Source organism: Sorex araneus, chromosome 10 (genome assembly GCF_027595985.1).
Source record: "Sorex araneus isolate mSorAra2 chromosome 10, mSorAra2.pri, whole genome shotgun sequence".
Lineage (NCBI taxonomy): Eukaryota > Metazoa > Chordata > Mammalia > Eulipotyphla > Soricidae > Sorex > Sorex araneus.
In genome coordinates, this window is record NC_073311.1 from 45,358,360 (window position 1) to 45,498,617 (window position 140,258).

Consider the following 140,258-nt stretch of genomic DNA (forward strand, 5'->3'; position numbering starts at 1 on the left):
GCCACCGGACTTACAGCTGAGGCTCTGGGCCCACTGGACAACTGCCTTTGAACTTTCTAAGTCGAGGGCATCTAAATTGCTCACAAAGCCCCCGAGGAAGGGAAAGGCCCCACTGCCCTCGGTAAATCGAATGCCGGGGGCCTGGAGATTCCAGACAGGTAACGTATGGAGAGGGAGGGTTCAGGCTGAGATCGGAATTTCAGGCTGAGCCAAATTTGGAAAAGAGGAGGAGATGGGGGCTGGGGGAGGGGTGGTTCTGGTCCGAGAGGTCGAACCCCAGAAACCACCGGGGTGTTGGCCAAGGCCTGGCGGGTCTCTAAGCCAGCTGTGGGCGGCGGTGTACACTGGCGAGCCCCGGGGCCCGCAGAGATCTCTGTCGCAATCGTACGAGATGTACCACGCGCAGAGGCCTCGCGGAATCACCCGGCCAAACTACGCCACTGATCCAGAGGCGAAAGACTACGGTTCCCAGCATCCAATACACTGCGGACTCTAGCACGCTGCATGACGGGAATTGTAGTTCCGCACCAAACCCTTTCTTCCACGCGCTCGGGGGACTCTCCAACCTCAGGTGTTTCCCTTTCCCGAGCAGCAGGGCCAGGCGAGAAGATGTTTCCTAAAAGTCACGACAGGATCATTATTCCCCCGGATGAGTCCAAGCACTAAAAAAATAATAATGATAATTAAAAAAAAACGCGTTGCTATGGCTACCGTTTCCCCTGGTCACGGAATAAACGCGCTTGATGATCCGGAAGTGGTTCCGGCGTGACCTCTTCCGAGGGAGGGACGTGCTCTGTGCTGCCGTTCATTGGACGGTTTCGCATGGCAGCCAAAGCCTCCCGGGCCGAGAGGCGGTTCCTCAGAAGAGGGGCCCGCGGAGCAGGGTGATTGGAGGAAAGGGGAGAACGACTGACCAATCCTGAGGAGCCACGCTTCGGGCATCGGACACCGCACATGGACTGCTCTGATTGGCGAGCTGCGGTCCCCCCCACGCGTTCTCATTGGGTGCAGAGTGTGCGTGGTGCGGCCCGATTGGTGGGTTCGTGTTTCCCGTCCCCCGCCCGCGAGAAGTGGGGGTGAAAAGCGACCGGACCCGCTTGGGGGGTAGTGGGCGGACCGCGCGGCTTGAGGTGTGAGGATCCGAGCCCGGGAGTCGGGGGCGGAGGCGGCTCCTACGTCCAAAAGGGACCTGCGACTCTCCGGCCGCGCGCCATGAGGGCCCTCTGGGTGCTGGGCCTCTGCTGCGTCCTGCTGACCTTCGGTGAGTGATCCTGGAGGAGCGGACAGCCCCCCCTCCTCCTCGAGCCCGGCCTCTTCTCGAAGGTTCTGGGGGGCGTTGGGCCAGGGTGGGGGGTGGGGGCGGTAGATAACAGGCTCTGCACTTTGGCCAAGGAGGGGGGCGGCGAGAGGGCTCCATGCCTTTCCTCGAAAGAAGCGCTGGGGTTTTTGTTTCGTTTGACCCTCTTCCTCTTCGGCAGAGGAAGAGAAAAGCCCTTTAAATCCCTCGCACGGTGCCCGGGGTGGGGCCTCCCGGCGGAGGCCCCTCCCCCGAGGATCCCTGTCCGACGCCGGGGTCCCGGGGGTTGGGACGCCTCGCCCACGCGGGTTTCCTTTCTCCCGTGCTGCTTGGGAGCCCGGGGCCCCGAGCCTAACGGAAAGGCGGTGTCAGCGCGTTTGAATTCACTATTGCTCGAGCCGCGAAAGCTGCTTCCCACCCCTTCCCTTCCCATCGCTTCTTCCCCCTCTGCGTTCCCCCCTGGCCGGAGTTTGCGCCGATCCCACTTGTAGGCAGCCCCCGGGGGGCGGTGGGAGGGATGGTGCAGGCCTAAGTGTTTGGCTGGGTCAGTTCCGAGGCCTGGCCTCGCCCTGCGCGCAACACGTGTGGACGCAGGAGGGACCTGGGAGCGAATCTACCTGGAGTCCAGGCTCGGTGAACGGGGCCACTTTCTGCAAGCATGCAGAGTCTGCCGGGGACCTCGGTGTTGGCACTTCAACACGCCAACTTGGGGGGGGGGTGTTTGCACGGGAGGTTTTTCTCCGCCACCGTTACCCACCACCTGAGTGTTTGCAACCCGTGCCCTTGCCCCGTGCGATCTTTTTCCTTCGGCGATTGGAAGTAAGAACGGTCATGTTTGAGATTTTCATCCCGTGTTGGGTTTCCTTCAGGGTCGGTCAGAGCTGACGATGAGTTGGATGTGGACGGTACGGTGGAAGAGGACCTGGGTAAAAGCAGAGAAGGCTCTCGGACAGACGATGAAGTAGTGCAGAGGTTTGTGTGCTTTTTGTAACCTTCCAGGCAAGCCCGGAGGGAATTACTGTAGCACTCCCTCGTCTCTTTGTATCTTTTCCCTCGGATCCCCTGTATCTTTTTCTCTGAGGTCTTGGAAGGGGAGCACCCCCCACTTTAAGTGCCTAAAGAAAATGTGGTTCGGTCCTGTCGGGTAGAAAGTGGGTGCGTACAAAGGTTTCTCCAAACTTGCCCTTAGGAATGAGTGGTCAAAATGTAATGAATTTCTTTTGAAAACTACTTTGGCAATTATATTGCAGAATACTTATACTAACCTTCTAAGACTTTAGAAGAGACTTCAGTTTTCTTCCTTGTGTGCACTTAGACTATTGGTTTTTTTTCTATATAATTAGGATTTTTTGGGGACAGTTTTAAGTATCCCATGTGTGAGAGAACAAAAAAAAAATGAGTATGACCTTTCTATTTATTTTTGTACAGAAAAGTTACTTTTCTTTAAGAATTTCCAACTCAGTGTTACACTAACTACTGTGGGAAGGTAATAATGAGGCTGTAAAATAGCACTATTTTATAAAGGCTTCCATTTACCCCTAGCTCCTTTCAGATAGTCTTGGGAGAACTCCTGCACTTTCGTTATAGAACTTGTTTTTTAAGGAAACTAAGTAATGCAATTTTTTTTAAATCCAATTTCCATAGAGAGGAAGAAGCTATTCAGTTGGATGGACTAAATGCATCCCAAATCAGAGAACTCAGAGAGAAATCAGAGAAGTTTGCCTTCCAGGCTGAGGTTAACAGAATGATGAAACTTATCATCAATTCTCTGTACAAAAATAAAGAGGTAAGCAGAACGTGATTCAGATTTTTGTCTCTATACAGTAGCAAACTTGTTTCTTTACATAGTAATTACCAGAAAGTAGTTAATGAAGTTTAAAATACCCCTCATGTGGGCGCAATTCCCAGCACCACAAATGTATAAAAATTGCTCCTAGATTAAGAAGGGGGAGAGAGGAATAACTATTAGGCCCCCTTCTTTTTGAATTTTTTTTTTTTTAATCTTCAAGTATCTTTGTGGTCTGAATGGTTGTGAGTCTCAGAAGCTGTTATAGAAATGAAGCCTCATGTATTGTGTATATCCGGATCACCAGTCTGAGGAGACTGTCAGTGTGACTGCTTGTTCCAGCTGAGGTGGCTCTTAGAGTTGCCAGTGCTCTGTGTGAAGAGCTATTTTTGTTTTTCCAAAATGAAGTAAAGCTTCCTCTACGTCCTAATGGATTCTTTTCCAAAGTGCAGTGGGGAAACAAATGAGCTTGGCTTTAATTTTGCTCTGATGCATATTGCGCCTAATCTAAATATTGGTTAAATCTGGTTTCCATTTAGATTTTCTTGAGAGAACTGATTTCAAATGCTTCTGATGCTTTGGATAAAATCAGGTTAATATCACTGACTGATGAAAATGCTCTTTCTGGAAACGAGGAACTAACAGTCAAGATCAAGGTGAGTGTAAAACAATTTTAAAAATAAAAGGGAAAGAGACAGCGAAGTTCTAGCAGTAAAGACTGGGTAGGGGGTTTTGATTGGAGTGACCCTGGCAGTACTCAGGGGACTCTACCGCAGTCCTGCTGTGGATGAAGCAGGGACGGCCAGAGCAGTGGCGTGCAAGGCAAGCGCCTTAACTCCTGCTCCCACTCTGGCCTCAGACGGCCAGGATTATTGGAGGGACAGGTAACCCCCGAGTCTGCTGCCTGTTCTCTAGGCTGTGTGTTATCCATAACTGATCTTATGCTGCGATTGAGTGATACCACACGTGGCCCACAAACCTGGAATTTAATTTCTCGCCCCTTCTTAGGAAAAGTTTGCCACCTCCCTGGTCTTCCCAGCTGCCCAGGGCCTTTGCTTTTCTTTCTGCTCAGTTCAGGACTTAGACTGATGGAGCAGCCTCCATCTGGAGCAGAGCTGGTTGCCATGGTGCCAGGAGAGCTGGGAGGAGGGTCTCGCTCTCCTCAGATAAAGGCTCCAGTCCGGAACCACGCTCGGGCTTTCCCTGCCCCTCATTGGCTGCCACTGGTCATGTGGCCCTGCCCAACCACCAGTGGAGAGATGGGCTTTCGGACCATGTTTTGGGAGGCCAAGCCAGGAATAGTTAGTGAAGGACATTGATCACTGTAGTTCCAAATGCAAGCTTTGACTTCTCTAAGAAATCAGCAAAACACAAACTTCCTCTTCTGAATGGGGGGGCGGTGGGGTTGGGCTATTTCCAGTGAGGCTCAGGGTTCACTCCTCGCAGTGCTCTGGTGACCACCTGTGCCAGGGATCGAACTGGAGTTGGCTATATGCAATGTCCTTGCCACCTGTATTAGCTCCCGGGCCCAATTTTGATTTTTTTTTTTAAATAACTTGTTTTCTATCGATCTGTGTCTGCCCTTTGGTATTTAGACTGACCCTATCTCTGCCCTCTTTGGATCGCTGTGTTCTGCAAAAACTCTGGACTCTTCCCTGTAAAAATATTAGTACTTAAAGATGTGTATTTTGGGGGGCTGGAGAGATGGCTCAGTGGGCCCAAGTTAGATGCCTGATATCACATGGTCCCCTGAGCACTACCAGGTATGACCCAAAATCCAAAAAGGAAAGAAAAGAAACGGGCTTTCTGAAAGGGCCATTATTACAATAGCGAGGAAAGATCTGTGTTTTATTTGTTTTAGAGTTGATGTGGTCCTGGGGCCACGTAATACAGTGGGTAGAGTGCCTGCCTTGCATGTGGGTTCAACCCCTGGTCTCCCATATCCCCTAGCTAGGTGTCACTGATGTCTGAGCACAGAGCCAAGAGTAAGCCCCAGGCACCACTAGTGTGGCCCAAAAAATAAAAACAAAAAGAGAATCGATGTGGCCCAGATCTGGTAGATTTTTAGTATATGTAGCGTGGCGCTGGCTGTGTCCTGAGGATTAAGCAAGTTGGATTCTCTTGTGTGTCTCTCAGTGTGACAAAGAGAAGAACCTGCTCCATGTCACGGACACTGGCGTCGGAATGACCAGGGAAGAGCTGGTTAAAAACCTCGGCACCATCGCCAAGTCTGGGACAAGCGAGTTCCTGAACAAAATGACCGAAGCACAGGAAGATAGCCAGTCCACTTCGGAGCTCATCGGCCAGTTTGGCGTGGGTTTCTACTCCGCCTTCCTCGTGGCCGATAAGGTCATCGTCACGTCGAAACACAACAACGACACCCAGCACATCTGGGAGTCTGACTCCAACGAATTCTCCGTCATCGCCGACCCAAGAGGGAACACCCTGGGACGGGGAACGACAATTACGTGAGTGTCCCCTAGCCAGGCCGGGCCCTGACAGGTGGCCGGAGGGAGAGCGTCTGCTAGGCTCTGGGGCGGGCTTTCTGAGACGGCAGTGGGGGGCGGCAGCCACAGTGCACTGGGGTCTGTGACAGTGCCGGGCAGGCCTGGAGCCCCTGGGTCTGGGTTCGGTTCTTTGGCGCCAGGGTCTCCTCAGCGGGTAGTTCTTCAGGGGCCGGTGACTGCGGTTGGGCTAGACTAGCCTGTGCTTGTCACGCAAACAGTACTGTGGGGGCATAGACCAGACTTTTTTGCCTTTGCGCCCCAACACCACCAGCACCCCTTTTTCCTTTCCGACTATCTTGGCAGTAAGGAGCGACCATTTCGGAAGTGAACTGACATTGCTTAGTCAACTGGCTGGTTCCAGTTGACATTTTCTCCACATTAAGATATTTTGTTTTTGTTTCGGGGTCACACTCAATGATGCTCAGGGGTTGCTCCTGGCTCTGCACTCAACAATTACTTGTGGGGGTGCTTGAGACACCATAGGGGGTGCTGGGAATCGAACCTGGATCAGTTGCGTGCAAGGCAAGCACCCGACCCACTTGTGCTATTATTGCTAGAGTCCTAACATTAAGAAATCTTAATGACCAAAGCGTTGTGGCTGGTCTTCTTTATTCACGTGGGCCGCTTCTTGCCCGACCCTCACAGGTGCTCCTGTGATGAAGGCCGTGTGCCTTCACCGGCTCCCTTCCTTTGTTCTGACAGCCTGGCCTCATGAGGTGACTTATCCCCCGCCCCGCCTCCTAATGAGGCGGTCACACTCCAGGGCCCAGCGGGCAGGGAAATAGCATCTCAGGAGACATGGAAAATAACTCCCGAGAGGCGCCAGTGTCTCGGGGTGCAGGGGGCAGGTGAGCTCCCACCTTGAAAGGTCTCCCTTGCTGCTGGCTGCCTGTTCCCAGCCCCTGTGGAGACCGTCTCCCGGTCCCAGGGAGCAGGGCAGTAAGGAACCTCCAGCAGCTTCTGCTTTGCTTCGGGAGCAGGAAATTGTCCCTTCTGTGGGGTGGGCGTAGCGTAGGGCCCCCACCTGCCGGTGCTCGGGGCTTATTCCCGGAGCTCCCAGAGCACTGTGTCAAGTGCAGCAGAGGGAGCTGGGGTTGCTGCCTCAGGACCTCTTTACCGTCTCCGCCCACCCCCACACCCCAAATTTGCCTTGAAAAAGTGTTCCACCCCACTTTTCCTCAGCCCTCTTCTGAGTGCTGTTACCTGCTGGGCAAGGCTGAAATAATTCCCCTGTTCTTCCTTCTCAGTGAAAGGATATCCCACCTTTTCCCCTGAGGCTTATCTCCACGCTTGCTGTGCTCCCTCATCTCTTGGGGGGGGCGGTGGGGGGGATCAGTACCCATTGGGTGGTATCTGGGATTGGACTCGGCAAGGCACTCAGCCCATTGGTTCCCGCCTCAGCCCCTCTTTCATCTGACTTCACCTCAGACTAGAGGCAGACAGCCACCCTTTCCCGACCTCCTGGCCTTCGGGGGGGAGGGGAGGAGAGTGAACCCTGCACGTCGACTTCTCTGAGCCTCCCAAGGTCCGCCATATGCTTTCTCCTACTTCCCAACCGTTTGCGCCCCTGATTGTCACCTCGGTTGGTGAGTCCCCAGTCATCCCTGCTGCTAAACCCAAAGGATCGGGGCTGGGGCTCATTGCCGTTGCTCCCTCAGTGGGTTCTTGCAGTTTATTTTCGTGTTTTCTCCAGAGTTGGCTTCTTCGTTTTCATCCCGGGGTAACTCACCGAGCACTCATAGCACTTAACGAGCCGCGGGTTGCTGGCCCCTGGTCCAGCTCCCTCTGGGTTCCGCTTGTTTATCTCATTGCCTTTTTAAATACTCGCAAGTGGGCTAACCATCAGGCTCAACTTAATTCCGAGGCTGACCCCTCTGCTGGATAAGGTCAGGCAGGAGGTAAGGCACTTGCCTGGCAAGTGACCGACCCCAGTTCAAATCCCGGCACCACACAGGGTCCTCCAGTGTTTGCCCCCGGCCAGAGATTGGTCCCCTCCCAGACTGACCGCTTGTTTGCATGACTACTCAGCTAAAACTTTCTGTAGCGGGAGGGGGGGTGGGGGGCGCCTAACTGCGACACGGGCCATTTCCAGTGGAGCGCACACGTCAATATGGGGCTGCCCACTGTGTTCGAGGAAGTGTTGATTGTTTTGGCGGGGGAGGGAGGAGCAGCAACACTAAGGTATCAGAGTCAGCAGTGGACCTTTCTTGGGTGGACACATTCTGTGTCTGCATCCACGTTCCCGCATGGCGCCACTAGTCCCACGTGATGGGTTGAGTCCCTGCAGCTGAAGGACTGACTCTGAATTTAAATCAGTGCTCCTGATTGGCACCTGCTGGTTTGGGTAGTACAGATATGAGCAAACAGTAATTCAGGGGCGCTGTCTCTAGCTGTTGTCTGATATTGTCTAGAGTAACTGAAAGCATCTGTGTCCTACCGCGTCTCTAGTACTAGGAGTTCCCCAAAGTTACTTGGCCACTGCGCCCCCTACAGAAAAAAAACTGACTCAGCAGCGTGTCCCCTTGCATCCAAGGCTACTCCTGCCCCCCTAGATATATTCACTGTCTTCCAATCCCCCACCTTCCCAGGGTGGGAGTTCTATCACCCACTGGAGAGGCACTGCTAGAACGTTTCAGTGCGTTCAAGTGAAGAAAAGGGACGCACTTGCATTTCTCCTAGAAATTACAGGTATTATCCTCTTGGGGGAATGAGAAGGAAGCTCCCTTCGCTGTTCCCCATATTTGGTATCTGTTTAGTTCTACAGCCCTTACTGGCGATGAGGGTTCTTAAGTCTGGCTGGATGATGTAGAGCTGCTGACTGACTTATAATCAAATCAATTTATAATTCAAATGCTCATGATGGTTCCTTTTTAAACATTTCCATTTCCTTTCCTTGCAGACTTGTTTTAAAAGAAGAAGCCTCTGATTACCTTGAATTGGATACAATTAAAAATCTCGTCAAAAAATATTCACAGTTCATAAACTTTCCGATTTACGTCTGGAGCAGTAAGGTAAATCTGTGTTAGTAAAACTGTTATGTATTACGTTGGCAAACATTTCCATAACACTCTTAAGATGAAGGTTAAGTACGTGGCTTTTCTACAGAAGCTACTCATGGGTTCTTACCCCAAAGACACTTTTGAGCTGCAGTATTTGTTTCACTGTCTATAGAGGAAATCAGAATTGCTAAACACACGAGCTTGAGCTTAATTCTTCCTTCCTCAACAGACCGAGACCGTTGAGGAGCCCATGGATGAAGAGGAGGCAGCAAAAGAAAAGGAAGAATCTGACGATGAGGCAGCAGTGGAAGAGGAGGAGGAAGAAAAGAAGCCCAAAACGAAAAAGGTACGTTAAGGTCGTCCCCCAGCTGGGTGGAGTATTTCAGGCGTAGTAGTGAAGTAGGAGAGTGCAGAATAATTTAATTAAACCCGTGGGAGAGTGCAGAATAATTAAATAAGAACCTATGTATCTATCTTCCGTATGTAGTCACTGTGAAGTCACTGAACTGCAAAGTTATTCATGATTTGGTTTCAGTGCCCACATCCTCTACCAGTGCAACATAAGTTATTTCAGTTTAAATCATTTAAAAACAATGGGGAAAGCTTAGTGATCAGCTACACTTTTTGATATTAAATAACTTTTTAAGGAAGTCAAGGATTATAGGTTATCTTAATTCAATAATTATCTGAATGATTGAATAATGATTTTAAACATTAAGGAAAGGACTTTTTAAGCTTTCAATTGGTCCTTTGGCAGCACTGAGGATTAGCAGTATCTTCCCCAAAGCTGCTGGGTAACAGGTGCATGCTGTGACTGTAGGGATGCTGGGAGAGACTTAATGAGATTCTGTGATTTCAGGTGGAAAAGACTGTCTGGGATTGGGAACTGATGAATGACATCAAACCAATATGGCAGAGACCATCAAAAGAAGTAGAAGAAGACGAGTACAAAGCTTTCTACAAATCATTTTCAAAGGTAAGTGAAGGTTTCAGAATAATGTGAGAGTGACAACACTGCTGCATGTTTAAATGTGTATAATTTTAGAACTCCAAACAAACACTGTTGATTTCCTTTCTAATCCTTTGTGTGTATATTGTCCCATTTAAAAAATTCACTCTTGGTTTAATCCCCAAGCAGCCTCCAGGAGTGATTCCTGAACACAGCCAGAAGGAAGCCCTGAGTGCCATTGAGTGTGACTTTAAAGCATCACAAATTAACTCTCTGTAGCTTGGTGGTCGAGTACTGGCCTTGCAGGTGTGCCTTCCTACAATCCATCCCTGCCACTACAAAAAAATGATACTAATTTACCCTAAAAAGATAGTCACCAGGGGCTGGAGTGATAGCACAGCGGGTAGGGCGTTTGCCTTGCATGCGGCCGACCGGGACCCGGGTTCGATTCCCAGCATCCCATATGGTCCCCTGAGTACCGCCAGGGGTGATTCCTGAGTGCAGAGCCAGGAGTGACCCAAAAAGCAAAAAAAAAAAAAAAAAAAGATAGTCATCAGATTATCAGAAGTGTATGTTTTTAAATATTTCATGACTTGGGGGGCTAGAGGGATAGCACAGTGGGTAGGGCATTTGCCTTGCCCCGAGCCAGGAGTGAGCTCTGAGCACTGCTGGGTGTGTCTGTTCCTAACACCACCAGACATTCAGCCTGTGTGTCCTGCCCTGTTAATCTTCTGCTGACTTTTCTTGTGAGAATTTAAACCAGCATTGATTATTGAAGAATTTTGTTTCAAATTAATGTTTCCCCAAATAGCATTTGTTGTCTGTGGCTGTGTGTTCAGGCCTTCCTCCTGGATGTGGCTCAAGGTTTGTTCCTGGCAGGGGTAGTGCTGGCGGTCAGGCCCGGGTTGGCTGTGTGCTCTCCCACCTGCCTGTCGCTCCAGCCCTCCCAAATAGCTTTTCCTCCAGAAGAGAATAGCAGCTCTAGCACGGCTCCGTAAAACTTACGTTCTTAACTTTCTATTCCATCTGTTGATTTGTCAACCTTTGTTTTCCTGTGTTAATATTCAGCCATTCTTTAAAACAACAAACAAAACACAACTGAACCCAACACATCACCTTTGTTTTTGGTCCGTGTCTTCACATAGTTATTTCACAGCCAGAAGGGTTGCTGATAAAAGTACCTCACCAGGGCCGCTCCTCTGTCCTACTTGCATGAAGGAATTCTATTCCCAATCCCGTTTCATAGTTGTCCATTGTACGTAGAAATTGTGCTAGTCAGCTAAGCAGGGTGGAGGGAGTGCTTCCCTAAGCTCAGGAGACCTGGCCTGCCCGTCAGAATTGTAGTCTTAGTCCTTTCTTGTCTGGCCCCTCCAGTCTCCAGTTCCCAAGTTCCCACCCCCTGCCCTTTTTTCTGTAAGGGAATCTTTTGTTGGTAAGATGCCGAGTGGCCCGGCCTTTGCACTGCCTTCTTTCTGTGCCTCCCGAGTGACTGAAATAACGACCTCCCCACAGGAAAGTGACGACCCGATGGCGTATATCCACTTCACCGCTGAAGGGGAAGTCACCTTCAAGTCCATTTTATTCGTCCCCACGTCTGCTCCCCGTGGTCTGTTTGATGAGTATGGATCCAAGAAGAGTGATTTCATTAAGGTGGGTTTTTCAGCAACAGAAGTTGAGTTTAATGTGCGAGCCCGATTCCCAGGAAGTGACTTGCTTGGGTCTCTTTGTAGCTCTACGTGCGCCGAGTCTTCATCACAGATGACTTCCACGATATGATGCCCAAGTACCTCAACTTCGTCAAGGGCGTCGTGAGTATCTGCAGATTGTGATTGTGTGTGTGTGTGTGTGTGTGTGTGAGAGAGAGAGAGAGAGATCAGCTTTGGCTGGCTGGCTTTTCCCTAGTATTCTTGTTGCTCACCAAGCTTTCTCTTGCTGTCCGAAGGTGGACTCTGATGATCTCCCCTTGAACGTTTCCCGTGAGACACTTCAGCAACATAAACTGCTCAAGGTGAGGGTTCCGGAACAGCACTGGCACGGCCCTCTGGTCTGCAGAGGACAGACAGCAGGCGTGAGGGGAGTCCCCAGGCTTTGAGACTGGACCGTAGCTTGTTGCTCACCAGACTTGAGAGACTGGACCCTGGATCCTCAGAGGAAGAACTAACTTCACTGGGTTGCCAAATGCGAAGGATCTGGCTGTTTCCGCCCGGTTTTGTGATAGAACTTGTTCTCGAGAGCCGAGCCCAGGGTCTCACATGTGCAGGGAGCCACAGTCCCGCAAAGATTTTCCACGTATAGAAAACTTGGAAAGGTTCACATTGGGCCAGCCCCATATATGGCCACAGTCTGGTCTCAGTTTGGAATGAGTAATAAATCAGTCTCACCATCTCTCCCCCGATGGTTTATCTTTCACAACACACCTGCATTGTCTTAATTGTTGAAGGGCCTCGATTTTCTGAGATTAAGATCCCTGACAAGTTCAATTATTTTTTCCCCCCCTCTTAGGTGATTAGAAAGAAGCTTGTCCGGAAAACTCTGGACATGATCAAGAAGATTGCTGATGAGAAATACAACGATACGTTCTGGAAGGAATTTGGCACCAACATCAAGCTGGGCGTGATTGAGGACCACTCGAACAGAACTCGGCTCGCGAAGCTGCTCCGCTTCCAGTCCTCGCATCACGCCAGCGACATCACCAGCCTGGACCAGTATGTGGAAAGGATGAAGGAGAAACAGGACAAGATCTACTTCATGGCCGGCTCCAGCCGAAAAGAGGTGAGGTGAAGGCCAGCTGGCGGGGCCTTCTGGGTTGCAGCTGGTCCTTCCAGCTGACTCTCAAACAGAGACGGCACGGTGGCCATCACGGCAAGTGGGCAAAATAGTCCATCCGGGTCAGACGAGGAACACGGTTTCCCTTTGTCTTGTAGGCTGAGTCCTCTCCGTTTGTTGAGCGGCTTCTGAAAAAGGGCTATGAAGTGATTTATCTCACAGAACCTGTGGACGAGTACTGCATTCAGGCCCTTCCCGAGTTTGACGGGAAGAGGTTCCAGAACGTTGCCAAGGAAGGAGTGAAGTTTGACGAGAGTGAGAAGACCAAGGAGAGCCGTGAAGCAGTTGAGAAGGAGTTTGAGCCCCTGCTGAACTGGATGAAAGATAAAGCCCTCAAGGACAAGGTATCGGACCGCCTGCTCTTCCACTTTTAATCAACAAATTAGACTTTACAAATAGTATTTTTTTGGTAACCTTAGACATTGTACAGAAAACCTTCAATGTGGTTAATCAAGGGTTAAGGAGCTTAAAATGCTTGTACAGGGCCTGGCCCTGTAGTCTAGGGGGCGGGGGTGGGGGGGTTGGCCTTTCGTGTGGCCTGGCTGGGGTGCACACAGCCGGGGCTGTCTCTGGCTCTAACGCCGTCTCTCTTCCCCAGATTGAGAAGGCCGTGGTGTCGCAGCGCCTGACGGAGTCGCCGTGTGCACTGGTGGCCAGCCAGTACGGCTGGTCAGGCAACATGGAAAGAATCATGAAGGCGCAGGCCTACCAGACGGGGAAGGACATCTCCACTAAGTAAGTAGCCGGGGCCCCCAGCGAGGGGGGGAGCACTTGGGCCACCTGCCCTGGACGGGTAATGCCAGCTGCTCTGACCTCCACGGCCCTCACAGCGCTTAGCGAGGCAACCGCAGGTGAAGAGAAGGCCCTGCCTGATCTCTCGCACACAGTGTCTTCCCTTTTGCTTTAGGTGACACGCTTAGCCTGGGATGTGACAGTTTTAGGTAGTAGCTACAGATGAGTGCAGTGACTGTTGCATTTCTCTAGTGAATGGAGACCCTTTGAAGAGCATCACAGACTCCTTCCCACTTGGCTCATTAAATTGCAGGCATCCCCGATTGTAGGTATATCCTACACTATAAAGGACCAACAAGTGACCAAGTGTTTGAACTTGAGGACCAAGTACTGGAGATCCCCCTCCCCCCCTTCTCTCTTTTTAAGAAACGCATATTTGAAGTTTGTTTCAGTGTCGCGGCAGTGGCCTGGGAATTGACTTCACTGTTTTTATTCTCCTTGTTTGAAATACCTCAAGTTTCTATGACACCCTCGTTACTTATTTTCCTCAAGACACAGCTTAGGGACTCTCCCAAGCTGGGCTGGAGAGAGAGCAGATAGGTGCCTTCCTGACATGTGGCCGACGCAGCTCAGTCCCTGGCACCACGTACGGTCCTTCCCAAACCCACCAGGGGCGACTCCTGAGCACAGAACCCAATCCAGAAAGAGATTCTCACAAGCAGTAGCTTGTCGTCACGGTGCCCAGTTCACCGTAAGGGACATACATCCACGTGAGCGGAGGATCAAGGCCGTCTTGCGTACGTCCCACTTGGTCAGGGAATGAGACGGCGGAGAGGGGCGGGCACAGCCCGGGCACCCTTCAGGTGCCTTCAGGCTGCGGAGAACTGAGCGCAGAGACAAGAAGCGACTGTCGGGGGCAGGGTGTTTGCTTTTGCTTTTTAAACATATTTGTGACAGCGGCACAGGCACAGGTGTTTCTGGGGGAAGACACGGCCACACCGACTCGGGGAGGCAGAGCTGCTGCGTATAGGGGCCCCAGAGCGGGGCGGGGCGGCAGTGTGAGCGTGCACTAGCATTCCCCTGAGCCGCGTCCAGAGACCCCCGCCAGCAGCCGTGAGAGGCCGAGGGTGGTGAGACACTGAGCCCGGCTGGTGCCACGGGCCATTGTGCCCTGACTTGGGAGCTGGTTTCACTGCAATCGTGAAACACGGCGGAAAACGGTGCCGCCGTTTCCTGTGCCGATGGCAGCCATCTGTGTCCCCCAACAGCTACTACGCCAGCCAGAAGAAAACATTTGAGATCAACCCCAGGCACCCGCTGATCAAGGACATGCTGCGGCGAGTCAAGGTGAGTTCCCGCGCCCCCTCGCCCTCTCGCCCTGTCGCACGCTCGGCCCGAGTCTTCCCGGGGAGTCACTCGTGGCTTCTCCTTTCAGGAAAATGAAGACGATGAAACCGTCTCGGACCTTGCCGTGGTCCTGTTCGAAACCGCCACGCTGCGCTCGGGCTACCTCCTCCCCGACACGAAGGCGTACGGAGACAGAATCGAAAGGATGCTCCGCCTCAGCCTGAACATCGACCCCAACGCCAAGGTGTGTGCCCTGCTTTCCGCGGGGCCTCTCTCCCACGCGTGCTGCTGGAAATTCAGAATCCCTCCCGGGGGACCCGCCTCTGGTCTGTCAGCTGTCGCCGCTGGAGCAGTGCACCTTGACCACTGGGCAGTAGGCATAGGCCACTACGGCACTTGCTGGGTGACCCCCAGTTCCCTGCCCAGACCATAGGTCATCCCTGAGCACTGCCAGGTGTGGCCCCCAAAACAAAGCTATCCAGCCATAAGGAGCATCATAAAAACACTATTTAATCTCAGACTCGGGTGCGAGACAGGTGGCGCCCTGCAGGTGTGACAGGGTTGAAGCGTCTCCCTAAAGCAGCAGTTCCAACTGAGGGCATGAGCCCCAGGGAACCCCTGGCGGCCACGGGGGATGGGGGGGCGCGAAGTGCTCATAAATGCTGCTCTTAGGTGGAAGAAGAGCCAGAAGAAGAGCCGGATGACGCCACAGAGGACACGGAGCAGGATGAGGAAGAAGACATGGACGAGGGCACAGATGAGGAGGAACAGGACACAGTGGTAAGGGCCGGGGGCGTCTGAGGGCTGGGAGAGGGGCAGAGCCCCAGAGCACCGCGTGCAGTCAGCGGGGCACGCCAGTTCCGTGGCCTGGGGTTTAAGTGTATACTTGGATGTTCTTTCGGGGGTATTTGGGACGGCCGTGCAGTGCTTCCGTACCAGTGTTTCAGAGTGGGCGACGCTTCCCGCCTCGCAGCGATGAAATGATGTTGGGGTCTGGTGCAGTTGGGAGAGGAGGCCACTTTGTTCACTTAAAAGTAAATTTAAGGCAAGAGCGATAGCACAGCAGGGAGAGCATTTGCCTTGCATGCAGCCGACCCGGGTTCAATCCCCGGTATCCCATGTGGTCCCCTAAGCACTGCCAGGAGTAATTCCTGAGTGCAGAGTCAGGAGTAACCCCTGAGCATCGCCGGGTGTTACCCAAAAAGAAAAAAAAAAAGTAAATTTGGGAATTTGAGGGGTGGTGGTGGTGAAGGACATGGTAGTGATTTTTCTTTTTCTGTTATCTGGGTAAGCCAAGTTAAGTCTGGGGACCTTCTGCCTTACTCCTTTGCAGCCTCGCTGATAATTTTACATTTCAGACTTAAGGGACCTGGTTGGTTCTAAATTAGTCTGCAGGTTAGCAAGGTAAAGTTCTAGCCTACAGCTAAAATAATAGAAATAGCTAACCTTGCCCATTTCAATTTTTTTTTTTTAACTAGATTTTCTATAGGGGCTGGAGATAGAGTACATGGTGTAGATAGGGTCCAGTGGACCGGGCACTGACTTCATATGCGACCAACCCAGGCCCAGTACCTGCTACCTCATATAGCCCCAAGAAACTTGCAGGCATGATCCCTGGGCACACACCTGCGCACTGCCAGGTGTGACCCTAAAACAGAAACAATAAGCTTTATGTAAGTGAACTTTTTATGCATGAATGTTACACGTATGAACTAAATACATGATCTTTTTACCTATAAGTTCAAATGGGTAACATGACATGTACCAATGTCATGTAGATTTGATTTTAAATAATTGTAATTTGACACTAGCACATTGCATGGGTTAAAAAATGCATCATCTAAATACCTTATTTTTGTTTACAGAAATCTACAGAGGAAAAAGATGAATTGTAAATTACATCGTCGCCATCTGGAGCTCGTGTGGAGAGGGAATGTGAAATTTCAGTCATTTTTTTTGGGAGAGACTTGTTTTGGATGCTTCCCCCAACCCCTTCTCCCCTGCACTGTAAAACATTGGGATTGTGGGTCACAGGAAGAAGTGGGTTTTTTAGTTGAATTTTTTTTAACATTCCTCATGAATGTAAATTTGTACTATTTAACGAACTATTCTTGGTGTAAAATCTTGTCATGTGTATAAAAATAAAAAACCCAAATACTCAGTGTCTTGTCTGTCTCCAGACTATAGTATATAGAAAGATGACAACTGCCTGATGCCTAAATTTTTTCCCCATAAGATCCATCCACACTGAAGACTGGTTAATCCAGTTTTTTAAATCACTCATACGTCCTTCGAGGAATTCCCAACAGTGCAGGTACTCTGCCTTCTAGAAGGCGGACCTCAGTGTTCATTTATTTTCTTAATGATTGTGAAATTACTGACTTCACTGCAGAGAAGCATGGTAGACACTAATGAACCAAGTGGTAAGGTTAGTACTCACACTTGATCACTGGGATGTGATGAAAACTTGATACCTCTTCAAAGAGCCATACCTCCTTGGCTGGAGCACAGCAGGTAGGGCACGTGCTGGCACACAGCCAACCCAGTTTGATCCCTGGCACCCCCTGTGGTCCCTCAAGCTCTGCCAGGAGTAATCCCTAAACATAGCCGACAGACATACTCACAAACCCCTGCTACAAAAACTACGAAAACCCATAGTCCCTAACCAATTTAATTTTGGAGGTTATTTTTTATTTTTTTCAGTGAAACAAAGTTACTTAGACGTGATAGGGCCGGAGGGATAGTACAGCGGGTAGGGCGTTTGCCTTGCATGCGGCAGACTGAGGTTCAAATCCCAGCATCCCCTATGGTCCCCTGAGCACTGCCAGGAGTAATTCCTGAGTGCAAAGCCAGGAGTAACCCCCGAGCATTGCTGGGTGTGAACCAAAAAGCAAAAAAAAAAAAAAAGAAATTTAGACGAAGGAGTTACATATTCAAGAGAGCAGACTTCTCCAGAGTAGAAAAAGCAGAGCAGGGAAATACGCTCTAGAGAAAAACATGGGCTTCCTAGCCAATTTCAAAAAAAAAAAAACAAGATAAATTTAGGCTGAACAGTATCAAATTCAAGGGCTAGAGGCCAGGATTAAGGAACCTGCTTCGCATGGAGCCAAGCCCATGTACATACACACTGCCAGCACTGCATGGAAACATCAGTCCCATGAACAATGCTTGGTGCTGTCCCAAGACACACCCCACTCTCCAAAGTCCTAAGGTCAAAACCAAGGAAAGAAACTGCCTTTGTGCCTGGGGATGCAGACCAATTGCCTGGCAGATGGAAGGCCGTGAATGAGTTTGACCCCTTCCTGGCAAATTCCCTCCATCACTGAAGGCAGCCCTGACAGCCTGCGCTTTGGTTTCCTGGGACATCTGCAACCAAATTACAGCCCCCACCGAGCGCAACCAAGTAACCTGCGGCCACCCGTCAGGGGACTGGGGAAACGACTCGGGGAGATGGAGAAATACATCTAAATGCAATGTTGATCAGAACTGGTGAGATGGGATTGTCCAGGCTCTTTGACATGCGCCCATGGGAATACATGCTGGGGAGAGTGGGGACAGAGGAATACCAGGGCCATTGCATTCTTTCTGTAAACTTAGGCATTCCCAAATAGAAAGGCTATCTTTAAAAGTCACCCTTGGGCTGGAGTGATAGCACAGCGGGTAGGGCGTTTGCCTTGCACGTGGCCGACCCAGGTTCGATTCCCAGCATCCCATATGGTCCCCTGAGCACCGCCAGGAGTAATTCCTGAGTGCAGAGCCAGGAGGAACCCCTGTGCATCGCCAGGTATGACCCAAAAAGCAAAATAAATAAATAAATAAATAAAAGTGACCCTTAACTAGATACGGGGCGAAGTGCGCCGTCACTGGGTGGCAAAGACGTCTCAAAGGGCTGAAGCACACGCTTGTGCATCCTGGGGGCCCAGATGCAAATTAATATGTGGGGGGTTTGTTGCTACTGGACCGCACACCCAACAATGCGAAAGGCTTACTCCTGGTTCTGCACTCAGGGATCAATCTTGGCAGTGCTCAGGGGACTGTATCGGGTGTTGAGGAAGGAACTTTGCTTGGCTGCCTGCAAGGCCAGCTCCCCCCCCCCCACCGACACTCTCTCTCTCCAAAAGGCAGATTAGTATTGTTGTATTCCTGGGGCTGCCCGCCTGAACATAGTACTGCTAACTGGGTAGCTTAAGACAACACAGCTTCATCCTCTCCAAGTCCTGGGTTCTAGTCAGAAATCTAAACACGAACAGGGTGACCACATCGAATCCTTAGCTCTTCCTCCTTTCCATAGGCCCTCAAATTTCTGTGCTTCCCCAACCTGGGGACATGCTCCTCACACCTTTGCCTGTTGTCATGTGACATTCTCCCTATGTCCATCTCTGGCGTTTCTCTCTTACCCAGACTAAAGAGGGGCAAGTGCCCATCCTATTAGATTCTTGATTACATTTGTTAAGACCTTAGTTCCAAATAAAGCACATTCCCAAGGGGCTGGACATCTTCTGACAGGGGATACAATTCAACCCAGAGCAGTATTCGTTAAGGTTTACTGTTAAGTGAACTTTTTTTTTTATTAAGGAAAGGAGAAAAAAAAAAGCAAGGTCACAGAGGACACAGAGGTTAAGACTCTCGCTTTGCATGCAGCCAACCAAGGTTCCATTCTCAGCACCACACATTGTCCCCTGAGCACTGCCAGGATTGATCCCTGAGCGTCGAACCAATGAACCCTGTGCAGCTGAGTGTGACCCAAAAACCAAGGGAAAAAATTTTAATGCCATCAGGTCTCTCAAATGAAGGGAAAAGAATCTGTGAGAATCCAAATCACAACAAAATGTTGTGTATTTAATTCCAAATGAACTTCAAACTCCAAAGAGATCCAGAAGACAGGCCATTCGACCCGCACCATGGACGCCCACATGGTGGCATGATTCCTGAGCACAGAGTCAGGAGTAAGCCCTGAGCACAGCTGGGTACGACCCCTGAGTACCCCCGCCTCCCCCTTCCTCCACACACAACAGGGACCAGCCCTGGTGAACAGGCCTGAAACAGAGGTGCCGCAAGGACTGAGACAGAAAGGAAAGGAAAAGGACCCTGACTGTCCGCCACCAGCAGTATCAGTCGCTTAGAACTAGTAATTGCTGAAAGGACATGAACAGTCCTCAGTCAGGTGCCTAATGATGCTGATCTCTCTGGGTTAGACTTTGACTTATCTGAGGGTGTTCGTTTAACGGGATGAACAGAAATGCAGCAGACAATTTCAGGGCAGTGTTCCGTGTCTGGTCCCCAGGTCTACACACACACACACACACACACACACACACACACACACACACACACACACACACACACACACACACACACACACACACACACACACACACACACACACACACACACACACACACACACACACACACACACACACACACACACACACACACACACACACACACACACATTCTCTCTCTCTCTCTCAGGGCAATGTCTCTCTCTCCTCTCTCTCTCTCTCTCAGGGCACTGTTCCGTGTCTGGACCCCAGGTCTACACACACACACATACACACACACACACCTCCCAACTTCGGGATTCTGGGTCTACACACACACCCCACATAAACCACACATACGACACCCCAACCAACACACACACGCAATAACTTCAAACTGAAAATGTATTTTTTCATCCTTTACACACCCCCTTCCTCCCTTCGAATTGAGAATGCGCTTCTTCACTCCTTCGCTCCCTGACTGCTGTGAGGAGCAGGGTCTGCCCCCGCCTGGTTCTGGGGCTCACTGTGGGTGACACGACAGGCTGTGCTCATTGAGGCTCAGCTTAGCTGGGGTGCTTGCACGTGTGCCTCCCAGGGGGTCGCGGAGTATGGAGTGGCGCTCAGCAGAGGAGGTTCTCCCGGTCACGGTGCTCCCCAGAGGCGGTTCTCTCAGGTCTCAGTGCTCAGACAGTCTTTCAGCTGCGGTGCCTGCCAGCAGTCACGACGCTCCCTGCGTTGGTCAGACACAGCAGGTTACGGTGCAGCCGGAATTGGCTGTGGCAGCATTCGGGAACCAGACAGCACCAGGAATCACACACGGCGGAGGGCCAGGGTTTCACAGGCGATAGCACAGGGGGTTGGACTCATGACCACACGCTTGCTCTAAGCCCCTGCCCTACCCCTGAAATGCTTAAATTCGGCTGAGTACAAACTACGCTTCTCAATTTTTGCAGAAATATTAACTTTATACTGTTAGGCATTCATTACCAAAGGTCACTTTTATTGTCATTAACTTGTCATTTCTCTTCGCCACTGGAGGCAAGTTACAAACTTTCATTCTCACACTCAAGATCATCTAGAAACCACATCCGCTCTCATGCTCTGGGGGCGTGTATGCGACAAGGCTGACTCTGGACGAATCAGAGTTAAGTATCAGCCTATCCGAGCACCCCCCACTTGCAGTCAGCATCGGATTCGGGGTGAAAGGACAAAAATAGTTTGGCTCCTTAGAGGTTTTATAAACGTATTTAAAAACATGTAGTGCTATTCACAGAGTTCGGAGTTTCTACTGCTGTGAAATTTGAGGTTCGTGTTGTCTCTCTTTGTGTCTCAAAAGTTCCGTTTTGAGTTCTCCAGGCTTGGGTGGAATTTCAGGTATGGTCTATTCAAAAAAAAAAAAAAAAAAAAGCCAGCGCTTTCTTAAGACTGTAATTGAATGTGACCTGAAAGACTTCAAAGCAAGCCTAATGCGAAAGAACAGACAGTCCCTGCTGTCCAAAGACAAATCTCTTGGTTGCTTGGCTTACTTACGCTTGGCTCTGTGCTCAGGGCTCACTCCCGGCTGTGCCGGGGGTCCGTATATGGTGTTGGGGACTGAACCGGGGGTCAGCTGTGTGCAAGGCCAGTGCCTTTTTTTTTTTTTTTGCTTTTTGGGTCACACCCAGCAATGCTCAGGGGTTACTCCTGGCTTTGCACTCAGGAATTACTCCTGGCAGTGCTTGAGGGACCATATGGGATGCCGGGGATCGAACCCGGGTCGGCCACGTGCAAGGCAAACGCCCTACCCGCTGTGCTTTCGCTCCAGCCCCCGCCAGTACCTTTATTAATGCCTGTCTGTACTGTCTCCCTGGTCCCTCAAAGATAAACTTTTATCAGGAGACTGTGGGGTACCGAGAACCTTTCTAGTCCTCTGCTTACATCACTGCACAGCCTGTGTCTGGAGCCCCACAGGACTCACAAAGGGAAGGGTGCCCGTACAGCGTTAGCAGCAATGGGCAAATCACAGATCAAATCGTTTGAAAATTCATTTTTTGGAGTGGCGGTGGCGGAGGGGCACACCGGAGAGTACTCCAGGCTTCCTCTGGGGGTTCTGCTCGGGGATCGCTCCTGGGAGGGCTCAGAGGGCCATACGGGGTGCTGGGGAACCCAGGTCAGTCACATGCAAGGCAAGCACCCTACCCACTGCACGACTCTCTGGCCCCTGGACATATACTACTGCGCTACTTGCAGCCCCTGTATTATGTGCTGGCTGGAACAGGCACTGGGAATCACTGCACTCCTTTAAAAATGTGCGCGCTTCCTACATGCAAAATAATAGAAAACTGCCATCATGAAAGGAGGTCCGAAAAAGTGTGAGAACTCATTCTGGAACAATTCTGGTGAGATACAATTCACAGACCCTACCTGCACCCCGCTAAACATACAACTCCACAGCTGTTGGTCTCGTCACAAGCTTGGGGACCCGGCACGGTGGGGTTAATAACCCAAAGTGTTTTAGGCTTCATCAGTGAATTGCCCCTTTCCTCCTCCCGGAGAAGCTTACCATGCTCTAGCTAGCACCCCTAATTTAGTTCAAGTTTAGCTTTAACTTTTCCTTTGTGTTTTACCTCTCATTGTCACAGTTCCCCAAGTGAGTCTTGATAACTTATTAAGCCAAAACTTTCTGGCTAGTTCTGAACTTTGTATTTGTAGTTCTTTGTATTTGAAGTGCTGTGTATGTGCTTTCCTATTTCCCCTACAGACTATTCATATAACACAGTAATAACAAGACTCACAATGGAGACGTTACAGGTGCCCACTAGAGCAAATTGATGAACAACGGGAAGACGGTGCCACAGTGCTACTATAGTGCAATGTTCTGTGGCGAAACACAGCAAGACCGTTAATGCTATGCTCCTAATATTTGGGAGTTGATTGACTCTGAAATATATCTACTCCGGGGGCTGGAGCGATAGCACAGCGGGTAGGGCGTTTGCCTTGCACGCGGCCGACCCGGGTTCAAATCCCAGCATCCCATATGGTCCCCTGGCCGTGCTCAGGAGTAACCCCTGTGCATCGCCAGGTGTGACCCAAAAAGCAAAAAAAAAAAAAAATTAAAAATTGAAATATATCTACTCCAGGGGGCATAACTACTTGGTCGTAATTACTTGACTCAGGCTTCAGCTACTGTAGTTCCTAACACCCCAAAAGGGAGGCCCCGCTGTAGGACTGGGATGGACCCGGGGTCAGTGGCAAGGCTACCCCGGCATTGAAATGGGGCATTCTAGAAAGCATAAATGCATGGCCATGATGCAAGCTCTTACAATTTAAGGACCCTCATTGGGAAGGACAAGCTGAACTGGCCTGAGGACTTAGTCTGGGACTTATGGTAAAAAAAGCCTTGCTCAGAGCCCAAACTAAGTGTTGGGATCTTTGTCTCTTGCTGTATTTATCCAGACAACTGCCAAGTACTGACAAACATATATAACAAGATGGAAAGATAAAAGCAATGCAGATAGATGTCCCTGTGAGACAGGGTTTCTCCGTGCTTTAATCTCCCCAAAAGAGAATTTCCTATGTTTGATCTATGCAAATTTCCAGATGTCTTACCCTGTAAAGGATCAATCACACCCAGGTGCTATACCTCAACCCCCCTCAGTGTTCTGTAAGTATGCTAGCAGCTCTGCATTGACGGGCCATTTCCACCATCAGGCTGTGGTTCCGCCCCCCCCAACCCTCCACCCCCATCCCCCCATCTCTCTGTCTCCCTGTCTCTCTGCTGGGCAGGCCTGGGGAGGATGAGAGGCAGCTCAAGGTCACCGAAAGCATGTGTTGAAGCACCCCTGCACTTACTCTGTGAACTCACACAGCACTACATTTTAAGAGTTTTTCATCATTTCCCAGAGGACCCCCACACCCCCTTCACAGTCCAACTCTCATTCCCACACCACTGCCTTGGGCTCCATTCCTGGGTTTTGGGGTCTCTCTAGACCCGCCCACTCTAGACAGTTCACATAAGAGCAACTGCCTAAAGCCGGTGGGCTTTTGGAGCTAGCCCCACGTTTCCAGGGTCCATCTGTGTTCTCACAGCTATCACTGCATCTTTCCCTCATTAGAACTGAACGGTACTGTCTGGACCGTGGCTATCCCACGCGTAATGGACCCATTCGTCAGCTGATGGACATCTGAATAATTCTGACATTTTTTGGGGGAAGAGGAGTAACACCCATTGGTGTATAGGAATCATTCCTGCTGGTTGTTGGAGAATCATATGCAGTGCCAGGGATCGAACCAGGGTCAGCCACATGCAAGGCAAGTGCCTTAACCCCTGTACTAGCTCTCCAGCAGTCCCCACTTTGGGACTGATGAATGACGCTTCTGTGCACGTCCACATCCATGACTTGGTGTAGACAGGTTTTGACTTCTCGGGAAGAAACCCAGAAGTGGAATGTCTGGGTTATAGGGTCACTGTGGGCAGGACAACACCAGGGATCACTCCTGTGGTGCCAGGTATCAAACCCGGGTCAGCCACGTGCCAGGCAGATGCCCTCCCCACTGTACGATCACTCTGGCTGACAGTGGGCCCAGTTTCCCCACATCCTCTATAGCACTCGTCAAGGACAGTTTCTCTGTAATCATCACTATGGGTATGAAGCAGCACCCTGACTGCCATGGGCTTAATTTGCCTTTTCTGGGTAGCGAATGAAGCGGAGCACCTCCTTCCAGGCTACCGTCTGCTGCCCTCGGTATTTTTATTTTATTATTTTAGGGGCACACTTGGCAGTGCTCAGAGATTACTCCTGACTCTATGCTCAGGGATTACTTCCTGGCTGGGCCTGGAGGACCAGCTGTGTTGCCGGGGACTGAACCCAGGTTGGCTGAGTGCAAGGCAAGCGCCTGTACCATCTCTGCAGTCTTCTCACCACAGACGTGGAGGGGGAGGAGGAGAGCCGGCGTGCAGAGGCCAGCATTGTTTCAGGCAGGCGGAACCCAAAGGCCATTTGTCGAAGGCCCTTTGTTGGGGAAGGAGGGTTGTTTAGTTTTGTTTGAGGGCCACACCCAGCAGAGTGTGCCCGTTGAGCCGTCCCCCGGCCCCAGTGTGATGCGGTGTCCGAGGAAAAGTGATTACTGGCACAAAATACCCGAACCGAGGTTCAGAGGAGCCCAGCAGGGGGGCACAGGGGGCTGGAGAGATAGGAAGTCACTGGTGGGTCCCAAGCAGTGTGACATAAAGGGCTGATGTGTCAGAGGAGGAGGAGGAGGAGGGTGGCTTTGTTGAGAATAAGAAGGAGCAGGATTGGAAGGCAGGACAAAGGTCAGGAAGTGGTGACAGTAACTGCAATGGACGGGGGCTCAGGGGGCCCGATCTGGGCCAGCACAAGGGAGGCTGGGAAGAGTGGTGCAATTCCGGGCGTGCTTTTTTGATGATGCCAACAGGAACTGCTGGTAAGTGCAGATGAGTAAGGGGCCAGGGGGGCACCCCAGGGCTGGGCCTAGCAACTCAGCAACCGGAAGAGGAAGGTCCCTTCCTTGTGATAGGGGAGACTTCCAGAAGAGCTGCTGGCTGGAGGAAGGTTCAGTTTTTCGATTTTTTTTTTTTGGTTTTGTTTTTGGGTCACACCTGGGGTGCTCAGGGCGGACTCCCAGCTCTGCACCCAGGGATCACTCTAGGTGATGCTCAGGGGACCATATGGGATGCGGGGGACCGAACCCGAGTTGGCTTGCAAAGCAAACACCTTACCCGCTGTACGGTCAGCCCAGTCCCAAGATGTTTGGTTCTGAACATGCTTGTTCCACACCCGTGGGGGACCAGGCGCCAAGCATGTGGTTTACTAACCAAGTCTGACACATATGTGATAGAAGGAGAGGCATAATTTAGTGTAGAGAAAATCACTAATGCTATGTGGTTAGAGACTGATCATAGGGAAGTGTGGGCAGGGAAAAAAAGAAAGGGTGAAAGGGAAAAAAAGTCAGCTCTACCTGCTTGGCCTGTGCAAGGCTCCGGGTCAGATCCCCGGCACTCTACAGCCTTCCCAGCACTGGAAAGCCCCGGTGGCCCTTGAGCACCCCCAGGATGGGTCCTACATTGCCTTCCCAAATAAAGACTGAACGTCTGCAAAGAAAAGGAATCAAAGGGCTGGAGCAATAGCACATCGGGTAGGGCGTTTGCCTTGCACGTGGCCGACCCGGGTTCAATTCCCAGCATCCCATATGGTCCCCTGAGCACCGCCAGGAGTAATTCCTGAGTGCAGAGCCAGAAGTAACCCCTGTGCATCGCCGGGTGTGACCCAAAAAAGAAAAAAAAAAAAGAAAAGGAATCAAAGACTGGCATCATAGTGGAGGGGGCAGGGCTCTCACCTCACACCCACCACCGGCATCACATCCCCCAGCCTCGCTGTGAGTGATCCCTGAGCGTAGAGCCAGGGGTAGGCTCTGAGCACTGCTGGATGTAGCCCCCAAACACAAAAAAAACAAACAAAAGAACCCCATAAGTTAAAGTAGCCAAGTGTTTGGTGAATGGAACTGGACTTGATGAGCCTGTAATACAGCAGACACATTGATTTCCAATGATCCCACATCTGAAATTTACATAAGTTTCTCAGTAATGTAATACATTTAAAGCGTATATATATATATATATATATATATATATATATATATATATATATGGCTTTTTGGGTTACACTTGGCAATGCACAGGGGTTACTCCTGGCTCTGCACTCAGGAATTACCCCTGGCTGTGCTCAGGGGACCACATGGGATGCTGGGAATCGAACCCGGGTCGGCCGCGTGCAAGGCAAACGCCCTACCCACTGTGCTATCTCTCCAGCCCCATATATGTTTTTTAATATGAGAGAAATGAAATAAAATTTTGAGGTTCTAGAAATTGAATGCAGGGCCTCATACATGCAAGGCTCTACCATTGAGCTATATTGCCCTAGCCCCTTAGGGAAAATAAAATTTTTACTCAAACTACTTTACAAAAGGGCTGGAGTGATAGCACAGCAGTAAGGCATTCGCCTTTCACGCGGCTGACCCGAGTTTGATTCCTCTGCCCCTTTCGGAGAGCCCGGCAAGCTACCGAGAGTATGGAGCCCGCACGGCAGAGCCTGGCAGGCTACCCATGCGTATTGGATATGCCAAAAACAGTAACAATAAGTCTCTCAATGAGAGACGTTACTGGTGCCTGCTCGAACCAATCGATGAGCAATGGGATGACAGTGACAGTGACTTTACACAAAACTAGAAAACTGTTCTGGCATAATTACACTAACAAGACTTCAACAGTTTTTCAATGCTTAAAGTTCAAACTCCTTGACCGACTTCATCTTACCCTTTCCAGGCAAATGATTAGCCCTGTAGCACTGTCGTCCCATTGTTCATCGATTTGCTCGAGCGGGCACCAGTAATGTCTCCATTGTGAGACTTGTTGTTAACTGTTTTTGGCATATCGAATATGCCACAGGGAGCTTATGCAAGTCTCACAATGGAGATGTTACTGGTGCCTGCTCGAGCAAATCGATGAACAATGGGATGACAGTGCTACAGTGCTAACAATTACTCCCAAAGAAATAAAATATGAACACTGGACAACAAAGACTTCAAATTTGAAAGATATAAGGGACAGGGAGGGTCACCTCTGAATGATCAGGGATGATCCCCATGAAGAGCTCCATCATAAAACAGAAACACACCTAATGAGGGACCAGCAACTTCTCACAGACCTGCAGGAAGACGCTGGCAGCAACACAACGGCAGTGAGACAGGAGCGCTCCCCTGTCACTGCTCGACAGAAACTAGGCCAGACCCAAGAGGTCAGCTCAACACCAGGCATCAGGAAAACAGAAGAGAGAGGCCTAGCCCACATATCCCCCAAAGGGGATGGCGGCACATTCCTGTCCCGTGCACACTGGACATTCTCCAGGAGCCCCTCCAGAGGGACCTGAGCAATAGAGTAGAGTGGGTAAAGCTTCTGCGGTGCATGCAGCTGAACTGAGTTCCATCCCTGGCATCCCCTAGAGTCCCCAAACCTCCAGGAGCGATTCCTGAGTGCAGAGCCAGGAATAACCCCTGAGCACTGCCGGGTGTGCCCTGTCCCCTGAAAAACAAACAAAAAATAAAAACACACCAAAAATCCATTTCCTCCATAAACCAACTATCCGCTCAGACCACAATGCTTTGAAAATGGAAACTGATTATGAAAGGGGGGTTGGGTCAAACAAAGCCCAGAGACTCAAAAAAAAAAAAAAAAAGAACGAGAAAAAAAACGAAAAATACGAAGAAATAAAAAGAATACGTATAACATAAGGAAGCAACAACTTGCCAACTAGCAACAGACATTTGGGGGTGGGGCTATGTGAACGGGAGGGGTCTCTGGGACTCCGGCAGAGGGAAGTGGGCACTCTCGTGGTGCCTGTGGTTTTGGACCATGTTTGCATAAAACTCCCACTGACAGTACTGGAAATCACGGTACGTCAATAAAAACGGGGCCAGAGAGATAGTACAGTAGGCAGGACACTTACCTTACATGTGGCTGACCTGGGCTTGATTCCCTGGCATCCCATCTGGTCCCCCAAGTCCTACCAGGAGTGATTCCTGACTGCAGTGCCAGAAATAAGCCCTGAGCACCACCAGGTGTGGCCCACCCCGCCCAAAGACAATGAGGGATTGATAAAAGAAAACATAGTTAAGGAAGAATGTGAGATTCCAGCTCCGGGTACCAGGAGAGGAAGGGAGGTACGAGATGCGCTACACAGCCAGCACAGGGCTTAAGGCACTTGCCCTGCACACTGCCAACAGGTGCACCTCCGGCATGGCTAAGCCCTAAGCACCTGGTGTGTGTTCTACTGCCCCCCCCCACACACACACCCACCACAACTACTGTCAAAAATAGTGGGGCCGCTATTAGAAGAGATCTTTAGTTCTGAGAGTTATCAAGCCAAGAGCTGGGAGAAAAGCCTTCCAAAGGGGCGAAAAGCCACAGCCTCTGGGTCGGGAAAAGCGCAATAAGTTCAGAGAGACTAAGAGTCACGTGGCTCCCACAGCGGGAACAAGGGGGTGACATGGTAGTGAAATCTGGCCAGAGCTATAGGACAGCCAGTAGCGCGCTGCCCTCCAGGGTTCGTTCCCAGGCACCACATACGGTCAACGGAGCATAGAGCCAGAAGTAATCCCTGAGCATAGCCAGATGTGGACCCAAATCGAACAAACCAGCCAAAAAAAGGTGAAAAAGTCAACTCAGGGCCGGGAATGAAGCTCAGTGGTAGGGCACTTATGAGACACGGGGTTTGATGCAGACCCGGCTTGAAAAGAACAAGCAAACAAACAGACACCGGGAGATTTTAAGAGATTTTAGACATTTCAGAGAGATAACACAGGAGGTATAACCTTGCCTCACACCCGCCTGATCCAGGGTTGATCCCATACCGTAGATGATCCTAAGCCCGCGAGGACTGATCCCTGAGCCAGGAGTAAACCCTGAGCATAGGCGGATGTGCGCTCACCCCCCCCCAAAAAAAAAACCCACAAACAAATAATGCTTTTAAAAGGAAGCTTAACCCAGTGGCAGGCAGAGCCCACAGCGTGCCAGACGCCTGCACTGGCCGGGCGCTGCTCCCAAGGCCGTGGGATGTCACCCTAGAACTTTCCACCCCGGGAGGGCCCCGTGACCTGGGCCGCGTTTCAGCTCGGGCGGCTGCAGAGAACGGCCCAGGGGCGCGGCCCACGACCCCGCCTGCACTCACCAGGTCGGGCCGGTAGTACCTGTGCACCACTTCGGCCCCGGCGCACATGGCCAGCAGGCTGGACGCGAGCATTTTCAGGTAGGTGGGCCAGGGCACGCCCGCGGGCATGGTCAGCGGGTGGCACGCCCAGGCTGCAGGTGTCCAGGTTGCAGGTCACACCGGCCAACTAGCAGCTCGGTGGGGCCCGGACCCCTCCCTAACCACACCGGAGCTTGGCGAGCACGAACTCTGCAAGGACGGGCGCCCTTGGCAGGCGGAAGAGCCGCGGGGAGGCGCCCAGCGCCGAGAGGCAGGCCCCGCCCCCCGGGTTTAAAGGCGACTTAAATCCCGGGGACGGGCGCGGGGGCGCACGGCCAGACGGACGGAACCGGCGTGTCGCGGCCGCGCGCCGCGCCGGGAGGGGAATCCGGGAGCGCCGGCGCCGGTCACGTGGCCCGGGCGGAAGTAAGAGTGATCCGAAGCCGGTGCGCGTCTTCTCCCTTGTTATGTTGCCAGAAAAACTCCTACGGAAAGTGTTCTTCGGGGCCACGATTGTAGGTGCTAGCCTAGTTGCGGCCCTTCTTTTTAATAGGTTATTTTTTATTTTGTGTGTTTGGTGTTTGGGCCACACCCAGCAATGCTCAGGGATCAGAGATCACTCCTGGCAGATCTCAGGGACTCCTGGCAGGTCTCAGGGGCTATATGGGGTGCCAGGGATTGAATCAGGTCAGACACATACACAGTAAGCTCTCTACCCTCTCTACTTAATCTCTTTGGTCCCCTCTATACTTTTTAATTTTTTAGCATTTTTTGGGGTCATACCCAGCGATGCTCAGGGGTTACTCCTGGCTCTGCACTCAGGAATTACTCTTGGCGGTGCTTGGAGGACCATAGGGAATGCCGGGGGTTGAACCACGCGGGTCTGCTGCATACGAGGCAAACGCCCTTCCCGCTGTACTATCGCTCTGGCCCCACATTTTTTAAATTGAGTTTTTGTTTTGTTTTTGGTGGGGGGTGGTGGTGCCAGAATTGGTAGTTTTTTCAGGATGTGGTCGAATTAAGTTAGTAAAACTCCCTGGGTCTGTAGTTTTTGTTACAAGAAGGACGTTTTGTTTGTTGGCTGGTGTTTTGAGCCATGCCCAATAGTGCTCAGGGCTACTCCTGGCTCTATGCTGGGGTCCGATTCACACTCCGGTGCTCAGGAATCAAATATGGGGTGCAGGAATCAAATCCAGGACGCAGTGGACAAGGAAAGCTTCTTACTTCCTATACTGTTTTTCCGGCACCTGTCAAGTGATTTTAAACAGAACCAAAAAGACAATGCAGGGGAGAAAGAATTGTTTTTCTACTAGCACAAGGGTTAAGGCATTCATCTTGGCAGGATGCCATCCTGAGTTAGATCCCCAGCACCACACAAGTTCCCCAATATCAGCATAGCCAGGGGTGATCTCTGAATACAAAACAGGAGTAAGCCTGAGCGGTGCTGGATGTGACCAAACTCCCCTCAGCCTAAGCAATACAATAAAAATGGGTTAGAGATTTGAACAGAGACTGGGAAGAGCAAAGCAGATTGCCCTCAACTAACTGCCTGAACAGAACTATCTGGCGTCACGATCCCCGGCCAAGCTGTCACGGTCACAGCTTAAATAAATCCTTGTTGCTGTCAGGCACTGGGAATTGGGAGTCATCCGTGTTACTAGACCAAAAGAGACAAGATAAATTTTAACTTCTTAAACAATAATTAACATATATATATATATATTTAAAGGATTATTGAGAAACAAAATGGGCTACTGTGAAGAGGTCTAAGGAACCCCATCCTTGAATGGCCTCTGTCCTGTTCCTCAAATGCTAATATTTTTACATGTCCAGAATAAAATGCTGGTTTTTGTTTTACACTTCTCATTTTGCAATCACCCACATTTTTTAGATGAGGAAAGTGAAGCTCAAGATGACACAGGAGACTTTACACCCACGTTTTCTGATCTCAGAGCTGCGTTGCCCTCTCATTTCACACTACCTGACATTCGACACTTAAGTTTCGCTGCCACACCCTGAGGTGCTCCAGGGATCACTCCTAATAGTGCTCCAGGGACCGGCTGCAGAGGGGGGAGGGATGAACCCCGATTTGCCCTGCACAAGGCAAGCGCCCTACCCGTCATTATGATCCCTCGGCCCAAATTTGAAAAATTTTACTTGGGGGGGTGGGGGCGGGGAGGAAGAACACCCAGCGGTGCTCAGGGCTTACTCCTGGCTCTACACTCAGGATCACTCCTTGCCGTTCTAGGGGGACCCTCTGGGATGCCGGAGACCAAACCCCGGGTCCGCTGTGAGCAAGGCAAGCCCCCTGCCCGCTGTACTATCTCTCCAGCACTAGATGAGATTTTCTTTTCTAAGATGCTATTTTCATTCCTAATGAAATTTTGGGTGGGAGGGCCCGGATGATCCCGGTCGAACAGTAACAGCTCCACCTACCCAGCGCCCCCAGCAGGGAAGCCCTTCCTCCGCCCATCCGCCCACCACCGAGCGGCGAACAAAAGCCTAGCTCAGCAGAAGGCGGCCCCTCCCTCCCTTTCTGTCCTCCACCCTTCCCGGAAGGCCTTGCGCCGAGGAGCGGAAATACCAACGAGCGGGAGCGCGAGCGCGATTGGCCTGCCCGGCGTCACGTGACGAGGAGGGCGGGGTCTCTGGCACTGCGCGGCCGGAAGCGTCCCGCGGCCGGGGAGAGAGTGGGTAAGAGGGCGGGGGGGAGGGGGAGACTAGCCGCTTGGGGGAGGAGCTTGAGCGCCAGCCGTCGTCTCCGTTCTGCCAGCAATCGGGTCCGCGTCTCTGGTGACTGTCATACAGCTTCAAGTCCTTACCTCGCGGCACTACAGACTCCCACCTCCCCTCACCGAGTCGTTTACGCTTGCCCGACAAGAGCGATCCCCGGCGATCGGCGGCAGGGAATGGAAGCGGAGAACGCGGGCAGGTAAGGCCGGGGCGGAGCGCCGCCCCTCCCCCGCGCCCCTTCGCGGATGGCCGGCCGGCGGGCGCGCGCACGCACGCGAGGGGCCTGAATGGTCGCGGTCGGCGGGTGCGCGCACGCACGCGAGGGGCTCGAACGGTCGCGGTCGGCGGGCGCGCGCACGCCCGCCAGAGGCTTTGATGGTCGCGGGCGCGCACGCACGCCGGGGTCGCCGGGGTCGCGGCCGGCGGCTGGCGCGCGCACGCACTCCCGGGTCGCTGGGGCCGCGGCCGGCTACAAAGGAGGCCCGGGTCGCGCGTGCGCGCCGCGGGTCTGCCAGGGACCCCCCCCCCCAGCTGCGGCGCGGCCGTACCCAGCTCCTGGGGCTTTCCCCGGGCTTCTAGCGAGATTTCAAGACCGCTTGAGTGGGCAGCCGGCGGTGTCCGGGCCACAGTCACTCCCGGCGCCTCCCTGGCGCCTCCGCACGGCGTGACCCGCCTCCTACGCCAGCCCTCGGCGCTTGCAAGGCGCGTAGGTGGCCCACGGGCTCCGAGGCCCGTCCCCAGGGAGTCCCGCTTCTGGCCTCTGGGAGGCACTTGGGGACGGGCTCGGGGCTCTGCCTTGAGTCCGCCTCGTGGAGGAGATGGGGAGCCTCGGACACACCACCTAGCCGGGGAGCTGGTGGTCGACGTGGGGGTGATTGACATTGCTCCGAGACTTCATGCCCTCTCCGGACCCAGGGGGCCCTGGCCCCTGGGCTTCAGCAGGAAAGGCTCTGGGTCCGTAGAGGGGACCCCAGGGGATCCCACGAGCTGTGGGTCTGTCTGTGGAGTGGGAGGCAAGAGTAGGAAAAGGAGATGCACGCAGTAAAAAGCACCCTTGCCTGGCTCTAGAGGCTCGAATGAATGAATCACTGCGAGTTCTTTTCCAGTGTCTTTGCCTAAATTCTCTTTCGTTGGGGGAGGAAGATCGGGGGCACAGCCCCAGGTGCCCAAGGTGCTGCTCCACGGCTCTGCGCCCAGGGATCTCTCCTAGACTCCTGGGAAAGGGGAAAATCATTTGTGGTTGGGCTCTGGAACCTGCGTAGGCAACGTTCAAGGCAAGCGCTTTCCCAGCTGGGTCCCTCATTTTTCAAGTAGTTGTTGTTTGGGGGGCCACACCTCAAGGCATATCTATTCCTGGCTCTGGACTTAGGGTTAGGGATGGCGCCCAAAGGGGCTTGGGAACCATATGTGGTGCCAGGGATCAAACCCCCGTCGGCTGCGTGAAAGCAGATAAAGCAAGAGCCTTATCTGCTGTACTCTCTTTTCCCAAATTTTTTCCCCAGGAAAGAATCGCTTTATTAAAGAACAGTATTCCCCAAGAACTCTGGGAAATCACAACATTGGCACAGAATCGAAACCTGGGTAAAGCCTATCATCAGATAAATGACACCTTTGAGTGGCTTACAGTGCAGATTATCTCTCTCCCGAGCAGTGTTTAGCTGTCTTTTTTGGGGGGGGCACACCCATCCATGCTCATGTCTCCAGCCCCCTTCCCCTTTGAATTTTTAGACATCCCCTTCCTAAATAAAAAACACTGCATTTCACTCCTTGACCAGAAAGTACAAAGTCAGGGGTGACAGAGAACTACTCCCTGGGGATCATCTGAGGTCAGAGTCATTCAGAATCACAAGGACAGACTGAATTCTCCCAATTTCCTGGGGTAAGCTTTTGCAAACAAAAACTCGATGATACTATAATATTAGGACTGCTAAACACAAGCCAGGGAGACATTACAGGGGTTAAGCAGGCCGGCCCACATATGGTTCCTGGGCACCGGCAGGATTCCTCAGTGCAGAGCCCAAAAATAAAAAAAAAAGTTCAAAGAGGAAAACATTCTGTAGGTAGGGACTTTTTCTCTTTTTTGATTTTTGTCAGAGAAAAAATAGCCTGTGCGTCGTGACATGCATTTGCAGTTACTAACGGGGAAAAGGAGGAGGACCAGAATGTTTCTAATGAATGAAGCATGAGGAGGACATTTTCTGGGGACGGAAAGGACACTATAGCAGTGACAAGTGACAGCAGCCCTGAGTGCAGGGAAGATCAGCCCTCAGTGGTCAGTCTTGTAGAGATACTCCTGGGTGGGGTGGCTCTGAGGTTGGGGGGCACCATGCCTTCCCCAGCAGAAGCCGAGCAGGAGGTCCGGACCTCCCTGACTTCCCTGCCTCTGAGATCCAATTCGAGAACAGGCCTGGAAGGGGACTCCATGACTTAGGTCTTGCCCAGGGCCAGGGGAAGGCCGGGACCTCTGTCCCGGGTCTCTCTGCACACTGCCCACTGGACGGAATGAAAAAGAACAGAGACATTTTGGCTTTTCTGCCTCATTCAGTGGCGTGGTCTAAGTAGAGGTGATGGAAACCCTCTAATTCTCCTGTGCTAAGAAAGCTGTCTTTATTGGGCAAACTGTTCTTAGACACTTTTTTGCCACCCTGTTTGAAGTGTTTTGACTGTTCCCATTTTACCTGATGGGAAAGTTGGGGTGGGGACAGGGAGGGGTTGCCTGGGGAGTGAGTACAGAGGGTTAAGATGCTTGCCTTGCACACAGCCTCCCAGGGTGTGATCCTGAGCTCAGAGCCAAGAGTAAGCCCTGGGCATTGCCAGGTGTGGCCCCAAAACAGAAAATGTGGGAGGGAGGAGGAGAGTGAAACCGCGGTTAAGGAACTTGCCTTTAGAGATACCAAATGGCAGAGGGGAAATGTGATTCCGGGCACTCTGGCCTGCCAGGGTGCTTTTAAAATGTGGTCCTGGTGACATGCACTTCTCTGGGTGAAAGGGGGCCGCCTGCAGTGCGAGGGGAAAGCCCCCAGCGCTGAGAGGCGGAGGGCACCAGAAGAGAGCCCCCTCCGGCTGGGGTGGCCACAGTAAAACCCGCAGAGGCGCACGGCGACGGGAGATCCAGAACCAGCACCCAGGCAGAACCTCACGTTGCTAGAGAACATTAAGTTACACTGGAATGGGGGTGGGACCAGGGAGACGCCGGCCAGAGTGCAGAGACTGCAAACTCTTCAGAGCTGCGGCCCCGCCAGGGAGCTGCTCCCGCAAATACCGTCCCTGAGCACCACCAAGGCGGGCGCCCTCTTGCACCAAACAGACTGAGGATGAGGGGCACGAGAGATGCCATCGGGGCTAATGTGCTTCCCTTGTTTGTGGCCCACCTGAGTGTGGTCCCCAAGTCCCACCGGGAGCAGCCCCGAGAACAGAGTGCATCCCCCTTCCCCCCCCAAAAAAAAAAGAAAAGCTGAGGGCTGGAGAAATACCCAGCAGACTGGAGCGCCTGCTTTGCAGGTAGGAGGTCCCAGTTTAGCCAGGGGCATCACGAGCAACCCCGCCCCTGATCCTCCTGGGAACCTGATGAACAACATGGTCCTCACAGCAAATAATACTGTACTATATTCTTGGAAGTCTTCAATTGACCCGATAGGCCTTTTGTTGGGCAGGGGGTGGGGCGCAGCCTGTAATCTTGGCAGTGCTCAGGATTACTCCTGGCTCTGCGCTCAGGTATCACTCCTGAGTGGGCTTGGGGCACCGTACAGGGTGCTGGAGGTTGAGCCAAGGCTGGCCATGTGCCGGGCAAGCGCCCTACCCACTACACTCGTTCTCTGGCCCCTGAGAACAAGGAGGCCCTGTGATTGTAGGGGGGAGGGAGGAGCTCCATGAGAGCAGTCAGATCAGGCACCCCTGCACTGTTGCTGCAGCTGAGAAGGGGTGGAGTTACAGTGGAGGGTTGAAGAGGATCCTAGTAGCGGGAAGAAGAAACTCCGAAGGTAGAAACAGTATCTTTGTATTCCTTAGTGGTTCCCATCGGGGAGGAGAGGGTGAAGGTTTTCTCCTCTTGTCGCCCCAGTTTCCTACCTGGAGCCTGGAGGTGCTGAGACCTCCCTGTGCTGCGTGCTCCTCTCCTTGTCCCGCTCACGCTTCCTTGTGCTTTCAGCTGTTCCCTTCAGGTTCCGCCTTTCTATTCGTTCCCATTTCCACCAGCGATGGCCGAGGCGCCTGCCCCCATGGTACCGAGGGAAGAGCCGATGCCTGAGGAGCCAGCGCCGGCCGAAGCCCCGCTGCCCGCCCCGGCGGAGGAGCCCATGCCAGGTACTCCGCTCGGGACACTTGAGGACGGGCGCCGTCTCGCGAGGAAAGTGCTCAGGGCCAGGGAGAGGCTGCAGGCCGAAGGCGCTCGCCATGTCAGTCCCCGGCACCACACGGTCCCCGAGCACCTTCGGGAGCAGCCCCCAAACACAGAGCTGGGAGTAACCGCTGAATGATGCCAGGGTGCCCCAAATCACGCGCATGCATGATTGCGCGCACAGAAACGCTTACAAAAAATTTAGTGATAGATTTTAGCATTAAACTCTTGCTTTGGGTACCAAATATGTGCTAAAATCTACTAGTCTAGGGAGGAAAGAAATAAGTCGGTACACTAAGCAAGAGGAATGGACCGCCGGAGAGTCCTGGGGCCAGCAGCTAACTCAGACGAGGCTCAGAGCGTCCCTGGGGTCGGCCTCTAACTCAGGCCGAGGCTCAGAGCTCTGAACGGGCTCCCGAGGAGACAATGGCAGGAGCACAATCTGGGCCCTGGATATGGCCTGGCCGAGACACTGATGGGAGGAGCGTGATCCCGTTACAGACCAGGGGATCAAACACGTAAGCAGCGGGTGACTTGAGTACATTGACACTTAAGACAGCAGTCTGGGCTAAGGTCGAGGATGAATTGGCAGGATTTGGAGGCATGAGATGGGATGAGAAACTGCTTGGGTCAGCTGGGGACCAAGGGAGGCGACCCTGACCGGGTGAAGGAAGACAGAGGAGGGAGAGTGACCCGGCCGGGCCGTGCTGTGGGTCTCACGGAGGCCAAGGGAGAAGTGGCACCCGGGGAGTAATCCCAGGGTCCTATCCCCGGCTGTTGATAGCGAAGGCGCCTGCCACTGACTGAGAGAAGAGAAGAGGCAGGGAGGGTAGGTTTGGGTATGTAGGGGGGGCGTGGGGAGAGTCAGCACATTCTGCAGCGATGTTTTGTGAGGAACATGCTGGAATACCCCCACTGCCTTTCCTGGTCAGGGAATGGTGGACAGAGATGGATTCCCTGCTCAGGAGGTGCTCAGGGCAGTGACGGGGGGAGGGACGGGAGGCGGGCATGACAGGGAAGGAGATGAGATGGTGAGACTCAGAGGTAAGAAATCCTAGGCTTCCCCGCCCCTGCCCGTAATGCCAGGCCAGGAGTTCTTGACCAAGGGAGATTTTGCATCCCTAAGAACACCTGGTGGTGGGGCTGGAGCGATAGCACAGCGGCTAAGGCGTTTGCCTTGCGCGCGGCCAACCCGGTTCGAATCCCAGCATCCCATATGGTCCCCTGAGCACCGCCAGGAGTGATTCCTGAGTGCAAAGCCAGGAGTAACCCCTGTGTATCGCCGGGTGTGACCCAAAAAGAGAAAAAAAAAAACACCTGGTGGTGTTGGAGACACTTCTGTTATTCTTTGGTCTTTGGTCTATACTCAGCAGTGCGGGGGGTTGCTTCCAGCTCTCTGGGGGCCACGCAGTACCCTGGCTTCCCACGTGCAGAGCCTTTGCCGGCCATCTCCTGCCTCTGCCACATCCCTAAAGCAGTCCGCCCCTGTCTGAGACTCCACTGCTGAAATCAGGGGGGGAGGTGCTCTCTTGGAATGGTTTTTTCGTATACGTTTTTCTCTCAAGGAGGCAGCAGCAGGCCTACATGTGGCAGTGCTCAGGGATCACTCCTAGTAGGGCTCGGGGGACCATTTGGCATGCCAGGGATCTAACCTGAGTCAACCACCTGCAACGCAAGTGCCCTGCCTGCTTACTTTCGCTCCAGCCCTTCTTTCTATGTATTTTTTCTTGGCAGGTATGGAGGAAGGGGGGGAGCAGTTGGTATGATTGGGAACCAGGTACTTTATTATTCTGGAGGCTTTGTCCCTAGAACATCTCAGAGGAGGGGGTGTTGGGTTCACATGGATCCAGTCTGAGGATATGAAGGATAGAGAATACCTGCAGAAAGGCGAAAGGGAAGGGTGACTTCTGAGAAAGCTGTCTAACGTTTGTACATTTAAGTTTTCTGCGAATTATCATGGAGACATCTGTGTTTCAGAGGCCCCAAGAGGAAGAAAAAGGAAACCTAGAGCAACACAAACCAAAAAGCCCGCGGAACCCAAAAAGAAGGCAGCAGAACCCAAAAAACCTGCTGAGGCAAAAAAATCTGGCAAATCCAAAAAATCAAAAGACAAGCAAGAAAAAATCACAGATGCGTTTAAAGTCAAAAGAAAAGTAGACCGTTTTAATGGCGTTTCAGAAGCTGAGCTTTTGACAAAGACTCTCCCCGACATTTTGACGTTCAATCTGGACATCGTCATTGTAAGGATTTTTGCCCTCCTTTGGTCCGATAAAATAGTGTTGGTGGGTTGTAACTTGGCTTGACCGTTTCCGTCTCTATTCGGTCGTGCAGTATGTCAGGACCTTTTCTGAGAAGCCTTTTCACCATGAGTGGCATCACTGTCACGAGTGGGTGGGACGTGGAGCCTGTGAGAGGGGTTGGCAGGGGCGGGCGAGAGCTTGGATGTGCCTTTACCTTCCTAAGCCTCAGTTTCCTCAGTGAAGCAGGGATAACAGCTCCTCCCTCCTGGGGGTGCAATTTTTTTTTGTTTTTTAATTTTTTATTGAGTCACCATGTGGAAAGTTACAAAGTTTTCAGGTTTAAATCTCAGTTATACAATGCTCGAATACCCATCCCTTCACCAGTGCTCATATTCCACCACCAAGAATCCCAGTATAGCTCCACCCCGCCCCCTCACACCCCTAACCCCCCCATGCCCCTAGCCCCCCACCCTAAACCCCCCTCCCCCCCACCTGTGTAACTAATAAATTTCACTTTACTTTCACTTTGATTGCATACAATATTTCAACAAAACTCACTATTATTGTTTGGAGAGTCTCTCCCCTAAAGTCAGACCTGCTGAAAAGGAAGCATTAGATAATTTGTTTTCCATTGCTGAGGATAAAGAGGTATGAGGTCGAGTGACCACACTTAGCGGCCTCTCAGTTTTGGGTTTCTGTAATTTAGTATTTTAGTAACTAAGTCCAGAGAGATATCTGCCAGAAGTTGCATTGTTGCCAACTTGTACTTCTCAGTTACATTATATTCCACATATGAGTGCAATCTTTCTATGTCTGTCTCTTTCTTTCTGACTCATTTCACTCAACATGATACTTTCCATGTTGATCCATTTATATGCAAATTTCATGACTTCATGTTTTCTGACAGCTACATAGTATTCCATTGTGTAGATGTACCAGAGTTTCTTTAACCAGTCATCTGTTTGGGGGCACTCAAAGTCACTCAGATTGCAAGTGCTTTGGGTCCCAAGGGCTGGGGGTCAGGTGAGCTGCTTGCTAGGGGCTGGGGGCGGCCTCGAGGTTGCTCCGGGCTCAGGTTGCTTGAATGTTCCACCACCTCCAGCCTAGGTGGGTGCGGGTAAAGGAATTTATTGGGGTGGGGGTGAGCCTCTGGGTCACACGCAGTGGTGCTCAGGACTTCCTCTTAGCTCTGCACACAGGGTTCTCTCCATGGCGTTCAGGAGACCGTATGAGGTACTAGAGATTGAACCCAAGTGGGCTTGGGCCGGGCAAGAGGCCTCCCCACTGTACTATCTCTCTGGTACCTTGATAGAGTATTTTTTAAGTGTTAGGATATTTTTGGTTTGGTTTGGTTTGGTTTTAGGGCCACAGCTGGCCATGCTAAGGGGTTGCTCCTGACTCTGTCCTCAGAAATTACTCCTCGTGGTGCTCGTAAAGTGCCAGAGGTGGAACCCCAGTTGACAGCCTGGAAGATGAGCACCCTCCCTGCTGTACTATCGCTCAACCCTCTAGAATTGCTTTTTTAAAACCAAAAATAGCAAAGCAGCCAAGCAAGTAACCATAGGTTGTGTGTGTGAGGCACTGGGCCAAAAAGAATCTGGCAAATCAAAAGACAAACAAGAGACATGTTTGTCTTTTTATTTTTATTTTCGACCACACCCAGCAGTTCTCGTGACTTACTCCTTGCTCTGTGCTTAGGGATCACTGGCAAGTCTCAGGAGACTGTACGGGGTGCCAGGGATTGAACTTAGGTCTGCTGCATGCAAGGCAAGCTCCCTACCCATTGTTACCACTTTACTTGTACAAGTACATTTGAAGTCAAAAGAAATAGACTTTTTGGCTAGACCCGACGGTGCTCAGGAACTATTCCTGGCTCTGTGCACAGGGATCATATAGACGCCAGAGATCAAACCAGGGTCGACTACATGCACAGCAAGTGCCCTACCTGCTGTACACTCTCTCCAGCATCAGGGGCGGGTGGTGGGTACACAGCACAATGTAGGATACCAGGGATTGAACTGAAGCAGCCACAGGGAAGGCAAATGTCCTGCCTGCAGTACTGTCTCTCTAGCTCCGAAATGGTTGCTCTAATGGTATTTCAGGAGCTGAGCTCTCGACAAGACTCTCTCTGGCATTTTGACATTCACGCTGGACATTGTCCTTGTTCCCTGGGCAGTAGCTGCATCATCTTCTGACAATAGAGCATGGTGGCTAGAGCTGGAGCTTCTTGTTCAAGAGAGGGCTGCGTGGGTGTTGGGCTCTGGGCTGGATCCCCGACGTTTCACAGTCCCTCAAGCACTGCTGGGCCGGGTAGTACAGCAGGTAGGGCATTTCCCTTACACGTAGCTGACCCAGGCTCAATCCCCGCCATTCCATATGGTCCCCTGAGCATTGCCAGCAGTAAGCCCTGAGCATCGCCGGGCATGGCCCCAACCTCCCCCCAACTACCATAACCCAAGATGTGTTAGCATAATGATGATGGTGATCTAAAATGTGTAAACATTTTGTTTTATAGATTGGCATAAACCCCGGACTCATGGCTGCTTACAAAGGGCATCATTATCCTGGACCTGGAAACCATTTTTGTAAGTGGTTAATTTTTACTAGTTTTTAAAAAGTATTCCTTTTTTTAAACCAAACCATCTTGGTTAAATTACAGATACGGGTTAATGGGAATGTGGTTTATGGTGCAGCACTTACCTTGGCACCTGTGAGGTGCTGGGTTCAGTTCCCAGCACTATGAAGAAGAAACTACATATATGTCTACATTACATGTACCTCTTTCCTCTGTATGTATATGAAACTAAAGGCTAGAGATATGTCACTGAATATTTCTCAGTGTTCTGGTCTGGGGGCCACGTTGGGCTCAGCAGTGGTTCTCCGTGGCGTTAGGGTGCCAGGGCTCGAACCCCAGCTGCTGGATAGTGAAATACATGCTCAGCCTCAAAAGAATTCTCTAGCCACTCATTAAACAGACACCCAGCGGTGCTCAGGGCTAATTCCTGGCTCAGCTCTCAAGAATCACTCCTGGCGATGAGCATACGTGGTGCCAGGGATTGAACCCAGGGCAACCATGTATAAGGCTGACGCCCTACCTGCTATACAGTCTCCAGTCCCTGAACGTTTTATTTCAAAAGTTTTGTTTTTTGAGGGGTCCCAGCTAGCAGTTACTGGGGCTGACTCCTGGCTCTGGTTTCACAGATCATTCCTGGCAAGGTTTGGGGACCCCTATGGGGCCCCAGGGATAGAACCCCAGGTTAGCCACATTGCTAGGCAATCATCTTACCTGCTGTACCTTTCTGACTCAAGGCACGGCCTTCTGGCTTTTGTTTGTTTGATTTTGGGCCTCACCCAGAAGTGCTCAGGACTGACTCCTGGCTCTGTCCTCAGGGATCACGCCTAGCCAGGTGCAACCAGGCCAGGCCATATGCAATGCAGGCACTTTTCTCTGGCCCCATTGTTTAAAACTTTGACTTATGAAAGTGGAGGGATTTGTCTTGTTTGAATTATTTTACATGATTTTGCTGTTTTTGTTCTTACTACCAGCATAGTAACAGTAGCACATCATTTTGCCAGTGCAGACAGAATCCTGACCTTGTGTGATCTCTGCTGATCTTACCCCCTGCAAGGGATGAAGCCCTTTGCAGTTCAGGTTGCAATAAATCCTTAAGATGTGACTGAGGACCAGGGATGTGGGCCAGTGGCCCAGCGCTTGCTTTGAATGTGTGAAGCCCTGGGTTCTGGTCCCCAACACCACATAAAAATAAAATAGAAAAAAAATGAAGACAAACACAGTAGTTCATAAAGCAAAAGCCTGGGGCTGGAGCAATAGCACAGCGGGTAGGGCATTGGCCTTGCACACGACCGACCTGGGTTTGATCCCTAGCATCCCATATGATCCCCTGAGCACCGCCAGGAGTAATTCCTGAGTGCAGAGCCAGGAGTTACCCCTGTGCATTGCTGGGTGTGACCCAAAAAGCTGGGAAAAAAAAAAACAAAAAAGCCCCAAAAATCTTTTTCGAATTCTCACCTGGATTCTCTCTCCAGGGAAGTGTCTGTTTATGTCAGGGCTGAGTGAAGTTCAGCTGAATCACATGGACGACCACACGTTACCGGGGAAATACGGTATTGGGTTTACCAATATGGTGGAAAGGACCACGCCAGGCAGCAAGGATCTTTCCAGGTAAGAGCTTCACCCCTTAAGGCTGGACTTGGCTGCTGGGCCGCCCTCCAGTGTCCCATGTCACCTGGCCCAGGCTAGGATGGATGTTACTGATGATATTCTATACTGAGTATAGCGTGATCTTTCATTGAAAGCAGCTTGAATTTCTCATTTTATAAGTGCTGCCAAACTTTTATTTTATTTTATTTTCCAGTAAAGAATTCCGTGAAGGAGGACGTATACTCGTGCAGAAGTTGCAGAAGTATCAGCCAAGAATAGCAGTGTTTAATGGAAAATGTAAAGTTTATTTTTAGTTTACTGTTTTTGCCCTGGGGCCACACCCGGCAGTGCTCAGGGCTCTCTCCTGATTCTGCAGGATCATTCCTGGTGGGATCAGGAGACCATATGGGGTGCCAGGGAACAGACCCGGGTCACTGCACGCAAGGCATGCACCCTGCCCATTGGACCATCTCTCCGGTCCCCCACTTTTGTTTTATTTTGATTCTTGGTACCATGGATCAGACCCAGAGTCTTGCAAATGCAAAGCATGTGTGCTGTTCCTGGGCTGCGTCTCTGGCCCACGACTGCCTTTGAAGTTTGTTCTGTTTTGTTTGGGGGTGGGGGGTGTTTGACCCACATCTGTGGCTGCTCAGGGGCTGCTCGTGTCTCTCGGGAGTGGCTGGCTGCAAGGGGTGCTTGGGGAACCGTATGTGGGCTGGGGTTTTGAACAAAGGTCGCCGCATGCCAGGCAGCGACCCCTGTGGCCCTACTTTTGAACTTTCTGTTAACACGATGGGAAAGTTAATGATGCTCTGTTTGTGTTCCATTTTAGGTATTTATGAAATATTTAGTAAAGAGGTTTTCGGAGTCAAGGTGAAGAACTTAGAGTTTGGACTTCAGCCCCATAAAATCCCAGACACAGAAACTGTAAGTCCTTAAACTCGTCTGTCTACAATGAACCTCCAGCAGGAACATTCGCTAGCTGGTGCCTTTTTAAAATTTGTCCTACCCATTGTATTTGTCTTGACTAGTAGTTGGGAATTCACATAGCATCACAAACGGCAATGAGTTTATTTTTCATTAGTGAATCACCGTGAGGTGCAGTTACAAACTTAGGAACTTTCATGTTTGCATTTCAGTCACACAGTGATCGTTTACATCCCTCCACCAGTACCCATTCTCCTCCACCAATGTTCCCAGTATCCCTCCCACCACCACCACCCCAACCCCCACCACCCCACCCTGCCTCTGCGGCAGGGCATTCCCTTTTGTTCTCTCTCCTTTTGGGTGTTGTAGTTTGCAATAGAGGTATTGAGTGGCCATCATGTTCAGTCTATAGGCAGTGAGTTTTTAATCATCTGGCTCCTCTCTGGAGAGGAACTAGCTTGTGGCCTTTAAAATGTATTTATGTATTTGTTAGCTTTGTAAAGATATAAGACTACGTGCTGTCATAGAATGTTTATATGCTTGGCATATCCTTGTCTAAATCAAGTTGATCGGCCCTTTCAGTTGTGAAACAAACATGTAATGACACACCTAACTAGTAAAATTGCTAATTGCCCATTTATCTGTCTTAGCCCGGTTTTACTAGAGCCGTAAAAATAAGGCAGCCTGGCCTCAGAGTGGCATTCAGTAAGCCTGACTTGCCTTCCGTGCTTTCATTTTACACATAAATTCATGAAATCACATGCTGGTTTTCAAACTTAATCATGTCCACCGTGCTTCTGCGGGCATTTGCCCTAAAGCCTTCACCTTTCTTTCTCCCTCCTTTCCCCTCATGGACGTGTTGCAGGGGGTGGTGTGCACGGTCGGTTGGTTACTCACACATCAGGCCAGGACTCCCCAGTGACCACTGTCCCTGGCTGCCTGCGCACGTTTTGTGCCCGCCTCGAGCCCGATGCCTGGGATTGAACCTGCAGCCTCTGGCCCGTAAGAATGAGCACCTGGCCACCTGCTTTCCCGTCGGGATCGCTGGTAGTCACCAGAGGGCACTCAGTCGGCACTCAGTCCTCAGGGTCCTTGGCTGGACATCTCCTGAGCTTGGGAGACCCCAAAAATAAAAACAATTTTTTCAATAGCTTGTGGTATGGAGGCTAGTTTTAAAATTGCAACAACAAAATTGTGACTCAAAATTCTGTTATCCAGCAGACTCTTTTGCATATTGTATATTTTGTTATAATCTATAAAGGGTTTTTTTTTGTTTTTTTTTTTGCCATTCTCTAGTGTGATGAAAGCAAATGTCTTCTTAGCGATTCTACCTCTAGGAATTTATCCAGCTTACATATTCACTCAAATGCAAAATTCAGTATGTACGAGTTTTTTCATTATAATTTTATAATATCGAAAGACTGAAAACACGGGGCCGGAGAGATAGAACAGCGGGTAGGGCACTTGTCTTGTACATAGCTAACCCGGGTTCAATTCCCAGCATCCCATATGGTCCCCTGAGTCCCCCAAGAGTGATTCCTGAGTGCAGAGCCAGAAGTAATTCCTGAGCATTACTGAGTGTGGCCCAAAATACCCCACCTCCCCCCGCACCACCACCACCAAAAAAAAAAAGAAGACTGAAAAGAACCAAAGGTTCACAGCTGGACTCTGGTTAAATCAGGTACAAAAAGTTTTCCAGCTGCGTTCCACTTCCAGCCTGTTTCCTTCCTGTGTCCCCCATTCTCCTGGTTGACCCCTACTCCCGTCGTGGTCCCTCTCTTAATGTGATTTTCACCTGCCCCCTGGAATGTCCTGGGGACTGTGTAGCCTCTGCTGAAAAACAGTTTACAATGACAAAAGAAGTTTGTTTTTTGTTTTTTTTGTGTTTTGTTGTTGTTGTTGTTTTTCTTTTTTGGGTCACACATGGTGATGCACAGGGGTTACTCCTGGCTTTGCACTCAGGAATCACTCCTGGCAGTGCTCAGGGGATCATATGGGATGCTAGGAATTGAACCCGGGTCGGCCGCATACAAGGTCAAACGCCCTACCCGCTGTGCTACCGCTCCAGCCCCAAAAGAAGTTTGTTTTTTAAAGTTTCTTTGGGGTCATACCTGACGATGCTCAGGATTTAGTCCCGACTCTACACTCGGGAATTACTTCTGGAAGTCCTCAGGGGGCCTTATGGGATCCTGGGGGTCGAACCATGTGCAAAGGCAAATGCCCTTCCCACTGTACGTTCTTTCAAGCCCAAGAAGATTCAATTTTTACTCTAATACAGATGTTACAGAATCAGCTCTGAGATGCGTTAGTGAATGAAAAAAAGAAAAGCGTGTGTTTGTAGGGGTGAGGGAGGAGAGAAGACACAAGCATTTGTGTCTTGGTGGAATACCTCTAAGCCTTGCTAACACTAGGGGAAAGCTCTCAGGATGGACTTAAGGGGGAGGACTTCTATTAAGACTGTTATTTAAAAAAAAGACAGTTGGGGCTGGAGAGATAGCACAGTGGGGAGGGTGTTTGCCTTGCACGCGGCCGACCCGGGTTCGATTCCCAGCATCCCATATGGTCCCCTGAGCACCGCCAGGAGTAATTCCTGAGTGCAGAGCCAGGAGTAACCCCTGTGCCTTGCCAGGTGTGACCCAAAAAAGCAAAAAAAATAAATAAATAAAAAAATTAAAAAAAGACAGTTATTAACATGTGAATTAGTAGGGGGGAGCCTCATTTGCTGGGGGGTATTTGACATTCTCATGAATAAAGACTACAGATATAAACTCAGCACTATTTTATTTATTTATTTATTTATTTATTTATTGGTTTTTGGGTCACACCTGGCGATGCACAGGGGTTACTCCTGGCTCTGCACTCAGGAATTACTCCTGGCGGTGCTCAGGGGACCATATGGGATGCTAGGATTTGAACCCGGGTCGGCCGCGTGCAAGGCAAACGCCCTACCCGCTATGCTATCACTCCAGCCCCGTCAGCACTATTTTATACTGAAAGGTCTTAAATACCCAGTTGTGAATCCAAAGGGGAAAATGTCTGCTCTCAATGAGTGGATTCAGTAGGATTGTGGAACCTAACCGTGACACTTTATGGTTGTAGCTCTGCTATGTCATGCCGTCATCCAGCGCCAGATGTGCTCAGTTCCCTCGCGCCCAGGACAAAGTGCATTACTACATTAAGTTGAAGGACTTAAGAGATCAGCTGAAAGGCATTGAACGGAACACAGACGTTCAGGAGGTGCAATATACATTCGACTTGCAGCTGGCCCAAGGTCTGTCGCTACCTGCACTCTTGACTTGTGTGATGGGGGTGTGATTGCCAGATTGGGTAAGGTGATTTAAGAGCTGCAGGCAAGAAAAGCGGTTGACAGATGTCTGGTCATGGACATTAGCACTGTCAACATCTTCTCCCCAAGCCCTCCAACTGCAAGGGGTCCTCCTCCAGATAATTGGGGGCTAAGAAATGGGCGAGTGCACCCACAGCTCAGTCTTGATTCAGTCTAGTTTGTTTGTCTATTTGTTTTTTAAATTGGGTCACCGTGAGATACCAAGCTTTCATGATTGGGTTTCTGTCATACAGTGCTGAAGCACCCATCCCTCCAACTGTACAGCTCCTGCCACCGGTGCCCCCTGTATCCCTCCCGCCTCCCCCACCTCACGCCCAGCCTCTATGGCAGGCACTGTCCTTGCTGTCTGTTTCTATGGGTCTTAAAACTTAACTTAGTGTATGTTATAGCGCATTTAAGAGATGATAGGGGGCTGGAGCAATAGCACAGCGGGTGGGGCATTTGCCTTGCACGTGGCCGACCCGGGTTCGATTCCCAGCATCCCATATGGTCCCCTGAGTACCACCAGGAGTGATTGCTGAGTGCAAAGCCAGGAGTAACCCCTGTGCATCGCTGGGTGTGACCCAAAAAAAAGAGAGAGAGAGATGATAGTGCTGGGGTGGGAGCAGCAGGACAGCAGGTAGCTTGTCTTTGAATCCCCGCATCCCTACGGTCTCCTGAGCACTGCCGGGTGGGCCCAACTGCCTCCCCCCCAAAAAAAAAAAAAAAAAAGAAACCACCATAGTGATAGATATCCCGCTGTGAACATTCAAGAACAGGTATTGTTGGTGAAGATTTCTAAGTAAAACTCTCCAAAGAATTGTGCAAAATAAGTTCTGAGTCACTTTTGCTCTCACAGAGGATGCAAAGAAGATGGCTGTTAAGGAAGAGAAGTACGATCCGGGTTACGAGGCCGCGTACGGAGGCGCGTACACTGGAAACCCGTGCAGCAGTGAGCCCTGCAGCGCCCCTGCCAACGGGCTAAGTATGTGTCCTGCTCGCCCCGCTCCTTGCAGATACTTGCTTTCCTCGGGCTGAGAAGCGAGTCCTGAAAGAGGCAATTGGGACTCCTGAGGAGAGCCCTCTGGGGCCTGGAGGGAGGGCATGAGGTGAGGGGCAACGGGACTAACAGTGAAACAGTGGAGGGCTGATGCTCTACAACGTGACGAGGCAGGTTTTGAAACGATAGTACAGCGGGGAGGGCATTTGCCTTGCGCGCGGACAACCCGGGTTCGATTCCCAGCATCCCATACGGTCCCCCGAGCACCTCCAGGAGTAATTCCTGAGTGTAGAGCCAGGAGTAATGCCTGTGCATCGCCGGGTGTGACCCAAAAAGCAATAAATAAAAATCTCCTAATTTGATCATTTAAAATGTTTAAAAAGTTGAATAAACGACCCTTGTTTTCCCCCTCAGTGGCTCCCGGTGGAGAGTCGGCGCTGAGTGACATTCCAAATGGGCAGTGGGTGGCCCCGCCGTTCGCAGACCAGATTCCTGCCTTCAGTACGCCGTGCGGCACGCAAGAGCAAGAGGCGGGAAACCTGGCCTGAGTGGTGCTTCTTGGCCCTGCCGCAGCGCTGCAGTTTTAATGCAGCAGTCAGGAAGTGGCCCTCAGTTGCTGACTGAAGTATTTTATTAGCATTTTACTCGAGTGATGTAATCATGGTACAGTTGTGTAGTAGAATCAACTGTATGAACCTAAGTAGTTTGGAAAAGAAGAAGTAGGGTTTTTTTTTTTTGTATGTGAGTTTTTGTATCCGAATTAGCCATCATTCCAGCTTTTTATAAACTGTATTTCACGTATGAAGATCCTGATTTACTTTGGGGAATCACTTTTACCCTGTACTTTTTAAAAGGCAAGTGTCTGAATATTTATTTTTATGATGAACTGTGTCTAAACCTAGATCTCTACACCCTCGACCCCTTTCTATGCCCGAGCAGGGCATGTTTCTCGAGCGGTGCTGCGGGGAGGCCGGCGGCGGCCGTGTGTGCGTGGGCCCTCTGCAGAGTCGCGCGGCAGGGGGCTGTGCTGGACGGGCTCCCGGCGTCCCGGGGCACTCACTCACCTGCAGCTGAGCGCGGTGGTCAGTCTCTGGGGCAGAGAGACTGCAGGGAGGCCTGGCTGCTGCAGGGGACCCGCCCCGACCCAGCCACCCAAGCCCGGTATCGGCCTCCTCACCCGCGTGCAGAAACACCTCTGCCCGCAGGTGAGTTCAGAGACTGTCAAGGACTTCTCACTTGTGTCCGCTTCCCCTCTGTGGTGCCTTTCCCCATCTGATGGGGAAAGCACTGGAAGTCTCTCCAGATTATTTAGCCTCCTTGTCTTGAAGGACGTTCCTTGGAAACTGGTAACAAATGATTTTTCAGGCCGAGGACTAAGGTGCTAGGGGTGTTTGATCATCTGATTAAAACTGGTGCTTTTATGTACACAGATGTACCGAGACAAACAGTACAGACTTTTTCTTGCTAGGCAAACCTGATAAACCAAGTATTTAAAAATACTTTTCTTCTGCATCGTCATCTCTGCTCGTTGCCGTGGACTCGTGAACCCCGAGCTGGGTTCATTTAGAGTAGTGCTCCTTGGTGATTTGCCTGCCGCGTTTTCCATGGTGCTAGCTACACTTAGTCTGCACTACTGGAGCTGATAGAACTTAGAGCTGGGGGTCCAGAAGCGCTATGTGAGTCCATTCCCAATCTCCTCTGTCTGGGGCATGCTGTTTTTCATATGAAAATATTTATGATTTCCCCCCCCCCAGAGGTCATATGGCCTGATCTCTTTATGATAAGAGAAACCCAAGTTGTGTATCTTAATATGGTTTTTTTCCCTTAGGTGGACTGTGATAGAGTTTGTTTTCTTTCAGTCTAGGTCAAACTGTGTAGTCATTCATGTTATTGAAATCATGTACTGTACTGCTGTTTACATGGATGTTTGTGCGGGTACTTGGAAGTGCCTTGCATCAGGGATCAGGAGCAATTGAATTATTTTTTCATGGGATTATGTAAAGCATGTAACTTGTTATTGCTTTTGTATACATCTATTGAAACCTTAAAATAAATTCTCCCCCCCCCCTTTTTTTTTTGCGTGCAGAAAATAGGCCTTTAAGTAATGGCAGACACACACTAGCGTGTGGTTGTGAGGAGTTTTCCAGGCATACAACGATGATGTTTTTCCTAAGTACAATGAATGAGGAGTAAATGTTGGTATATCCTATGTGTGATACGACGGTATGACTTTCATTAAATAATATGAAAAGGTTTTAAAATTCATTTGAAAGTGATGATTTCTAAATAAAAACTACTTTAAGAAGGATTATCCTTAAGTTGCAGGTTTTTATACAAGAAGCAAGACTTAATGGTATTTTCCCCCTTAATCTCGCATCAGGCTACCTTCTGTGGTTTTTAACATGTAGAGTCATATCTATAATGACAGTCATTAAAAAATATACATAAATGGTTTAACTTTTCAGATAGTCCAAATGTAATGTATTATTCTACAAAAGACAAGATCGATGGCCTGTTAAAAAAAATACCTATGTACAAAAAAATACATTTAGAAATTTTTTTTAATGTGTGGGTATAATTGTCATTCAGACATAAGCAGAGTGATTACTGATGCCTGGATGGGTTTCTTTCTTTCGGACTCCTGTCCGGACGTCTATAATGAGCGCTTGTGCTTCAGGACGTCAGCAGTCCCGTCTCCACGGTAGTTGACACACTGGCTTGGTGTCATTGGGCCGCGTGTTGGAGGTGATGTGAGTCCCTGGGAGTGGGGCCCAGGCAGCCCACCCGGGTGGTTCGGGTTTTACAAGGAGCGCTGGGAAGGCAGGAGCGGTCAGCTGCTGCGGGGACGGAGTTTGAATATCCCTGCAGGGTCGGGCACAAACCAGCTTTCCCATAAGTCATTGTGAACACTCGGGAAGTCCCAAGGCTTGTGTCTTCCGTTCCAGTGGAGTAGCTTGGCCTCCTGCAGAAAGTGTTCCGAGTACCTGGTGTCTGGACTCCAGCCTTCATTGTGTTCAGCAGGAAATAAGATGTGTTAGAGAATAAAGTTTTTTGATTATTAAAAATCAAATACAGGGGGCTGGAGCGATAGCACAGTGGGTAGGGCGTTTGCCTTGCACTCGGCCTACCCGGGTTCGATTCCCAGCATCCCATATGGTCCCCTGAGCACGGCCAGGGGTAATTCCTGAGTGTAGAGCCAGGAGTGACCCCTGAGCATCGCTGGGTGTGACCCAAAAAGAAAAAAAAAATCAAATACAGGGTTGAAGCTACAGTACAGGTAGGGCATTTTCCTTGCATGTGGCAGACCCAGGTTCAATCCCTGGCACCCCAGTTGGTCTCCTGAGCACTGCCAACAACAGGGAACCCTGAGCACAGAATCAAGAATAAGCCCCAAACACCATCAGCGTGGCCCAAAACCCTAAATAATTTAAATTAAATATAGGGCTGAAGATAATAGTACAGTGCAAAAGGCACTTGGCTGGCTTGTGGCTAACCCAGGTTCTATTATCCCTGGCTCCTGAAATGGTCCCCTGAGCCCACCAGGAATGAACCTTTGAGTGCAATCCAGGAGTAAGCACTGAGCATGGCTAGGTGTGCCCCCCCCACCCACAAAGTCACCCACAAAGTCAAACATGACTTCATTGTAAAATTAAAAAATCAAAGAGTATAAGATAACGCATTTATCACTTCATTAGGAATGTCCAAAATAATCCTTATTAGAGATTCTCTCAAGTCCTTCCAGTAATTTATGTGTATGCATCAATTTAAAACTCACTTTCAGAGTTTGTGCCTTGCCTTTGGGGTGTGTATGATTGTGGTGTTTGTTGGGAGGTGGCCCCCCCACCCCCATGGTTCTAGGGATCACACTCAGGCCATGCAAGTATAAGACATGTGCTCCACCACATAAGCCACATGCCCAGTCTTTTCAGATTTAAGGAATCCATGGCAGCACATGTAGATTTACTGGGTTTTAGAATAGATATATGATTACTTTTCTTATTTCTTAAGATTTTGTTTGGGGTCCACACCTGGCGATACTCAGAGGCTACTGGTGGCTCTGCACTTGGGGATACCCCGTAGTGGGCTCGGAACCATATGGGGTGCTGGTGATCGAACCTGGGTTAGCTATGAGCATGGGATGCCAAGTCGATCAGAGCCAGGTTGAATGCACTCAAGGCAAGCACTTCACCCCCTGTACTCTCTCCCCAGCCCCGGGTTACCTTTTTTAACCTTGGGGGTGGAGTGGGGTTTGAGGTTTTGGCCCACCCCCAGCTGTGGCCAAGGCTTACTCCTGCTCTATGCTCGGGGGTCTCTCCTGGCAGTGCTCAGAACCACGGGGCGCAGGGTCACATCTGGGCCTCCTACATGCAAAGTATGTGCTTAGTCACAGAGGTATCTCTCTGGTCTCAATATCTGATGTATTTTCAAAAGTAAGGGGATGTCCGTTGACCAAGAAGGTGTAGACACTTGTATTCTGATTTTACGTGCGCTGTATGAGTACACGCACGTAAAATCAGTGTATGAGACGCACTGGTGTCTGTTCGTAGAGAAGTTGCAATGGTAGCTGCAGAAACAAAGTGCTGAGTGTTCTGGGATAGGGTAGCATCACTGGAATAATTATTAATTGGCTAATAGCCTAAGTTAATGATTACTAGTTTGCTAAGAACCTAGAGTAAAAGAAATGCTCATTCAGGAAGTCTCCACTAAGGTATCTTCATCTCTGCTCCAGAGGTGAAAATCTGCAAATTTCAATTCTGTGGGTTTAGAATAGTACAGTAGGTAAGGCATTGGCCTTGCACTTAGCCAGCCAGGGTTCAGTCCCCAGCACCACATAGGGTGCCCCGAGTCCCACCAAGGAATCCCTGAAAGAGGGCCTTAGTGATAGTACAGTGGGTAGGGCATTTGCCTTGCGTGCGGTCAACCCAGGTTTGATCCCTGACATCTCATGTCCCCGCCCCCTTCCCTGAGCACCGCCAGGAGTAAATCCTGAGTGCAGAGCCAGGAGTAACCCCGGAGCATCGCTGGGTGTGACCCAAAAAGAAAAAAAAAAAAGTAATCACTAAAAGAAGGGCCAGGAGTTAAGCCCTGAGTACTGCTGAGTGTGGCCTCAAAAGACAAATTCAAGATTCACAGAAGCCCTGGACGGGTCCCACAGGGACCTGTGGTATTTTGTTTTTAGCTGCGTGTTTCATAAATTTTATAAATATTAAAAGACTTCCTGTTAAGGTCCCAACTTAACACCATAACTGTTTTGAGGGTTTTTTTTTGAGTCACACCACGTGATGCCCTGGAGTTACTCCTGGCTCTGCACTCAGAAATTTTTCCTGGGGTGCTCAGGGAACCATGTGGGATGCTGGGGATCGAACTCGGGTCAGCAACATGCAAGGCAAATGCCCTCCCCGCTGTATTACTCCAGCCCCAATACCATGACTGTTACATTGCTCTCTGCTTCCAAAACAACGCTTAATCATCTCAGTATTTGGGGGGCCACACCCGGCAGTGCTCGGGGCTTACTCCTGGCTCTCTGCTCAGGGGTCACGCCTGGTGGGGCTCCAGAGAACACACACACACACACACACACACACAAAGCTAACTAATTTCAGGCTCAGTCCATATCCAGTGGTGCTCACAGGCTAGCCTCAGCTTGGTGCTTGAGGCTCTGGGGACCGTGGGGTGCCAGGAATCAAACCTGGGGCTACCTCATGCAAAGCATGCACTCTAGCCCTGGGAGATAAGAGTTCTCCGATCTCCCAGGCTGACTGGTGAAAAAAATTTGAAAGTTTCACGTTTCATTTTGTTTTTTAGGGTGCCCCCTGGTGGGAGGCTACTCCAGGCTTGGTGCCTAAGGGGCGCTGACAATTAATTCCATGGCACTGCAGGGTGCAGGCCCAGAGCGCCCAAGCCCGCCGGTCATCTGGTCGACCTGCCACATTCCGCCCCAGAGCCTAAGTCCGACCAGGCATCCCACATGCAAAATACGCTCTCCAGCCCTTTGCACCAAAATATGCTGTCCCTGCCTGACATGTCCATCTTTCGACGCTAAGGTTAATGAGAACATATGGGATGTTAGGCTGCGAGAGACACATCCCCTCCGCGGGCATCCTGGCAGCCACGTTTGTGGAACATGCTGAGTGCTGAGAATTGAGTCCTAGATCCAAGGCCGCCCCCTGCGCTCTCGGTGTTTGCCAGGTCTAGAAGATGCTCGTGCGCCCCATTGCCCCTGGACTTACCCAGATGCCGGATGTGCCACAGGGGGTTGATGGCCGAGTGCTTCCCGTGGAACACGATCAGCATCGGGGACGTGGCCACCCCGCCTCCCAGGGAGCTGCTGTAGAGATTTTCCCTGGGAAGACGCACAAGCAACGGTCAGCCAGGAGCCCCACAAACTTGGATCAAGTTGAGTCTAGTCATTTTATTTTACTTTTATTATTATTATTATTATTATTATTGCTTTTTGGCTCACACCCAGCAATGCTCAGGGGTTACTCCTGGCTCTGCACTCAGGAATCACTCCTGGCAGTGCTGGGGCACCATATGGGATGCCGGGGATCAAACCCAGGCCGGCTGTATGCAAGGCAAACACCCTCCCCCCCCGGACTATTGCTCCGGCCCCTATTTTTACTTTATTTTGGGGGTTTAGGGCCACATCTGAGTCCAAATCATTTTAAAAGATGGAAAACATCTCTGGGTGCAGAACCTAATAGGACTATGGGCTTTCATTCCCCTGCACCCCGGCATTGGTGTGTGTTTGGTTTAGTTTGTTTACTGTTTTATTTTATTGAAGTAAAAGTATACTACTGTTACTTACACTTTCCATGCATACATGATTCCAGCCCCACACCTTTCCCAGTCAATACCCTCCCTCTCCCCCACGTAAGCTCTGTTCTATGGACAATATATCCCAGTCTGGTGGCACAGCGGTTGGGCTTTTGCCTTTCATGTGGCCAACCTGAGTTCGATTCCTCCGCCCCTCTCGGAGAGCCCGGCAAGCTACCGAGAGTATGGAGCCCGCGTGGCAGAGCCTGGCAAGCTACCCGTGCGTATTGGATATGCCAAAAACAGTAACAATAAGTCTCTCAATGAGAGACGTTACTGGTGCCCGCTTGAACAAATCGCTGAGCAACGGGATGACAGTGACAGTGGATGACAGTTGTTCTCTTAACGTAATTCTTCATACTCCACATCTGAGAGAGATTTTTAAATTTATGGTACAGGTAGTGACATCTACCCACGTATAGCTAAATAGAGCTAAACCACTACAGTTCCATGTTGGTGTTGGTTTACCCATGAAGTTCCAAGGATCGAACCCAGGGCTCTGCAGGCCAAGCTGGCGAGACACAATGGCAGAGAAAGTGCTCGCTTTCACGCAGCCACCCCAGGTTCAACCTCCAGCCCCATATTTGTCCTGAGTGTCACCAGGAGTGATGTCTGAGCACTGCAGGTGTGGCCTGATGACAAAAACTTAGAATGTAGATAAAAATAGAATTTATAAAATTCTGTGGTTAAGAAATAGCTCATTTTATGGGGGCTGGAGCCATAGCACAGCAGGTAGGGCGTTTGCCTTGCACGCAGCCAACCCGGGTTCGATTCCCAGCATCCCATATGGTCCTCCGAGCACTGCCAGGAGTAATTCCTGAGTGCATGAGCCAGGAGTAACCCCTGTGCATCACCGGGTGTGACCCAAAAAGCAAAAAAAAGAAAAAATAGCTCATTTTATAAAATAAACACCAACTTGTGAGGGCTGGACAGAGATCTCAGAGGCTGAGCATAAGTTTTACACGCAGGTTGCCCAGGTTCAATCCTGGGCTTCACGTGATACCCCAGGCAGAGCTGGGAGCAAGCCATGAGCACTGCCAGGTGAGGCCTCAAAGACCCCTGCCAAAAATAACAAAAAGTGCCTTCAATATCTCTGACTTCCCAGCCAATGAAATAGAAAGTCAATGGTGGGGCCAGAGCTTGCCTTGCACTCGGACAACAGGATTCGATCCTTGGCACCTCTCCTGGTTTCCCAAGACCCGCCCAGGAGTAAGTCCCGAGCATGACCAGGTGTGGCCACCCTTATCCCCTCCCAAAAAAAAAAAAAAAGTTAATGGAGGAGCTGAGAGAGCGCAGTGGTTAGGGCACATGCCTGGCATGTACCTAGATTTGATTTCCGCACATCACAGCCTCCTGAGCGTCACTGGGTGGGTATCCCCAGCACCTCAGGACCGAAGCGCCATTGCATCTCGGACCCTTGTCCCTTGCACTGAGCTGCCAGTAGCCCTTCAGGCCTCCTGAGCACTTCTTGGGAACCCAGCCCATGCCCCCCCTGCCCCCCCTACACAAATTGTTAATAGAATGCTCTTGTTGCCCAGCGGACAGACAGTCTCCACCTACTCCACGTTCTTCTGCATCCACGTCTCCAGCTGCTTGGTAATGCGCTGCTGCCTCCACTCGGTCATGTTGGCGACCATCACCCCGGGGTTGAAGGAGCAGGTGCTGGGGCTGATGCCGAGCTCCTTGATGGTCTTCTTCCTGTAGTCCAGGTAGCCCATGTACGTGTTCTGCAAAGGAGCGTCCGCGTGTCTGGAAGACGCTTGCTGCTTTTTCCAGCCACGCCGCAGAATCTGTGTTTCCTCCCGTGTCCCTGGCTGAGTCTCAGCCCCTGGGCTGCTCTCCCGCCCCCGCCCCTGCCCCCGCCCCCACAAGCCGAGTGTCTCTGGAAAGAACCTCTTCCTTGCTCTAGCCCCAACTCCTGCATGGCGTCACGAGGTCCTGGCTCACTGGCCCCGACTTCCCCTCGGGGTCTCCTGCTCCTTTATAAAGGAGCCAACCCGGGGCTGGAGCGATGGCACAGCGGGTAGGGCGGCTGCCTTGAATGTGGCCAACCCGAGTTCTATTCCCAGCATCCCATATGGTCCCCTGAGCACCGCCAGGAGTAATTCCTGAGTGCAGAGCCAGGAATAACCCCTGTGCATTGCCGGATGTGACCCAAAAAGCAAAAAGAAAAAAAAAAAAGAGAAAAGTTGATGGTTAATGAAAGATAATAAAGATAAAATTTAAAAAAGGAAAAAACTTCTACTCTAAATAAATAAAGGAGCCAACCCCAGGAGCCCTGGGTTCTTCCTAAGGAAGCTCTAGCTGGCATCGCAAAACTGGTGCCCCGTTTACCCCAGACCTTCCCCACCAGCCACCCCACTCGAGTTTGCGCTGTCTCTCCTTCCAGGGCCCCGGGGCGTCTTTCCTTTCTCCTCCAAACTTGTCAGCAATTCCTTCAGCCCCTCCTCCCCAGAAAGATACCCAGGAGCCAGGCACTTCAGACTGGCCCCGCAGCCTCCTTGCTGGTCCCGCCCACAGTGAGCACACACTGGGCTCCTGCCCGCCTGCCTGCTCCTCCTGCCAAGCCCCACCCTGGCTTCCCGTCTCCGTGGGAGAGAGGGGAAGCCACCGTTTCCGGAAGTGACCTGCCGTGCCCTCTCAGCCATCTGCCCGGCCCCATTCCCCCTCCAGCAGTCTTGCCTGCCTTCCTGTGAGCCCTCAGTCACACCCATGGACCTTAGTGCTGTCACTGCCCCGGGTACCGCCCGCAGGTACCTCTCTGAGGTCCCCTCTCCATTTCCCTTCAGTTCTCTCCGTTTGGGGGCAGTGACACCTTCCCTATGACTGTTTTTCAAATACTGCTCCCCCCCCCCACCCCTCCCAGCCTCTGCGCAATAGTTTCTCTATTTCCTGACCTGGCTGGAACGTCAGCCCCCTGGAGGCAGGACCCCTCGGGCATGTCACTCTGCATGCCAGGCAGCCACCGAGCAGGCTGTCGGTCCCCACTGAATGGCTGTGACTTGCGGGGGCCCATCCTGTCCCCACCAGGCTGTCATAATCCACTTCCGTGGGATGCTCAGAAACGCCCTGGAAGTCATGGCAATTCTGGCCCCCTGGCCCTGCCCTGCTGTGCAAAGAAAGTCAGTGGCGGGGGCTCAGCAGTGCTGCGGTGGCTACAGGGCTTGCTCGGCACATGGCCGACCCGGGTTCGAGCCCTGGCACCTCGTACGGTACACCAAGCGCACTAGAAGTGATTCCTGAGTTAGAGCCAGGAGAAACCCTGAGCACTGCTGGGTTCACTCCCTCCCCCTCCCTCCCACCCCCCCAAAGAAAAAGAAAGTTAATGGAGGAACCAGGAGAGAGTGCAGTGGTTAGGGTACATTTTTTCTTTTTCTTTCTTTTTCCTTTTCTTTTTCCTTTTCTTTCTCCTGTTGTTTCTCCCTTCCTTTCTCTATCTTTCTTTCTTTCTTTCTTTCTTTCTTTCTTTCTTTCTTTCTTTCTTTCTTTCTTTCTTTCTTTCGTTTCTTTCTTTTCTTTCTCTTTCTTTCTCTTTCTTTCTCTTTCTTTCTTCCTTCCTTCCTTCCTTCCTTCCTTCCTTCCTTCCTTCCTTCCTTCCTTCCTTCCTTCCTTCCTTTCCTTCCCTTCCTTCCCTTCCTTCCCTTCCCTTCCTTTCGTTCCCTTCCTTTTAGCTTTTTGGGTCATACCTGGCAATGCTCAGCAGTTACTCCTGGCTCTGCACTCAGCAATTACCCCTAGCAGTGCTCAGGGGACCATACGGGATGCCGGGTATCCAACCCGGGTTGGCAGCTTGCAAGGCAAACCCCTACCCACTGTACTCTTGCTCCAGCAGCTAGGGTACATATCTGGATGCACCTAGGTTAGCACTGAACTACTGGATGCACCTAGGTTAGCACTGAACTGAGGGACGCGCTAACAGACCATCTGAGCACCACTCGGGAGCCCAGCCCACGTCTGGCAATAAAATGAAAAAACTAAAACATTAATGGAATCATTCAGTTGCTTGCACTGACTTTGCCTGTGTTGATGATTCTCACACTCACTCTGCAGACCAAGTGCTGGCCCAAGGAACAGAGGATAAACCAGTTAAGGGACTTGCCCAAGGCCTTGAGAAGCAGTTAAGCTACGGAGCCAAGATTCTGACCCAGTGGGGTCTGGACCCTGAGCCTGGGTCCTGCAACATGTTCATCTTCATGTGAAGGTTTGTGTCCCGGCACTTTCTGTTGGAGACTAGCATTCAATTCTCACACTCCCTGAATACACATGCACACACACACAAACATGCACACATTCACACACACATGCACAAACAAGCACATGTATACACATGTGTGCACAACACATGTACACACAAACACACATGTATACACATGCATGTGCATATACACATGCATGCACACACCACATAAGTGCAACACGCACACATGCACATGCACACACATGCGTGCGCATACACACACACAAACACAGACACACACACATGGGAGGTGTGTGCTCTGCCATTGCAGCACATCCCCAGCCCCAGATGTTTGTATGTCACGGCTCTTTTTCTGGGTCAGTGTTACAATTTAAATTTCCTCAGTTTCTGTGTGAGCAGCCCTTTCCCCTTCAACCAAATGAACCGATTTCCCTCTACTTGGGAAAAAAAAAAAAGCAATGGTCAAAACTCAGAGAGAGAGAAAGGGGGGAGAGAGAGAGAAAAAAGAGAGAGAGAGGGAGAGAGAGAGAGAACAGCGGGTCCAGCAGGGACGGTGCTCACCTTTCATGTGGCTGACCTGGGTTCTGTCCCCAAAACCACATATGATCCTCCAAGCACCCCACCAGGAGTGACCCCTGAGGGCAGGGCCAGGAGCACAGCCACATGTACCCGCCCCCTCCCCCCGAAAGAAAGCAAAAGTCCAGAGAGTCTCCTGTCCCCGCCTGCTGCGCCCCCTTCCCGTCTGCACCCCAGAGATCAAGCTCAGGACCTCAAACAGGAGAGGCTCACGCTCCGCGCCTGGTCACAGTAAACACCACCGTGGGCATACCGTGTGGTTCCGGGGCATCCCGTGCCCTGTTGGCTCAGGAGCCCTTCCTACGCCACAGCGAGCCCCGGGGGCACCCCACCTTTCATCACAGCTCGCAGAAACACCCTGGGAGGGGGGTTCTGGGCTGTGCTTGAGGAGGGGGGAAGGCAAGTGGCTGTGCAGAGCTCAGAGCCCCGAGTCGGGAAGGAGCAGCAGAGCCGGGTGTGAGCTGGACGCGAGTCCACAGGCCCCTCTGACTGCCGGCTCTGCAGACAGGCAGGGCTTCTGCCGGGGAGTCCGGCCTCGCCCTGGGGTGCGAGGGGAAGGAGGAGGGTTCCGAGCGCCCACCTGCAGGCCTACCAGTCTGTTGATGTCCTGCGCCAAGGACAGATCACAGTCATCCGAGAAAGCAGCCGCGTGGCCCTGGGCCAAGGTGGTATCATACAGCTCTTGGATATCGCCTGAGTATAGAAACACCGGGAGTTAACGCCGGGGCCCAGCCAGACAACCTACAGAACCCTATAGGACCCCGTTCTTGTCATGGGGATCTAGTGGGGAGGCCCAGAAAGGTGCGCGATTCCTGGAGTTAAGTGGCTTGGCAGTTGACTCTGTCCGAATAGCTGCTATCGATGCAGAAAGCCCCTGTCAAGAAGCCCAGCGAGGCAGTTGCCAACTTCCTTTACTTCCGGTGCCCTGTGGGTACCACACTCAGAGAAGGGCCGCTGCTATGCCGAGCATAGCTCATGCCTAAGACCATCATCACTGAGGCTTGAGTCTCCATTTGAAGGTGCAGGGGAGGAAGAGGGGCACAGACGGCACCTCGAGACGGACTCTGAACATTGGTGTTGTCAGTGAAGCAAGACAGGGTTTTCATTTTTTCTTTCCTTTTTGGGTCACACCCAGGAATGCTTAGGGGTTGCTCTGCACTCAGGAATTACTCCTGGCGGTGCTCGAGTGAACCATATGGGAGGCCGGGGATCGAACCCGGGTTGGCTGTGTGCCACGCAAATGCCCTACCCACTGGACTATCACTCCGGCCCCAAGCAAGATAGTTTTACTGGAGGAAACTTGCTTAGAAAGAGTCAAGAAGAGAGGAAAAGGGGGAATATGTTCTCTCAAGAGAGAACAGAGACTTTTCCAGAATAGAAGTAAGAAAGGAAATAGGGACGAGCAAGCGAGGGCATGTTTGAGGGAGGACACAGGTTTGAAGAGCAAACCGGGACGATGAATTTGTAAATACTCCTCACTGGGCAACGACTGGGTCCTGCCAGCTCTCACAAGCAGAGGCTGAGTGGCCGCGGCCAGGGGAAGACAGTCACTCTCTATATCGCATGCTCCTTCGGCTGCGGGCGTGCTTACCTTGAACAATGACATCATCGTCCAGATAGATGACTTTCTCGTGTTGGTGGATGAGCAGCGGGAGATAAAATCGCACAAAGTTCAGCTGTTAAAACACAAGAGGTGATGGCGGGACAGGAGTCACAGTACAGCAGGGAGGGTGCTGGCCTGGCGTGCAGCTGACCCGGGTTGGATCCCTGGCACCAATAGATGGCCCCCAGACCCCGCCAGGGATGACCCCTGAGTGCAGAGCCAGAAGTAAGGCCTGAGTACAGCTGGGTATAGCTCAAGCTTCTCACCGCCCCCCCTTAAAAAAAAAAATAGAAACAATGGTGATAAGTGGTGTGTGACTGAGGAAGCAGCTTCCACTCTGCCAGTGTACGTGGCACAACCAAGAGCTGCCCTGCCTCCCCTCGGCCCACCAAGTTCTACCTGTGAAAGCATTATAGGTCAGCAGTTTTCCTACATGGATTTTTTTTTGGCAGGGGGGGATGGGGGGGACTATTTTGGGTCATACCCGGCGATGTTCAGGGCTTACTCCTGGCTCCTCTCTAGGGAATTACTCCTGGAAGTTCTCAGGGGAATCATATGGGGTGCCGGGGATTGAACCGAGGTTGGCCATGTGCAAGGCAAACACCCTCCCCACTGTGCTATCACTCTGGCCCCAGTCTTCCTACACGGAAGCCCCTCCCCACCCCCACTGGTCAGACCCACGTTCATCTCTGAACTGAGGTAGGATGCAGGGGGGTGGTTTATAATGGGCTGCTTGTCCATCTTTTAGGGTCCACTGCCTTTCTCTGGACTCGTGGGTCAGGTTTGCCGTCAACCAACTTGAACGTACACACAAGTTGTTCAAGTTGAACACGGACACACGTGTTTTCTCACCCTTCATTCCCTCCCATTCATTCCCACTCTCCCTACATGCCTGCCGGCCCCTAAGTCCCTCCTGCAGCCGGGGGCTCCCGAGTGATGGACCAGCGGAGTCTGGGGAGGCGCCAGGCCCCGGTTCACCCCCACCTGCGTGTCCCACTCACGGGCTGCAGCAGCTCTGGCCTCGCGGTGTCCGGCCTCGTCTTTCCTTTCAGGACCATCGGGTTGAATTCCACGATTTTAAAGTTGATCTCCCTCAGTTTAGAATGTTCAATCCATTTTCTAAAAAGACGACAAAAAGGGATCTAGCCCCAGGCCTCCTGTCTTGCCGCCACTGGCTGCCAATGGCTCAGTCTGTGTCCTCCTTTGGATAGTGAAACGGTGAGAGGGGACCAGAGGGATAGGGCAGGGGGAAGGCCAGCTGTCCAGCAGGGACCCCTGGGCACGGCCAGGTGTGACGCATTAATTCCTCTCCCCTCCAATTAAAAAGTGTGGGTATTGGGCCCAGAGTAACAGTACAGCATGGAGGGCATTTGCCTGGCATGTGGCCAGCCTGGGTTCAATCCCCAGCATCCCATATGATCCCCCGAGCCCACCAGGCGTAATTCCTGAGTGCAGAGCAAGGATGAGCCCCTGAGCATTACCGGGTGTGACTCAAAAAGCCAAAAAAAAAAAAAAAAACCACAAAACACAAAACCAACCAAACAACAACAGCAACCAAAAAAAAATGTGTATAACCTTAGTAGAGTTTAGCTTATAAAACCTTTGTATTTTTTTTTCACCCTCATCTGGTCCGCCTTTAAATCATTTTTTCTTTTCCTTTCAAATTCACATAACTCTGCAAAGGAAGTGAAGCAACATAATAATAACCAAATATCTCCCCAGATCCAGCCCATCTTCACAGGGCACTGGAAGAAGAAGAAGACTTGCTTGCAAGCAGCATCCGTGTGTGCGGGCACGCTCCGGCCCGTGCGCACAGCTCTGAGGTTTGTGCGGGGCATCAGTCTTCAGCTGGGCCTGAATGTTTGAGTCCATGTGCCTGTTTCCCACTCACAGGGCCGCCTCCTCCTCCTCTGCTTCTCCCCTTACTTGTTCTTAGTATCACAGAAGAGTGAGTGTGTGTGTGTGTGTGTGTGTGTGTGTGTGTGTGTGTGTGTGTGTGTGTGGTGGGGCAGCCACATCCAGCACTGCCCAGGGGTTACTCCTGGCTCTGTGCTTAGGAACTACTCCTGGCAGTGCTCAGGAGACCATAAGGGATGCCCAGGATCAAACCCGGGTCAGCCGTGTGCAAGGCAAGTACCCCACCTGCAGTACTGTTGCTCTAGCCCCTCACAGAATTTCCGGTTGTCTTTTATCCAATTCATAAGACCAGTCTTGGTAAAAAGCGATCTCCAAATCAAATATGCGCAACCTAAGGCCACCCCTGACGGCATCTGTTCTTGAATGAAAACAGAGGGCCAGAGAGATGATGCAGTGGGTAAAGTACTATCAGCTCGCCCTGCACGCGGCCAACCAGGCTCAATCCCCGGCATCCCATGTGATTCTCTGAGCACCGCCAGGAGTGATTCCTGAGTGCAGAGCTAGGCGTAACCCCTGAGTATCATTGGGTGTGACTCCCAAACAAAACAAACATAAAAATAGGTAAGGTCGGACCAGAGCAATACTACAGCAGGCAGGGTGCTTGCCTTGCACGCAACTGATCAGGGATTGGTTAGAGCCTTGATACTTCATATGGTTCCTCGAACCCAACCAGGTGTAAGCCCTGAGCACTGGTGTGATCCAAACCCACCCCAAATATATATATATATATACATATATATATATATATACACACACACACACATATACATACATATGATTTATGTTTATATATGTATACACACATATACACATCAATCCTTCATTTATGATTCATGACAAATAATTTTGTGGTGTGATGTCGGACTGGAGCAATAGCACAGTGGTAGGGCATTTGCCTTGCACGCGGCCGACCTGGGTTCAATTCCTCCATCCCTCTTGGAGAGCCCGGCAAGCTACCGAGAGTATCCTGCCTGCATGGCAGAGCCTGGCAAGCTACACATGGTGTATTCGATATGCCAAAAACAGTAACAACAAGTCTCACAATGGAGACGTTACTGGTGCCCGCTCGAGCAAATCGATGAACAATGGGACGATAGTGCTACAGTGGCGTGATGTCAGGATCAAACAGCCTCACATTTGTGCTCTACAGAGCCCTACCTAGGCTCCTAAATAAATGATATCACCTAATCTATGAATTTTACTTCTAGTGTTTTCCAGCATAAGTATTTTTTTCTGCCCCCTCCCTCCCACCACACCCCACACCTCTGCCATCATTATAAGGTTTTAAATGTTCCACAGCCAAAGTTTTTCTTCTGACATCCGGGTTCAGGAAGATGCTCTCCATGCCAGGATCACACAAGGATCCTGCATTTTAATAAACATTTACATTTTGATTCCCTACGTACTTGTTCTAAATTCAGCCTCAGTTGATTTGTATTTATTTATTTTGGAGGGCCACATGCACCATTGCTCAGGGCCACTCTCAGGTCAGTGCTCAGGGGTCACCCTCAGTGGTACCTGGAGACAACCAGGGCCACAAGTGTGACACTCAAGAGACTAGACACCGGGCATGAACCTGCGACCTCACACTTGCGAGGTCTAAGCTATTTCCCCAGCCTCTACAATTTATTATTTTATTTACTTAGTTATTTTGTTTTGGGGGGCACCCCCAGCAGTGCTCAGAACTTACTCCTGGTTCTGCACTCAGGGATCCCTCCTGGCAGGTTCAGGGGACCATACAGGGTGCCGGGGATTAAACCTGGCTTGGCCACATGCAAGACAAGTGCCCTACCCCGGACCCTCCAATTTATTCTCTAACATAGTATCTGGAAGGAAAGAAATTACTCTGCGTCTCAAAGATTATCATTTGGATGATTCTGAGTCATATTAAAACAGGCTCTCAAGAAAGCAAATCAGGGGCTGGAGCAATAGCACAGCGGGAAGGGCGTTTGCCTTGCATGCGGCCAACCCGGGTTCGATTCCCAGCATCCCATATGGTCCCCTGAGCACCGCCAGGGGTAATTCCTGAGTGCAGAGCCAGGAGTAACCAACCCCTGTGCATTGCCAGGTGTGACCCCCCCCCAAAAAAAAGCAAAAAAAAAATAAAAATAAAAAAGCAAGACAAAGGGAAAACCAGGTAGAAAGAACTTCCTATAAATTAAGGAGGACCAGAGAGATAAACCAGGAGTTAGGACACTTGCCCGAGGCCGACCTGAGTTAGATCTGCTCTCCTAAACCCCACCAGGAGTGATCCCTGAGCACAGAACCAGGAGTAAGGCCTGAACACCCCCCGCCCGCCGTGTGACCCCTGCCCCATCTCCTCCCCACCAAACAAAAGGAAAAAAAAAAGAAAGAGAAAGCAAGGACGCGCAGCCTCGTGGGGCACCGCACCGTATCCGAGACAGCGTGTTCCGGAGCCCGACTATGTAGAACAGAATGTTGGCGTCGGTGTTGCTGTAGATGCTGTTGATGGCGGCCATGGCGGCGCCCATCCTGCCCGCGGCCGCACAGATCACCACGGGAATCTCCTCCTCCGCTTCCTCGGGAGTGGCCGCAGCATCGTCTGCAGGCACCAAGGGCAGCGATGAGCGTGACGGACACAGGAGCCCTCCCCGGGCACCCCTCGGGCGTGAGGGACACGAGGCGCCCTCCCCGGCCCCGCCCTCGAGCGTGAGGGACACCAGGCGCCCTCCCCGGCCCCGCCCTCGGGCGTGAGGGACACGAGGAGCCCTCCCCGGCCCCGCCCTCGAGCGTGAGGGACACAGGAGCCCTCCCCGGCCCCGCCCTCGAGCGTGAGGGACACAGGAGCCCTCCCCGGCCCCGCCCTCGAGCGTGAGGGACACGAGGAGCCCTCCCCGGCCCCGCCCTCGAGCGTGAGGGACACAGGAGCCCTCCCCGGCCCCGCCCTCGAGCGTGAGGGACACAGGAGCCCTCCCCGGCCCCGCCCTCGAGCGTGAGGGACACGAGGAGCCCTCCCCGGCCCCGCCCTCGAGCGTGAGGGACACAGGAGCCCTCCCCGGCCCCGCCCTCGAGCGTGAGGGACACAGGAGCCCTCCCCGGCCCCGCCCTCGAGCGTGAGGGACACGAGGAGCCCTCCCCGGCCCCGCCCTCAGGCGTGAGGGACACGAGGCGCCCTCCCCGGCCCCGCCCTCAGGCGTGAGGGACACGAGGCGCCCTCCCCGGCCCCGCCCTCGAGCGTGAGGGACACAGGAGCCCTCCCCGGCCCCGCCCTCGAGCGTGAGGGACACAGGAGCCCTCCCCGGCCCCGCCCTCGAGCGTGAGGGACACGAGGAGCCCTCCCCGGCCCCGCCCTCGAGCGTGAGGGACACAGGAGCCCTCCCCGGCCCCGCCCTCGAGCGTGAGGGACACAGGAGCCCTCCCCGGCCCCGCCCTCGAGCGTGAGGGACACGAGGAGCCCTCCCCGGCCCCGCCCTCAGGCGTGAGGGACACGAGGCGCCCTCCCCGGCCCCGCCCTCAGGCGTGAGGGACACGAGGCGCCCTCCCCGGCCCCGCCCTCGAGCCGTGAGGGACACGAGGCGCCCTCCCCGGCCCCGCCCTCAGGCGTGAGGGACACCAGGCGCCCTCCCCGGCCCCGCCCTCGAGCGTGAGGGACACCAGGCGCCCTCCCCGGCCCCGCCCTCGGGCGTGAGGGACACCAGGCGCCCTCCCCGGCCCCGCCCTCGGGCGTGAGGGACACAGGAGCCCTCCCCGGGCACCCCTCGGGCGTGAGGGACACGAGGCGCCCTCCCCGGCCCCGCCCTCGGGCGTGAGGGACACCAGGCGCCCTCCCCGGCCCCGCCCTCGGGCGTGAGGGACACGAGGAGCCCTCCCCGGCCCCGCCCTCGAGCGTGAGGGACACAGGAGCCCTCCCCGGCCCCGCCCTCGAGCGTGAGGGACACAGGAGCCCTCCCCGGCCCCGCCCTCGAGCGTGAGGGACACAGGAGCCCTCCCCGGCCCCGCCCTCGGGCGTGAGGGACACGAGGAGCCTTCCCCAGCCACCGTCTCCCACAGCCCCGCGTTGTGGAGGAGCTGCTTCTGCTCTCAGCTCTCTGGATTCTGCTTCTCCCCCCTTGGGAAGAGAATGTTGGGAGTCTGGGGGTGGGGAGATGGGGATGGGGGGGTGGTTTGGGACACAGCTGGCAGTGCTCGGCGCTTACTCCTGGCTCCGAGCTCAGGGATCATTCCTGGCGTGCACTGGGGGCCGTATCTAGTGCCAGGGACGGAGCCAGGGTCGTGCAAGGCCAGCATCTGAAGTTCTCAAGAAAGCAAGGCAGGGTCCGAGCGATAGTACAGCGGGGAGGAAGTTCGCTTTGCACGCAGCCGACCTGGGTTCAATCCCCCGCATCCCTGATAGTCCCCTGAGCAATGTCAGGAGTGATTCCTGAGTGCCGAGCCTGAAGTAACCCCCAGGCATCGCTGGGTGTGACCACACACACTCCAAAAAAAGAAAACAATGCAAAGAGAAAACCAGGTAGAAAGAACTTCCTATAAATTAAGGAAGATCAGAGAGATAAAACAGGGGTTAAGATACTATCCCTTCAGACCTAAATGTTAAAATTGTCCTGGTGTGTTCTCAAGCCACTACGATTTTTACTTATTTATTTATTTATTTATTATTATTATCATTATTATTATTATTGCTTTTTGGGTCACACCCCAAAGTAGAGGAAGAGTAAGAAGGAAGGTGTCTGCCACAGAAGCAGGTGGTGGGGTCAGGTGGGATGCGGGGAGGGATACTGGGGACATTGGTGGTGAAAAATGTGCACTGGTGGAGGGACGGTGTTCGATCATTGTATGACTGAAACTCAGTCATGAAAGGGTTGTAAGTGTAGCTCACGGTGATTCAATAAAAACAACAACAACATCGACAACAAAACTCTGCCACGAGTCCCGCTCTGGCCTCCACAGCAGCGGCTGGCTGGTTTCGCATCATGGTGCACCCCCTGAGACAAAGGGGCACCCACATTCCCTCACGCAGAGATTTCATGAGCCCGCGGGCTGCTCAGAGCACCGAGAGCTGCCGTGCCTCCACCCGCTCTGGTGCTTGCCGCCACCCTGACCAGAGCGCCATCGGATCAAATTTGAAACGCTCTCTCTACCCGCCATTCTGTAAAGTCTATCACTCAGACCTAGGGTAGGTCTACCTGATGTTGAATAAAAATGAAATGAGTAAATGAACCACCCAATATGTGCTTCATGTCATTTATACTTATTTATTGGAGGGGCACATTTAACAGTGCTCCTGGCTTAGGGATCAATTTAATTAATTTTTGTGGGAGGGGGGTGTTTAGGCCACATGCACTGATGCTCAGGGGTTGCCCCTGGCTTTGCACTCAGGAATTACTCCTAGCAGTGCTCAGGGGATGATATAAGAAGCCGGGGATGACATCAGGCTTGGTGGCATGCAAGGCCACGCCTTAGCTACTGTGCTCTCTCCAGGCCCTCAAGGGCTAATTTAATTTGATTTATTTGCTGTTGCATCACAGCAGGCAATGCTCAGGGCTTACTGCTGGCTCTGCACTCAAAAATCACACCTGGCACTGCTCAGGGGACCCTAAGGGATGCCAGGGCTTGAACCCAGGTTAGCTGCATGCAAGGCATTGCCCTACCTGCTGTACTATCGCTCCTGCCCCCAACTTACTTATTTCCATCTCTTGACTTTTCCAAATTCTCTAAAGCACCCGTGGGCTGCTTGTACCCACAGATAAGAAAGCATTTGTGTAAAGAAAATGTTTCTCGAAAGTGTTCCTTCAGAACTAGCCTTTCACCCTGGGGGCCCAGGCTTCCCCAATGACACGGCATGTCACCTGCAGGCAGGGGCGTGCTCTGCCTACAGTGAGTACTCTGTAGGGCATCTCTCTAGGAAGTCCGAGAAGATAAAGCCGTGTTCCTTTGCCAGGTGCCCTGCGGCGGCCGAGTTCCTGCCCTCTTTTGGCCAGCTACGGCTCCTATTCTGGCCAACCTCCAGAAGGTTCCTGAACAGGACACCCTTGTCTCCAGACCCCTGCAAGGCTGCTGCTGAGGTCCGAGTCACCCTTGTCATCCTTTTGTGGGCTGACACACCACGGTGTCTGTGCAGAGACAGATCTCCCCCAGAGCCCGGTGCAAATTAGCTCACGACACCTGAACGCCAGCACAGACGCCTTCCCTGGTCCACTCCCCACAAAACTTGGTTTTTGTTTGTTTGTTTGTTTGTTTGTTTGTTTCTGGTGAAGATGGCTGATGCCAATAGACTTTTTATTTATTTTTTAAATTTTTATTTATTTTTTTAATTGAACCGCCATGAGATACAGCTGCAAAGCTTTCATGTTTTGAGATTCAGCCGTACAATGATGGAACCCCCATCCCTCCACCAGTGCAAACTTTCCACCACCAATGTCCCCATTATCCCACTCCCCCCACCCCCCATCCCAGTCTTCACCCTGCCTCTATGATGAGCAATTTCCCCGATTTTCTCTCTCTCTCTACTTTGGGGCATTCTATTTTGCTCGAATTTCCCCACCACCATTCAAGCCTGCCTGCAGGGGCTGACGCTAGATCATTTATTTTCCGTTGCTTATTTTGCATATCATGAGAGGTCGTGCGGCATAAGCGGCCGTGTACTTCTGAAAGTCTACGATTGTAAATGTTGGGTTCCAGAGACATCTCTGTCGGGAGCTAATCCATTGTGGGATTCGGTTGGGCGTTTCTGGGCCCGGGCTGTTGGTACTTGGAGAGTGACACTCACATCTCACATCCCCGACACTTGTAAAATGGGATCTTTATACCGCCCGAGCCCTCCCCAGCCAGGCCAGCCCTGCCCCTCTCTCTCTGACCAGCTCCCCAGGGCAGGCTGGGGGCTGGCTCCGTGCCCTGGCGTACCTGCTTCCTTCTTGAGCACTGCGCTTTTGTGGACCTTCTTATACAGAATCCCACAGAGGGTCACCACCAGAAGGAACAGCAGCACGTGGTTAACTGAAACGAGACAGAAACGCGTCCCCATGAGCCTGCAGCGGTAGGAAGGGGTCCGGGAGCCCCGTGGGCGGGCGGCTGCCTTGGTTTTGTTTGCTTTGGGGCCACACCTGACTGTGCTCAGGGCTTACTCCTGGCTCTGCACTCAGGGATCACTCCTGGCAGTGCTCAGGGGACTGAGCACTGGGGTGGTGGGGATCCAACCTGAGTTGGTGACATGCGAGGTGAGTGGCCTACCCCCCACCCTGTACTATGGCTCCCACCCAGATGCCTTCTCTGAGAGCTGCAGGACTGTTGGGCTGGAGCGGAGCACGGAGTCAAGGGCTCAGCTGGGCAGTGGGAATGTGGAAAAATTAAGGGAGGGAGGGAGGAAAGGGGGGGAGGAAGAAAGGGAGGGAGGGAGGGAAGGAGGGAAGGAAGGAACAAAGGAAGGAGAGAAGGAAGGAAAGGAGGGAAGGAAGAAAGAAAGAAGGGAGGGAAGGAGGGAAGGAACATAAGAACAAAGGAAGGAGGGAAGGATGGAAGGAGGGAGGGAAGGAGGAAGGGAAGAAGGGAGGGAGGGAGAGACAGAGTCAGGGATGGACAGAGAAAGTTAGGGAGGGAAGGAAGGAGAGAGGAAGGAAGGGAGGAAGGAAGGAACAAAGGAAGGAGGGAAGGAAGGAAGGAGGGAAGGAAGGAAGAAAGGAAGAAGGGAGGGAAGGAGGGAAGGAACATAAGAACAAAGGAAGGAAGGAAGGAGGGAGGGAAGGAGGAAGGGAAGGAGGGAAGGAGGGAGAGACAGAGTCAGGGAAGGACAGAGAGAGTCAGGGAGGGAAGGAAGGAGAAAGGAAGGAAGGGAGAAGGAAGGAAGGAAGGAAGGAAGGAAGGAAGGAAGGAAGGAAGGAAGGAAGGAAGGAAGGAAGGAAGGAAGGAAGGAAGGGAGGGAGGGAGGGAGGGAGGGAGGGAGGGAGGGAGGAAGGGAGGGAGGGAGGAAGGAAGGGAGGGAGGAAGGAGGGGGGAAATTAAAAATAAAACAAAAAAACTAACTGAAAAGCCTTCAAGAGCAGGATTAGATTAGTACCCAAATACTTATGTAGGACAAGAAGATAAATTATGTTGGCAAGTTTAGGGAAACCCATCCCCCTTGTCCCTGGTGTTTCTGGAAGTCCAGGACAGCCTGCAGGAGATCTGCCCCCGGAAACCAAGGTTCCAGAGCAGAGTCACCACCAGGGCCGGGCAGTCCTGCTTGAGGCTTCTCTTCAGGGCTGGGGGTGCTCCAAGGACGGGAGTGCAGCTCTGCAGGGGGGCTGGGGGTGGGGAAGGGGCTGGGGGTCAGTCCTGGCACTGCACAGTCCTCTGGGCACTCCCGAGCACTGCCAGGTTATCACCCCCGAAGCAGAAACTCCAGCAAAGATTTTTGTTTTTTTAAGTCATGATTTTCCAAAGTGATTATCTTACTTTTTCGTAACAAAGCCATGTGGGTTCACACAGAGAAACGGGGACCTGTGGAGGAAAGAACAAAATGCCCGAGTCAGTCAGCAGTTACTAAGGAATAAGCTCCGACCATCCGCTAGATGGACCCCACCACCCGGGACCCCCAGGACCTCCAGGAGTGAGCCCCAAGCAGTGTTACTGTGGTCCCCACCCCCCAAATGAAATAAATAGCACTGTATAGCACTGTCCCGTTGTTCATCGATTTGCTCGAGTGGGCATCAGTAATTTCTCCATTGTGAGACTTCTTGTTACTGTTTTTGGCATATTGAATATGCCACAAGGAGCTTGCCAGGCTCTGCCGTGCGGGCGGGATACTCTTGATAGCTTGCTGGGTTCTCCGGGAGGGATGGAGGAATCGAACCCGGGTCGGCCGAGTGCAAGGCAAACGCCCTGCCTGCTGTGCTACCTCTCCAGCCCAATGAAATAAAATTCAATAAAAACTGAAAGTTAAACATAAGCTGAAGGATTCATAACAAGCAATACAGAAGAGAGTGTGGGGGAGATTGTCTGCCATAGAGGCGAGGGAGGGGCAGGATGGGGGGATACTGGGGACCTTGGTGGTGGAAGATAATGCACTGGTGGAGGGATGGATGATCGGTCATTGTATGACTGAAGCTCAAACAGGAAAGCTTTGTAACTGTATCTCACAGTAATTATTATTAATAATAATAATAATAATATTAACATTCTAAATAAAAAAATAAAGTAATGTGGAATTCATGCCCAATTCAATTGGTTTACTCAATGGCTGAATAAATAGCAGTACTCCTACATCCACCCGCACGGCAGAGCCTGGCAAGCTCCCCGTGGCGTATTCGATATGCCAAACACAGTAACAACAAGTCTCACAGTGGAGACGTTACTGGTGCCCGCTCAAGCAAATCGATGAACAATGGGATGACAGTGACAGTGACTCCTACATTCATCATCATCATCATCATTATCCCGTTGATCGTTGAATTTCTTGAGCGGTCTCAGTAACGTCTCCATTCGTCCTAGCCCTGAGATTTTAGGAGCCTCTCTTTACTTATCCTTCCCAATGGTGCTGCATTGGAGGCTCTTTCAGGGTCAGGGGAATGAGACCCAGCATTGTTATTGGTTTTGGCATATGAATACACCTGGCATATGAATATGAATATGCCAGGCTCTCCCATGTGCACAGGAAACTCTCCAAGACCTCCAAGCCTGCTCGGATTGAAACTGGGCCTCTTCCACCCAGATTTCCCATTTTCCAGTAGCTAGGCTGTCACACCCAGGGACTGCCCCTGGTACCGTGTAATCCCACCAACGGCCAACATCCAGAGACTTAAAACCAAGCTCCCAGAAGAGAGCGACGCAGAGAGTCTCTTGCCCACATGCCTGGCTGTCTTTTCCGGGGCCCCTCAGAGGGGATGGGCTCCAGCTTCCCTCCCCGCCCCGAGCAGAGCTCCCGCGGCCGAAGACCTCCGGAGCCTAGCCACAGCCATGCTCAAGGCCCCTCTCCACACTCCTACATTTAAAAAAAAAAAAAAAAGTAAGCTGCAGGAAATGTTTCCACGTTCACCTCTAGTTTTTTTAAAGATATGTTATATCAGGTCAACTTCAAATTTGGATGTGCTTTTGTAGGGCTGAGTTGGAGGGGCGGGGTGGGGGGGAGTTATGGGCCCTGCAGCCATGTTATCTGGGACTGATGCCTGGAGGTCTGACTAAGTATCGCCAACCCCACACCTGGCAGTGCTCGGGCCTCAGTTGGTGAGAATCTGCCTCCTCAGCTCTCCTGAGTGCACCTCGACCACTTTGCTCTGCACTCCGGCCTGACAGCAATGGACATTGTCAGTGTTCTGTTCTGTATCTGTTTTGGGGTTTGGGATTCTACCCAGCGGCGCTCAGAAATTACTCTTGGCGGTGCTCGGGGGACCGTATGGGATGCTGGGGATGGAACCCGGTCAGCCGCGTGCAAGGCAAACACCCTACCCGCCATCCTATGGCTCCAGCCCCCACGTCCGTATTTTTTAGCTATTCTAGCAGGTGCATTTTACTGTAGTGGAAATTTAACTTGCCTAACAACTCACGCTGAGTAGTGTCACTGGGGGTGGAGGGGGACTCCCCAGCAATGCTGGGGGGCCCCAAGATACTCAAGGTGCTTCTTAGCCAGCACCTGAGGATACGGGCCAGGAGGACTGGGTGGCACGATGCCCCCACCGCTGGGCCACACCCCACAGTGCTTGGGGCTGGAGGGCAGTAGCAGTTAGCTGCATGCAAGGCATGCCCCAAGCCCTCAGGGTTCGACCAGGAGCCCTCGGATGGTTCATTTTACGCGTCAACCTGACCGGCCCTGGGATGCTAAGCTAGTTGGGGTCCCTCTGCGAGGGTGTGGTGGGAGGGGATGAGAGCCACACCCGCAGGGCTGGCCTGGTGCTAAGTGGTAGGGCACAGGGCCAGTGTGAGTGAGCGCCCTGCCTTCGCTGGACTGGCACGGGGAGAAAACTCAGACCAACAAACACACATTACAGTGGCAGGTGGAACAAAGCAGAACGGAGCCCTCACCCCCTCCCCAAGTATGGTGAGCCTCAACCAATCAGTTGATGTTTGCTAGGAAAAAGTGCAAGAGAGACTTTCTCTGCCCTGATTTCCTTGGAACCCGGATGCTGGCTTTTTCCCCTGCCTTTGGATTCAGATGGAAACATTCGCTCTTCGTCGGTCTTACTTGGCTTTGGACAAGACAAGGCCATCTGGTCCCCCTAAGTCCCTGACGTGCCCACCTGGACCAGAGGACGCCATTAGCCTGCTCCCACCTCTTAGCTCACTGACTGCCCCCCCCCCCCCCCGTGGGCCTCAGAGACAATTCCTGAGAGGAAATCTCCTGTAAGAACTTCTCTTTCTCTCTAGAAGCTTGATACTACAGTGGCAGAGTGTCTCTTTCGACCTGAAACCTCCTTTTAAAATTGGGTTCTTGGGGCTGGAGAGATAATACAGCAGGTAGGGTGCTTGCCTTGCACACGGCTGACTCGGGTTCAATTCCCAGCATCCCATATGGTCCCCTGAGCAAACCACCAGGAGTAATTCCTGAGTGCAGAGCCAGGAGGAACCCCTGTGCAACGCCAGGTGTGACCCAAAAAGCAAAAAATAAAATAAATTAAATAAAATAAAAATAAAATTGGGTTCTTTATTTCTTCGTTTTTGAGTACTCAGACTATTTTATACATTGTGAACACATGTCTCTTAGCCATCAGTAACTAAAGTGTGAGCATCGAATAAATATGTAGTAAATGTATAACATATACTTTTATTATACAGTAATATATAATAAATATTAATGTAAAGTAGCACGAAATTTCAGGAGGCAATAAAAGGACTGATACAAAAATGTCTCAACCAAATACTCCCCCAAATTCAAATTCTACCTTCGCATAATGTCCTGGAGCATATTATTTGTGCTCTGATAGCCAAAAAAAAAAAAATAATAACAAGCTCTTAGCTCTCAGAACACACCTGTTACAACTCTATTTCCTAATTGTCCTAGTCAAAAATTGACCTCCCATGCCTTACAACATCTTCTGTCTTCATCAGAAGAAGCAGTGAGCAAAGCCAGAGACAGTGGGGAAGGCACTTGCCTTGCTTGTGGCCAATTCAGGCCCCTTCTGGCACCCCGTCTGGTCCCCTGAGCCTGCCAGGAGTGAGCCATGAGCACAGAGCCAGCAGTACATCCTGAGTACCATTGGATATTGGAAGGTTTGGAAAACAGGATAAAGTTTAACCAATACATATGAACGTTAGGTGATAAAATCTCTTTAGTTGGAAAACCAAGTTCCACCTCCCATATTGGTATGTACATCCTTTTCTTTGTGGCATTTTACCAATCATCCCAGGAGCTAAGAACTGACTTCATTGACTTTTTTTTGGGGGGGTGGGGACGGAGGTGGGGGCAGCACCTGGCCATGCTTGGGGCTGGGCTCAGAGGCTGTTCTTGGGGGTGCTCAGGAGAACTCATGGAGCCGGTGATCATACAAAGCACACAAAACATGTGCTCCAACCTACAGCCCGGACTCCAGCCCTCTGAGTTTTCTCTCTGACCTCCCAGTCCTTCAGTGAACTAAAATTTTATATGCTATCAACGGCAATTTGTCTTGAGAACTCAAAGTTTGTTTTACAATTACGCTGAACCCTTCCTAAGTTTGCTCCTTCAAAGGAACGCTGAGCCTGGCGTTTGACCGGCGGCTGCGGTCAGCAAGTGGGAACAATAACCTTCAGGAAGCAGCAACCCCACAGAGATGGCCGCTGGGTGGCAAGCAAGAGAGGGAGGCTCTCACAGGCCCGCGGGGACTTCTCCATGAACCGGAGTGTTGTCAGACTTGTTGGCAGGGAGGAAGGGAAACTCTTCCACAGGAATTGGATCCAACTCCTCAAGTCACTGTAAACAACCAGCTACAATGACCCTTTTCTTTTCTTGAGAGATAGACCAGAGAATTAGGGTTCTGACTCTTTGGACATGGCGCTTCTCAGCTCTTCCTGCGCCTGAGAAAGTCAAAATAACACCCTGCGGGGCTGAGAGACAGTACAGCAGGGAGGGAGCTTGCCTTGCACACAGTCAACCCAGGTGCCCTCCCCGGGCTCCCATATGGTCTCCTGAGCAGGGGTGACAGTGGACCCTGAGTGCAGAGCCAGGAGTCACCCCCTGAGCATCGCCAGGTGTGGCTCATCATACAAACCAAACAAGCATGCTCCTTTTCTAGGTAGATCTATACCATAAGACGCAGTAAAAACAGCTTTGATTCGGTCAATTCATAAAGTGTATATATATATATATATTTTTTTTTAAATGGTACATTGCAAGGATGGAGAGGTGGTACAGTGGGTAGGGTGTTTGCCTTGGACACAGTGGCCTGGCTTTGATTCCCAGCACCACCTGTGGTCCCCCAAGCACCGCCAGGAATGATGCCTGAGCACAGAGCTAGGAGTAACCTCTGAGCCTTGCCAGATGTGCCTCCCACATGCTCCTTCCAAAACCCATATGGCATAATACTTAGGGTTTCTCTGAGACTGTGTGGAGTACTTTAAAAAATCCTTTCAGGGATGGAGCGATAGTACAGCGGGTAGGGCATTTCCCTTGCATGGGGCTGACCCGGGTTCGATTGCCAGCATCCCATATGGTCCCACGAGCATCGCCAGGAGTAATTCCTGAGTGCAGAGCCAGGAATAATCCCTGCGCATCACTGGTGTGACCCAAAAAGAAAAAAAAATCCTTTCATTATCCTTTTATTGTTATGGCTTGAGGTACTCACAGACAGTACTCAGGGGACTCCTTGCTCATTGCTTGGGGTCATTTCTGGTAGTGTTCAGGGGTCCATGCAGTGCCAGGGATTGAATCCAAAACTCCCACGTGGAAGATCTGTGTTCGGCCTGGCGAGTATCTACTCAGCCTCATTCATCACTTCCGTTGGTAAACATTCAATGATCTGTTTTGATTTGTTTGGGGACCACACCCGGTGATGCTCAGGGTCACTCCCGACAGTGCTTGGGAGACTGTGTAGAGTGCCGAGGATCACATCCAAGTTAGCCACGTGCAGGGCAAGTGCCCTACCCACTGCACTATCTCTCTGGCCCTACTTCAATGAACTTTTAAGATAATATAAGCTTAAAACAGTCTTTGGCCACACACCTTCTCCATTCAGGAAAGTCCTCCATTACCATGGGAGAGCCCAGGGCAAGTCTGGAAGGATCTGAGCTCTGAATCCATGAGGCCAACTCCTTCCTGGGGTCCCAGAGGGCGTGTACACACATGTACATACACACACACACACACACACACACACACACACATTTTTCCTTAAATCACTTTGAAATAAGGTTGAGTTTACTGCACACCAGTGTCCTTACAAATACATTCCCCGTGGCTGAAAATGGCGCTATCATTTGCAGAAACATTAGCAGGGCTTGGTAATAGCGTTTAATGACAGCAGAACCCAGCTCTATGCCAGCCTTTATCTCCTTCGGCTCTTATAAGACCTCTGGGCGTATATATTACCAGCTCCCTTAGTCAACTGAGGACATAGTAGCTCCAAGAGGTTAGAATTTCGCTCAGAGGGGCTGGAGCGATAGCACAGCGGGTAGGGTGTTTGCCTTGCACGCGGCCGACCCGGGTTCGATTCCCAGCATCCCATATGGTCCCCCAGCACTGCCAGGAGTAATTCCTGAATGCAGAGCCAGGAGTAACCCCTGTGCGCTGCTGGGTGTGACCCAAAAAGCAAAAAAAAAAAAAAAAAAAAAAAAAATTGGCTCAGAATCCCATGGCTAGTTTTCAGAACTCATTGGACGTTGGATCTTAACTCTAAGTGTTTTAGGCTTCATCAGTGAATTGCCCCTTCTCCTCCTCCCAGAGAAGCTTACCATGCTCTTGCTAGCATCTCTAACTTAGTTAAATTTAGCTTTAACCTTTCCTTTGTATTTTACCTCTCATTGTCTCAGTTCTCCAAGTCAGTCTTGATTACTTATAAGCCAAAACTTTCTGGTAATCCTGAACTTTGTATTTGTGCTGCTTTGTATTTGAAATGTTCTGTATTGGTACCTGCTTTCCTAGTTCCCTTATAGCCTTTTTATATTTTATTATAGAGTAACATTCTTTGATTAAACACAGAAAGACCGTTAATGCTATGCTCCTAATATCTGGGAGTTGATTGAATGAAATATATCTACTCCTGGGCATTACTTGGTCATAATTACTTGGTCATAATTACTTGGCTCAGGCTTCAGTTGCTATAGTTTCTAACACCCCAAAAGGGACTGGGATGGACCCGGGGGCGAGTAGCAAAGCTACCCTGGCATCGAAATTGGACATTCTAGAAAGCATAAATGCATGGTCTTGATGCAAGCTCTTGCAGCTTAAGAAACAGGACCCTCAAGGGGAGGGACAAGCTGAACTGGCCTGAGGACTTAGTCTGGGATTTACGGTAAAAGCCTCGCTTGCTCTCAGAGCCCAGACAACTAAGTGTTGGGATCTCAGTCTCTTGCTGTGTTTGTCCAAACAACTGCAGGTATTGACAACTAACTCAACTAGAGAGAATGATAAAAGCAATGTAGATGTCCCTGGGAGAGAGTGTCTCCTTGGGTTGATCTCTCCAAGAGAATTTCCTCCAACAAATATTTATCTATGTAAGTGACCAATCACACCTGTGTCTTTACTTCAACCCCCTCAGGTGTTTATAAGTATGCTAGCAGCTCTGCATTAAGCGGGCCATTCACACCATCAGGCTGTGGTTCCCCCCACCCCCACCCCCGTCTCTCTGTCTCTCTGTCTCTCTGCTGGGGAGGCCTGGGGAGGTGGGAGGTGTCTTGGCGGCAGCCCCTTCATTTCACTTTGTGAACTCACCAATGGACAGGTACAGGAGAAGGACAGAATGGGCCGTTGATACGGCTTGCGCAGAGTTTGCAACTTCCCCCCAGGATGCTGGTGTGGAGGCAGAGTCTTGCCCCCCAAGGCCCTGTCACTGGCCTGTCTGTGTCCTTGCCCAAAGGCACCTCCCCAGACAGCGCCCGTGACAAAGAAGTTTGTCCTGAAACACTAAGGCTTGGCTAGATGTAGACATGTACCCTGGAGAGATTAAGAGGGTCAGGCAGCTGACCAAGGAAAGCTGTTCTCTTTCTGATCAAGACTGGTTCTGGGGCTGGAGCGATAGCACAGCGGGTAGGACGTTTGCCTTGCATGCGGCCAACCTGGGTTCGATTCCCAGAATCCCACAGGGTCCTCTGAGCACCGCCAGGGGTGATTCCTGAGTGCAGAGCCAGGAGTAACCCCTGTGCATTGCCAGGTGTGACCCCCCCTCAAAAAAAAGACTGGTTCTAAGCTATAAATACTGTACATGGAGGAGAACTGAGGCTCTCAGTTGATCAGGCTTTTACCCCCCAACCCCATGATTTTTCTTTTTTACTTCTCTTTTCCTTAAAAAAAACTTTTTTTTTAATTTTATTTTGGCTTTTTGGGTCACCCCCGTCAATGCTCGGGGGTTGCTCCTGGCTCTGCACTTAGGAATCACTCTTGGCGGTGCTTGAGGGACCATCTGGGATGTTGGGAATCCGGACCCGGGTCAGCAGCAGCGTGCAAAGCAAATGCCCTACCCACTGTGCTGTCGCTCCGTCCCTTCTGTCGCTTTTCTTATTTCTCAAGGCTCTCCTGCTTCAGGCCTGTTCACTGGGGCCCGTCCCTGGCAGCTAGTAAATGGGAGAGCAGAGATTTGAAACTTTTGGTCTCTAACTTCAAAAACTGATGCTGTTTTTGGGGCAGGGCTTCCCAAGCTGTTCTCGGGAGGCTGGGGGGTGGGTGTCCATTTGTGACACATCCTGTGTTGAAGTTCAATGCCAAGGTCTGAGGGACGTGTTGCATCTGGGGCCCTGTGGTGCTGGGCACTGCCTGTGCCATACTCAGCAGCCCTCAGCGGTCTCCTGGGCTGTGCCAGTGATGCTTGGGGGCACCAGTTGGTGCTGGGGGTCTCCGGGCCCTGACGTCGATGCTCTGTATTTATTTAAACTGTTGTTGCTTTGTGGTTGAGCCACACTCGGTTATGCTTAGGGCTGACTCCTGGCTCTGCACTCAGGGATCACTCCTGGCAGGGCTCGGGGGACCCTATGGGGTGCTGAGGAGAGAGCGTACAGTATATTGCTTTTTGGTTGAGTCACACCTGGTGATGCTCAGGGATTACTTCTGGCTCTGTACTCAGGAATTACTCCTGGCGGTGCTCTGGGGACCATATGGGATGCCGGGGGTAGAACCTGCATCAGCTGTGTGCAAGGTATCATGCCCTCCCTGCTGCACTATTGCTCTGGCCCCAAGTCAATGCTTCTCAAACCTCAAGGTCCTAGAGCACTTTGGGGGCTGGGGATTGTACACAGGGCCTCATGCATGTGCAGCCCACTAAGCTGCACCCAGTTCGTGGGGTGCTTGGGAAGGGCCAAGTCGGCTCTCCTGGAGGACAGGTGAGCCAAGCCCGAGGTAAACGACTTCGGTGTGTTGATGGAGCGTTGATGGAGCCTCATAGCTCACAGGCAACGTTGGCTGACTTGTCCGAAGGCTTCTCCACCGTTACTATTTTGTTTCGCTGCCATTTCTTTTTGAGGGGTTGGGTCTCCTAAGCAGTGCTGGGGGGCCCAGGGGCCCCTCACAGCTGTTCTCAATAAGGCTGAGGGGCACACGGGGCTGGAGAGAGAGTACAGGAGGTAGGGCATTTGCCTTACATGCAGTCCACCAGGGCTCAGCTCCTGCTATCCCATATGGTCCCCTGAACCCTGCCAGGAGTAATTCCTGGAGGCAAAGCCCAAGCATCACCAGGAGTGGCCCCCAAACAAAATAAAAACAACACACAAAAAGCAAAGGCTCTAGGATGCGGTACTGTGAGACCCCTTCAGGGATTATCCAGCCCTCCCCCCCCCAGGAATGCTGGGGGCCTCTGGGGGCCACACTCAGTCATGCTCAGGGCCCTGCACGGCTGCACTCGGGGATGCTCAGGGACCACGTGGCCCTGGGAATTGAACTGGGGTCAGCACATGCCAAGTCACGCATTTTGACCCGTCTCATCATTTCTCTCCAGACTCTCTCTCCAGTTCCTACTGTACTTTTCTGTTTTTTCTTTTTTTTTTTCCAGGGATGCACACCTAGCAGTGCTCAGGGGTCATTCCTGACAGTGCTCGGAAAACTATATGTGGTATCTGAATCCAAACTACTTTTATTTTTATTTATTTGCTTTTTGGGTCACATCTGGCGGTGCACAGGGGTTACTCCTGGCTCATGCACTCAGGACTTATTCCTGGCCGTGCTTGGGGGACCAAATGGATGCTGGGATTCGAACCCAGGTCGGCCTCGTGTAAGGCAAACACCCTACCCCCTGTGCTATTGCTCCACCCCCTGAACCACTTTTACATACCCGGCAAGTGCCTTAACCTCTGGGCTGTATTTCCAGCCCTGCACTTTTCTTTTAGAATTGGGGGAGAGAGGGCACACCTGGTGATCACTGGGGACATGGGGCCGCTTCTTGTCATGCTTGGACTGGCATGGCCTTGGAGCCACCAGGCCACCATGGGAACACCATGTAGTGTGGGGCTGGAATTCAGGGTCTCACATGTATAAGACACGTGCTCCACTGCTCAAGTCACACGCTCAGCCCTAGCGCGCCTTTTGTTTTGGTGAGGGGATGTGCTACCCAGTTATAATCGGGGGTTATGCTTGCCTCTGTGCTCAGGAATCCCTCCTGGAGGTGCTCACAGGACTAGATGGAATCCTGGCATAAAAGCCAGGCAGGCCAGATGCAAGGGAAGTGTCCTACTTACCTATACTATCTCTCTCACCTCCGATTGCAACTTTTTTTTTCTTTTTTTTTTTAAATTGTACTCTAGGGGCCAGAGCGATAGTACAGCAGGTAGGGTGTTTACCTTGCACGTGGCCTGCTCAGGTTCGATCCCCGGCATCCCATATGGTCCCCTGAACACCACCAAGAGTGATTCCTGAGCACAGAGCCAGGAATAACTCCTGGGTGTTGCTGGGTGTAACCCCCCCCCAAAAAAAAAAAAGCAAAAAAAAAAAATTGTACTTTGGTGTAGGATAACATTGGTTTGTCCCTCCTCCCTTGCCACAAGGAGTTTAGGTTTAAGAGCTCTGGAGACACTCCCATTCCTTTGTTTATCTGTAAACTCTTCTCTGCACCCTCCTTCCCAACCAGTTAATCACCTTTTCCTAATCAGATTCTGTTATCTTATAAGATCAGATTCTTCTAAGGACTCTGAATTTGTATTGTAAGATAGTGTCTTTTGCTTAGTTTACCTTAGAGCAATGGCCTTTCTGTATGGACACAGGAAGACAGTTAATAATATGCTTTGTAAATTGGGAGCTGATTGACTCCAATAATATTTACTCCTGGGCATCTACTTTCTCAACTCAGTTGCCCTTAGTTCCTAGCACCCCAAGAGCAGGGTCCCAAAGAGGGACGGAATAGACCCAGGGCAAGCTGTGAGCTACCCTGACATTGAAATGGGCCAGGCCAAAGCGCCACAATACTCAACTATAAGTTGAGGGCATGATCATGGACAATGCTGTCATGATCCAAAGGTAACGATGAGACTAGGACCCTGCTGGGGTTAGGAAGGCTAACCTGGCCTGAGGACTGAGGTCTGGAATGTATTGTGAGATGTCCTCAGGAGAACCAAATTTTATATCTCTTACTATGTTCATACAGAATGACATTGCTAGAAATATTAGAAAGTAGATTTACTATAACTATTTAAGCAGATTACTAGCTCACACCCTGACACACCCTTGTTTGGAATCACACCCTTGAGTGGATCTCCTTAGATGAGATTTCCTTAGATGAGATTTTTGTTAATCTCCTCAAGAAATGGTTTTACCCTTCTTTGTTGATTTGTTAATGTTCAACCCACCTTTGTGTCACCACCCTATGTAATTTGCTATATAAACTAAGACTGTGGGGCACTGAGGGGGAGAGAAAGAAGACAAGGGAGACAGAGGAAGAAGGAGACAGAAGGAGACAGAGGAAGAAGGAGACCGAAAAAGGAGACAGAAGAAGAAGACAGATGAGACAGAGAAGAAGACACAGAAGCAGAGACAGAGAGACAGACAGAAGAGAACACAGTGGCACACACATAAGCCCAGCACAAGGTGAAAGAAGTGAGAAAGAGAGGAGCAGAAAGAGGATAGAGGAAGATCCAGAGAGAGATCGAGAACCCGGAGAGAAGCAGAGAGAGAACAAAATAAACTGATAGAGCAACCAGTTTGGCCTTCTTCCTTCCTTCGCCTGCCTCATCATCGCCATCAACCTCCCCCGGGGTGGGGAAGTGGCGTGAGACTACCGAATGCGGGCAGCGGGAGAGATAGAGCCCTGCTGGTCCCTTTCTCTTTTGTGTTTTCACATACTTTGGGGGCCGGAGAGATAGCACAGTGGGTAGGGTGTTTGCCTTGCACGCAGCTGCCCCAATTTTGATCTGTTTGATCACTTGCTTTGAGTCTGTGTCACATATGCAATTTTCACAATATTTCTATTCTTATTATTACTGGATCTGCTGTAGTGAATTGTGATCTCTGAAGAGACTAGGATTTTTTTTTTCTTTTTTGGGAGGGAGAGGTCACATTGGCGATGCACAAGGGTCACCTGGCTCTGCACTCAGGAATTATCCCTGGCGGTGCTCAGAGGACCATATGAGATGCTGGGAATCAAACCCGGGTCAGTTGTGTGCAAGGCAAACACCCTACCCGCTGTGCTATCACCCCAGCCCCGAGAGACTATGTTAAGTGTTTTGGGGAATCATAAACTTTGCCCTGAAAGATGGAGGTGTGTAAGTGTATGTGTATGTTTGTGTGTGTGTGTGTGTGTGTGTGTGTGTGTGTGTGTCCTGGCTGCTCCACAGACCCCATGAACACTTACAGATGGAAGGCATGAATATGGGTGCCTTCCCCCTGGGATGGCGCAAGCAGCTCAATCCTCCACGTTCCCAGCTGGGAAGAGCATCACCCAGAGAGGTTCTGTCCTGGGCTTCTCCACTTCCCCTTCCAGTTCTCCAGTCAGCCCCTGGCTCCCACAACTTCACACCTCTATTCCTTTGTTCTTTTTTTTTTTTTTTTTTTTGCTTTTTTTGGGTTCACACCCAGTGATGCACAGGGGTTACTCCTGGTTCTACACTCAGGAATTACTCCTGGCGGTGCTCAGGGGACCATATGGGATGCTGGGATTCGAACCCAGGTTGGCCGAGTGCAAGGCAAACGCCTTACCCGTTGTGCTATCGCTCCAGCCCCCTCCTTTGTTCTTTTTGGCTTTTTCTTTTCGACTTTTAGGGCCACACCCAGCTGTGCTCAGGGCTTACTCCTGGCTCTGCACTCAGGGATCAACTCCTGGCAGGGCTCAGATACAAGGCAAGCATCTTAATCCCCCTCTCCCTCTACTATTTCTTTGTCCCTTTTACTCTGGGGAGGCGAGCATCACAACTAGTGCTGCTCAAAAAGTAGGCTCCGCTAGAAAGATCGCACGGGGTTAAAGCACTTTCCTTGCACACAGCTGACCCTTGTCCTGAATCTCAGCACCACATATGGTTCCTTGGGGCCCCCCCACCAGGAGTGATCCCTGAGCATAGAGCCAGGAGCAAATCCTGAGCACAGCTGGGTGTGGACCCTGAAACAGATGAAGGAGAAGGAAGAGGAGTCAGAGGAGGAGAAGAAAAAGAAGCAGGGGAGTGGGCGAGGAAGGGAGGCCAGTTTCCTCCTTGTGATTTTGATGAGGAACAAAAGGAAAGTTGAGGGAATTGGTCTGGATCTAAGTTGAAAAGAAGGTCCCCAGGGCACTGCATGGGAAGATTCACGAGGTGCCAAAGAATGTGGGCCTGGAGCCAAATCTGGCAAGAATGTGTGAAGGCCTGGCAGTGGCAAAGGGGGTTAGCTCTGCCGGGAAGAAAAGGCAAGTGGGAAGGACGCCTCCGAAGAACAGTCCAGAAGCCTGGAGTCCCGTCCTACATGCCAGCTCTAATCAATCAGTGGGTGGGGGGTTTTATGTACCACTGTGAAACTGAGAAGGAATTTAAAGCCTTCCCCAGGCTGTGATAGATGAATCATGTCTATCGGGGTCAGGGGAGGTAGGAAGGCAACTGGGAATAAAAAGGGAAGAGAAGGATCCTTGGGTTTGTTTTTTTCTTTCTTTCTTTTTTTTTTTTTTAGTTTTGGGTTTTTTTTTTTTTTTTTTTTTTTTGCTTTTTGGGTCACATCTGGCGATGCACAGGGACTACTCCTGGCTCTGCACTCAGGAATCACGCCTAGCGGTGCTGAGGGGACCATATGGGATGCTGGGAATCGAACCCGGGTCGGCCGCCTGCAAGGCAAACACCCTGCCTGCTGTGCTATTGCTCCAGCCGCAGTTTTGGGGGGTTTTGAGCCACACCCAGTGCTCAGGACCTACTTCTGGCTCCGTGCTGGAACTTGATGTCATTGGCACTGGGGGACTAGGCTGAATACGGTCTCCAGGGTGCCAGGAGGACACTCTCTAAGCTGCCTGTCCAGTCCACGGGAGTTCTTCGTGAAGTGACCGTTGAACAACTCAGATCCGGCAGGGCACATCCGTCAGTGGAAAATATCACAGACTTTTGCTATTAGGGCCGACTTGAATCTTGCTTCTGTTTCATTTCTTAGTTGTATAATCTTGGGCAATTTACAAAACCTAATCTGTTAGACGGGATGGTTGGGCAGATTAAGTAACCTGTAATCATATTAAGTAACATAGCAATTTCTATGTGCCAGGCCTTGTTCCAAGACCATCACATATAGAAATTCACTCGTTTCTCAGAACAAGCCTCTAAGATTATTATTCTGCCTCATTTACAGATGAGGAAGTTGTAGTTGAGAGAGGTTAGGCGCCCTGCCAAGGGCAACCATCTCTGCAGGGTAGCACCAGAGTTCATGCCCAAACAGAAAGTTCATGCCCGGCTTTCCGTTCACATTCTCAACCACCCTCACATTACTTTTTCCATTGTGTCCAACAAGTTTCCATTGTTGATTGTTATCGCCAAGTAGCTGACATCAACTTAGTGACTTGACTGAACTCTCTAAGTCTGGCGCCCTGACATTTGCTCAGACATTAGATATTTTTTACTTATTTTTTATTTGTTTGGTCTGGGGTCACACCCAGCAGTGCTCAGGGCTTACTGTCCCTGGCTCTGTGTGAGGGACCCCTTCTGGCGGTGCTTGGGGACCCTATGGGATGCCGGTGATTGAACCCAGGTCAGCTGCATGCAAGGCAAGCGCCCTAACTGCTGTACTATTGCTGTTCTGGCGATATTTTTTTAAATTGAATACTTCATCTTATACCATGTCAGTTACAATCTCTGAACAGGACAAGAGTGTGGGTTTACCTGAAGGAAAATGAAAGAGTGACAAGCTCAGAATTCAAGAATCAGGCCTCAAATAAAACAGCTCTATGGGACTGGAGCGATAGCACAGTGGGTAGGGCATTTGCCTTGCACGCGGCTGACCCGGGTTCAATTCCCAGCACCCCATATGGTCCCCTGTGCACCGCCAGGAATAATTCCTGAGTGCAAAGACAGGAGAACCCCTGTGCATTGCTGGATATGACCCAAAAAGAAAAAAAAAAAAGCTCTAGCCTTTTCACTTTTCTGCAGTAGCATGAAAGGCTTCTCAAGGTCTATCAAAATGCAGAGAGGATAGGGAGCCACTCGGGAGACGGGAGAGGATCTGTCGTGAGGTGCTGGGGACCTGACCCAGGTTCATCGGAACCTCACACACACAGGAGACGTGTGCTCTCCCACTTGAGTCCACCTGAGCCCACCCCACCTTCTCTGTGTTGGGATAAGACGTTCCTTCCCGACAAGGCTGTGCACCAGGGGTCAAGGAATGATGCCCCTTGGGGCCAGAGCAATAGTACAGCAGGGGGAAAAGTCAGGTGTGTGGGTTTTGTGACCAAAATCTCCAAGATCTCACAGAGTTGGGAATGAGTGACCTCATCCCCCTGAAAGCCTGGCAGTCACGCCCACAGACGGCCTCTGGCACCAGATAAGCTTATTAATGGCCATGATCCACAGACATGTATACATGTCATATGTATACATCTCATACGCTACATCACTGATGTACCACGAGAAGCACACCACATTTGATGGAGTGTAAAATAGAAGGAAAACAATCTTATCCTGATCAAAAAAACCACATATACTGGGGCCAGAGCAATGGTACAGTGGGTAGGGCGTTTGCCGTGTACACGACTGACCCGAGTTCAATCCCCAGCATCGCATATGGTCCCCCGAGCACCACCAAGAGTAATTCCTGAGTGCAGGGACAGGAGTAACCCTGAAGCATCACTGGATGTGACCCAAAAAGAAAAAAAAAAGAGAGAAAAAAATATATATTAGCACACAAAGGCTCAACCTGTTATAACATGTTAATAATCTCTTACACAAGAATTTAATGGCTCCAGGGTGAGATACAACAATCTACACACACTTTTCTATAAGGAAACTTTTTTGGGATCATTTTTAATGGATTGTTCAAAACAAGCAATACAAAATAAATTATTTAGGACCTGTTCCTAAATTCAAATGACATATTTTAATATGTCATTCTAAAATGCAGGCTTGGGTGGTGGTGGGAAAATTCAAAATAATGGTGGTGGGAAGGTGTAATGGAGGTGGGATTGGTGTTGGAATAATGAATGCAATAAATTATTGCGAACAACTTAAAAAAAAATGGTACAGCACGTAAGGTGTTTGTCTTGCATGCAACTGACCTGGGTTTGATCCCCAGCATCCCACATAGTGCCCCGAGCCCTCCAGGAGCAAACCCTAAACACTGCCAGGTGGGTCCCCAGCCTCCCAAATAAAGAAGTTATACCCCTGGGTCAAATCCTACCTATCACAATTTTTATCAACTGTGAGAAAGAAAAGTACATTAAAAAAGGTCTTGTCAAGGACTGTTGAAAGAGTACAGTGGGAAGGGCATTTGCTGTGCATTTGGCCGACTTGGGTTCAACCCCTGCCACTCCATACAGTCCCAAGCATTAGCAGAAACCAAGCCTTGAGAGCAACACCAGGAACAAGCCCTGAGCATCACTGGGTGTGGCCCCAAAACAACAAACACCTGAAACCAAAAGTGTCACCTGCAACTTGCCAACATCACAACAGGAAGTGTCTGTACCCTCTGGTGTAGACAGACTCTGTTACACCAGGAACTGCCTTTGGAAAGCACACTCATCTCAATAGTAGACCTGGGGGTGTGGGAGGGTGGTGTAGACCACACTCTGAGTGTTCAGGGGATCTTCCTGGCTCTGGGCTCAAGCATGACCGCTGCTGATGCTTAGGGACCTTGTGCAGTGCTGGGGATTGAGCCAGCTTGGCTGCACGCACGGCAGGTGCCTTACCTCCTGAGCTCTCGGGTCCAATAGTAGAAGATTATATTCGTTTATTTGTTAGTAGAATATTTTAATATGTCATTCTAAAATGTAGGTACTCTCGTTCTTTCCAAATAAGCCCTCCCCCCTCTCTCCCCCCCCTGCAAAAGAAAGTTTTCTGGACCATGGTAAGGCACATCATAGCCACTTTCAAACAACAGCAGAGTGGAGGAGCTGTGACACAGACCAGGTGGCTGGCCAGGTCACCCGTCTGGAAGAGAAAGCTGGCTGGACCTCCCACTGCCCGCAGGATGCCAGATTCTCTACATCTCAATCTGGCACATGCCACTCGCCGTCACTGGGAAGGAAGCACAAGTGGTGCCCCTGGGGCTCCCCAGAGGAGACGTGAAGAAGGATATCCACAGAAGGGTTCAAAACGCAAACAAGGAGCTAGAGCCACAGTACAGCGGGTGGAGCGTTTGCCTTACACGTGGCTGACTCGGGTTCGATTCCCGGCAGCCCATAGCTGATTTCCCAGCACCCAGCAGTAATTCCTGTGTGCAGAGCCAGGAGCAACCCTGAGCATTGCTGGGTGTGACCCCCAAAACCAAGACAAAACAAACAATAACAACAAAAGCAACCAAATAGCTCACAAGAGACTCTCACAGTCTTTGAGCAATGCTAGCCAACATTCTGTAATAAAGTGGCTCCTGCAGGGGCTGACAAGAAAGCTCAAGTCAGAGAACACCTACCGGGCACGTGCCAGGCCCCGAGCTCAATTCCCAGCACTCAGTGTAACCTTGGACACCACTTGGAATGGCTCCTGTATAAATAAATATTCTTGGACCAAAGACATAGCATAGTGGAGAAGGCACTTGCCTTGCACACAGTCGATCTGGGCTCAGTCCCTGGTACCCCATATGGTTCCCCAAGACTCCCCCCAAGAGTAATTCCTGAGTCCAGAACCAGGAGTAATCCCTGAGCACAGCCAGGTGTGAAGCAAAAATAAATACATAGATAAATATTTTAATTTTATGGGTTTTTTTTGGGGGGACGGGGGGGGCAGAGCCAGCATTGCTCAGGGGTTATTTATGGCTTTGTGCTCAAGGGTCACTCCTGGAGGTGCTGGGAAGAACATATGCAGCGCTGGGGTCACTCAGAGATGGCCACGTGCAAGACAAGCACCTTAGCCCTATGCTATCTCTCCGGCTTCCCAAATATGTATGTATTTTTTAATGACGTAGTTCTGGAATCGAATGGAATCGCTGTGATAAAGACTGTAAGCAGAGGGGGCTGGAGAGATAGCACAGCGGGTAGGGCGTTTGCCTTGCACGTGGCCGACCCGGGTTCAAATCCCAGCATCCCATATGGTCCCTTGAGTGCCGCCAGGGGTGATTCCTGAGTGCAGAGCCAGGAGTGACCCCTGTGCATTGCCGGGTGTGACCCAAAAAGCAAAAAAAAAAAAAAAAAGACTGTAAGCAGAGCTGGAGCGATAGTACAGGGGAGGGCATTTGTCTTGCATGTGGCCAACCTGAGTTCGATACCCGGCACCCCACAGGGTGCCCTGAGCTCACTAGAAATGATCCCTGAGTGCAGAGCCAGGAGTAATCACGGAGCACTGTGGGTGTGGCCAGAGAGAGTTTAGAAAGCTTGAAGAGATGAATCTGTAAGGAGGCGAGGGCGCTTGCCTTGCTCACAGTTGGCTCGGGTCCGCTGCCCGGCATCTCGTGTGGTCTCCTGAGCACCGCCAGGAGTGGCCCCTCGGTGCAGACTCGGTGCAGAGCCAGGACTCCGCCTGAGGCTCCTTCCTGTGTGGCCTTCTCAGGACTCTGAGGTGCCGCCAAACCTTGAGACTTCTCATAGGAGAACAGAGCCTGACAGAACACATTTTCCCAGCAAGACTATTCCCTTGTTCTCGGGGGGGGGGGGGTATTGTTTGTTTTTGTTTTTTAATTTTTTTACTGCTTTTTTGGGTCACACTTGGCGATGCTCAGGGCCTTCACCTGGCTCTGCGCTCAGGAATTACTCCTGGAATGGTTCAAGGCCCTGCTCTTGTTTTTTGGGGGGTGGGGGAGGGGTTGTGTGTGAGTGTTGGGGGGGGCTCAGGTGCTACTTTCAACTCAGAACTCAGGGATTACTCTGGGCCACAGTGCTCAGGGGACCACACGGTGATGCTGGGGTCAAAGCCCAGGGCTGCAGCATGCCAAGGGGATGCTCCAGCCCTTTGAGCCGTCTCCCAGTGCCTGAGATGATCTTCCCCAGAATATGCAGGGGCAGGGGGGGTGAGGGAAGAGGGGGTATGCTGAAAGAAAAGAAACGGAAGCATTCTCCCTGACAACGGCAGGGCCCTTGCTCAACACGTCACACCACGGGTGTTGGGCCACCAGTGGGCCATGCTGTCTGCTATCGACATTCTCGCGAGCACGTCTGTCGGCAGCGAGAGGGAGAAGGAAGAAGACAGGAGCTGGTGTGAGGGCTGGCAAGCCGGAGTGACAGACAGCAGAGGGCTCCTGTGTGGCTCTGAGGATGCCCGCGCAGTGCGTGCTCACGCCCACCCATGCCACTGGACCCAGGGTTCACACCCGAGGCCTCGCCGCCTGCTGAGCCCTGTCCCATCCTTCACACCTTATCTCTCCGTGTGCACAGAGGCGCAGACAGGCGCCACCACTCAGATGGCTCCAGAAGCTTCTGTGCGGCCTTGCCAAGCACCACTGGACCGACCCCACCAGGGAACACAGCGACGGCCGCCAGGATGACAGGCAGTACCCAGTACGCCAGGATGACAGGCAGGAGGATGAGACTAAAGAAGCTACCAACCCGATGGCACTTCGGACACTTGGACATGTGGCACTTCTGGCCAAAGGACTGCTTTGGGTTTTTTGATTTTTTTCTTTTTGGGTCACACCTGGCCATCAGGGGCTTACTCCTGGCTCTGCACTTAGGAGTTATTCCTGGCGTTGCTCAGGGGACCAACCCAGGTCGGCCACGTGCAAGGCAAACGCCCTCCTCCCTGGACTGTCGCCCTGGCCCTAGGGCTGCTTTAGTCTGTCACTGCCCCGCTAATCCTGGTTCTATTACACGCGTTCTTAAAAGGAACACACATTTTTTTTTTTTTGAAATGTTAATAAAACATTTTCAACCCAAGCACCCAGACTCCTGGATTTACCAAAAGCCTCCTTTAGAGTTCCACAATTGCCAGTGGTTGTTGTTATGGCGGGGGAGGGATTCAGGGGGCGGATCAGGCCCCGCTGAGCAGCCTCTTAGGACCGATGGGGGAACAACTGTGAGTCAAGCTCAGTGAACGGCTGGCGGCTGCAGCCATACCTGCCTTCAGCGCCGGGCTCTCTCGGGGGCGGCCCCGGAGGCTGATTCTGGAACTCCGCAGACAGAGGGGAAGAGCGAAGCCCAGTTTGGGGTGGGTTGCGGGAGGGAGGGAGGGACAGGGGACCAGATCTGAAAACAGGATCCAGTCTGGGGGAAACCTGCACTTAGAGTCGCCTGCATTTACGTAGCAATGGCCAAAGAGAGAGGTTCTGTCCAGCGGCGTGCCAGGGCCTGCAGAAGGGGCCCGTGTCCCCCTCTGCTTTACTTTCTGGAGCCGAGCAAGTAACCCTGGCACGGCTCTGCGCCGAGTTCTCTGTTTACCTGAAGAGCGCTGAGGGCAAGGTTTGGGGCTCCTGGATCCAGCAGAGCTGCAGGGGGGCAGAGCGGCTCGCTTCGGGGGGTGCGCGCTTCTAAGATGCCATTGGAAACCCCAGAGGGCCGGCGAGCCCCGGGGCCAGTATGACGTTTCCCCGGAGCCGATTCCAGTTCCTCCCCATCGGCGGGCGCTGCTCTGGGGGGTAGGCAGCTCAGGTTTCCTTCCACCCGGGGCGGCGGGTTGGAAATCCAGGCGGAGCGCTGGCGGGGGAAGGCGGGCCCCCCAAACCACTTCCAGATGTGCGCGGCCCGCAGGCGGGCGGCCGGGCGGCTGGGATGGGCCAGATTTCCTCTGGCATCCTCGTCCCGTGCCGAGGTCTGCATGTAGTAAATCATTTCCAACACAGGCCAGCACTGGAGGGGGGGGGGGGGGGGAAAGATTCTCGAGAGAAGTTAGCTTTTCTGGGAAAGGAGTGGGGGGTGGGGGGGGGCTTCACCGTTCTGAGGTCGCAGAGGGGGTGCAAACGGGACAGATAGGTTTTAGGGATCTCCTCCTAGCTAGCCCTGAAATCTCCTGGGCCTTCACTGGCTGGGGTCCCCAGATTCTAGAGGGACCCAAGTTTGCAGATGGTGCACTGGGTGCCTGGACGGGAAAGGGGGTGCTTTGGGCTAGCTGGGGGTCCCACCCAGCTCCAGCCGTTCCGTTTCTGCACATCCGTTTACATTTCTGCCGTTGATTTGCAGAAACTGGGGACACGGTGCCAGCGCTTTGCCTAAGATGGAGAAATTTCTTTCTTCAAGGGGCCTTCCTCCGCCCCAGTTCCCGTAAGGAAATGAAAAGCCTTCGCTCAGGCCGCTTCTAAGGCGACGTGCTGTCCAAGGCGTCTAATGCAAACCACATGGCGCCCTTCCCTGGACTCAGGGTCCGTTTAAGAGAAGCACAAAGAAACGGGTAGAATAAACCTCGTCTTTCATGTAACCCAATCTACACAAAGTCTTATCATTTCGACACATTATCAGTCTAAAACAACATTAACAGGGCGTTTTAGGTTCTCTTTGGGATTGAATCTTTGGAATCTGGTGGTTTTTTTGACACTTGCAACCCGTTTCAATTCCAACAGTAAATTTCACTGGAAACAATGGATCCCTATTTAGATTACAGAACGTTTACCATTTCAGGGCTGGAGAGATAGTAGGAGACGGTTAGGGCGCTGGCCTGCATGCAGTCAATCCTAGTTTCAATCTCCAGGACTACATATGGTTCCCAGAGTCCCAGGAGAAGTGACTCCAGAGCAGAGAGCACCGAGTCTGAGCTAGGAGTGCCCCCCAAAAAACACAAAAAGAACATTTTCCTCACATTTTTTAATTGAATCACCATGAAATACACAGTCTCATGAATGGGTTTCAATCATACACTGTTACAACACATTCAATCACACAATGTTACAATACCGTGCCTTCACCAGGGTACATTTCCCATCACCCGTACCCTGAGTTTCTCTCCTGCCCCCCAGCCTGACTTTATGGCACTTTTCTTCTCTCTCTGTCTCTCTGTCTTTCTCTGTCTCTCTGTCTCTGTCTCTCTCTCTCCCCTCTCTCTATCTCTCTCTCCTCTTTCTCTCCACCCCCCTCTCTTTCTCTCTCCAAAAAGAACACGTATCGTTAAAAAACTAGATTTACAAACTCTGGTTGTTCTAAATATTCAATAGCAGAATGGAGAGTCATATAACATTGACTTAATTCATTGAAATGAATGAAAAGAATAAAAGTTAAATATTTAGTTCCTCTCTTAGTGGCCATAGCAATAGTAGAGGGGAAAGAGTGTTTGCCTTGTGCCTGGCCAACCCAAATTCAATCCCCAGCACCCCATATGGTGCCCCAGCGCTGCCAGGTGTGATCCCCGAGAGCAGAGCCAGGAGTCAGCCCTGAGCACTGCCAGAAGTGGCCTGAAAACAAAACAAAACAACAAACACCAAAACCCCCAACTTCAGCGCAGCTGTCAAGAACCTGGGTTGGAACTTGGCAAATGGCAGCAGCTGCTCTGTCTCTGCTATTGTCTAGGCTGTGCACGCTGTCCTGGCATTTTTCTCTCTTTCTCTTTTTGCTTTCGGGGGGAGGTGGCAGGGGGCACACCTATGATGCTTAGGGCTTACTCTGGCTTTGCACGCAGAAGTCACTCCTGCTGGAGCTCAGGGGACCATGTGCAATGCCGGGGATTGAACCCGGGTCTGCTGCATGCAAGGCAAGTGCCTTCCCCATTGCACTATCGCTCCAGCTGCTGCTGGGGCATTTTCATCTTCCTTCCTTCCTTCCCTCCTTCCTTCCTTCCTTCCTTCCTTCCTTCCTTCCTTCCTTCCTTCCTTCCTTCCTTCCTTTTTCTTTCTCTCTCTTTCTCTCTTTCTTTCCTCCCTCCCTCCTTCCCTTTCTTCTTCCTCCCTCCCTCCCTCCCTTACTTCCTTCCTTCTTTCATTCCTTCTTCCTCTCTCTATTTCTCTTTCCCTCTTCCTCCTTCCTTCCTACCTTCCTTCCTTCCTTCCTTCCTTCCTCCCTCCCTCCCTCCCTCCCTCCCCTCCCTCTCCCTTTCTTTCTTCTCTTTTCCTTCCCCTTCTTCTCTCCTTCCTCCCTCCCTCCCTCCCTCCCTCCCTCCCTCCCTCCCTCCCTTCCTTCCTTCCTTCCTTCCTTCCTCCCTCCCTCCCTCCCTCCCTCCCTCCCCTCCCTCTCCCTTTCTTTCTTCTCTTTTCCTTCCCCTTCTTCTCTCCTTCCTCCCTCCCTCCCTCCCTCCCTCCCTCCCTCCCTCCCTCCCTCCCTTCCTTCCTTCCTTCCTTCCTTCCTTCCTTCCTTCCTTCCTTCCTTCCTTCCTTCCTTCCTTCCTTCCTTCCTTCCTTCCTTCCTTCCTTCCTTCCTTCCTCTCTACACCATCTCCCTCTCTTTCTCTCTCTTTTTGTGGCAGCATTTTTCTATCCTTGATTTCATGTCTCCCTCACAGCGTTCCTGTTGGGGAAACTGAGCAACCATTGGTCTGTCCTGGCTTGCAGATACACAAACCAAGGTTCGGAGCGTGGTCAAGGCCAAATTCCCACGGCAGCCTGGGATGCAGCGGGACAGACAGCCGGCTTCTGGGTGGGCCCCTTCTCCAGAGACTTTGGCATGTTTCTCTTCTCTCTTTATCCTCCCGTCCCCCTGCCCGCTCCCTACACTGTAGCGGGAGGACGTAGATGTTGTTGTGATGACCAGGGTGTGGTGGCCGTGCAGGACAAGATTCTTGAGGTGGTGGTGTTGCACATACACGCCACCTCACCCAGGCTTGCCCTCCTTTGGCGGGGTTGGGGGGGGGCATTTGCTCTCATGCTTCCTGGGGTGGTCACTGAGTCCAGGCTGGGCAGTTACTGGTGGGCTCACAATGTGTTTGCCAGGGGACACACTTGCTTCCTGGTCAGCTTCCTTTCAATTGTGGTGTTCATAGTCCTCTTTTCTTTCTTTTTTTTTTTTTTGGGGGGGTCACACCTAGCGATGCTCAGGGGCCACTCCTGGCTCTGCACTCAGGAATCACTCCTGGCAGTGCCTGGGGGAACCATATGGGATGCCGGGCATTGAACCTGGGTCGGCCGCGTGCAAGGCAGACGCCCTACCCGCTGTGCTATTGCTCCGGCCCCGTAGTCCTCTTTTGTAGTGCTCACACACTCCCCATGTGGTGTGGCTAGAAATCGCCCCAGGGTGCCAGAGCTGCCTGGATCCTTTGGAGCACCTGTGGGGGACTTGAACTCATGGCCACATGCTCTAATAGCCTCTAGCTATTCCTCCAGGCTCCTAGAGGCCCAGTTCTAACACTAGGATTCGGGTCTGCAACCCTAGGGTTCAATTACGTTCAGTAACTGCATCTCTCACTTGGTGACCCTTTAGCACAGAGTCCGTGGCTATCTGCTGGCCTCTAAGCCTTTTCTTAATGCAACAAACGTGCCTTTTACGGGGAGGCCTGTGGGGTCAAACAGCTCTTCCTCTTTTCCCTTTGCTCCCAGCAAAACATGCTGCTTTGTTATCGCGGTTTATTCTTTGCTTAGAGGGACCAGGAGGTGGGGTGTTAAACTTTAGTTTATCCTAGCGCCTCCCTTAGGGAGTTTAGGCTTATTGAGGTACTCCCACAACAGTGCTCCTGAGGAACTCTAGAGACCAAGATTTGGAAAAAAAGTTAAGGAAAATGCCCTCTTCCTCTGTCCAGCAGAGTGCCAGAGGGCTAAAATGTATTGGCCCCAAGCGCAATATAGCCATTTTCCAGCCCTATGGAGCACCTATACCTCTGAACTTCCGGGAACGAGATTTACTTGAATAATGGCAAGTGGAGTTTAGAATTCTCACTCCGCCTCCCCCTGTAGCCTCCGATTCTGAGCCCCCATTTTTTGCTTTTTGGGTCACACCTGACGATGCACAGGGGTTACTCCTGGCTCATGCACTCAGGATACTCCTGGCGGTGCTTGGGGGACCATATAGGATGTTGGAAATTGAATGAGGGTTGGCCGCATGCAAGGCAAAAGCCCTACCTATTGTGCTATCACTCCAGCCCCCTGAGCCCCCCCCTTTTTAATAGAGGACACTGAGGCTTTATGGCCACCACCTCTCCACATTCAGTGGACAAGTCCAATGTTAAAAACAAGAACAAAAAAGAAGGTATTTCCCCCACTTGTATGTATTGGGGAAACTCCTCGTACAAGGAAAAGTCTGTGCTTGTATTTTAACAGGTGACAGACCCACCGAGAAACTCTGGTCCTGCTACACCTCATCTGGAGCTGAATTCATCCACTCTACATCCGTGCAAACTTCATCCACCCGATTCGGCCCTCAGAGACCCCCAGAGACTCCTCAACTCTCCAAACTCCAGCCCGCCACACGGATTTCAGCTGAAAGTCACACAGAACTCGGAGGAGTCAGCATAAGAGACCCACGGGAAAAGTTCTCTAGCTCCTCTGCGTGACTGCTCCACCATTCCCGACAATTCATTGGACTCCTGATTGTAGCCTCCGGGGACTCATTGCTGTGACCACAACTGCTGCTGGTGCCAAAACAGTTCTCATCCAGACACATGATCTCATCACAACGTGGCAAAAGGACACTCACCACCCTGGACAGTGCAGGCTACTGTCAACCATGGTGTTGAGCAATGATTGGGCATTTTATAACAAACGCTGCTATGGCTTCAGGGGTGGGTTAAAATTTCAATTTTTTGGTGAACAGAAAAGGGGCAGATGTTGGACAACATTGGTTTGTCCTTGCTTCTTTCGCAGGGAGCTTAGGCTTATTGAGTTACTCCCACAACAGTGCTCTCGAAGCACGCCGAATTCCATCAAGCACTAATAATACTATATTGCTTTTCTCCTTCCTTTGTGTCATTTGCATCATTTAGCAAATGGGTGTGATACTCACTGGGATCACTGTGGGTCTCACACTATGTTTGCCAGGGGACACACAGTTCTTCCTTTTGTATAGACACAGGAAGACAGTTGATGCTATGTTTTTGTAACATGGGAGTTAATTGACTCAAATAATATTTACTCCTGGGCATCTGTCATATTTGCCTGACTTAAGCCTCAGCTGCCCTTACTTTCTAACACCCCCCAAAAAAGGGTCCCAGTGAGGGAAAAGGATGAACCCAGGGCAAGCTGTAAGCTACCCTTGCATTGGAAAGGAAGAAGCTGAGTGCCATAAGAAGTATAAGTTAAGAACATGTTTATGGAACGAACCCTGTTATGATGAAAAAAAGAAGTAACTGAATAAAGACCCTGCTGGGGTTAGGAAAGACTAACCTGGCCTGAAGACTATAGTCTGGAATATATAGCAAGATTTCCCCAGAAAGAGCCAAACTTTAAACTTAATATATCTCTCACTGTGTTCATACAAAATGACTAGAAATATTAGTAAGAAGTAAACTTACTATGATTGCTTAAATGGGTTACTAGCTGAGGAGAGGAGAAAGCAATACACCCTAGATGGGATCTCACCCTTGAGCGGATCTCCTGGCAATCTGGAGTGCAGAACCCTCAGATGAGATTCTTGTCCTTGAGTTATTCTCCTAGAACTCCCCCTGGAGGAGTGGCTTTACCTCTGTTTGTTGTTATGACAACGTTCAACCCCACCTATGTGGGCCCCACCCTTCATGACTCCTATATAACTATGCTGTAAGGAGGGAGAAAAGGGAAGAAAATTTATTATGCTGCAAGGGAAGAAGTGGAATCCCATCAACGGCCAGCATCCACAGACTTAAAAGCAAGCTCCCAGAAGAGAGCGATGCAGAGAGTCTCTGGCCCACACGCCTGGCTGTCTTTCCCGGGGCCCCTCAGAGGGAATGGGCTCCAGCTTCCCTCCCCGCCCCGAGCAGAGCTCCGGGTGGCCAAAGACCTCCAGAGCCTAGCCACAGCCATGCTCAAGGCCCCTCTCCACACGTTCCGACGAGCCTCATGCATGAAGGTACTGGCAGAGGAACCCAGGTGCGTGGGACCTGGGGCTGAGACCTCCAAGGCTGCTCGGATCGGGACTGGGCCTCCTTCTCCCAGATATCCCATTTTCCAGTAGCTAGGCGGTCACACCTACGGACTGCCCCTGGCGCCATGGAATCCCATCAATGGCCAGCATCCAGAGACTTAAAAGCAAGCTCCTGGAAGCGCTCGGTCTGCTTTGCAGCCAAGCAAAATCATATAGCCTACTTCTCCCTCTATGAGAACCTGGCAAACTACCAGGAGTTTCCTGCCCACATGGGAGACAGAGCCTTGCAAACTCCCCATGGTGTATTCATATGCCAAAACCAGTAACAAGCTGGGTCTCATTCCCTTGACCCTGAAAGAGCCTCCAGTACAGCATTGTTGGAAGGACGAGTAGAGAGAGGCTTCTAAAATCTCAAGGCTAGGACAAATAAAGAGGTTACTGAGACCGCTCGAGAAATTCGACGATCAAGACAATCAATGGGATGATGATGATGATGAAGGGAAGAGGTTGAAAGAGGCCAAGGAAAAGGAAGAGAAGGAACTAGGCTTGGGGAGAAAGGAGGAGAGATGACTATGCTGTAAGGGAAGAGATCGGACTATGCTGGGGAGGAGAGAGAAATAAACTGTCCACCAACCAGCCTGGGGGTGTGTTTCTCCGTTCCCTGGTCCTTCATCCATCTATTGCCATAGGCCGGCCGGACAGGGGAATGGTTCTCTGAAACGCTTCTTTGAAACTCACACCATGAGGCTGGGGCTACAACGGACTGAGCTCAGAGCTTCCTCCTGACTTTTGCACTCCAGGATCATCCCTGGCGGTGCTCAGGGGACCATATGGAGTGCTGGGGAGCAAAGCTGGGTCAGCTGCGTGCGAGGCAAGTGCTTTGCCTGCCGCACTATCTCTCTGGCCCTAAGATGCGCCATTTTGAACCACAACACCTCCCAGTAGGTTGGCAAACATGGCTCTTTTGTTGGGGGAGAGGTATCCGTCCTGAGGTGATCACCTGCAGGAAGTGAGAGGATGTGGTGTCGCAGAGGGTACTGGGCTCTAAGTACCTTTGGAGGAGCCCTGGCAGGGTTGGGAGCGGCTGCAGCAGCTCTGAAGGGACCCCGGGAGGCAGGAATGAGGAAAAATAAAGCTGACAGAAGTGCTTGAGCCCTACCGGCCAGGCTGACCTCACCTGGCAGTGCAGGAAGCAGATCCCAGCGCGGTGCCAGGGGCAGAACCCAGGGCCTCGCGTTTATCTGCGTGGAGGGGCTCTGCCACCCAGGCCACGGGGCGGGGAGCGGGGGTTGACTGACCGCTGTGGGGTCATTAGTCAACTTGCTGTGTATCTGAGTCGTTATTATTCCTCACTCGGTTCTCCTTAGTCAAGCGATGGGCATTTCCGCTTGCCAACTGGGCTGCACGATGGAGTATGGAAAGAAAAGGAAATGACTTTCTGGAACAGGCCCCGGAGCTGCCAGCAGGCCTTTGTTTGGGGCCCTGTCTCCTGGGGCCCGAGGCTGCTCCGGGAACCTCATTCCCTGCTCTTGCCTGGTGGGGACCAGGGAGGGCGGGGGTGGGGGGAACCTCCCAGTGCACAACGTAGCTGCTCTGAGCTCTCCCCTGGTCCCCCAGGACTCCCCACCCAAGCTAGGACAATGGCTTCCCATCCCCCACCCCCTCCCCATCAGGCGCCTGCTTTGCTTCCTTAGCCCTCACACCAGTTTTCAGTGCTGGGAGCCGGTTTTGCCTCTACCCGGGTTCGAGTCAGCCGTGTCCACCCCCGTCGCCCTCTCCAGGCAGTTCTTCCCTGGGATCTGGGGACAGACCTCACTGCTGCCATCTGCCACCTTCAGCTCATGGGCACAGTTGAATTCTACCCACCTGCTGGCACTCCCCCACACTCCTTCTCAGCTCTCTGCCAGGAAGCCTTTGGCCTGAGTCCTCAGTGAGGACTCAGCTATTCCTTGGCCACTGCCATGAACACACGGAGCCGCTGTCTGCCACCTCCCAGCGCCAGCCCTTCCCTCTTGGCCCGACGCCTCCAAGGTCTGTAGCTGGGCACAGTGCTGACAGAATGGCAAGGACAATGAGAGGAAGTCAAGCAATCAGCTGCCAACTGCTCAGAGGTGCTAGGCATTGCATCAGCAGCCCCGGCTTGCTCTGTTTATAAACTTCAGGTGTCATGATTGAAAGAACATGAATTCCCCCAACAACGCGAGTCACATCTCAGGCACCACCATGTATTTATTAACTAACGACACCAAACGAGACTGTGCCACTAGATGCGTGTCATAAGCAGTGGTCATTTACGTGACTCCTTTCACATCACGTCATGTGACTGGTCTCTGGGCATCTGGGGTCCAGGGATCAACCCTCTGAGATGTGCAGAAACAGATCAAAGAGAGAAGTGGCCAACAAAGATAAAAATCTAGCAAGGAAATACCAATTGATGTTGGTGAGAGTGAAGTTTAAATTCAAAGGCGGAGGTAGAGGGGAAAGTGTCAGGATTCAAATTCAAACACGCAACCAGAGGAATTGGTAAAGATGATGAAAACGATGAAGGTGTTCTGAAGGAAGTGACCTGTGCAAAAATTCCCATGAACTCTTAGTTTATAACTGTTAGTAATTTCACAGTGAAAGAGCAAAGGACAAAATTAAGGAAGCTAGAAAGGAGTTTGGGGGACTGGAGTGAAAGTACAGCAGGGAGGGCGTTTGCCTTGCACACGGTTGACCTGGGTTCAATCCCTGGCATCCCATATGGTTCCCTGAGTGCCAGGAGTAATTCCTGGGTGCAGAGCCAGGAGTAACCCTTGAGCATTGCCAGGTGAGACCTAAAAAGCCAAAAACATTTAAAAAATAGAAAGGAGTTTGGTAGTTTGCTGAGGCATAGAAAAGATGCTCACTCTGTAACTGTACCTTTCCAGACAAGAAAGTAAGCATTGTTGGGGCTGGAGCAATAGCACAGCGGGTAGGGCGTTTGCCTTGCACGCTGCCAACCTGGGTTCGATTCCCAGCATCCCATATGGTCCCCCGAGCACCACCAGGAGTAATTTCTGAGTGCATGAGCCAGGAGTAACCCCTGTGCATTGCCGGGTGTGACCACCCCCCCAAAAAAAAATGCAAAAAAAAAAAAAAAAGAAATTAAGATTGTTCAGATCACTCTTGATGAATTTCATATGGAAATGCTGTTTTGGGCTATTTCTCTGGCTGAGTGCATGCGTTGGAGGTGGAAGTCCTAGATTTGTTCCCCAGAACCTAAAAAAGACAGTGGGGGAAAGATAGAACATAGATTAAGGTGCTGGGGGAAAGATAGAACATAGATCAAGGTGCTTGCCTTGTACACGGTCAACCCTGGTTCCATCTCTGGCACTGCATATGGTCCCCAAACACTGCTAGGAGTGACCCCTGAGCACAGAGCCAGGACTAAGCCCTGAGTACTTCTGGGAGTTGTCCTACCACCCAGACATAGTAGATGCTACCACCAACCTCACTTTATTGACAAGACATTTGAAGTGCATAGAGGGTAAACAATTTCCAGGCTCCCCAGCTAACCAGTGGCTGCACCTACTCAACTCTTCACCCTATGTTCTTGACTTCCAGGCAGTATTGTGAGTGTAGGATGGGTGCTAGAAATTGGGAGAATGGAGCTGGAGCGATAGCATAGCGGGTAGGGCGTTTGCCTTGCACGCAACTGACCCAGGTTCGATTCCCAGCATCCAATTTGGTTCCCTGAGCACTGCCAGGAGTAATTCCTGAGTGCATGATCCAGGAGTAACCCCTGTGCATCGCCGGGTGTGACCCAAAAAGCAAAAAAAAAAAAAAAAAAAAAAAACAAAACAAACAAACAAAAATAAAAACAAAGAAATTGGGAGAAGATGCTGTGAGAAATGAAGGAACATTCTCTAACCTAACCTCAGAAGGCTGGAGCTGTGTGGTCCAAGATGACTATTGGGGTGGGGGGTGGAGAGATAGGGGTTTGGGTGCTTGCCTTGCACGTGGCTGACCCCAGCTCCATCCCTAGTACTGCATACGGTTCTCCGGAGCACCACCAGGAATAATCCCTGAGCATGGAGCCAGTCAATGCTGGCTTTAACCTGGAGATCGTGCCCCATAAATGAAGAGGCTTGATGGTCCCCTGAGCCCTGCCAGGAGTGACCTCTGGGCACAGAGACAGGAGTAAGTCCTGAGCACGGCCAGACGTGGCCCCCAAACCACAGCACAAAACAGAGTCTCATCAGGGAGACACTGTGTTGGTGAATGGGAGTCTTCCAATTCTCTTCCTAGGATCTGACCTTGTGTCTCCCCAAATATATGCCCCCACCCCACCAAGGTGATGGTATTAAAAGGGGCGGGGGCGGGGACGGGGGAACTGTGGGAGGTGCTGAAGCCATGAGGACGGAACCTCCCTCGCCCCCACCTGGGGAGAGAGAGAACCCAGAGAGCACTCTCGCCCTTCAGGAGGACACGGGGGGAGTCAGTGTTCTGATGTTGGGAGGGGACTCTCCCCAGAACCCCCCTGCCTCCCCAGCCTCAGCATTCAGGATCCTGGCAAGGCATTCCTGCCACTTGTTGGGTTCCCAGGGTATGATACTTTGCTCTAGCTATTTCACTAGACCTTTGCAACCTCTTCTCCATTACTACCCTTAAGTCTGTCTTTGACTGCTGGAGGCTTCCACAGTCATGTTCAAGAGGTCCTTGCAAGACCCCCAGAGACGCTTGTCTGCACCCATTTCTCCAGCCCAGCCTATGGCTGTCCTCCCTCCTCTCTCCCTCCATCCATCCCCCCTCCCTCTCTCCATCCTCCCTCCCTCCCTCCCTCCCTCCCTCCCTCCCTCCCTCCCTCCCTCCCTTCCTTCCTTCCTTCCTTCCTTCCTTCCTTCCTTCCTTCCTTCCTTCCTTCCTTCCTTCCTTCCTTCCTTCCTCCCTTCCTCCTTTCCTTCCACCATTCCTCCCTCCCTCCTCCCTTTCGCCATTCCTCCCTCCCTCCTCTCTCCTTCCTTCCTCCCTCCCTCCCTCCCTCCCTCCCTCCTTCCTTCCTTCCTCCCTCCCTCCCTCCCTCCCTCCCTCCCTCCCTCCTTCCTTCCTTCCTTCCTTCCTTCCTTCCTTCCTTCCTTCCTTCCTTCCTTCCTTCCTTCCTTCCTTCCTTCCTCCCTCACACCTGGCTATGCTCAGGTCTTACTCCTTACTCTGCTCCAGGGTTACCCCTGGTGGGATGGTGGAGGTGGCCTGGGGGGATGACACATATGGGGTACCGGGGACTGAACCCAGGACAGCGGCATGCAAGGCAGGAGCCCTCCTACTGTCCTGTGACATCAGCCCTCTCCCCCCTCTCACGCCAAGTCTGTGCGAAGCCACCGTCCATGCTGCCTGTGCATCTCCCTTGCGGTCCATTCCTCAGCTCTCCGCCTCCCTCACCTCCGACTTCTCCGGACGTCTGTTCGTCTGGCCTTCTCCTTTCATTGAACCTCCACATTTGCAAAGCCAACAGATACTTCCTCCGTCCTCACCCCCCCACTCCACTCCCCATTTGGCCTCTCTCTGACTTTTGGCTTTGGGGTAACCACTTCCGCCTCGATGAACCCCCCTTTGCTTGCCTGTGGCTTCTTTGACGCCACTCTCCCCGAGTTCCCTTTTGAACCTTCTGATGACTCTTTCCTCCCTCTCCACCGTCGTCCCGAGGGACTCCTTCTGAAGTTACCTGGGGGGGGAGGGTGCTCCACCCGCAGTGCTCTGAGACTCTCGGACTGGATATGGGCCTCCTGCAAGCATTTGTGGCCATCCTTTGAGCCATCTCCCTCTGTTTACCATTTAAATGTTGGCGTCTTCAGGGCACTGTTTTCCCTCACTTTCTCTTCTTTTTCTTTTCTTTTTCTTTTTTGGTTACACCTAGCACTGCTCAGGGCTTACTCCTGACTCAGTGCTCAGAGCTCATTCTTGGTGATACTGGGAACCCTATGTGATGCTTGCCTGCGCCTATTTCTCAGGTATAGGCTGGAACCCGGGCCATCTGTGTACCAGGCAAGCAGCTAAGCCCCATCGCTGTCAGTCCCGCCCTCTTTTCCTTTCCTCCACCCCCCCTTGAGGGTGACTGACCTTTCAGAGCTTCAAAGACTTAAAGTCACTTTCTTGGAAACTGGGTACCTAGTTTATATTCCTCATTAAAGCCTTAAGTCAGAGCTGTTCTGGGAAAGTGTATTTCCCCTGGGTTAAACCTTTTCATTCTTTGTCCTGGATTGAATTGTGTCTCACTCCTCCTTCTCATAGGTGAACTCCTAGCCAGTGAATGAGGCTTGACAAGCACTTGCTTTGTTTGGATCTCCCCAGCCAAAGCACCCCTCAAAAAATAATAATAGGGGCTGGAGCAATAGCACAGCGGGTAAGGCGTTTGCCTTGCACGCGGCCGACCCGGGTTCGATTCCCAGCATCCCATATGGTCTCCTGAGCACCGCCAGGAGTAATTCCTGAGTGCAGAGCCAGGAGTAACCCCTGTGCACCGCCAGGTGTGACCCAAAAAGCAAATGATAATAATAATAATAATAAAGCAACTTCCTAGTGCCCCTAGTGTGAAGGTGACTTTATTGGAATATAGGGTCTTTGCAGAGATGGCAGAGATGAAGTCATTAGGATGCATCCTAAGGCAGCAATGCAACAGGAATGTGAGTGCACCAAAAAGAGTCACTGAGATCCTGGGGACTGAGGAGGGAGATGCTTCTAGCAGAGCACTGTCTAGGAGGGACGGCCACCACTGGAAACTAGAGACAAAGCCACAGTTCCCCTATTGGTTTCAGAAGGAGTGTGGCAGAATAGGCAGGCAAAGAGATGGGACAATGACATGCAAAGAAGGAACACGGGGGACAAAAAAAAAAGGGGGGATGGGTGGGATTCTTTTAGTACCTATGCTGGCCCGGAGGAGTCATCCCCAAAAGCTGAGCCCTGGCCCCAGGTTCAGCTTATATTTATACCAGACACATTCCCGGAGCTGGGGAATGGTCAGAGCTAGGAACTTGCACTGGGGAGGGGAGAGGGCAGAGTTCCACACGAGGAGGTGACGCAGGGTGACAGAAACACATCGGGGCGATGAAGCCGTTCACAGACTCAGTAAAAGCAGCACCTGGAGTCAGGCTGCCGCTGATAATGGTAATGAACAAAAAGTGGGGACCGGAACCAGACACCCCTTCCCGGGAGTCAGACGGTCCCTCACTAAAGGGGGTACAGGAATCAGGCTTCCCTTTACAGGCTGCCCCCTGGATTTGGGGTTTTCAGCCGCCAGGAGTGTGAAGCAATATGCGTGCAGTGTGCTATGGTCCCTAGTTGGGGACTTGGCTTAGGCGGCTTTGTCCTGCAGCTCCTGGCTAAGCAACAGTCCCTCCCGCGCAGTCAGTCCCTCCCATCTCGAGAGGCTGTTGTCTTCATCTTCCCTTTCCTTCATGCATTTTCAGACTTTCAACTAGCATGGTAGCACTGTGGCACTGTCACCCCATTGCTCATCGATTTGCTGGAGCAGGCACCAGTAACGTCTCCACTGTGAGACTTGTTGTTACTGTTTTTGGCATATCGAATACGCCACGGGTAGCTTGCCAGGCTCTGCCGTGCGGGCGGGATACTTTTGGTAGCTTGCCGGGCTCTCCGAGAGGGACAGAGGAATCAAACCTGGGTCGGCCGCGTGCAAGGCAAACACCCTACCCGCAGTGCTATCGCTCCAGTCCTTCAACTAGCATAAAGCAGGATTTCAAAGTGGACACTCCACGTGGTGATTTGTTAACGTATCAAGTGTGTGATTTGTGATTTTTGTCCTCCATCATTGGCTGTTAGGGTTTCAGAAACAAAGTCACAACACAATGAAGTTGCGGTGTACTCACAGCATCCTTTCTCGGAATCAAGTGATGAAATGCGGTTCCAGGAATACTTTAGGTTAATGGTTTTTGTTTGTTTGCTTTGAACGAACACCAACAACAGTTACTCCTGGCATTCTGCTCAGGGTCATTCTGGTGGTACTGGAGGGGGGGGGGGCATCTGCACTACCTGCTGTACCAAGGATTGAATGTGAGGAGGGGGAGGGGTGTCCTTGTACTGTTTCTCCAGTCCCATCTTGGGTTTTATTAAAAACCCTCATTGATTTATACTAAACCCTCCAGTTTTGTTTTAGATCCATCAAAACATTTTATTTTATTTTTATTGAATCACCAGGAGATAGTTACAGAGTTTTCATGGTTGAGTTTCAGTCATACAATGATTGAATAGTCACCCCCCCACAGTGTACATTTCCCACCACCAATGTCCCCAGTATTCCTCCCACCACCCCCACCCCACCCCATCCCCTGCCTCTCTGGCAGGCACTTTCCTTCTTACTCTCTCTCTACTCTTGGGCATTAAGATTTATTAAAACTTTGCAACACCAGGAGTAACTGTTGTTGGTATTCGTTCAAAAGAAAGTGCTTGTGTTATATGACAAAGGAAAATATTAATTCACAAATACTCATTTCCTCTTGTCTTTATTCCTGGTCATCTTCCTCTCTTCCCTTCCTAACTTTTCTTTGCCCATATTATAAAATTGAAGCAATAATCACTGAGAAGAGGGAGCCAATGTGAAGCTCAAAGGAGTAGGGGACATCCCTGGTGACTCGAGGTACTGCATGATGCCAAAGACTCTGAATGGGGTCCCAGGGACCCTCAGCACCCCTGTACTGAGCAGTCAGAGCTTGGAAGCACCACCCACCCCAAAAATGTTTGGCAGGGGGGTAGAGTGATAGTACACCAGGTAGGGCATTTGCCTTGCACGCGGCTGACTCAGGTTCAACCTCTGGCATTCCATAGGGTTCCCCAAGCACTCCCAGGAGTAATTCCTGAGCACAGAATGAGGAGTAATCCCTAATCACTGGGTGTGACCCAAAAAAAGCAAAAAAAAAATTATGGCAAAGAACATGAGAAGTAGGCAGTGGAAAGAAAGTGATTACCTTTTTAAAGGAAAATCTCAGAGAAATTGGAGATGGAGGAGGTTGCTGGGGAAAGTGTTAAGTGGAGTGAATTAGAGGTGGGGTAGGATAAATAAACAAATGTGAGAAGTTGGAAATAAGAAAGGGGGAAATGAATTGTAGAAAAGCTGCAGCATATAGTTGTATTCCCCCATCCCTGGGATCTTGAGACTATGAGCTGGGAATTTAATTAAAAACAAACAAATAGAAAAAAACCCTTGCCTAAGTGGTCGATCCAGCAAGATTCTGTGGAGGACCAGATTACAGGTCGCCTGGCCTCAGCAGGGCTGCGAGCGATGTCAGCAGAAGGAGCACTGGGTCGAAGCTAAGGAGGACTCCAGAGTCAGATGCCCTGTTCTAAGCCCGACTCCTTTTCTGCTATGCACCCACAGGCTAATGATCCTACATGGCGCTACTTTCTCCTTTCAGCATGGAGAGTGCTCGAAAGGACCAGCCAGGTCAGCAGAAAGGAATGAGGTTATGTTTTAGGAAGGGAACTTCAGATGTCAGCTATAAAACGACAAGTTATATGTCATCTCCACTGGTTTAAGCAAAAGCAAAAAGCAAAAAGCGGGGCTGGAGATAGCACAGTGGGTAGAGTATTTGCCTTGCATGCGGCCGACCTGGGTTTGATTTCCAGCATCCCATATGGTCCCCCGAGCACCATTCCTGAGTGCATGAGCCAGGAGTAACCCCTGTGCAATGCCGGGTATGTCCCCAAAAAGAAAAAAAAACAAATAAACAAAACCAAAAATACCTTTTCTGTGTCTCACGGCTACTAAAACTTTTTTTTCTTTTTGGTCTAGCCCTGCAATGCTCAGGGGTTACTCCTGGCTCTGCACTCAGGGATCACTCCCAGCGTTGCTGGGGGACCATATGGGATGCTGGGGGTGGGGACCAAATTCTGGTGGGCTGTGGGCAAGACAAATGCCCTGTGCTAACTCTCCGCAACCCCATCCCCCAAATACACCTTGGCAGAGCATCCCCACAACTCCCCTGCCTGACTTGCCCTGGCAGGCTTCACTCGGACCTTCCCTAGCTAGGCTGCGGGCACTGCCAAGGTGTCCAGACTTCCTCCCCCACCGTCCTCGAATCTCCCCACTGGGTACCCCGACTTCCCACGCCCCCTCTTCCCCGCTGCTGCACGCTTGCACCTCCTTCTGGCTCATGCTTTAAGAGTACCGCCTCTCAGGGCTGGAGACATAGCACAGCGGGTAGGGCGCTTGCCTTGCACAAGGCCGACCAGGGTTCGATCCCCAGGAGTAACTCCTGTGCATCGCCGGGTGTGACCCAAAAAGCAAACAAGTACTGTGTACTGCCTCTCCTGCCTCTCTGCCAGATGCTCAATTTAAGAGTGGCCATGAGGGATTATGTATTATCTTTCCCTGCACCTACATGATGGCTGCTATTGGTGGTGCAGGGAGATTCCTGTGTTAATAAATGGGGAGCTGCCATCTACGACTCAGCCCAGGCAGCGAATAAACTCCATAACTCAACTGCTTGTCATGCTCACAGCCGTTCTCCACACGCTTGATGAGCCTTACTCACGAATGGGCATCACATCCTTTACACCACCAATATACCAAGAGTAGCATACCACATTTGATGGGGTTTAAAGTAGAAGGCAATCAATCTTAGAGGGAAATATATTTATACATATATATTATATATTATAAGCACATAAGTCTCAACCTTTAACAACATGTTACTAGTCTCTTATAGAAGGGCCTAATGGCTCCTGGGTGAAATTAAACAATCTTCACACATTTTCCTCTAAGAAACCTTTTTTTTTGTCTCGTTTTCAGCCGATTATTCACAAGAAGCAATACAAAATAAATTATTTTAGTTCTACTTGGGGGACAGGTTTTGGGCTTCAGGATGGAAATATGGTGGTAGGAAGGTATAATGGGGGTGGAACTAGTGTTCGAATATTAAATGTAATTAAATATTGTGAACAAATTTATTAAAAAATTAAAAATAAAAATAAATAAATAAATAAGGGGCTGGGGCGATAGCACAGCGGGTAGGGCGTTTGCCTTGCACGCGGCCGACCGGGGTTCGATTCCCAGCATCCCATATGGTCCCCTGAGCACCGCCAGGAGTGATTCCTGAGTGCAGAGCCAGGAATAACCCCTGTGCATTGCCGGGTGTAACCCCAAAAGAAAAAAAAATATTAAAACAAGAAGTTGCTATTTAAAAAAAGAAAGAAAGAAATGGGGGGATCTACAGCAACCTCCCTAACCCGGTTACCAGGCGTCCTCGTAGTATCTGGGCTCCGGTCCGCCCCACTTCGCCCCGCCCCAACGAAGTCACGTGTCCCCGCCCCGCCCCGCCCCGCGATCACGTGGCCCCGCCCCCGCCCCCGGCGCGCAGCTGGAGGCGCGTCCCCGGCGGCGCCCGGCGCGGTGCATTGTGGGCAGAGGGGCGGGGGTTGGGAAGATGGCGGCTCCCAGCCTCCTCAACTGGAGGCGGGTTTCCTCCTTCACGGGGCCGGTGCCCCGCGCCCGGCACGGACACCGCGCCGTGGCCATTCGGGAGCTGATGATCATCTTCGGCGGCGGCAACGAGGGCATCGCGGACGAGCTGCACGTCTACAATACGGGTAGGCGGCGGCGCGGCGCGGCGGCGGGAGCGCGGCGGGGGGAGGGGAGCGGGCGGCGGCGGCCGCGGCCCTGACAGCTGTCACCGGCGGGTCAGCGCCCCGGCCAGCGCGGCGCGACGGCCGCCCCCGGGGCCTCGCCCACCCCGCGCGCCCCCTCCCCGCGCCCGCGGCGCCTCGGCGGCCCCCGCCGGCCGGCCCGGCCCGGCCCCCCACCCCGCCCAGCGCGGAGGCCGGAGGCAGCGGGCGGCCGCCGGGGGCCGCCGCCCGGACTCGCGCCTCCGCCCCTGCCGCGGGACCCCGCGCCCGGGCCCGAACCCCGCTGCCCCCGGGCCCCCTGTCCCCGGGCCCCGCGCCCGCCCGTGCCCGCCCGTGCCCGCCCGTGCCCGCCGGCCGCGGGGCTGCGGGGCTGCGGGGCTGCGCGAGCGGGAGCGGGAGCGGGAGCGGGGCAGGGCCGGGGCCGCGGCGCCCGCGCTGCACGCACGCTCCCGGCGGGGGGATTGAGGGCGACTCGGGGGGTGTGTGTCTGCGTGTGTGCGTGTGTGTTGCACGCACGCTCCCTGCGGGGGTGATTTATGGCGACTTGGGGTGTCTGTGTGTGTGTTTGTGTGTGTGTGTTTTCGTGTCTGCGTGTGTGTGTTGCATGCACGCTCCTGGAGGGGGTGATTTAAGGCGCCTTGGGGTGTCTGTGTGTGTGTCTGCGTGTGTGCGTGTGTGTGTGTGTGTTGCACGCACGCTCGCTCCCGGCGGGGATGGTTTAAGGCGACTTGTGGTGTCTGTGTTTGTGTGTGTGTGTGTGTGTGTGTGCTGCACGCACGCTCCCGGCGCGGGTGATTGAAGGCGACTTGGGGGTGTGTGTTTGTTTGTGTGTGCGCGTGTGTGTGTTGCACAGACGCTCCCGCCGCGGGTGATTTAAGGTGACTTGTGTGTGTGCGAGTGTGTGCGCCCGTGTGCCCCGCTCCCCGCGCTCACAAAAGCGCCACTGTCAGCCGTGCCCGCCGCCAGCAGGGAAGGGCACCTCCCGGGAATGGGCGGGAGGCTGGAATGTCAGCCAGCCCCCCACCCCCCGATGTGGGAACGCGCGGACCAGTCCCAGGAAACCCATTTCCTTCGGGGCCCAGGCTCCCGGCTGCATCTATGGTCAGTTTGTCTCTTTTTGAACCCCAACAAAACTGGGACAGGGTGGGTGCGTCGAAGGTTGTGCCGTCCGTGCAAAACAGATGGGTCTGAAATAGAGGGAGGAAGGGGCTGGAGAGAGAGTACCGCGGGGCGGGGTGGGGAGGGGGGCATGTGCCTTGCAACGTGTTCGACCCTCGGGCAACCGATATGGTCCTCCCCCGCCCCCCACATACTCACACACCGAACCCCCCGGGAGTGATGCCTGAGCACGGAGTCAGAACTTAAGCCCTGAGCGCCGCTGGGCGTGGCCCCCAAACCAAACTATGAAATAAAGTAGTGGAGTAAGGGGAATTTTTTTCCCTCCCCTTCTGCACCTCCTGGCATCCCCCACTTAAAAAGTGAAGAAGTTTGGTTGTTTTACTTATTTATTTATTTTTTGAGGACCAAGGGAGATGTTCAGCAGACTAGGGCGGTTCCCCCAACTCCCCCCAGCTCGGGACCTGCTCTGTTCTCAACAACAGTCAAAAAGACTTTGAGAATTGGGGGTAGTGTGAAAGCCCCCCCCTTTTTTTTTTTTTGCTTTTTGGGTCACACCTGGCGATCCACAGGGGTCATTCCTGGCTCTGCACTCAGGAATTACCCCTGGCGGTGCTCAGGGGACCATATGGGATGCTGGGAATCGAACCCGGGTTGGCCGCGTGCAAGGCAGACGCCCTACCCGCTGTGCTATCGCTCCAGCCCCAAAAGCCCTTATTTTGAAATAACTTGGAACTGGCTTGGATTCGGTGTGAACTGTTGCTCAGGTCCAGATGTGAAGTTATTCAACCTTTTGAGTTGATAAGGACAGAGATAGGACACTCAGCAGGAGAGAATCTCTTTAAGGACCAAATGATACGGATGTGTGGATGTGTGTTTTTCAGCAGCTGAGGTTTTGCTGCTGGGAGGTGTTTGGCGCCCAGGGGGGCTGTAGCACCCCTGTGTCCAGTGAGGACAAATGAGGATGTTTGGTTTGCCCCCCAGGGAGGCCAGCTGAGAGCCGCTGAGACAGATGGTACACGTCAGTGCTCTTGCTGGGAGCCTGTGGTGTCCTCAGAGCCTGTGGTATCCGCTTAATGTCTGGTTTAATTTTTGTTTTTATTTTGGCCACTAGTCACAAACCAGTGGTTCCTCCCCGCTGTGAGAGGAGACATCCCTCCTGGCTGTGCAGCCCATGGATTTGTCTGTGATGGCACCAGAATACTGGTTTTTGGGGGAATGGTTGAGTATGGACGCTACAGCAACGAGCTGTATGAGTTACAGGTAAGTGACTGCAACTTTATCCTCGGTCTGAAGTTCTAGTAATAGTAAACTTCTCGCTCTTTGTCAGATCTGCAGAGACCCTTTTGTAGCTTCAGAGGCCCGTGTTTAAATGCTTCCACGTCTGGGACTCGAGTCACACAGCACAGCGGGGAGGGCACTTGCCTTGAGCATGACCAACCTGGGTTCAATGCCCAGCACCCTGTGTGGTCTCTCAACCCCACCTGGAGTGATTCCTGAGCGCAGAGCCAGGAGAGAGCCCTGAGCAGCACACACCACGGGGTGTGACCGAAAAATCCACAACTAAACTAAACTGAGTGTTTCCGCCCTGGTGGCAGTCTCCTCCGAAAGCAGCTTTCATAGCACGAGACATCAACGGCCGAACATTCATTGTGCAGGCTACGTGTTTGTGCTTTTGTATTTTAGAGCCTGGCTTAACTTGTGAGCCAACTCCCCAAGGGGGGTCCACGTATTTTTAAAAATGTTTCAAAAGAATTTTTATGATTTATTATCAGTAAATATTTAATTTATATACCTAGTCTATAGACCTATATCCCCGAGGTCGCATACAGTCTTTGGGTAGTAGTTCAGTTTCCACCTGCAGTGCAGCCCCTACCCGAAGTGGCCGTGAGAGTGGTCACTGGGCCCTTCCTCAGTGTCTCAGCACTATTTCCTACTATGGGGGGCTTGGTATTTATTTTTTGTGGGATTTGGGGGGCTGTTGCAGGGGGGATACCATACCCACAGAAGTGCTCAGGGTTTACTCAGGAATCAGTCCTGGCGGTGCTCCAGGGGACCATATGGGGTGCTGGGGATTGACCCTGGCATGCATATTGGACGCATGTAGCATGTTGGCCGCCCTGCCCGCTGTACTGCCTCTCCAGCCCAGGAGAACAGTGTTCTTACCAAGTTCCTACCCAGTGCTTGGAAGACAGCCACCCGAGTTCTAGGAATGGTTTCCTTCACGATCATAACAGTTTTTTTTTCCTTCCTGGTGAGATAGACCAAAGAGTGGTTTCAGGAGAGAGACAGCCCTGTGGGTAGCTCATGCGTCGTGTGTAGGAGGCCCAGGTTTGAACCTGGTACCACGTGATCCCCTGAGCGGTAGCAGGTGTGGTTCCCAAACAAAAACTAAGAAAAGGATGGTGGTGGTGGTGGGGTGTCATTGTTTTCTATATCCTTTCTAAATTCAACTCTGTTGAGCCAGATGAGGAGTCCTCTGGCAGCCTTGTTAACTTTCTTCCTAAGCTGGTGTCTTCCCATCTGTTAATTGGCAGATGGGGTTTATCCCTGTTCACAAGCAGCTCATTCAAACGTAGTTTAGATAAAGAAGCACCTGAGGGCTGGAGTGATAGCACAGCTGGTAGGGCATTTGCCTTGCACAAGGCCGACCCGGGTTCAATTCCCAGCCTCCCATATGGTCCCCCAAGCACCGCCAGGAGTAATTCCTGAGTGCATGAGCCAGGAGTAAACCCTGTGCATTGGAGGGTGTGACCCAAAAATCAAAAAAAAAAAAAAAGCACCTGTGCGAAGAGAGTATGCTTTAGAGTGATTTGTTGAATGGCCTCTAGGGTTATATTAAAGGTTAAAAATATACCATTCAGGAGTTAAGGTCTGAAAGCAACAGTACGTAGGTTACACTTAGTCTTAAAGCTCTATACAGTACTGAAGTTTCTCATTTGTAAGCTCTTTCTATTAATACTACTAATATTACTTTAAGCTTAGTTTATCACTGTGAAATTTCTGAATATGGCTTGCTTGAGTGAATTTCTACTGGCATATTTATTTCCACTCCAGCAGTTATCTGTTTACTTGTCATTAGTCCTAAAAGTAGCGTACTGGCGCCCTCTGATTAGGTTCAGGTGGAGATGTATCGGCTTGGTTTTTCACTATTCACGATACGGGAGATTTGAGTGTGTTTATGCTCCTTTTCAGGCAAGTCGCTGGTTATGGAAAAAAGTGAAACCCCAACCTCCTCCTTCTGGCTTACCTCCTTGTCCTCGGCTCGGACATAGCTTCTCTTTATATGGTAACAAATGTTTTTTGTTTGGTGGACTCGCAAATGAAAGTGAAGACTCAAACAACAACGTTCCCAGGTATGCGACTCCGCGGGCCAGACCCCAGCTCCCAAACTTACTTGGCTGATGTCCCCCTCCTTTTTGGAAAAGGCAGCACCCTTCTACCCTCAGAATTCAATCTTTTTTGAGTAAACATAACCCACCCCAAATTGCAACTGAGTCTATTACTGTTCCCCTGGGTCATTCCAGTACTCCCCGGGTAGGGGGTGGTTTAGGTTAAGAACATTCCATTTCTTTGATTTTTATTAAGCATTAAAAAAAAAAAAAGACACTTAAATCTACACCTGTAGTGAGAAAATTTGTGTGTATTTATGTTTCCTTCTCTCTAGAGTCTACTTAAAACTATTATTCATCTGATTAACTCTACCACATCTAGTTACCTTGTAGTAATATAACTTTGCTTCGCAAATATATTTCTATGTATTGAGCCATTGAGTATTTTCACTAGATGGTAAATGATAATGAAAATTAACACATGGCTGTTGTTTCTTTTTTTAAATTCAATTGATTTATTTAGGTGGGGGGCAGGGGAGGGCACAGCCAAGTGCTTTAGGGCTTACTCCAGTCTTGGCACTCAGGGGTCACTCCTGGTGGTGCCCTATCCACTATACGATCCCACCGACCCTTCACATGGTTATTTTTGGGGGAGGGAGAGGACAGACCCAGTGATGCTCAGAGGTTACTCCTGGCTCTGCACTCAGGAATCACTCCTGGCAATTTCCCTGAGGACCATCTGGGATGCCGGGAGTCAAACCGGGTCAGCCATGTGCAAAGCAAATGTCCTACCTGCTGTACTATTGCTCCACCCCTCACCTGGTTATTTTAAACTCAGTTTCTTCTTAGTGCCCCATATCAGACTAGAAAATAGTTATCATTACTTCATGCGTGAAACCCTTAGAGTGGTTGACTGAGTAATTTCCTTTTGAGTCGGTCCTCCCTTCCTTTTTCCAGACAGTTGATACAGCCTTTTATCTTTTCACACAATGTTTGCACACGATTGCTGTTCCAATACTTAGGATCAAGAGGCTTAGCGTCCAAAAGGGGACATTCTGAACCCAGCTTATCATGTGTGTCCTTCACAGAAGTCATCAAGGCAAGTGTCCCATCGCAGTGAAATGGGGCTCACTGGAAACCTACAGTTCCGGTGTCATATTCCCTATTGCCGTCAGCATGCGAGGCAGTGACCGTTATGGCCATGTCATTTTTTTACCTAGATTAGATCGATGTCTAGAGTTTAGTCTTTCTTCCTCAATCTTTAAAAAAAATCATGAAACACGCTTCGCCTGTGTGCGGCCCAGGTTTGGTCCCTGGCACCTGAGTCTCCTGAGCGTTGACAGGATTGATTCACTGAGCACCACTCCATGTGGCTCCCAAGTATGGATGGAAACAGACCCCATCAGAACTTGTCCTGAGAGACAGCAGTAGTACAGGGGGCAGGGCGCTTGTCTTGTACACGGTGCACCCGTGTTTGACCCCCAGCATCCCAAATGGTCCCCCGAGTCCTGCTAGAAGTGATCCCTGAACTCAAGAGCCAGGAGTGAGCCCCGAGCTTCCATCTCTGGATGTGGCCAAAGAAAGCAAAAATTGCCATGAAAATGTACTGAATATACTGAAATATGCTCAAGTGTCATGGGAAAGTTGGAAACTAGAGAGAAAGGAAAAATTTTCATTCAGAGGCTTTTAATTTGTCCTTCGTGAACTTGAAAAAAAATTGTTTCAGTTTTTTGTTTTTGGGTCATCCTGGGAATGTCATCCTGGCTCAGTGCTCAGGGTCACTCTTGGCAGAGCTCAGGAGACCACATGTGATGCCAGGGATGAACCAGGCTTGGCTGCACACATACTATGTCTCTAGACCCAGAACTTGTAAGACTTTCAGAAAGTAGAAAATAAACAAACTTTTCTTCAGGTTTCATTGTCCCTTAAGCTTAGGAAACACATAATTCAATTTTTGGTATAATTTTTGGGACCCATTCTATTAATCAGCTTTCATTGTATTATTTTATTAGCTTTTGTTAGATTATTGACGATGATAGGCAAGCTTCTGAAGGTTGTGTTATTGAGGGAGCAAATCTATACCGAGGCTGCTTTTTAAACCCTCGGAGCATCATTTCTGTTCACATTCCAAGCCCCGAGTCAGCAGTCCCAGCCAGGATGCTTTTATATGAGTAGAGCGGCTGTGAATGTCTGGGTATGAGTCCTTACACAGCCATGCATGTACTTCTCATGAGTTGGTGCCAGGCTGGGTCATGTGGTAAATTTAGATGGAGCTTCTTAAGAACTGCCAAAGTGTCCTCAAAGTAAATTTTTCAGGGGGGCGGGGGGGAGAGCATCTCAAGCTGTGCTCACAGGGCCTCTGGGCCTATCCTGGTGATTCTCAGCCATGATTCAGTGCAATGCCAGGGATTACCATCCTGGCAGTGCTGGGGGCACCAAATGGTGTTGGGATCCAACTTAATTATTAAGGCAGCTGGGGTCAGCGGCATGCAACGTATGTGTTTTAGCCCTTGTAGTCTCCCTGACTCCTAACATTCCTGCCTACAGAGTGTGTGTGTGTGTGTGTGTGTGTGTGTGTGTGTGTGTGTGTGTGTGTGTGTGTCTGGGTCATGGGGGTGGGGTGCTGGTTGGTACTGGAGCCACACCAGGCAGTGCTTAGGAACCATTCCTGGCTCTGTGCTTAGGACTGACCCCTAGCGGTGCTGGGGGTTTGAACTGGGGTCAGCACCATATAAGGCAAGGCTGGATTTTCTTTTTTTCCTTTTTTGGGTCAGACCCGGCGATGCTCAGGGGTTACTCCTGGCTCTGCACTCAGGAATTACTCCTGGTGGTGCTTGGGGCACCATATGGGATGCTGGGGATTGAACCCGGGTTGGCCACATGCAAGGCAAAGGCCCTACCTTTGTGCTGTTGCTCCAGCTGTGCTATTGCTGTGCTATTGCTCCAGCCCCAGTCAGCGCCATGTATGAGTCCTTTCCTTCCCATACTGTCTCTCGCACCCCAGCAGTTTGTGAGCGCTCTTGTTCCTCCACATCCTTGTCTTCCCTGATCACCACCAGTCTAGTGTCCACAGGCTGTAGGTGAGACGTCTGTAAGTGGATCTCACTGTGGCCTTAACCTGCATTTTTCCTAACGAGCAGTCAGTTGGCCATCTTGGCACGTGCATTCTAATCATTCATGCTGCTGCCTTGTCTTCCTCCCCCACCCTCCTCTCCCTCTCCCTCCCCCCCTCCTCCTCCTACTCTTCCTTCTCCTCTCCTCCTCTTCCTTCTCCTCCTCCTCCTCCTTCTTCTCCTCCTCCTTTCTCTTTTCCTCCTTCCCTTTGTCATTGCAATGATTAGAATGTACAAACTTACTTGCTCGTGTGACGTCACACAGCGCTCACTAGCTGTCATCCCACCAGGACTCAGAGATGGGCTCATTGCTGGCATACCCCATCCTGCAGGGGGTGCCTGGGGTCGAGCTCCTTTGTGGGGGCCGCTGCTCTGCCACTGAGCAACATCCCTGTCGCCTCTGTGTACATTCATACCTCTGGAACACATTTTTTGCAACTAGCACGAGACTGTCTTTCCCCTGGAAAGAGATTTCCAGTTCTCTTTCTCCGATTTTTAAAAAAAGTTATTTTTCCCTCATTGTGCTTCATCATATTATTAATCTTCATGTGAATGGGCTCGTCTCATGAGCTCTGTGTCACCCTCCTGTCCCCCCCTTAGTTTCAGGCATAGTTGTGACTAACTGGGTGTGGCGAAATGACAGTTAGGTAACTTCTGCGGCCGAGTGTGGGAAGTCTGTACAGTTTGGTGGAGACATTTGCTGTTGAAACCTCAAAATCATGTCTCTGCCCCGGGTTCCCCCCATCTGACCAAATCCTCTTCTGGTGACGAGGCTGACAGTCCCTTGGGCAGCCTTCCTTCATCCCTGGGGAGGCGTCTGACAGGGAATATGTGTTCAGGTCTTCCCGCCTGAGGCCTCAGCCATCACGGCTGTGTCCTCTGGGTTCCCTGTGGACAGAAGGCAAGAGCCTAACAGAGTGGCTGCTGTGCTATATCACCAACAGGGGACTTTGTTCCACGGCACCGGGAAACCCAAATAGTCACTGTCAATGGCAAATACCCTGTTAGACCCCCAACCCCGCCGCTTTACATAGCCCGCCCGTGTGCCAGAGAAGCGTGCTACAGAAACTGCTCTGCAGACTGTTTACCTGGGCCTCAGGAGTCACGTAATGTCCCTGTTGCAGTAGTCACAGGTCTGCCCAGAGTCCAGGGAGGAGAGCATTCAGATTTGCAGCTCTATTTTTATTATTATTTTTTATTTTTTTTACCCCCCCAGCTCTATTTTTAAATCACCACTTTTGTTATGGACAAAAGTATTGGCTAAATTATGGCAGGAATATTTAAAAAATCTCGTCTGTTTCCTGGGGCTGGAGCGATAGCACAGCGGGTAGGGCGTTTGCCTTTCACGTGGCCAATCCAGGTTCGATACCCAGCATCCCATATAGTCCCCTGAGCACTGCTAGGGGTAATTCCTGAGTGCAGAGCCAGGAGGAACCCCTGTGCATCGCCGGGTGTGACCCAAAAAGCAAAACAAAACAAAAAAACCTCTTCTGTTCCCCAGAAGAGCAGCAGTATATACTAGAATTCAGTAAACGTGGATGAGGCCCTCTTTCTGTTCTATGTGAATTTTAAAGTAAATCTACATGATCTTTGCAAGTAGAAACAGGAAGCCAGAAAGTGGCGTACACTAACATTTCAATCCCTCTTATGACACCCTAGATATCTGAATGATTTCTACGAGCTGGAGCTACAGCACGGTTCTGGTGTGGTGGGTTGGAATATTCCGGTGACGAAAGGGGTCGTGCCTTCTCCCAGAGAGTCCCACACAGCTGTTATATATTGCAAGAAAGACTCTGGAAGCCCAAAGATGTACGTTTTTGGTGGAATGTGCGGTGCTCGCCTGGATGACCTGTGGCAGCTTGACATAGGTAAGCGTGGCTGGACGAGGCTCAGGAATCAGCTCAGATTAAGGCAAATGCAGAATCACCTTGGAAAGTTGTTTTTTTTTTTTTGTTTTTGGGTCACACCTGGCTATGCACAGGGGTTACTCCTGGCTCAGTTACTCAGGAATTACTCCTGGCGGTGCTTGGGGGACCATATGGGATGCTGGGAATCGAACCTGGTCGGGCCGCGTGCAAGGCAAACGCCCTACCCGCTGTGCTATTGCTCCAGCCCCGGAAAGTATTTCTTTTTTTTTTTTTAAAGTATTTATTTTATTTTTTTGTGAGGAAACATTGTTTTGCAGTTTGATGTTTTTTTTTTTTTTTTGGTTTTCTTTTTGGGTCACACCCGGCGATGCACAGGGGTTACTCCTGGCTCATGCACTCAGGAATTACTCCTGGCGGTGCTCAGGGGACCATTTCTGCCGCGTGCAAGGCAAACGCCCTACCCGCTGTGCTATTGCTCCAGCCCCAGGAAAGTATTTCTTGATTGCCGTACTTATTGTGTTGCACATAGATCTAGATTTAGGGACAGCCAAGGCATAAGGTGAGTGATTGCTGATTAGCCACATCCATCAAATGAATATTTGATTTCTGATAGTCATTGTTCTGGTGCGCCCTCTAAAGCAGGTCCTCCATGTTCTGTTTGCTGCCCTTGGTGTCGGTGTGTGCTTATTTTCCTGCACAGTTGTCAGCAGTATTCCTTGCACTCTGCAAAGAGGCCTGGCTGGACATGCTCAGATTTATATGGCTAGTCTTTCCACAGGAGGTGCAATTATCAGTGTTGCTGCTGGTTAGCGAAAAAGCCAGGAGTAGCTTTTGAAGAAATCTTAGGATGAGTGATTGGATGGTTTGACTCTTACCTTTCACGCAGTGTGCTCTCAAAAGGTCAAACTCGCTTATTGGTCTTAATTCAAAATTGGTACAAACCCCCTTTCAGGAATAATAACGTTTAAATGTGGACCAGTTTCTGTGATTGGCAACTTAACGGCAACTAGGAACCTTGCCCTTAAGATCAACTTAATGTTTTTACACGCTTTTTGTTTTGATTTTCTGAAAATTTTGCTCAATGGGGTGATTTGCTGTTATGGAAGCAAGTTGCTTATATACTTATTTTTACTTCTAGAAACGATGTCCTGGTCAAAACCAGAAACAAAAGGGACGGTGCCACTTCCGCGAAGCCTCCACACTGCCAGCGTTATAGGAAACAAGTATGGCGTTTCTCTCTTTGGTGCCTTTCGCTTCTTTGAAACAAGGAAATAGTGACAAGTATGCCAGAAGAAGAGTGGGACTAATTGTTTCTTGGAAGTAGGCTATGGAACCCAGTGTTAGCGTGTGCTTACTGAGGCTGCAGTGATGGACTGCATCAGAGAGCCCGTGCCGGGCAGGAGGCGCTGGCCTTACGTGCTGCCCACCCCCGTAGTGTTATCCCAGGCACACGTGGCTCCCTGAGCGTCACCAGGAGTCAGGAGTCGCCCTTGAGTACTGCCAGGCAGGACACATGAACTAAAATATACATTTTTTTTTTTTTCTGGACCACACTGACAATGCTCAGGTATTACTCCTGGCTCTGCACTCAGGAATTACTCCTGGTTATACTCTGGGGACCATATGGGATGCCAGGGATTGAACCCGGGTCAGCCACGTGCAAGACAAATGCCCTACCTGCTGTCCTCTTGCTCTGGCTCTCAAATAACATTTTTCAATACTGTTAATCATGGTACCTAAAATTAAAACAAAAAATACTAATAGACCTCCAGAAACAAATGCTTCCTGGCCTCTCCTTCCCATTTTGGCTTTGGCTCATCCTCTGTGGCTCGCAGGGGCTGTTTCTCTGTGCTCCGCAGTGACCCTGAGTTAGGTCTGGGGACCTGAGCCCGGCTGGAGGGAGTGCAGGGCCAGCGCCTGTCCCCTGTGCTGTCTCTCCCGCCCTGCCCCCTCGTCTCCCGTGCCCCACAGAGCCTCTGAACGAGTGGGGATTGCTCACTTGGGAGACAGAGTGTGGCCGGGTGGCCAGGCCTCCTCCAGGGCCCTGGACACGCCTCGCTCGCTGTGTGCCTTCCCTCCTTTCAGTGGCGCTCGTGCTCGGGGTTCTCAAGTACGGACTCTCGGCACTTAAGCTTTGGCTGGAGTCGGGGTTAGAGTGCGAATGCTGGCAACCACGTCTCTGCTTCGGCTTGTGCAGTGTCACCTGGGGTCAAGAGGTGCACTGTGTGCAGCTCAGTTTCCGCTGTGCTCGGGGATCACTCCTGGCGGGCTCAGGGGGCCATGTAGGGTGTCGAGGACCAACCCCGGGCCAGCAGTGTGCAAAGCAAACACACTACCCGCTGTACTAGTGCTCTGGCCCAGGGAATTCTGTAAGGATTAGATCAGCAAGTTTTATTTGTGCAACATTGGGTGAAGATTATTTAGTATTGTTGAAGCGGAGTTTACTTACTTGGGTAGAAATTTCACCTTGAAAGTTACATTTTAGGAAACAACTAATTACAATATCGAGAGAGTCGTTAGTTCTTTTTCATGAGTAATCTTAAAGAAACTCAAACAAGATGCCCTTTCGAGTAGCAGAACACTTTTATGGAATGCAGTTCCCTAGGGTCAGAGAGATAGCTCAGTGGCTGGTGTGTGTGCTTTGCATGCAGGAGGCCTGGATTCAGTCCTTGGCACCATGTGGTCCCCTAAGCGCTGAGCACCTTGGAGAGCAGCAGAGCCTAAGTAGCTCCTAAGCGCTTCTGGGTATGTTCCAAACCTCTGCCCCACTGAGGCACACTTTCCCGAGGGAATCCCACTCTATACCATGCATTTAAAAAAGAGAGCTGTTGGGGCTGGAGAGATAGCACAGCAGGTAGGGTGTTTGCCTTGCACGCGCCCGACCCGGGTTCAAATCCCAGCATCCCATATGGTCCCCTGAGCACGGCCAGGGGTAATTCCTGAGTGCAGAGCCAGGAGTAACCCCTGTGCATCGCCAGGTGTGACCCAAAAAAAGCAAAAAAAAAAAAAAAGAGAGAGCTCTTTCGGTTTGTGTAAGAACACGTGGACCCTCAGCTCTTCCTTTTGAACCCGTCTTCTTTAGAGACTCTTGGGCATGTCCTAAGAACCCTCAGGTCAGGAGAGCTATAGCCTTCAAGTTTTTCATTTGAGGCATATCAGACACCAAAAAGTTCCATGGAACAGTCCTCTTTGGTTACTACACGCATGCCGTTCAAAACGGAACTTTCAAATGTCGTAGGTAATTGAGTGTCTTTCTGAATGAACTCGCCTTCATATGTGGCAGACAGTACTGATTCTTGGAACATTCCATTTAAGAGAACCATTTTTTAAAATGAGGGTTGCCACCCATGCCCAGCCCTGCGGAGCTGGGGCTTGGCCCGAGCCGCCCACATGCACAGCACGCTTGCCGGAACTCTTCGCCGGCTCCCTGACCTGGAGGTCCTGGCAGTAACCTGTCAGAGTGTTGTGGTTCCTTGCTGCTTCATGAGACTGGAAGCTCCCGGAGTGGAGAGAGAGTACAGGGGCAAAGGTGCTTGCCTGAGACAACCCAGCCTTGCATCCTGGCACTGATTTTGTTTCCCCCAAGCACTGTAGGCAGGAGTGATCCCTGAGCCAGAATAAGCCCTGAGCATCGCCACGTAGGGCCCTAAAGCCAAAAATAAAACACTAAACATTTTGGAACAGGACCACTTTGTCACGGTCTTTCTCCCGTTACTTTCCTCCTAGTGATGAGTGAATAAATAGTCCTGAAGTTTTGAGACAACAAATAAGAAATTTAAGTTTATTCCTAGCACTTAAGAATTTTTAAAACGAAATTAAAACCTTCAGGGGGGAAAAAAATCATTGGCTACTTTTATGTTCTTATTTGTTGTTGTTGTTCAGGATGTACATTTTTGGTGGCTGGGTTCCACATAAAGGGGAAAATAATGAGACTGCACCCCATGATTGTGAATGGAGATGTACCAGTTCATTTTCTTACCTAAATCTGGGTAAGTCTTTGAAGAATTCCTTAATGAAATTAAATTTCTTTAATGAAAGCATTTTTTTGGTTACTTTGTTGTTGAAGAAGAAAGCATCCCTCATGAATATTTCTGTCTCTTTAGATACGGCAGAGTGGACCACCCTTGTGTCAGATTCTCAGGAGGATAAAAAAAATTCACGGCCTCGACCCCGAGCCGGACACTGTGCGGTTGCAGTTGGCACCCGGTTATACTTCTGGAGCGGAAGAGACGGCTACAAAAAGGCCTTAAACAGTCAAGTTTGCTGCAAGGACCTTTGGTATCTTGATACTGGTAGGTAAGAGTAACGAAGAATGCTCTTTCCTTTAGGTAAATAAATACTTAGAATGATTTTCTTCGTTGGGGACTCTGAATGCCACAGCCTCTCTTTCCCATAAGTAAAAGTGGAGAGAATGAAGAATCTATGATACTAGAATGAAGAATCTAGATACTCAGGACCGCAGAGGGGGCGTTAATTCAGCTCTCTTGAGTCTAACTCGGGTTCCGGAACCCCGCTGGGAAGAGAGTGTAGAAAGGGGACGACAGTGGCTTTGCAGTGGGAAGCCCTGGCAAGAACCCCCCCAGTGAAGGCTGGTACTGCTCGTGACGTCATTTTGATGCCAGGTACCTCCCCCGCCATGTACACGATGAGGAGATAACCCCGGTGGTTCTCGTTCCAGGGATCTGTAACGCCGTGAGAGGGGTGTCCTAGGTGTCTCTGCAGAAGGTAGCAGAGGTTTGGTGTGAGGGGCTAGGGGGATGGGAGAGTGGGCAGGGCACTTGCCTTGCTCCTAGCTACCGGGGTTCGATCTCCGGCACACCATATGTTCCTCTGATCAGTGCCAGGAGTGATCAGTTCCTGACCTGAGCCGGGAATAAGCTTTGCACACCGCCAGGAATGGCCCCATAACAAAACAGAAAAGTTCATTGTGATGAAAAACTGAGGGGGGGGTGGGGAGAGACCTTGAGAAATAGTTACAAATCAGAGGAGCCTCAGGAAAAAGGACAGAATTCACTGTTAACCGGGGTTGGCTCCTGGCATGAAGAGCCAGTAGTTGAAACACTGGAGAAATCCAAGTAGCTGGTTTGGGTAATAGTATTTCCCCAGCGTTAATTTCCTGGTTCTGACAAATATGTTGGCAATAGATGAGTGACATAAGGGAGCACTAATTTTTCTTAAAATCTAAAATTATTCCAAAGTAAATGTTTCTTATTAATTTTTTTATTTTTATGAATTTATTTAGTTGAGCAGAATTCTGGTTGGAAATTATTTGCCTTCAGAAGCTTGAAAGCGTTGTTCTATTATATTCAAGGGGATTATCTGGTATTTTTATTGAGGAAACTAAACTACTTCTCGTTTCTTGTTCCTTTTACTGATTCCTGGTCCTTTTCAATGTGACGGACCCTTGTCTCTTACCCCTCTCCCAAGTTTTTAGGAATTCCATTCTTTGTCTGCGTTGTTCCTAGATTTTCTAATGCTATTTCTACTCATTTCTGCTGTTATATAAAAAACAAATTGTAGATAGGACTGGAGAGAGAGTGCAGGAGGGAAGGCACTTGCCTTACATGTGGCCCACCTCAGTTCACTCCCTGCCACAACATAGGATCCCTTGAGCAGTGCCTGGAGTCATTCCTGAAGACAGAGCAGGAAAAGCTTCTGAGCATGGCCAGGTGTGGCCCAGATCCCTCCCCAAAGTCACAGACAGTGTAGATAAGTGAGCAGAGCCTTGTTTAAATGAAACTTGATTTACAGAAACAGGTATGGACTCTGGAGTCACTTTTTGCTAATTCTTTAAAATGTATGTGGAGATTGCTATTAAACTTCTTGGATAAGGATTAAATTGTAGCTTATAGATTTCAATGTGCAAGAAGAATAAATTATTTTGTAGAACTGGTCAAAGATGCCTTTTTGGAGAATATTGTGTGTTCCCTGACGTAGAAATATACAGAGAGAAGGAAAACAGGACATTGCAAAATAATTGCAAGTTCCTTTTTCCAGCCAAGTCTCTGGCTATTATTTGCTTTATAAATGTTGCTAATATTTTACACTAAATTAATTACTGTTTGAAATAGGACTGATTTTGATTAAAGGGTACTAATATTTAAAAAAAAATTTTCTTTTCCAAATACCTTGTTTAAGTTATTTAGCCAGTAAATAATAGTATTTCAAGCTTCTGTGATGTTGGTTAAAGATTGGCTCATAAAATTGAGGATTTAATGTAAATAATGTAACTCTAATTTGCCATAGAACTAAACATTTTTCTCTGAGTCTGATAAGTAGCTTTGGACTGGATTGTTTTGTTTGTAGATATATTTGCTTAAGAAGTTAAATAAAAAGGGGCTGGAACAATAGCACAGCGGGTAGGGCATTTGCCTTGCACGCAGGCGACCTGGGTTTGATTCCCAGCATCCCATATGGTCCCCTGAGCACCGCCAGGAGTAATTTCTGAGTGCAGAGCCAGGAGTAACCCCTGTGCATCACTGGGTGTGACCCGAAAAGCAAAAAAAAAAAAAAAAAAAATCAGAACACCAAACTCTTTTTATTCTTCCTTTATTTTATTTTTATTTATTTTTATTGAATCACTGAGATAGACCATTACAAAACTGTTTATGATAGGGTTTCAGTCATACAGTGTTCCAGCACTGTCCCCTCCACCAGTGTATATTTCCCAGCCCCAGTGTCCCCCGATTCCCTCCCACCAGCCCCCTAGTTCGACCTTTAGCTGTGTTTTTGTGAACCAACAGGTGAGCCGTTCGTTGCTGGTGTTTCTCAGAGCTTCAGATTCGCACAGGCTGTATATATAGGTGAATCCTTGATGCCTTCAAAACTCTAATGCGTGATGTTGTCCTTTAGAGAAACCACCAGCACCTTCCCAGGTCCAGCTGATCAAAGCCACGACCAACTCCTTCCACGTGAAGTGGGACGAGGTGCCGACTGTGGAGGGCTACCTTTTGCAGCTGAACACGGACTCGCCATACCAGGCTGCGCCGCCAGACGCCTCAGCAGCCCCGAATATGCAAGGTAACACCCTGGCCACACTTGGAGCGTGCCCGCTTGGGCGCCTTCAGAATCGGTGCGCTGCAGAGAAGGTCTGGGATCAGGCCTGGCGTGAGAGGTCAGGGAGATGTGACCCGAAGGAGCGGAGCGTGAGGTCCGCATGTGGGTTCGGGGAGTGACCCCCCGGGCATCGCCGGGTGTGGCCCAGGCCTTTCCCCCAGCCCCCCATGCACCCCCAAAAGCAGGCATTGTCTGAAATGACAGTTCGTGCCTGGTGAATCAAGGACAGCGCATTTCTGCTCTGAAACTTGGCGGAGTTGCCCCTGTGAGGTAGAATGAATAGATGTGTCGGAGAGAATGTCTCCTGCGGCTCATTCTGATGTATTTTCTGAATCCGTACACTACAGGACTTTAGGCGATGGCTTGAATTCCCTATCATAGATATTTCAGCTTTTTAACTGGGGGTGTAGCTTACAGCTGAGCATCCGTGAAGCCTTTGCAACCCCCGCCCCCACAAACTTATTGATAATTCATGTTAAAGATACATGTTTCTTTAAGGCATTTGGGAAGGAAAGCAACGTTACTTTTACATTTTATTCTAGCAGAGATCTCATTCAGCCGTTAAGGAAATTGCTAAAAACGGAAACTTGGAAAGTATATTACTTTTTTAGCCTTTAAATGTCGAGTTGCGTCCAGAGCGATAGCTCAAGAGTCCAGAGCACCTCTGCATCCCGGAGGCCTGGGCCGGAGCCCCAGCACTGCCTGCTCCTGTGAGCACTGTGCCTGGAGCAGCCCTGACCACCAAACTAGGCATCAGCCCTGAGTACCACTGGGGGTGGCCCCAAAACAAACAGCGACAGAACTTGAACTTTTATGTATTTTATTGGAGTTCATTTAGGCCATATCTGAACTTTCTCATTCCCACAGGAGTCCGGATGGACCCTCACAGACCAGGCAGTAACAGCGCCGTTCCCAACAATGTAAGTCTCCAAATGCATGACGGTCAGTGCAGATTGGGGGTGGAGTCCCAGTTCCGGAAAGATCCCTTTAGCGTGTGGCCCCTCGGACTCGTGTCCTCAGCCCCGAGAGGAGAAAGACACATGGGTGTGGAGCCGGCCCAGAGGGCAGGTGCACATGCAGGCCTGGCGGGGCCCTCCTGCACTGCTGGGTGTGTTCCTGACCCCCAGATGGGAGCAGGCAAGCCAGCCTAGACCCCCAGGCCTTTATCAGGGTCTGGTGAAACAGAATCCCCCGGCTAGTGCTCGGGGAGCTGTCGCAGAGAAAGGCCCGCAGAGCAGGTGATGGAGTCTGACCTGGGCCGCCCTGGCCGGGAGCTGGAAGTTGCGTTTCATTCCGCGTGGCACAGAGCCACGTGCATGAGGACTCCTCTCGACAGGACCTTGGCATCTGTATTTCGGCTTTGCTAAATATCACACGTGTTTATTCCAGGTTGTAAGCAAGCGTTTCAGAAAGGCGCAGGAGCCCCGTTTCTTTCATAGGAATGCTCGTGACCAAGAATATGACTTGCTAAGTTGAGCCTGTTTTTGAGGTTACTTTTAATTTTTAAGAGCTGCTTCACACAGGCCAAAGAGATGGTACAGAGGTTGTGGTGCTTGCTGCATGCACAGACGCCGGTTTGGTCTTCAGTATCACATACGGTGTCCTGAGCACTGCCAGGAGTGACCCCAGAGTAGCACCATGGGATGTGGCCCAGCCCCCTCTACCAACTCCAGCCTACACAAAAGAAATGTGTAGTGGCTGTTGTGGAGACTAATGACTAGTACTCCTTTCAAGATTTCCTTTCCAATTTTCAAACCTGGCAACCTGCTGTCTACACTAATAGTAGCACCGTAGCACTGTCGTCCCGTTGTTCCTCGATTGGCTGGAGCGGCCACCAGTAACGTCTCCATTGTGAGACTTGTTACTGTTTTTGGCATATGGAATTTGCCCTGGGTAGCTTGCCAGGCTCTGCCATGCGGGCGGGATACTCTCGGTAGCTTGCCGGGCTCTCCGCGAGGGACAGAGCAATCGAACCCGGGTCGGCCGAGTGCAAGGCAAAGGCCCTACCCACTGTGCTATATCACTCCAGCCCTACATCAGTAGTAGATAATTTTATATGATGACGATGATGATGATTATCATTTTGGTTTTAGGGCTGCACCCAGCAGCGCTCAGAACTCACAGTTATTCCTGCACTCGGAGTCACTCCCGGCGCTGCTCAGGAGACCGTATGGGCTTCTCGGGATTGAGCCCAGGTTGCTTGTATGCAAAAACAATGCCCTGCCCCCTGTACTGTTGGCCACACAGCCTAGGCTCTTTACAGAATGGGACAGGCACAGGCTCCCGTGGCCGGGGACGAGAGCGAGCAGAAACATCTTTGAATGTCAGGAAGTATCAGGCTGCCGCCAAGAGCCTGTGCACATGCAGAGTGTGTGTCTGTGCACAGCTACATACATAAATAACAGCTAACATGTTTACCTGTTGATTACACATTGTGTGCGTATGTTTGTATTTTGCAAATTAATTGGCCCTACAAGATTTACAATGGAAGGCAGTATTTTCCTGCTTTGTCTCTCCTTGCTCTTATTCTTGCCCCTTAGAAACAATTTTCAACTATTTTTTTCACTTAGAGTAGCTATCTTTGTGGTTTTAAATAAGATCCTTACTCCTTACTTACTCTACTACTTCTGGACTTCCAGTCTGAGATCCGTTGTCATCAATAACGTCAGATAAAGATTTGATGATCTCTGAAAAATACTACCTCTTCCTACCCCTTTCTCCTCCCGATGTTCTTTAAATATTTTTAAAATCCTTCTTTCATTTTTGTTTTGAGTTATGTAATATACTATGAACATCCTCCCTTTTGTGTGTGTGTGTGTGTGTGTGTGTGTGTGTGTGTGTGTGTGTCTGGCATTGCTTCGCGTAAGTCTTTCTTTTTCTTCACATAATTGCCACTCTTTTTTCCGTCTGCTCAGTTTTCTTCTTGTCTCTTAGTGATTCATACTCATTCTCCGGCAAATCAGGAGAGTCCTCTCCGGGCCCTGAGTGTGGCTCCGCACGTATGGGGCTGTGGATCTGATCGCTGCCCCCCCTGTCCCTGGCGCACGGTTACCTGGCTGGGGAGGGGCTTCAGGAGGGCTGGATGGAGCGGATCCTTTGCATCCCGGAAGCCCAGGTTCCATGCTTGGCACTGCGTGGTCCCCATCCACCACCACGAGTCACACTGACCCTCCGCATCGTAAGACTCTTTTCAGCATAGTCAGACATGCAAGGGAGTGGTGGTGGTGCCAGGGGTCCAGCTCAGTCTCGTGCACACCAGACATGTGCTCCAGCACTCAGGACCCTCTCCCGCCCCTCTCTCCCCCTCTTTCTCTGGGAACCATCCCTCCCAGAGCCCACTGTTGGTTTCGTTTGTTGGGATTTGGGTCATGCCTAGCAGCTCTCAGCAGGGCTTTCTCCTGGCTCTGCACTCAGGGATGACTCCCGGGAACCGCATGGGGTGCCAGGTATTGTACCCATGTCTGCTGCATGCAAGGCAAGTGCCCTGCCCACTGTACCATCTCTGTGGCCCTGGCAGTTGCCTTCTGAAGCTGTTACAGAGCCTAAAGACTACTCGTGTACAGATTAAACTGTGGTGGCAGCTCGACAGGGAGTGTGGCCCAGTAGGAAGTGTGTGCCTCCCCTGTTGAGTGGCCCGGGCTTTGGTCCCAGGAACCAGGTATAAAATTTTAAAAGATGGAACAAAGACAGGTTTGAAGCTTTGTATATTTTATTAAACTCGGTGTCAAATTTAATTTGAAGTTGTTTTGATTTTTTACACACGCTGCTCTCTGAACATACTTGCTTCAATAAATTTATTTTATTTCTTTTAGATCAGTGACACAATGAACAGTGCAAAAATTGAACATACAGCTATGAAAGGAGCGTCAGTGAGAAACAAACCAGATCTCAAAGCAGCAGCTGATTCAAATGCCATTTTACATTCATCTTTGGCAACTAATTCTTCTAATCATAATAGTGTGGTGGATATACTAAGGAAAAATGAAGGTACAGAGGGGGCATTTTAAGACAAGCAAAACTTTTTTTATAATGGTAGGGAATTTGATACTCTTTGAAAAAAATAAAATCAGTCTTCCATGGTTTTGTTCCGGCTTCTAAGTTATACCCGCCATATTGCCCCTGGCTCGAGAGATGTCAGGACCTCAGACAAGGGCCATAACTGTACTGGCACATCGTGGACATGCAAATGTGTGGATGACTCAATATCAAGTTAACAGTAGGAGCTGGAATTTCCTTCCCCCCATGCAGGTTAGAGTAGCTGGTGTGTTTCCAGGGTGGGAAAGTAACAGATCAAGTTTTTCAGAAGGGGCACTGGGCACATCATCTAGTCAGAGACTGATTGGGAAACTTCTTCCGAGAGGCCTTTAGAACTATAGGAGGTACGTCGGGATGAAGGTGTGGCCAGGAGAGGATCAATGGGACCTTGAGAAGGCAGCGTTATCAGACTTAGAAACTGATGGACTGTGAGAAATTAGAATGAGTTTATCGATTCTCAGCTGAGTTGGATACATAGATGGAGGAGGAAGCCACCATTTTCTTCATTGACATTGAAAATCCAGGGGCCAGAGAGATGCAGCGGGTAGGGTGTTTGCCTTGCACGCGTCCCATCCCCAGCAGCCCACAGGGTCCTCCAGGTCCCACCAGGAGTGATTCCTGAGTGCAGAGCCAGGAGTGACTCCTGAGCATCACCAGATGGGGCCCCAAACCCTTCCCCCTCAAAAAGAAAAAGAAAAGAAAATCTAAGGAGCTGGGGAATAGCGTCAGTGCAGGGCGTGGAGAAAGCCCTGAGGATTGTCCCCTGCACTGCATGCCCAACACCCAGGGGACCCTGAGCACTGGGGGCCAAGCATCGAATCCTCGGGATGCCCTGCAGGGTGGAGCATCACCAGCCTGGCCCCCAGGCCCCTCCTGCACCTCTGGCCGTGACCCCTGTAACACACAGGAAGAGCAGGTTTGAGAAGAGAGCTTTGCCGCTGAGCTGGCAGGTGCTCGGGCGCCGACGGTGTTGGTCAAGCTCTGACTGTTCCCCTCGTGTGAATGTTGCTGTGGGCACAACTGGGCGCTGCCCGTTTGGCTGTGGTGCTCACGGGGGCTGGACCCCTTTGGGTTTCAGGGATCACCAGCAGCAGAGCTGTAGGGAAGCTTCTAGGCACACCGGCAGCTGAGCTGTGAGTGGGGGCGACCCTGGGCCCCTGCTCAGAGCCTGGCACGGGCTGGCGCACAGCTGCCTCAGGCACTGAACCAGCTCCAGCACTCCAGGTAGCGGGTACTTTGGAATTTTTGTCTCGGAGAGCCTGGAAGAGCCGAGAAGGCCTGCTTGGCCGGCTGTCTACACTGCCAAGTTCAAGGTGTGGGAAATAGAAACTCCACGAGCCCTCGTTCGCTGCTAGATTCCCAGCCCTGGCTTATCCCTGGGCCGTAGGGATGTAGGGGATGAATGACCGATGAGTTAAAGCACAGGGAATATAGTGCCGGGGAAGAAGCAAAGGGCCTAGAGCAGCTGCACTTCCAGAGGCTTCTGAGGGACGGGAGAGTACAGCTGGCCGGGCACTGCCTTGCTTCCGTTTCGTTTGTTCTGATGCTTTTGGCCACACCGGGCAGGGCTCGGGTTGCCCCTGGGTGGAGCATGGGCCAAGCAAGCGCCCTACCCGCCATCCTGGCACTCGGGTCCCGTTTGCGTGGCTTGATGACTGACGGAGTGAGTCAGAAATGAAGCAAACCCCTGAAAACGCAGACTAGAGAGCGTAGTTCATGAAAGGGAGCGCCCAGGTGTGGGGGAGGGCAGCACCCAGGAGCCCTGGAGAGGTGAGAGCAGCGGGCACAGGCTTCCCGGCTAGCGTGAGGGTGGAGGAAACTGAGGCTGTCCAGGCCCGAGAGCCCTGTTTTACTGACGCATGCCTTAATACTTCATCTTTTCTTTTTGCTTTTAGGTCCTCACACTTCCGCAAATCTAGGTGTTCTAAGTAGTTGCCTGGATTTACGAACAGTAATCCCCGAAAGCTCCGCGTCCGGTACTGTTCCCAGCGCGCACACTATGGTAACCCAGCAGACCATTAAAACTGAATCATCCAGTACAAACGGGGCGGTTGTTAAAGATGAAACTTCACTCACAACATTCAGTACCAAATCTGAAGGTTTGAAATGTGTTTCACATACTGTATTTTGAACCATTTTGTGTATATAAATTCATCAGACTTGTTGTAGATGTGAATTGCATTTATCTTGAATCATAAACATAAAACAGTGCAGTCTCTATAATATACTCTGCTCTTACATGAAACGTTTAAATCAGCATACAGTAAACATACTATAGTACAGTTAGAATATTCCTTCCTTCTTTTCCCTCCTTCCCTCCCTCCCTCCCTCCCTCCCTCTCTCCCTCCCTCCCTCCCTTCCTTCCTTCCTCCCTCCCTCCCTCCCTCCCTCCCTCCCTCCCTCCCTCTCTCCCTCCCTCCCTCCCTTCCTTCCTTCCTTCCTTCCTTCCTTCCTGGAAGTGCCAGGAATCAAATTAAACCCAGGGCTGCCGTGTGTAAGGCAAGATCCCTACCCACAATACTGTCTTTCTGGCCCTGAATATATCTTTCTTAATGCATTTAGCCATGTTTTTCCCCAAGAAAGTATTTGTTCTAGACTGTAGAGTAGCAGTTCTTCATTTTGAGTAATTTCTGACTTCGTAGATTCTTTTGTTTGCTTTGCAATGGGATTCGTGTTCTGTCTCTGCATTCTCTGAAGTTCTGGCTAGACCTTTGAAAAATATCTGTGAATTGATTTGAGCTCAGAGGGTCCATCTGTCGAATCGTTATTATTCCCTTCCTCTAGTTACTTTTTCCACATTTGTACTGTGTATTTTGATATGTCTGTTTAATCAGGGATGGTGTGTGTCTTACCGGATGCTTTGTTTAATTCTCAGGTGATGAAACGTCACTGCCAGCAAGTAAGATCAGCCGCGTGGAAGGTCCCGCTGCAGCCCTGCCCTTCGCCGTGAGTATCTGCCAAGGGTGGGTGCGTGCAGATGCCACAGCACTTGAGGTGCCGAGCAGCGGGCACCCCGGCCCGCTCCTGACAGGGCCGGTCTCGTGACTCGATGCAGACTGGGGCAGTCTTACGTTACACGGAAGAGCTGGATCAAAGAACTCCTGCGTTCTAGGGTCCCAGTCGTATGAAAGTGTGCACAGGGGTCACCTACTCTCATTACGGGGGGACGTGTGCGCGCCCCAGCACTGACACAGCTGAGTGGTGCTCTGGAGCTTGGTGGCAGCTCCTGCTCTGTAGTGACCCTCCCCGCCGCGCCTCCTCTGTTCTCCCTGAGGAAGTGTCTGTGTGTCTCTGTGTGTGTTAGCGGTGGGAGGAGCCAAAGAACATGTTCTGGAGCAGGTGACTTGAGCCCCTCCGTTCCTGACTGTTCCACCAAGGCACCATAGACTATTGTCACGCCTGGAGGAGGGCCACATACCCTGTGGTGCTGGGGGATCTTATGGAAGGGCGGGATTGGGCTCCGGGCCCCTGACTTAAATGTTAGGAATATGCCGCTCTAATATTCCAGGGTTATGCTCATTAGATCATTGTAAGAATGAATGCGTATGTGTAATATTTCTACATTTATTTGAAAATTATCAGTAATTTCTACTTTATTACTATGACAAGAGTTTTTATTTAACTTAAAATTGTCTTTCAGAATCTTAAGTGTCAGTAGTTTAGTTTTTCAGACACGGCTCTAAAGGATTTTGATTATATATTTACCTCCATCAACTTTTAACTTCCAGAATTTTAAATTTTAGTGTTATTAGACCCATCTCTAGGAAGTTACTAAAATGAACGTTTTTCCCTCTTAATTCTCCTTGCATTAGCTAACATGGTACATATTATTTCACTTGGAATCCGTTGTCTTATAAAAGTTGTTGAAGAGAGTTTTTGCAACTTTAAAAATGATATCAAGTTTAAAACTTTCTTTTTTTTACCTTCAAAGATTTGTGTAAGTTAGCTCCTTTTGTCATGTATGATAGCCTAAATAACAAATAATATAAATTATAAGCATGTGCCTTTGCTATTATATATTTAAGACCAAAATAAGTAACTAGAGTGCACATTTGTTTTGAGCTCCTGGGCAAGGTGTCTCATTTATAAAGAAGATGGCTTAAAAAGGTTAGTTCCAGGGGCTGGAGTGATAGCACAGCGGGTAGGGCGCTTGCCTTGCACGCGGCCAACCCAGGTTCGATTCCCAGCATCCCATATGGTCCCCTGAGTACCGCCAGGGGTAATTCCTGAGTGCAGAGCCAGGAGTGACCCCTGTGCATCACCGGGTGTGACCAAAAAGCAAAAAAAAAAAAAAAAAAGGTTAGTTCCAGGAATAAGTATAATAAGTATAATTCACTTACCGTTAAAAGTAGCTTAAGGTAGAGGAAGTTTGCTTTAAAGAAACGCAAAAGATATAGAACTGTTTAATCTGTTCCTCTAGCACATGCCAAAGCATGTCACATTGCATTTTAGTTTTGAGCACTTTTTCCCTCCTTTTCAGTTTGGAGAATCAGAGAGATTTCAAGGGCAAAGATCACTGAATTTCTGCTAGTTGTTTCTGAATGTAGAAACAGTCCAGCTTCGAGTAATTTTTTTTCTTCCTTGTTTGCTCATGTTGGAGCATGTTGAAATGCCAAAGGGACTGCATTTTCGGAGGGTCTCCGAGAGAACAGTCGTCTCTAGAGCAGCTGCTGTTCTCACTCGTCACGGCTCAGACAGCCTGCTCGCTGCAGCTCGGCCGGAGCCTGGCGCTGCTGACTTGCAGAGCGCCCGTCGCCCTGCCGGCTGGCCTGATCTCGGAAGCGTTGAGTTGCTGACGAGCCCAGTGCCCTGGTGTTTACCCATATGCCGGCTTGCAGACAGATCACTGCATGAATTTAATAAGTCTGGACATTTCTGTGTGTTCCGTAAGAGTCTTCACAGATCTTTCTTTCTCCGAAATCAGAAAGAGATTCCTCCAAGCCCAGCGACCACGGTGAAGCCAGGAGAGCGGCAGTGGTGCGACGTAGGCATTTTTAAGAACAACACAGCTTTGGTGAGCCAGTTCTATTTGCTGCCCAAAGGGAAACAAAGCATCTCAAAGGTAGCTGCCGCTTTTTGTTCTGCTTTAGGGGTTAGAAACCTCAGTAATAATTTGTTGTTTTGTTTTTTTTTACAATGCTGATTTAACTCAGTTGAATGTTTGCAACAAGGATGTGTACAGTGTAATATTGAGAGTTCTGTATTTCTGACTGCGACTCTTTTGGTTAAAAGGCTCCTTTTCTTCTATCACATATCACAAGCAGGTCGTTTTTCAAATCTGACACTATCTGAGTTGGATTTTGAGTTGTCCGTAACATGGTCTGGCCAGTTGCAGATAAAAATTTGTAGAAAATACTTCCATAATTTTATTGTTTGGTCTATATAGATACAAGAACTGTTTTCCTGATCTGGAATTTTGTATTTCAGATTTCACGGTGAAAGAAATGTTAGAGCTGGGCTGTGGCTCAGGTGGCAGCACACATGCCTGGCTCGTGCAAGGCTTTGAGTTTGGTCCCCAGCACCGATTCCATCTTCTGGCCTCGGGGGCCCTGGGTGTGGCCCCCACAATAGGGACCAAAATTTAATTTCCATATTTATATACAGATAATCAATATGGAATATATAGGTATATATGTATACATGTATATATGTATACATATATATATCATGTGCTGGGGATGGAACAATAGGGACCAAATATAAATTTTCCACATATATGATATATATGTATATGTACGCATGTATATGTATGTATGTGTATATATATATTTCATGGTACTGGGGGTTAAACCTGGGCCTCCCATATACCATGCATATCCTCCAACCCTTTGAGCTGTTCTCTGGCCCCCAGTTTTCCCTTGATTTTAAAGCCCCCATTGGCTAGTGGTGTAGTTTCCTCCTAGAGTGCGTATTTGGCCCTGGGGCCCGTCCCCAGCAGCCCCACCCCGAATAAATAAGGACCTTATGCTTATTTATGTAAGTAAGACATTAGCCCTCTAAGAAATATGAATATGGGGCTGGAGTGATAGCACAGCGGGTAGGGCGTTTGCCTTGCACGCGGCCAACCCGGGTTCGAATCCCAGCATCCCATATGGTCCCCTGAGCACTGCCAGGGGTAATTCCTGAGTGCAGAGCCAGGAGTAACCCCTGTGCATCGCCAGGTGTGACCCAAAAAGCAAAAAAAAAAAAAAAAAATAAGAAATATGAATATGGCGCTCCAAAGCAGATTGGGTTTTTTATTTTCTGAATTGGGGAATTGCAGAGAGAGGGAATTGCTAGGAAAGGGTTGCTCGGTTTGATGGGCCAGAACAATAGTGCAGCAGGGTAGGGCGTTTGGACCACCAGGGTTCGATCCCCGGCATCCCATATGGCCAGAGCCAGGAGTAATCCCTATGCATTGGCAGGTGTGGCCCAAAAGTAAAAAAAAAAAAAAGTTACTTGGTTTGAGTCTTCCAAATATCTCTACAAATAGAGAACAGAACATTATAGATTAGTTTCTCTACTGTTACTTCTGGTGTCCCTCTTCTTTTTTTTAATAAATTTTCCAATTCTTGATAAAATGAGAAATCTTGGCTGTAATTTGTTAGTATATGTCTAATGAAATTACGGGTTTTATTTTGATTCTACATAAGGAAATATCCACAGCTAAAGGCCTAGTCGCTGCCTGCTTTTCCCAAAAGAACATAAACTTGGGAGAGCCAGTAAACTTGGCTTTGTAGTATTGTAGAGTCAGCACTACCTGTTTTGGTGTGGGTTTTTTGGTGGTTTTTTTTTTTTTGGTTGTTGTTGTTGTTGTTGTTTTTTGAGGACCGCTTGGGCCACACCTGGCAGTGCTCAGGGCTTCCTCCATGCTCTGAGGAATCGAGGCGGTGCTAGGAGAGCCATATGTGATACCAGGGATTAAAGCCGGGCCGGCTACATCTAAGTGTTTACCCAATGGTACTCTCTCTCCTGTCCCTGGAGTGTCAGCAGTTAACAGTGTGATCTTGGGTCAAGTCACTTGTGACTTCTTTTTTTTCTTTTTCTTTTTGGGTCACACCCGGCGATGCACAGGGTTTACTCCTGGCTCTGTACTCGGGAATCACTCCTGGTGGTGCTCGGGGGACCATACTGGATGCTGGGAGTTGAACCTGGGTCAGCCGCAAGGCAAATGCCCTACCCGCTGTGCTGTATCACTCCAGCCCTATATCAGTAGTAGATAATTTTATATGATGATGATGCTGACCTCTTTTGAGGCTGGTTTCTCATCAGTAAAATGGGGATGACATTGCTCCTTCGACCCTTCGGTGACTGTGCTGGGGAGAAGGCCGAAAGGGCCAGAGGGCTGATTTGCCTTAGGTAGGCCTAGACCGTCTTGAGCCTGCACCGCCAGCACTGCCGGGAGTGACTTCCATCTGACCAAAGAATTAAATAGGAGGGTGGTACATTGATTCTGTCTCACAGCAGTGTAATGAGAGCTAAAAAGGTTCAGACAGTGAAAACTGACAATTCTAAATTTTAGGATGGATCCTTCTCCATAGCATACAGTTCATGTATTTAGCATATTCAGCATCTGACTAAAAACCTAATCTGACTATTAGGTGTTTTTGTTTTTGTTTTCTGAGCCATGCCTGGTAGTACTTAGGTCTGTTCCCAACATGGTGATGGAGGATGAGTAATTTCCTGGGCAGGGGTTTACTCCTGGCAGTGCTCAGGGATTGAACCCAGAACTCCTGCACGTGCAAAAACATCCATCCCAGCCCCTGGATGTCATTCTTAAAATACACTCCCTCCCGTTGGCCACTTGCTTTCTGGAAACTCTCTTGCTAATCTCCAAAGGAGGATGTTTCTGGCTAGACTGTTTGGCAGTAAGTCTTCTCATTGCTGCGTTGTTAGATTTACAGGCAGAGGGGATAGCTGTCACCGTGTTTGCAGTACTTGTTAGTGTTCACACGCTGAACAAACATTTCTTGTCCTTATGAGTGATCAGCTGGAAAGGGCAGTTTCCCCCTGGACCAGAATCACTACAGTGTGGGCTTAATGGCTTTTGTACCGGAAGATTCTCCAGGTGTGAAGGAGGGAGATAAAATGTGATCTGGTGGTTGTAGACATAAGACGTAAGACATGATTCACCCTCCAGTGTTTTGTTAAATGAAAAAACAATCATGCCTTTCCTTTGACTTTGCATATGCTACGTTTTAGACGGGGAACGGAGACGTCCCCGACTACAGTTTACTCAAGAAACAAGACCTGGTTCCCGGCACGGGCTACAAGTTCCGGGTGGCCGCCATCAATGGCTGTGGGATCGGCCCTTTCAGCAAGGTCAGCGAGTTTAAGACCTGCATTCCGGGCTTCCCTGGAGCTCCGTCCGCAGTCAGAATCTCCAAGGTGAGAACTCAGGTCCAGACCTGGGAGCTTGAGGACCCAGAATGTATCCCCAGGGGTGGAGAGTATTTTCCTTGCATGTTTGAAGCCCTGGGTTCAAGCTCCACAAACTTGGGTCTTTGCGAGTGACACTAAACCATTAATTTAGAGGTCCTTGTTAGTGTGTGTGATGGAATGAGAGTTTCCTGAAAGTGGGAGATTAACAATTAATGCAAACATTTAAAAAAAAAAAAAAGGGAGACTTTTGTTGGAAGCACAGTACTGGATTGGACACGGAGAGGGGACAGGATGGGGCCTGGGGACACTGGGGCAGGGGTGAACGGAGGCGAACACTGGTGCAAGGTGTGTTATTGGGATGTTTTGTGCAGGAAAACCCCCTGCTATCAGTGTTACAAATCAACAATGGGAATATTATAAATTAAAAATTTTTTGTTGTTGTTAATCACGTTGTTTTTACAACTAAAATTTAGGCATGTATTGTAGCATCCAAATCACAGAAAGTCCAGGAAGTCCAGGAGATTGAATATGCTGCTTTTTTATTATTATTATTATTGGTTCATTTTTGGGGCCACACCCAGCAGTGCTCAAGGCCTATCCTCAACTTAGTACTTGGGGATCCATCACTCCTGGCAGGACTCAGGGCCCATGCGGTGCCAGGGTCAAACCCGGTGCTCCTGCCTGCAGAGCTGGTGCCCCAATCCACAAACCACCCCTCTAGCCTCGGAGGCTTCTTAAAACTAAGTTTACTTGGGTACAGCAAGTGAGGCGCTTGCCCTGCACACAGCCAACCCGGGTTAGATGGCCAGCATCCCATATGGTGCCCTGAGCACTGCCAGGAGTAATTCCGGAGTGCAGAATCAGGAGTAACCCTGAGCACCCCTTAGTGTAACCCGAAAACAAAGTATAAAAGCAACAAAATCAAAAAGAAAGAAAACAACAACCCAGCTTCGCTCTTGTCAGTGGGACTAAGCAGTGTGTGCTGGGGAATTCTAGTAGAACACTCAAAGCCAGATTATGTTTCATCCAAGGGTCCTGCCCTTCCGAGAAAAGCCCTGCTTTCTGAGTAGCACTGTAGCACTGCCATCCTGTTGTTCATCGATTTGCTCGAGC

The 140,258-nt window shown here is 50.9% G+C and overlaps 5 protein-coding genes across 6 annotated transcripts in view; 3 read left to right on the forward strand and 2 right to left on the reverse strand.

Annotated features, from left to right (window-relative positions):
• Nucleotides 1-1,093: 1,093 nt before the first annotated feature.
• HSP90B1 (heat shock protein 90 beta family member 1) lies at nt 1,094-16,604 on the forward strand. The gene is made up of 18 exons (XM_055117953.1): nt 1,094-1,261; nt 2,167-2,269; nt 2,942-3,083; nt 3,623-3,739; nt 5,220-5,551; nt 8,490-8,601; nt 8,819-8,935; nt 9,449-9,565; nt 11,051-11,188; nt 11,269-11,346; nt 11,481-11,546; nt 12,041-12,310; nt 12,463-12,708; nt 12,963-13,099; nt 14,365-14,443; nt 14,532-14,687; nt 15,116-15,223; nt 16,309-16,604. Exons 1-18 carry the CDS (start codon nt 1,213-1,215, stop codon nt 16,336-16,338), a joined length of 2,397 nt encoding a protein of 798 aa, XP_054973928.1. The 5' UTR covers nt 1,094-1,212; the 3' UTR covers nt 16,339-16,604.
• Nucleotides 16,605-16,746: 142 nt separating this feature from the next.
• On the reverse strand, nt 16,747-29,840 carry CUNH12orf73 (chromosome unknown C12orf73 homolog). The gene is made up of 2 exons (XM_004602859.3): nt 29,432-29,840; nt 16,747-21,090 (listed from the first exon to the last, which is right to left on the reverse strand). Exons 1-2 carry the CDS (start codon nt 29,537-29,539, stop codon nt 20,995-20,997), a joined length of 204 nt encoding a protein of 67 aa, XP_004602916.2. The 5' UTR covers nt 29,540-29,840; the 3' UTR covers nt 16,747-20,994.
• Nucleotides 29,841-32,070: 2,230 nt separating this feature from the next.
• TDG (thymine DNA glycosylase) lies at nt 32,071-50,483 on the forward strand. The gene is made up of 10 exons (XM_055117954.1): nt 32,071-32,381; nt 36,330-36,484; nt 38,496-38,758; nt 41,274-41,343; nt 42,806-42,941; nt 43,135-43,217; nt 43,753-43,847; nt 46,947-47,118; nt 48,032-48,157; nt 48,587-50,483. The coding sequence occupies exons 1-10, from the start codon at nt 32,359-32,361 to the stop codon at nt 48,718-48,720; spliced, it is 1,257 nt and encodes a 418-aa protein (XP_054973929.1). The 5' UTR covers nt 32,071-32,358; the 3' UTR covers nt 48,721-50,483.
• A 146-nt stretch (nt 50,484-50,629) lies between these two features.
• GLT8D2 (glycosyltransferase 8 domain containing 2) lies at nt 50,630-92,363 on the reverse strand. Its single transcript, XM_055117955.1, has 10 exons — nt 92,205-92,363; nt 71,671-71,715; nt 70,144-70,236; nt 65,674-65,845; nt 62,367-62,484; nt 61,354-61,438; nt 60,343-60,455; nt 56,549-56,715; nt 54,403-54,515; nt 50,630-51,175 (listed from the first exon to the last, which is right to left on the reverse strand). The coding sequence occupies exons 2-10, from the start codon at nt 71,687-71,689 to the stop codon at nt 51,003-51,005; spliced, it is 1,053 nt and encodes a 350-aa protein (XP_054973930.1). The 5' UTR covers nt 71,690-71,715; nt 92,205-92,363; the 3' UTR covers nt 50,630-51,002.
• Nucleotides 92,364-110,057: 17,694 nt separating this feature from the next.
• Nucleotides 110,058-140,258, forward strand: part of HCFC2 (host cell factor C2) — a 39,575-nt gene continuing 9,374 nt past the window's right edge. The window contains exons 1-14 of one of the 2 annotated variants that reach the window (XM_055118133.1): nt 110,058-110,228; nt 112,495-112,643; nt 114,576-114,736; nt 119,485-119,693; nt 120,832-120,916; nt 123,576-123,682; nt 123,797-123,985; nt 126,546-126,713; nt 127,617-127,669; nt 130,562-130,736; nt 132,680-132,883; nt 133,660-133,730; nt 135,709-135,846; nt 138,966-139,151. In XM_055118133.1, coding sequence (XP_054974108.1) covers nt 110,066-110,228; nt 112,495-112,643; nt 114,576-114,736; nt 119,485-119,693; nt 120,832-120,916; nt 123,576-123,682; nt 123,797-123,985; nt 126,546-126,713; nt 127,617-127,669; nt 130,562-130,736; nt 132,680-132,883; nt 133,660-133,730; nt 135,709-135,846; nt 138,966-139,151 — 2,058 coding nt within the window. In that variant the 5' untranslated portion in view covers nt 110,058-110,065. Of the gene's footprint in view, nt 110,229-110,744; nt 111,366-112,494; nt 112,644-114,575; nt 114,737-119,484; nt 119,694-120,831; nt 120,917-123,575; nt 123,683-123,796; nt 123,986-126,545; nt 126,714-127,616; nt 127,670-130,561; nt 130,737-132,679; nt 132,884-133,659; nt 133,731-135,708; nt 135,847-138,965; nt 139,152-140,258 lie in introns of those variants that run through there. The other variant, XM_055118134.1, reaches the window with a different exon arrangement.

Excerpts from the sequence above, each read along its gene's own strand:
- GLT8D2 (XM_055117955.1), bottom strand. Across the intron at positions 61,439-62,366 it reads GGCCAGAGCTGCTGCAGCCC|CTGAACTTTGTGCGATTTTA; the intron begins GTGAGTGGGACA and ends GTGTTTTAACAG. Across the intron at positions 56,716-60,342 it reads ACAGACTGGTAGGCCTGCAG|AACACGTACATGGGCTACCT; the intron begins GTGGGCGCTCGG and ends GCTCCTTTGCAG.
- TDG (XM_055117954.1), top strand. The coding sequence starts at position 32,359 with ATGGAAGCGGAGAACGCGGGCAG. Across the intron at positions 38,759-41,273 it reads TCAATCTGGACATCGTCATT|ATTGGCATAAACCCCGGACT; the intron begins GTAAGGATTTTT and ends TTTGTTTTATAG. Across the intron at positions 43,218-43,752 it reads AGCAGTGTTTAATGGAAAAT|GTATTTATGAAATATTTAGT; the intron begins GTAAAGTTTATT and ends GTTCCATTTTAG.
- HSP90B1 (XM_055117953.1), top strand. The coding sequence starts at position 1,213 with ATGAGGGCCCTCTGGGTGCTGGGCCTCTGCTGCGTCCTGCTGACCTTC. Across the intron at positions 12,311-12,462 it reads CCGGCTCCAGCCGAAAAGAG|GCTGAGTCCTCTCCGTTTGT; the intron begins GTGAGGTGAAGG and ends TTTGTCTTGTAG. Across the intron at positions 14,688-15,115 it reads ACATCGACCCCAACGCCAAG|GTGGAAGAAGAGCCAGAAGA; the intron begins GTGTGTGCCCTG and ends TGCTGCTCTTAG.
- CUNH12orf73 (XM_004602859.3), bottom strand. The coding sequence starts at position 29,539 with ATGCCCGCGGGCGTGCCCTGGCCCACCTACCTGAAAATGCTCGCGTCC. Across the intron at positions 21,091-29,431 it reads GGTACTACCGGCCCGACCTG|ACCATACCTGAAATTCCACC; the intron begins GTGAGTGCAGGC and ends TTTTTTGAATAG.